Here is a 144179-nt window from a genome sequence, read left to right as displayed (position 1 = left end):
TGAGGAATCCATGCCATCCATCGAGTTCCACTCGAAAAACCATCCAGAAATGGGTGTTTTTTCTCAAATTTAGTGTGGCCCATTGAATCTTTGCTTCTACCATCCATTCCTGCGTTTGAATGAGATCTGCCTGCATACGTTCACATGGAACTAAAAGAAAAGCATGAAGATGGTCACACCCCCTATGGACAACGATGGATGGTCCAGATCTTAGAGATGTGAGATGGGTGGGGGCCGACAGTTGAAAAATGGAAGGACAGCATAAAGACGCTGTCCATTTTTTGAATTTTTCTGGTTCTTAGTCGGTCAGCGTGCACACGCATGCCCCCAGGTGGGGTCCGCTGTGATGTTTAAGAGAAAACTGATCCGTTCATCCTCTCCTTTATCCAATTTAAGGGGTTAAGACGAAGATTGAAGCATATTCAGATATTAAGTGGGCCCTAAATCAGAGATTTATGGGCTGATCTGTCCGTTGGGCCACTTCCACAAGGATCCAATGGCTAGAATTTGACGTGTACAGTTAATTTGTGGTCCTCAGGCCAGATATAAAGTTTTGAGCTGAACGGATAGTGGGAACACTGTAATCTTGCATTCTAGACAACTTTCAGGCCCCTTTAGACCCAATCACTTAATTTTCTCAGATATTTGGTGTGTATATTCTTCGATTTTGGTACCCTGGGGTCCGTCCCTTGACTTAGTGATTTATGAGCATTAAATCCATGCTTTTAGTTCCCTTTTTCATTCCAGGCTCCTAAATACACCTTGCATCACAAACACGATTCATATAGGCCATTAAACAGTATCGTGTTTGTAAAAGCAAGTAACAAGTGAGGTCTAATATATAATATTTGACCCTCAATAATGATCTGCATGGTCTGCCATATTGTTCCTCAAAAGGAGACATGCCAATGGTCACTTGATAGATGTTATTGTATGCGAACTTAATCAATCGTAGATGCTCATCTCAACTACCCCCGAAGTCAATCACGCATGCTCGAAGCATATCCTCAACAAGCTGGTTGACCCTCTGGGTCTGCCCATCGGTCTGCAAATGATACGCAGTGCTAAGCTGCAAAGTAGAACCTATCGCTCTCTAAAAGCTCCTCCAAAACTGAGACGTGAATCTCGAGTCTTGATAAGAAACATTGAGACTGTAACATCGTGTAGTATCACAATCTCCTCAATGAATAACCTCGCAAGCCAGTCCAAAGACCAGGTCGCATGAATCATAAGAAAATGTGTCGACTTCGTCAAGCAATCCATGACAACCCAGATGGCATCATGACCGCGGTAAGTCCTCGGCAAGCCCATAATGAAATCTGTCGACACGTGCTCATACTTCCATGTCGGGACACTCAACGGATGCAATGGACCAGGGGTTCTCTGATGATCGGCCTTGATGTAAGTGCTATGTTTTCCAGCTCCTATTATTGTCAAATTTTGTAGTGCCAAAATCTCTTGAAATCTGTCTTGTGTAACTCATCTACAAGTTCAAGACATTGCATCTCATGTACAAGATCAAAGGTCCTTACCTTAAGAACTTCAAATGCAAGATCAAGAGATATACAAGTTCAAGTACATAGTTCACTCCTTCAAACTTCAAAGTTCAAGATTTCAAACCTTTATCTAAAGGCAAGACAATAGCTTCACTTTGGTACTCAAAACTCAAGTTGGAATACAAGACAAGTACTTCAATTTTAAGCTTCTAAAGGTCTCAAGATCAAGCTTCATCGTATGTCAAGATCTCAAGCTTCATGAACTTTAAAGAATGACTATCAACTGGAGTGAAAGAAGATTCAATGTTCATATATTTCTCACAAGGTATGAATGACCCTAGATTGACCATAGGATAAGTCATTTTGAATACATAATTTAATTGGGTCATTTTATAAGTGCATAGTTTGTTTTTCGACTAGTCTTAGACTAAGTTTGACTAGTCCTAGCACTGGCTGGACCAATCCAAGAAATCCTCAACCAGTCCTAAGTTTGTTACTTATTTTCAAGATTTTTTGTAATTGCCTCGACCAGTCCTGGAGACTGTTAACCAGTCGAGTGAACAGTGCTCGACCAGTCCTACAGGCTCGACTCAAAGTTCAGTAACTAATTTGAGTTCCACATGGTCAGTCGTAGACAGGACTCGACCTGTCATGGAGGCTACTCAACCGGTCGAGCAGGTCCTTCGACCAGTCATGGAACGGTCTGATCTTATCACATCCAAATTTTTAAAAGTTTGTTAGTCCTTCGACCAGTCGAACCGACCTCAGGACCAGTCATAGATGCGATTTCTACACTTATAAATAGAGCACAAAATTTAGAGTTTGATATCCAATTCAAGCAAAATCAATACGTCACTCTAAGAGATAAGTTAGTAATATTCTTAAGCTATTTAGTGCTCATTTTATATTCTCTTTAATTAGCTTTTTACATTTGATTTTGTATTCTGCATTCCAATTATATTTGAAAGAGGGATTGAAGTTTTCCCATTTCTTAGAATCAAAATCAAATCAAGCTAGCCCAAGGTGATTTAATATAAAATCAATTTAGAACTTAGAACCATTTCATAAGTGCGTATGAACATTGAACTTCTACTCTGAATTGGTTCTTCCGGCCTGCATCAAAAGGAGAATATCCAGATAAGTATTTTACAGTTTTTGTAAATTCATTCTTTTGGTTTCTTTGAGATTGTGCTAGAAAAATCTCTTTATTTTGGTTTGTATGAGGTGATCCAGAAAACTCAAAGTGTGGGGTTTTTGAATTGTGTAAGCCCACATGAAAGACACAATTGTGAGGGTTTTAGGTGAACCTTGAAAAACATATTTCATATTGAATGCTAATATCCACTGTGTGAGGATATTAGGAGTGGAGTAGTTGTGTGGCTATTTTTCTAAACAGTTGGTGTACACACAAGTGAACCACTATAATTTCTGGTCTTGTAGTGATTGATTGAATATTTCATTTTGTAGATGTTGTAATTTCCCTTTATGCATTTGTGGAGAATGTTGTAATTTCTTTTATGCAAGTGTGGGAACGTTGTAATAGCTTAGTTATTTCCTTTGCTATTTATTTCTTTATTCCTCTGTATCAGTTTGAGTTTTTGATACAAAGACCGTTCTAGGAATCAGGTTGTCCTACCATAAGCCATTGGTTTTTGGTGTAAGGTTGTCCTTAGAACAACATCTGTATCAATATCTCAATCCTTATACACTTGAGGTTGTTTTACATTTCTGCATTGTGGATTGTTTAATTGTTATCTTTATTTATATTTGTTTAAATTTTGCATTTAATTTTTTATTTAGCATAGTCCTATTCACCCCCCCTCCCCCCTATAGGACTCTTAGCTCGGCCTTTTCAAGTGGTATCAGAGCCTAATAGTTTGCTTTAATTATTTTCTTTGGATTTATTTCCTAAGCTAATCGATCTGAGCTTTTTAAGATGTCAACTTTTGATAGCCTTTCAATCACTAGGCCTCCACCATTTGATGGCTCCAATTATGCCTATTAGAAAGCCAGGATGAGAATTTTCTTAAAATTCATGGATGAGAGCATGTAGCAAGCCACAGTGACTAATTGGACCCCTCTTACCACTGAAATAACTGGTACCAATGGATCTAAAACTATGAAAGTCACACCTTATTTCTCTTGGACCACTCTTTAGAAAAGTGAGAGTAGTGGCAATGCAAAGGCTCTAAATGTAATTACTTACACACTATCACCAGATGAATTCAAAAGAATTATATTATGTGATACTACAAAGCAAGCCTGGGATATTTTAGAAATGACACACAAGGGTACAACAATTGTAAAGAAATCTAAAGTCCAAATCCTCACAACCAAATTTAAGGAAATACGTATAGAAGAAAGTGAAACTTTCATGGACTTCTATACAAGATTAAATGACATTGTCAACTCTATGTGGGGTCTCGGTAATAGAATCCCAAAAAGTAAAGTTTGTGCAAAGATACTACGCTCACTGCCTGAACGGTTCAATTCAAAGGTGACTGTGATTCAGGAACTTCATGATGCAGATAATATGATGGTAGAAGAATTAGTTGGCTCATTACAGACCTATGAGTTAAACTTTAAAGCTCTAAAAGGTAAATCCATCACCCTTAAATCTTCTAAAAGTATTTCTCAAGAAAATAGTAATAATTCTGATTTAAAAAATTCTGAAGATGATATAACCCTTTTAACTAAAAAGTTTTATAAGATTTTCAAAAGTAAAAAGAGGGTTGATTTACAAAAACCTAATGAAAAGAAAAGATCTAAATCTAAAACCTGAAAATCTTTAAAAGACAGTCAATGTTACAACTGCCATGAATATGGGCATTTAGTAAACAAGTGTCCTAAAAAGGACAAACGGAAAAAGAAAGGTATGTTGGCTACTTGGGATGAATCTTCCTCCTCTGAAGCCTCTTCTGAGTCAGAAGATTCTGAAACCGAGTTGGGTAATGAAGTTAAAGCCTTTATGATTCTAGCCAAGTTCACTTTTTCAGATAATGATGATTTAACTAGTGAAGAAAATCTAAATGGTGATCATGAAAATGAAGATCTTCAAGATGCGTATAATGACTTATACAAGGAAAGTTGTAAAATTGCTATAAAACTAAAACTTCAGAAAGAAAAGTTTTCAAAACTTAAGGAAAATTTTGATAATCGTGTTTTAGAAAAATCTCACATTTTAGATTGTTTTGAAAAAACTAAGGGCGACTTAGACTTCAAAATCTCCCCAGTTGAAAACTTAAATCTGAAAATGAAAAGCTAAAACTTGAAGTCTCTTCACTTTTGAGTTTAAAAGACACTTGGAGGTATGCCCAAGGTGATCCTAAGTTAGAAAAACTCTTATCTAGATCCAGAAAATGTGGCAATCGATTTAAATTGGGCTACGATAAATGTATTCCTCCTAAACATAAGAATACTCCACCTAAATTTGTGAAAGGGAAGTCTTCAAACTCAAAAAGGAAAAGTCTAAATCAAAACTATTCTAAAAATGCTAAGACTTTTCAAACCTTAGAACCTAAAAGTAACCATATCAACTATAAAAATCAGAATCGTAATCCTTTAGCTGAGAAAATTGTTGATTTACTTAAGGAGCTCTTAAAATTTAACTCAGTAGGTCGGTCTTATAACAACTACAAACATAAGAAGACCAATTATACTTGTAAACCCAAGACTGTAATGAAATGGGTTCCTAAGGTTACTTGCTTGATTGCCCACACTGCTTTCAAATCTACAAGTCATTCAAAATGGTACCTAAATAGTGGATGCTCCAGACACATGACTGGTGACAAAGGTCCATTCACCAATCTTAAAGATATGACTGATGGTTCAGTCACATTCGATGATGGTAACAACTGCAGAATTGTTGGCCAAGGTATGGTTCAACTCTTTAACCTTCCTTTATTTGAGAATATTTTATATGTAGAAGGGTTAAAACATAACTTATTAAGCATCTCTCAAATATGCGATAATAATCATAGTGTAAAATTTACTAAGGGTGCAAAATTCTAAATAAAAATGGTTCTGTAATATTAACTAGTCGTAGAACGTCTGAAAACTACTACATTGTGAGTGATTCAAGCTCATCTAATCTATCGTGCTACTTGGTCTATACCGATGAAACCGAGTTATGGCATAAAGGCCTTGAACATGTTCATTACCGCAACTTGTATAGATTGAGCAAAAGAGAGTTGGTAAGAGGCTTATCCAAAATACAGAAAAATGAAAAAATATGTGGTGAATGCTAGATCGGCAAACAAACCAGGAGTACTCACAAAATGGTGAACTCCAATGCCCCATCTAAACCGCTTGAACTTCTCCACATGGATCTTATTGGACCAAGCAGAACGGAGAGTTGAGGTGGCAAGAAGTATATACTGGTAATTGTTGATAACTTTACCAGATATACTTGGGTAGTCTTCTTAAGGGAAAAATCAGAAACTCTCGATGAAGTAAAAAGGGTACACGTATCCAAACAGAAAAAGGATCTCAAGTCTGTAAGATCCGAAGTGATCATGGATCAGAATTTGATAATAGTAGTTTTGAAAAGTTTTACAGTGATTGGGGAATATCACATGAATTCTTTGCGCCCAAAACACCACAAAAAAATGGTATAGTAGAAAGAAAAAATAGAGTGCTTCAAGAAATGGCAAATGTAATGCTAAATAGTATGAAGCTCCCTAAAAATCTTTGGGCCGAAGACGAAAATACTGCTTGTTATATAATTAATTGTGTTTATACTAGAAAATCAAATGGTAAAACGACTTATGAAATATGGTTTGATAAAAAGCCTACTGTCAAATACTTTCGAGTTTTTGGTAGCAAGTGCTACATTTTCGTGACCGAGAAAATTTGGGTAAGTTTGACACCAAAAGTGATGAAGGGATATTTTTAGGGTATGCTCTCAATAGTCGAGCGTATCGAGTTCTTAATAAGAGGACTGGTGTAATCCAAGAGTCCATTAATGTGGTTATTGAGGATCACTTAAATACACTTGTCTCAAGTTCAGAAAATGATGAAGTTCTTCTAATTGATAAACGAGACTCTTCCTCAAGTCAACATAACTCTGAACTAAGGACTGTTAAAGACCATCCAACTAATCAGATTCTTGGAAACCCTCTCACGGGTGTGCGCACTCTTAAACAACTAGAAGATATGTGTAATTACATGTGCTTTACATCTCAGATAGAATCAGTTAACGTAAAAGAAGCTCTTACTGACGAAAAGTGGATAGTTGCGATGTAAGAAGAGCTCAATCAATTTGTTAGAAATGATGTTTGGTACTCAGTTCCTAAACCGAAAGATAAACACATTATTAAAACAAAAATGATTTTCAAAAATAAGTCTAATGAACTTGGTAATATTATTAAAAATAAGGCTAGGCTGGTTGTACAAGGGTACACTCAAATTGAAGGCATCGATTATGATGAATACTTTGCCCCAGTAGCTCGCCTTGAATCAATCAGACTATTTATATCCATTACATACTTTAGAAAGTTCAAAATATACCAAATGAATGTAAAGAGTGCTTTTTTAAATGGCGATTTGCATGAAGAAGTGTATGTTGAACAACCTAGGGGTTTTGAAGACCCTAAGAATGCTAATCATGTATACCGCCTAAAAAAGGCCCTTTACGGTTTAAAACAAGCTCCTAGGGTATGGTACGAAAAGTTAACTAAGTTTTTACTAAGTCATAACTTTAAAATGGGAAGTGTTGATAAGACATTGTTTGTAAAGAAACATAATAATCGCATTTTAATAGTGCAAATCTATGTTGATGATATTATATATGGATCTACCTATGGTAACATGACTGTTGAGTTTATAAATCTTATGAAGTCTAAGTTCGAAATGAGCATGGTTGGGGAATTGAAATATTCCCTAGGGTTGCAAGTAAAACAGCAACCTAATGGTTTCTTTATCTCTCAAACCAAGTATGCTCTGAACTTAGTTAAAACGCTCGAATTTGAGAGTGGGAAAATTTTTAACACTCTAATGAGTACTACTTTAAAACTCTCAAAAGACTCTACAAGTAAGAGTGTGGACCCTAATTTATATCGCAGTATGATAAGAAGTTTATTTAACTGTGAGCCGACCTTATATTGCATTTAGCGTAGGAATTTGTGCTAGATATCAATCTGACCCTAAACAATCACATTAATTGCTGTTAAGCGCATTTTGCGATATGTCGCTAGTTCAGCTAATCTTAGTCTCTAGTATCCACATGATATTAGTGTGCAATTAGCTGGTTACACGGATGCTGATTGGGCTGGTAACATTGATAACTGAAAATCAACTAGTGGTGGTTGTTTTTATGTAGGGAACTGTTTAGTTTCTTGACAAAGTAAGAAACAAAGTTCCGTATCGCTCTCAACTGCTGAGGCTAAATACATGGCGGCAGGTAATGCATGTACTCAACTTATATGGATGAAAAGAATGTTAAGCGATTATGGAATTGAACAAAATTCTATAGTTTTATATTGTGATAATTCCAGTGCAATTAGTATATCAAAAAATTCAATCCAACATTCACGAACCAAGCATATTGACATTAGATATTATTACATTCATGAATTAGTGGAAGAAAAAATAATTTCTTTAGAATATATTCTGACCGAGACTCAACTTGCTGACATATTCACAAAATTAGTTGACAAAAGCAGGTGAAATTAAAATTTGATCTTGGTATGTGCAATTTGAATTGATTATTCATGCATTTCTATATCATAATGTATATATTTGTTATTTTAAATGTTTAAAATATTAAATTTTATGATAATTGCATATTTTGGGCTGTGCACGACCATGGTTTTCATTTTCCTTGTAGAGTCAAGTTCTTTGCACTCCCTTTTCATCATTGGTGTGGTTTATTTCTTGATTCATAGTAGTTTTTGGAGTTTTCTTCTTAAAAATCTGATCTAGTAAAAACCCTTTCTACCTCTTTTATAATCTCTTTGTTCTATATTATCTTTGGTACAAATGGATGGTAGAAACAAGAAGAAAGGATCTTGTGGTCCTTCTACTTCTCAATCAACTCCTATAACAGTGTGAAACCTTCGGTCACCCAAAGATGATCCCTCTTATGTACGGGATATTAGGTTGCGCAATGTTATAGTTGAACGACCTGTTAATGTTGATCATTTAGCTCCATTTGATATCCTTCCTCTCCTTCAGTCTGTATAATGAGATAACCTACTACATTGGGGTGGGCTGGCATACCGCTCCATTGCGCAAGCTATGTATGCTTGTATTACTGATTTTTCTACTAAAAATATGACATTACTATCTCGACCAGAGAAGGTCCAATTGATGTGGACCGTCACCTTATCTCTTGATTAATGGATTTACCTGTCAATGATGATGGTATTCCCATTAGCACTCTAGTAGCAAAACCATCTGAAACTGAGAAACGTATGCTTACTAGATATTTATGCAATATAAATGTGGAATGGTATACTATTGGAAATGCACTTGCCTCAAAGTATTTGTTACCCAGATACAGAGTCCTTCACAGGATATTCATTTCAAATGTTTATCTTCGTTCTGGTAACAAAATCAAACTCACTACGTTTATGGTTCGTATTCTTCATTCCATCATCTCTGGTACATCTGTATGTCTTCTTTTGATTTGTCATTGCATCATTCAGTTCCGTCTCCATCCAGGACACAGTGACATTCCCTTCGCGTATCTTATGACTGTGTTGGCCACACATAGTTTAGTGGCTATAGGAGAATCTCCCATCCATCACCTGCCATTCAACAACTCCAATATTAACAAAATGAATTTAAAGTTGGCCCCTGGCTAAGTCAATGTGGGTGTCGGTGGAGCTGTTGCCACAAATGAAGAAGAATGTGATTTGACTCCAGATGACATCAATATGGATGATATTTCTGATGAGATCGAATCCGATTCAGCAGATGATCCTGATTATCAGCCATCTGATTTTGATGCGCGTTTGCGCTCGCTTGATGAGAAGGTAGAAAATATGAATGTGTCCCATGATTTGCAATTCAAATATATGCGCAGATATCTTTGGCGCCTTAACAAGGGACTTCATCAACTTAATCCTACCATACCTGCTCCTTCTTCGGGTTCTGATTAGTCTTTGAATATCTGGTTTGTAATAACTTTTAAGATACTTGCATTTCTTTTGTTTTCTGGGTTGAACATGGTTGGTCATGCCTGCATAATGCTTATTTACGGATTTACTATCTTGTTTATCTTGTTTATTTATTCTTCATTACTCTTCTTATTCTTTCTTATTTATCTACTTCCACTATCATTTATTGGTTCCTTCCTTTGTCAAGTTGTGACAAAAAGGGGGAGAATTTTATCATACTTATGATATGTGGCATGTAGTTGAGGATTGTGGATTTTTGGATGGATTCTGTGGAAACGTAGCCATCAAATTTTTTGTATGGGGGAGTAAGGGGGAGTATTGTTGGGGGAGTAGATGCGAATTGTTTTGACCTGTTAATAACTGGTGCATGATTCTTTAACTAGGTTGTAATTGGTTTATATTGATAATCGATGCATGATTCTTTATTATGCATACTATGCTTATTTTAAATGAAGTGTGCTTTGTCACAAATTTGACAAAGGGGGAGATTATAAGTGCTATGTTTTCTAGCTCCTATTATTGTCAAATTTTGTAGTGCCAAAACCTCTTAGAATCTATCTTGTGTAGCTCATCTACAAGTTCAAGACATTGCATCTCATGTACAAGATCAAAGGTCTTTACCTCAAGAACTTCAAATGCAAGATCAAGAGATATACAAGTTCAAGTACATGGTTCACTCCTTCAAACTTTGAAGTTCAAGGTTTCAAAGCTTTATCTAAAGGCAAGACAATAGTCTTCACTTTGATACTCAAAACTCAAGTTGGAATACAAGACAAGTACTTCAATTTCAAGCTTCAAAAGGTATCAAGATCAAGCTTCATCGTATGTCAAGATCTCAAGCTTCGAACTTCAAAGAACGATTATCAACTGAAGCGAAAGAAGATTCAATGTTCATATATTGCTTACAAGGTATGAATGAACCTAGATTGACCCTAGGATAGTTATGAATGACCCTAGATTGACCATAGAATAGGTCATTTTGAATACATAATTTAATTGGGTCATTTTATAAGTACATAGTCTATTTTTTGACTAGTCTTCGACTAAGTTCGACTAGTCCTAGCACTGGCTCAACCAGTCTAAGAAATCTTCACCAGTCCTAAGTTTGTTACTTATTTTCAGAATTTTTTGTAATTACCTTGACCAGTCCTAGAGACTGCTCGACCAGTCGAGTGAACAGTGCTCGACTAGTTCTGCAGGCTCGACTCAAAGTCTAGCAACTAATTTGAGTTCCACACGACCAGTCGTGGACAGGACTCGACCATTCATGGAGGCTACTCGACCGGTCGAGCAGGTCCTTCGACCAGTCGTGGAACGGTCTGATGTTATCGGGCCCAAATTTTCAAAAGTTTGTTGGTCCTTCGACCAGTCAAACCGACCTCAGGACCAGTCGCAGATGTGATTTCTGCACTTATAAATAAAGCACGAAATTCAGAATTTGATATCCAATTCAAGAAAAATCAATATGTCGCTCTGAGAGATAAGTTAGTGATATTCTTAACCTATTTAGTGCTCATTTTATATTCTCTTTAATTAGCTTTTTGTATTTGATTTTGTATTCTGCATTCCAAATATATTTGAAAAAGGGATTGAAGTTTTCCCATTTCTTGGAATCAAAATCAAATCAAGCTAGCCCAAGGTGATTTAATATAAAATCAATTTAGAACTTAAAACCATTTCATAAGTGCGTGTGAACATTGAACTTCTACTCCGAATTGGTTCTTCCGGGCTGCATCAAAAGGAGAATATCCAGATAAGTATTTTATAGTTTTTGTAAATTCATTCTTTTGGTTTCTTTGAGATTGTGCCAGAAAAATCTCTTTGTTTTGGTTTGTATGAGGTGATCCAGAAAACTCTGAATGTAGGGTTTTTAAATTATGTAAGCCCACTTGAAAGACATAATTGTGAGGGTTTTAGGTGAACCATGAAAAACCTATTTCATAGTGAATGCTAATATCCACTGTGTGAGGATATTAGGAGTGGAGTAGTTGTGTGGTTATTTTTCTAAAAAGTTGGTATACACACAAGCGAACCACTATAATTTCTAGTCTTGTGATGATTGAATGAATATTTCATTTTGTGGATGTTGTAATTTCCCTTTATGCATTTGTGGAGAATGTTGTAATTTCTTTTATACAAGTGTGGGAATGTTGTAATAGCTTAGTTATTTCCTTTGCTATTTATTTCTTTATTCCCCTGTATCAGTTTGAGTTTTTGATACACAGACCGTTCTAGGAATCAGGTTGTCCTACCATAAGCAATTGGTTTTTTGTGTAAGGTTGTCCTTAGAACAACATCTGTATCAACCTCTCAATGCTTATACACTTGACATTGTTTTATATTTCTGTATTGTGGATTGTTTAATTGCTATCTTTATTTATATTTGTTTAAATTTTGCATTTAATTTTTAATTTGGCATAGTCCTATTCACCCCTCCCCTCCCCCCCCCTCTAGGACTCTTAGCTCGGCCTTTTCACTTAACACGCTGGCGTATGTCACACTCGACTACAAAACTGGTGATCTGGCGCTTCATCCCTACCCAAAAAATATTGTCGCTTCATATCTCGATACATCTTCGTTGAGCCAGGGTGGATAAAAAACCACGATCAATGTACCTCAGCCATAAGATCTCTGCACAACTCAGGAATATCCAAGACACATAATTGGCCTCTGAAGCGAAGTCCACCATCAAAACAAATCTGTCAATCTGACTAACTTTTAGATATTGCCTCTGCTTGGTAACCCTGTAAATACTCATTTGTCTATTGAGCCTCGATCACCCTTGTAATAAGAGAAGGTTGAATCAACAGGCTCGATAGCTGAACAATAGAAGACTATAGACCAAACTCGAAGTCATACTCTACTATATCCTCGAGCATCCTCCACTCCTGAATCATCATGTGTGCCACCAGGGCTCGTGGCTGACGGCTAAGGGCATCTGCCACCACGTTTGCCTTACATGGGTGGTACTGGAGATCAAAATCATAATTCTTCAGGAGATCCATCCAACGCCTCTACCTCATGTTCAGCTCAGACTAAGAGAATAGGTACTTCAAGCTCTTGTGGTCAGAGAAGAGCTCGAACCTAACCCCATAAAGATAGTGCCTCCACACCTTCAGTGTGAAGACGATTGCTGCCAACTCCAAATCATGCATGGGGTAGTTCAGCTCATGGACCTTGAGCTGGCAAGACGCATAAGCTACCAGTTTCCCGTGTTGTATCAGGACAGCACCCAAGCCAATACGCAAAACATCGGTAAATACAACGAATCCAACACTCCCAGAGGGAAGAGTGAAGACAGGAACGGACATGAGATGGTCCTTTAGCTCCATAAATGCTCGCTCATAAGTGTCACTCTGCACAAACTCTGCGCCCTTTCAGGTTAACCTGGTCAGCGGTGCTGTAATACGAGAGAATCCCTTGATAAATCATCGATAATATCCCGCCAAGCTAAGAAAATTTTGGATCTCGAACACGTTTGTGGGCTGGCCCCACTGACTCACTGTATCAACCTTCGAGGGGTCTACTGCGACACCCTCCCTCTTCACCACGTCACCGAAAAACTTCACCTCCTACTGCCAAAACTCACACTTCTCTAGCTTCGCATATAGCTAGTGGGCATGGAGGGTCTGCAACGCAATCTCCAAATGCTGCGCATGCTCCTCCGGGTCATCGAATATATCAGAATGACGTTGATGAATACCACAACAAACTAATTGAGATACAGATGGAAGACCTCGTTCATCAACTACATGAATATTGCGGGCGCATTGGTCAGTCTGAAGGACATGACCTGAAACGTAAAATAACCATAGCGCATCCTGAAAGCCATCTTCGGGATGTCCTCCTCTCAAATACGAATCTGATGATAACCAGAACGCAGGTTAATCTTCGAAAAGAACTGTGCACCCTACAGCTGATTAAATAAATCATCGATCCTCGGAAGCGGATACTTGTTCTTGATCGTGACCCAGTTGAGTTCGCGGTAATCCACTCAGAGCCTCAACGAGCCATCCTTCTTCCTGATGAAGAGTACCGGTGCTCCCCACGGTGAACTACTCAGACAGATAAAGCCTAACTCTCGCAACTTGTCCAACTGCCGCTGCAGCTCCCGCAACTTCATCGGTGTCATACGGTACGGGGTCTTTGAGATAGGTGCGATACTAAGCATAAGATCAATCTGGAACTTAATATTCAGCGCGGCGATAATCCCAGAATCTTGTGGAATACACCGGGAAAACCACAAATGACCAACAGTTGGTCAATACACAAGGCAATAGGCTCCTCAACTGCACAGGACATCAAACAAGACAACGGCTCTCTTTTGAGCTCGACAATGAACTGGAACTGCGGTAAGCCTGGTATACAGAATGTGACTGTCATCGCAAAGTAGTCTAAGATGGCGTGGTACTCGGCAAGCCAATCCATACCCAGGATGACGTCGAATATGACATCAGCAGCACAAACAAGTCGGCGGGTAAGAAAACCTCTCCCACCAACACGGGGCAAGACTAACAGAAGCAACTTAACATTATAGTCTTCCCTGAGGGCATCGATACGGTCAACCCCTCACTAGCGGACTCTGTTGGCAATCCAAATGATCGGTAAAAATCCTCAGACATGAATGAGTGCAAAGCACTGGAATCAAATAAAACTTGAGCGATGTATGCAGAGATTAGGAGTATACCCTCAACGACTCCTCTAGAGGACTACGGGTCCTGCTGAGCCACATAGAACCTAGCCTGAACTGGCTGGGGAGGTGCCTGTCCCCTCTGAGAGTGTTGTTGTTGCTACTGCTGCCATTGAGACAGCCTATACTATTATCTCTGCTACTACTGAGGCCTCAACGGCTGAGGTGGCTACGGTCGCTGCTGCGATGGAGGCTGTTGTGGCCCTCTCGACTGCGCTGCTGCTGAGGGCAGGGGCACTCATGCATGCAGTGCCCTGTCCCACCACATCTAAAAAAAGTCCCTGTAAACAATAGCTGGGGTGTGGTGCAGGTGGCGCTGGTGCTACTGGTGCTCTTGCGGATGGGTGGCTCATATGCCTCTGTGGCCGCCGGTGCTGCTGGGAGCTACCGAGGGGGCCTGCCTCTTTCGGTCTCTCCTCTAATCTTGATCGCTCTTTGTACTAGCTCACTCAGTCTCATAAATCTGAGCCCTCTGTACTACTGCCTGAAAAGTCAATAGCTCATGCCCAACAACATAGCGTCGAAGACCATAACGCAAGTCGTTCTCGAAACGGCGGGCCATGAGCTCCTCATCATCAACCAAATACGGTGCGAACCTTAATAGCGTCATGAAACGAGCCACATACTGCGGCACAGACATGTCTCCCTGAACCAAGGTCTCGAACTCTAATGTTCGCTACCGACGAATGTGGTCGGGGAAGTAATGATGGTCGAATCAGTCTATGAAATCCTCTCATGTCCAGACAACATCAGGCCCTACAACATGGGTAACGGAAGTCCACCAATGCCCGGCCTCACCCTAGAGAAGAAATATAGCTAACCAGACCTGCTGTTGGGTCGTACATGTCATCGTATCAAAAATCGTCTCTACCTCGGAGCGCTATCTCTCAGCTGCTGTTGGGTCTGGCTCGCCCTAAAAACGAGGGGGATCGAGCTGTCAAAACTCTCAAAGAAGGACACTCATGAGCTCCTGCTCTGCCTGGGCTAACGAAACAATGGGGTGCCTGCCCTGCCCTTAAAGGGCGACCATCACAACCTACAACATCTCCTATAATTGGGAGGCACTCACGAGTACAATCAGATCCGCATCAGTCTCAAGTGGAGGAGTGGCATCCTCAAGCTGGGGAGCAGGGATCTCTGGTGGTAGAGTGGGAGTCGCAGGTGGTAGAGCGGGAGTCACAGGTGGTGGAGCGGGAGTCGCTCGGGTCGCTCTCCCGGGCGGCAAATCCTATAGGAAAGAACAAAGGCTCCTATCAACCTTGAGAACTCTCAAAGGCATGCACGTTAGGAAACTAAATCGGAAGGTTACGCACTCGGGACCAAATTGTCCTAAGCTAATAACAGACATGTGATGGTGTTCACGGTTATTCCCAAGTTATGTTCTGATACCAACTTCTGTCACACCCCAAACTCGAAAATTGGGCTCACAAAATTTCCGATAGCCGAATCCGGCACCGACAGCCTCCCTAGTACCCCATTCTCAACTCCCGACACCCATATGCCAGGTTCCGATCCTTGGATCCTACAAGGAGGATTTACAACATAAATTTGTTCCATCATAAGCATAACCATAGCATAACCCACTAACAATAACCACAAGAACACCATCATAAAATCCACTATGATAAAAAAAACTTTAAGGTACAATGCGCATAAAGGGATATACAATAACAGAATCGGAAGCTCTAGAAGTCCGCTGCACGCTCCAATCTCAATGATGTTGTGCCGTCCTAGCATCACCTGCACACATCAATCGTGCATAAGTTTATAGAAAGCTTAGAGGGTGGTGAGAGTGTGTGTGCAATATAAGCGTGCTCAGAATGCAATATTAGAGTAATGCAGAATCAAGATAATAAGTCCATGAATACTAATAGTCGTACCAAGGCTATGCGATGCAAGGCATGAATGCTATTGGCCAAACCTACGCCATGCGATGTAAGGCATGAATGTTATCGATCATATCGAGGCCATGCGATGCAAGACATGAATGTATCGGCCATATAGAGGCTATGATGTCAGCCATACCAAGGTCATGCGATGCGAGATGCAACTCAAGCATACCAATCATCATCTGAATCCACATATCAATGCGGCTCCTCACTAGAGCATCATATATTAGTACAGTTTTCACTCTGGATAATCACCGGGGTTTAGTACACTCCAAATGACACTGCCCCTTTTCCAGGCGCATAGTTCAAGTGAGCGTAAGAAACCTCACTATCTGCCTAGCTAATAGCCTATTAATACCTATCCGGCACATCGATAGCTAACCCATTTACAAGCTGGTCATACTCATCCTAACAATGCCCCCTACTCTTGGGCGAGTAAGGACACACCCCCTTCCAACTGACCACGACAGAGTGGGAGACGCGGCCTCCTGATATTCGGCCCTCATGCACTCATGTATCTACTCAATCTCGACATTGGAGTCATCCTCTGATACCATCGGGTTTAGAGATTTTCACCCAGGGACATCTAGGGCGCCCCGATGCTAATAACAGTATTTCTGGTGTCCAATCATGTCATCCACGATATGACTGTGGAGGCTATAGCCCTGATGTCGCTAGGGCGTACAGAAATCATATCACACAAATGCGAGATGCATGAATCATACTATCCAGTCATGCAACAATCCTGCACGTATCACGCCCTCATGTGGGGCAACTCCTCCTATCAGGGAGTCCCGTAATAATCCGCCCAATGGCATGTGCTATGATCATCACTCCTTATATCAAGCATATATATGATGCGCATGGGCATGGATCATGAAGCTATACTAAGCATGTTATATGATGATGTACCCTCCTTATATCAAGAATGGGCCTAATGATCATGGGGACCCAACGGTTTGGATTAGCCAACTAAGGGGAGGTGAGAATGGGCCTAACCATGGGCCCTAGGGAGAGTTACAATGTGGACATTTAACCATCATTGCTCTTACAATGTGGACATCAAACCATCATTGCTCCCAAGGCATGGTGCATCATAAATATTATTACATACATCGTGGTGGAATCACACATCACATCGGTCCTCATATACATCACTTTAGGCCTCACACAAGGGTCTCACATACATCGCATTGGGCCTCACATGCATCACATTGGGCCTCATACAAGGGCCTCACATACATTGCATTGGGCCACATCCCATGGGCCTCTCATACATCACATCGGGCCTCACTCATGGGCCTCATATACATCAAATTAGGCCTCATACAAGGGCCACAATTACATCATATTGGGCCTCATCAATGGGTTACAGTACATGCACCTCAGGTATCTCGTAAAGATCAATGGCCATGGACCAGAAGAAACCTAGTACTCCGGGTATCTCGTAAAGAAAATCGATAAAAATAGTCTCTGCAGCCGAATGACTCCCATCTAAGAACACTACAATCGCATCACTATCCAACATGAAGATGTCCCCTGAAGGATCGCCCAACTCTGCAAGCAACTTATTACAAGTAGGAACTGGTCTCTCAATAGCCCTGGATGACTTGTCAACCTCAAAAGTGAAAGATACACCAGCTAAGGATGACTGCTCAAAAAATTGAGAATCCAAATGTCGTGCGTGATCTCCCCTATTCAAACTGACCATCAAGTTATCATGAAAGACCGCGCTACATGACGATACATCTGGACCAATCTAACCATCCAAAACAGCATCTGGAACCAACCCTTAAACCCTGATCCATACCTTAATCTAAAACCTAGACCTTAATCCTCACTAAACCCTAATAACCAACCTTAGAACCCAGTCAACTCAGTCATATAAACCCAAGAAAAACCTAACCTAAACCTGAACTTTAGGAAAACTTAACATGTCAAGTCAACCCATGAATCAACCTGTAACGCCCCAAAAATTGGGGGTCGAGCAAAGCTCAACTCCTGAGTTCCAACGCATCACTTACGCAACATAGATAATGATGTTTAAATGTTGTCCATATTAATGCATTTAAACATGAGTGGGATTATACTAAATCAGCATATCATACTCCAGAGTTAATGTAATTAGGCATGCGGAAGACTGAGATAGATATATAAAGTATATAGGTGTTTCAAAACCTCCAGAGTATGAGTATGTTACCAGGCTGAATATATACATGTATGGTTCCAAAAATTTATAAAATATCAAAGTATAAATGTCCAACTAATCCATCAGTCCCTATAATCCCGTCGAATCAGCACAGGGTCTACATAGACCCGTCTGAGAGCTGAAAGTAGGAGAATCCTTCCTCCTCGCCTACGAAGTCCAACTCTATTGTATAGACTTCGCCATCACCTACATCTAAACTAGAGTCTGGGTGGTGTTTTAAAACACCGTCCCAGGTGGGAATGAGTAGCTAATTCAGTGGAACTATAAAGCAAAGGTTAACATGCTATCAATTCAATTAAGCAGTAATGATAAAGCAATACAACACTCATGTCCTAAGTACTCTTGTTAATACAGAAATGATATGTTATAATGATGCATGCCCTCGCCTACACTCCCTCAGCGATACCATCTCACGGTCGCACATGCTACTCCCGTGTGCTCTTCCACGCCAAAGGCACATGCAATGCGGTGCATGGTCGTGTTAGCCGAGTTCTTGATTAGGCTTATTCATACAGTAGATTCGGGAAGCTAAGGTACCTCCCTTTATATCATTTACCCAAACGATGATCCATCTAGGGTCTTCAATCCTACTTAATCACATACGATAGGCAAGTTGTAGGGCATCACCCCTAATGAAAGCAGTGGATAGGTAAGTTCAATTGATTATACTCGAGGTCACTCCACCAACACCCTACCAACTAGAGCGCTATTTTTGAAGGGGGTCTTAATCAGACAGTATGCCCTAACCCACACTGGGACCGCAACCAAGTTGTGCTAGTATAAGCCAACAGCTCAAATACACTGTCTCATATCATCGTATTCGGTTCACAAGTTTGGGTTGCTCACTAGTCACTACGGAGAGGCTTGTCACCCCAGCGTAGGCCGACAGCTCGACCACAATGTCTCATACCAACATGCCCGGCTCATGAGTCTTAGCGGATCGTGATACCATGGTTGAAACGGGTTTTACATTGGTAAGTGGTACCTTAGATTCTAGTAGTAACATCCATACATGGTAAACACATAATAGGCTAATCGGGTTATTTGACAAGTTCAATTGGTACAAGCGCATGCTAATTAATCGACATAGAGCGCATGAGCACTCAACGTGGCCTAACCACTGTCAACAATCACCATACGACTTGGATTCATCGAACTTATCCAATGTGGCGAGACAAGTTCAACCACTCAATCGGGAACCGTTACCGATTGCTTGGACTACGTATTAGTCCTAATCATATTCAAATACAATAGGTATTTACATGTGATAGTCATAACAGCATTTAACAAACAATTCAAATATAAATCTCATTTAAACATGTTAACAAACACCTTAAACATGTTATTATACATATGCATTTCATCCATAAATCACATAGTAGCAATTTAGATTACATGAAGGAAACTATAAATACTGATAAGGTAGTTGAGAATCCTATCTCGACACCCTTACTAAATACATTTCATCAAGCAATTTCTCATTCAGACATTTTATCAAACACTTAGACTACACATTTCTTTATACATAGACTAAATTAGTTACGGCATATATTATGGCAAATCCTTTCACAAGGGGATTGTCATACATACAACAAATATGAATCCTACATTAATAATCATGACAAACACAAATCAGGATTTCACACTCATTCAAACAATTTATCAAACACTTAAGCTACCCTTTTACCCAATATATAGACTAGGTTAGTTACAACATTTATCTTCGCAAATCCTTACACAGAGAGGTCAGCATACATAAGACAACGATGAATCATTGTTTAATAGTCATGGCAAACACAAATCATATTTACATGTTCATACAGACATTTCAACAAACACGTGGAACACATAATATATTCAACATAGTTTACACATGTATAATTCATGGAACATGTGATAACTAAGATCATATGGCAACAATTAAGCCAGACATAAATCATTAGCTGACATTGAAAGCCTTGAAAACCATAACCTAAATGTTTATTGTGCGCACCTTTCGTCGATTAACTTGTTTCGAACTCGGTTCGAAGCCTACGCACCTGATTACAGAACAATGGGTACCTAAACCATGAAACAAGTTAGCTAATACGTCGATTACTCTATTTGAATTCCTAAATAAAGATTAGGGTTAAGATTTCTTACCCAAATCAAAGTTGGAATCGACGGTGTAGCGATGGTGGGGTGGCGATTCGGTGTATGGAGTCATGGGAGTGAATCCTAGCAACAATCTCCCTATCTCTCTCTCTTCTCCTCACTCTTTCCTCCTCTTTTCTCTCTTCTCTCACCTAGGGTTCGAGAAAATCGTATGGAATCAGAGAGGGGTGGTTTAAGGCCTTATATAGGCTCAAAAGTGATGGTAATGGACCCATGGCCATGGTATACTTACGTTATACCCAAAAGGCATCTATTTTGGGCCAACGGAGCTCATCTGGAGGTCCATTGCTCGCATACGGCTTGGAATAAGTTTCCTGACGATGGATCTAAGCCAGGTCACAATTTTGGTCCAATCGGATTAGTGGATCGACCGTGGAGGACCCATTTCAGTTCAACGGTCATCGTTACTCAATCAATGCCACAAGTATACCAATAGGTGCAGAAAAATTTCCCTGATCCAAGGGTGTATTTGGTTCAGAATCTAATGGTCTGAAACCTTAAATTTGGCCTGCAAGCGAACGGCCCAATTCACTTAATTTTGAGTTCATTTTCTAAAGATATTCGCGTTTCTCACACACTTTGCTCCAGGCTCAAGTTGTACATTTCTGGATACTATTTGGACTCGATTCTGATGATTATTGTCAAGCCCAATAACGTAGTCATAACCTTATAGTTTCACGGTAAGCAGACTCTCGACGCTCAGTCCAGGTCCGATATGGAGTTTCGATGTGCTCCTAAGAGCAACTGGGTTTTGAGATTGCTCTCAAGTTTTTAAGTAATGTTGAGTTAGTGATTTCAATAGTTTTGGGTCTTATAGTTTGTACGAAAAGTGGTTCAAGCCAAATCCATCGATTGTTTAGTTTAGTACTTAACTAAATTCTACCCTAATTACGACAGAATAAGGTCCTAAGGTAGTTCTATGCACCTTTTTGAAACTTTTAGTTAGTATATTATTTTAATTATTTTTTAAGTAGTTTATCATCAAGTCTACTATATCTCTACCAAATTTCACTAGATTTCATTTTGTAGAAAAATTTTAAAAATTCTAGAAGTAGCAGCTATCCGAACTAATAATTTTTAGATAGTTGTCACATCAACCTTGATTCAACTATATTAAAATTTTAAATATATTTTTAAATTATTTTTATATGAAACTAGACTTATCAATCTTCAATCTGCCTTTTGAATCACCTAAATCGGAATTATATTGAGGGAGATATGACCTTTTGAAGTTGGTCAAAAAGTATAAAAATTCGCAGCAAGGATCAACCGAAATTCGGTGCACCGGCGAGGCATCGCAGTCAGCTGTATGATGGCATCACACTCGCCTGGTGGTAGTTTTGCTGCGCAAATTTTGAGAAAGGCATATCTTTCAATCCGGAATGAGTTACGCGACGTGCATATATGAATTGGGGTAGGAGAAGTTGATCTATCCAAATAACCTATTTATTTTGTGAGATTCCATAAGGTTAATGGTTAAAATCCCATTTTATTTATATATTTACTATTTGTAGTAAATTTTAGTTTAAGTATTGTTCTTCATCATTTAAACTTTAGGATTTATGTCTAATATGAAAGTACTTAGAAAGATTTGAAAAATAAGGTGGCGAACGGTGAGATTTTGAAGGAAATGGGTTGAAAGAGGATTTGAGACTTTAGGATTTGAGTTCTGAGAAGTCAATAAGGTGTTATAATAGACCCATTACCCAAGGACGTCTAATTCCAAGTTGGTAAAAATCCGGGACTTACACAACCCTCCCGGTCAATACACATTACCTACCTAGTTAACTCACCTTGTCAAATCATGTATATAAACTCATTTTAGCCCAAATGCATTATAAAGCCCAATTGATATACAGATGGAGACATCAAAGCAGCTTCGAATAAGCAAAGCTATCCACATGTATGAGAGAAGCCTCCCTCCAAAGCTAAACCTCTACTAAGTGATGAGAAGCTCCCATTGTGCGGCTCACCACGTGGCAAGGTTGGAGAGCTATAAATACCACCCTTCCATTCACATTCAAGGCATCTAGAAATATAATAATCCACAATTCCTCATCAATCCATCTCAAGCCTTCCACACTCAAGCCCTTAGCCCAGTTAATCCAACCCTCCACCAAAGAGAGGAAGAGCTGCAGGAAAGAGTTCAGCTTGGGTCCAACTAAATCCAGCCTAATCCAAAGCCACCTATGCCATCTATATCTCAATCCAAGCCTTTTAGTCCAACCCTTGCAACACTACCGTTCATCCAGCCATTTAATCTGCAATTAAGCACATCTAACCCAAGCATTTACATTGTGTAACACTCATTTCATTCAACACATCTTTGTCCCAAATCGGCTTGAAAGTATGCTCTGTGACTTACCGATATAATCAGATCCTACCCACCAGAAACCTTGTTGATTTAGTCACAATAGGGTTGAGAATCTCTGGATCCTCTATCCTAATGTTTTTATAGGGTCTAGATGACTGTAGGAATGAACAATTGGCTAGTGGCCACTCTGGTCAAATTAATATTAACTTTCTTAATCAAAACCCTAAAAAATCCCTCAAGAGAGGTACTCGTGGAAAGCAAGCCGATTCCATCCCTGGATCTGACGTTCACACCATGTTACTAAGTCCAACCCCATTCCAACCCAGGATGGGTGGGACGGGTGTTGCCACCCCTATGTCTTGTTGTAATGGAAATTTAATGGAAATATATTATTCAGAGGGTACAAAGGTAAATAAATTTAATTTTATTTTAAAAAAAAAAAGAAAAAGAAAAAAGGAAAAAAACAAGTGACTGAAAGAAAATTTTGGCAAATAGTTTTCCACATGGGTATGTTTTGGTGAATACTAGATTCTAGGTAGGTTTTGGCTAATAAAGAAGGATAATGACATTTTTATCAAGTTTCCATAGAAAAAGACAACTACAGAAAGTCGGGATTTTTACCCAAAAATTCCTCACACTTGCTAACTTTTCAAAAAAAAAAAAAAAAAACTTAAGCTTTAATATTCACAAAAGCATTCCACTGAACCTACTAATAACAATAAAAAGACCATTTTTCCTTATTTGGATAATGGAGGGGAATTGAGAGACCCGTGAAAAAGAAATTAAGAGTTTTACTAAGCTCACACAAGTGTGCAATAAAGCTCATGTAGATGCCTATGAATGTTGTCCCTACAAGGCAGGCATGCCCACTCAAATGTATCTGGTGTGTTGTGATTTTGGTTTTGGATGGATATAGTGTGGACTTAGAATAGTGTGTTTGAAACACTTGGAGCCACCACAAGCCAGGGAAGGCCAAAAATCTACAATTAGCTAAACCCGTAGAATCACCTTGGGTTGGGGAATAGAGGACTCCCCAACTAAAGATGACTTCTGGATAAGGTCTTTTAGAAATTTTTGAGGTTTTGAGAAGCCTTGTATTAATGGACTAGCCCGGTTACCGACGAGGTCTAAAACCTGCTAATGACCCACTACTCCCCCAAAGCGTCATTAAGGAAATTGCAATGTCTCAACTTAAGGTATGTTTGAAAGAGATGATAGCGATGAAGAAAGAATGAAGACACAAAATGCAATGCATGAAAGATGTAAAAGTGTATGTGTGTGTGTGTGTGTTAATAACTAAATGTATTGCTACTCCACCTAAGTTAGTGGCAAGAGAGATCACAGTATCTTGACCAACGGTGAACGCAAGGAGTCAGTAACTACTTAATAAAGCTAAGTTGATATGGTATGCAAATGATCAAAGAAAGAGAGGGCGTCAAGCAAAACTCGACTTCTGATACATTAGGATCCGAAAATTCAGCAGGGTACAATGCATATAAATAGAAATCACTTGAATTGAGCAGGGGTGTATGAGGGGAGAAATATGAAAATGTAAACTGAAAAATAAAAGTAGATGGCCGGATCACCACCAATGCACTCAGGGATGAGGGAGGAGGAAAGGATAGTTAAGCATTCCTCTTATAGGAGGTGACCATAGATCTCGGATCTCGACCCTACTTCATTGATCTTGGATACTTGAGATAGCTTGAATGCATGTGCGGGCTAAGATAGACATTTGAGATGGGTTGGATGCTAGGATAAACTAAGATGGACAATTGAGATGAAAGAGGAGCTTTATAGTATGTTAAGGGTGTTGTTAGATGTTGTTGGACTCTTGAAGCCAAGTGTTGAGAGTTATCTCTATCTTAAGTCTTGCTACTCCTCATGGGGATTTCTCTCTATAGCCAAATGTGAGTCTCTAGAAACGTTAGGGTTGGACCTCTATTTATAGAGGATAGCCTAACTTTCTTGTAAATCCTAGTAATTTGGAGGGCAAACATGGCCACATAGCATAATTTGAACATTGGACGACACGTGACACAATGAATTTACTTAAATAAGTGGTAAAATAGATAATTTCACCATTTGAGATTATGAAATGGCTATTTGCCCAATCGCGAAAATCATATTGCCACCTAGCCGCTAGTTTTCCCAAACAGTTATCTGGGAAGATCTTGGAAGAGATCCTAGTATCTATTCATACTTACAAATATTAGGAAGGCAATGCGATTTCAGCCTATTGGCAGTTTCTTTGCATTTTTGGTCATATTGACTCTTGGGGCCCTATTCATTATATGATTTTGCTAGATTAGGCTCAATCGATGGCTCGGGGGTGCAAGCTCCCCCAGGTGTAGGTTAGCGCTCTAAGGATCCCATTGGCCCAATCAGGCCCATTGGGCCTTATTGTGGTTTAGGGTTTTGTGGGCTAGTTAGTTTGTATTTCCTAGGGGTTTCCAAGCTTCACAAGTCATCTCACATTATCTAAGATAAGGTGTTTCATTGCATGGGTGGGGTGTCTACTAATGTCCCTCTTTAACAGAGGTTGCTCGCAACTGAACGCCAAAGCGATACGGCACCCCATCATTCTAGTCTTGGCTTTATCGTGGTCTTGACTACCAGCTACCTTAGTATTAACATTAGCGGATCATATGGTGTAAAGATAAATCATACATATTATGAGGGTTGAGAAAAACGTTTCAATTGACCATGTGCTTTAGTAACATCATGGGTAACCAATTGCTACCCCTTCATGTTATGATTGGTAATTGTTTAGAATGACATTGAATATGAAAAGGTAATGCCCACGTACCTTCTACAACCTTATGCTGTAGAAGAGAACTCGCATATGCTCTCTCTCTCATGCTCATGCTTGGACGTGCAAGGGTGAATGGGAGAGGGTACGTGGTCTCTCTTTAAAGAATGTTGAGAGAGAGGTGGGCCATTATGGGATTTTTGGGCTAAATTAGAAATAGGAGTGAAATAGGGAGAGAGGATCATATAGAGTGAAGGGATGTGGTTCACACGTGTGGTGTGTGAACGCATGTGACGATTGTGCATTCTACATAGCGTGTGTCTGCCCGCATGGGGGCATGTGTAGAGTGTACATGCTATATAGTGTGTGTGCATGTGACAGTGAGCATATCCATGTGTGTAGTGTTTATTGTATGTGTATAAAAACGTGTGATGATGCATGTTAGATGCATGTGTGGGGTCACAAGTAATGAATGGGTGAAAAATATTTGAAATCACTCATGTACGTGAACTGAACTGACAAATACTACTTTTACCAGTTGGATCACAGGATAAATAGGTGAATAAATGATTTAATGGATGTACGATCAATTAAACTGATGAATGAATTTATAGATGACTAGATGAATGGATGGATGCTTATATATATACATGAACAAACAATCTACTAGTTGGATGCCATAATTAATGGGTGGATGATGAATGGATCAAAGATCTAATGGTTGAATGATCTAATAAATGGATTAGCCCTAAAATTTATTAGGGTAATTATAGTGGTCAGCAATCAGTACTTACTAGTTGGTCCATACTCAGCCTCAACTTGGTGTTACTCACTGAGACACGGTTCCATGCTCCATGTCTTTCAATCAAACAGCATCGTGTACTTCTTCTCTTCACTGCTATTATGACATGGCCTCCACACCAATATCATCTAGATACCTTGTACTGGTAAAATATGAAGGAGAGCTATACATGAGCTCCCGGCTGTTTATTTGAGTGACGACTCGGCTCTTGGGCACTCTAGAGACATCGGCCTCATTGTTAATTAAGGTAGTATGTGCCGGCCTTTTATTTATCTATGTAAGGTATGATGATAAGGCTAACGATTCCATAAAGACTACCTTTTTTAGCTATTCCTTAAAATGAAGGATATTTTTCATGGAATGTAATAAAGGGCTTGTGCAAGACTACAACCCGAAATGTATCTTGTACCATATTAATAAATTTTAATAACAAAAGCCTTTTTTTAATCTAATATGCTCTCTTTGGTCGTGCATATCTCAGCAATGTTCGTGGAAATTGTACCAATAAAAAACAAGCAAAATAGTGAGGTGCTCTGCACATATGAGGCGCTAGAGTAAATGAATAGTAGTACATGTGGGATGCTTTACGTATGTGATGCACAAGAGAAAATGTATGGTAGCCCATTTGGTATATAGCACATGTGTGATGCTTTGCACATGTGGAACATAAGAGAAGACTGGACGTTGGCTCATTTGGTACATTAGCACATATGGTACATGTGAAGCAATTGAAGATTAATGGTGTGGCACATTTGTGCTTAACCCTTAAAGAAACTTAGTTTCTTTGTATCGGAAAAAAAAAAAATGTCTTTCTTTAGAGTGCATGTGGGAAAATAATTTAATTTATTTTCCAACTAAGAAAGTGGAAAATTATATTTTTCATGAACTTATACAAAGGAAAGCTTGACAAACAAAGTAAGTTTCATGGCGTTTCGTTCCTTTCGACAAATCCAAAGATGTCCAGGAGAAAATTGTTTTCTTATCTTTTCTTATCCTTTTTCTTTTTAAACAAAGTAGATCTTTTGATAAACGAGGGGTCAGAATATAAATAGAAATAAATATCATACAGATGCTGGCAATGTATGGGAATCCAAACACATGCACCTCAAATCAAACTCTCTAAATTGTGGACACTAGTTCTAGATGGGGTATGTGGTCCTCAAATCAGATCAATTGAGCAATCCTTTCCACTAATTATAGGAAAAATTCACTTGTTGAATTTTGGATCAGTATCTATTCTAATTTTATCCATTCATTTGATGGACCACCAATACAAAATTCAGATTCATTGTAAATTTTGGAGTAAGGTCAATCTAGATAGGAAGTTGTAAATTTTGAAGTATGCTCGATCCAGATTGGGGCCCACAATTCTATCGGTTTGGATTGAGGTAAATACATTTTGTGTATTATTAATTAGTGTGAACATGCATTTCCACAATTCCATCGGTTTGGATTGAGCTATACAAACGTGTGATTTGTTATCCAAAAGTGCAACAAGAAACAAGTAAAAATATCCAAAATTAATTTATACAAGTCCAAAAAATATTATAGTTAAAAATTGTTTAAAAGGCAAAGCCTATGAATGACTGATTCCAACCGGTCAAACTAGGCAAAATGTTCTTTCATACTTGGAGTCCGCTCCCATTCAACAGCATCCTTATAAATGAAATTATCTTCTCTTTGGCAAAGTTAAGGAAGGCGGCCCCATACGATTCTTCTTTCAATAGCAACTTTATCGCCCATAAGACCTCATTAGCCGTGAGTCCCTCCAACTCTTCCAAAGCCGATATAATTTGTGTCATTCGACCAAAGTTCTTACTCTTATCGATTGAAATGGCAATTGACTTCATAGCACCCCCAATATCGACCATCCCGGTGCCAATCATATCAACAAGTTACTCCACCCTCGGTCTCTTTTTAGAATTAACTATGGAATTCATGTTGCCGAAGGCATTCCCATGTTGTGTCGGACTCGGATGAGGAATATTGTTGTCTCCACGACTGTCGTAAGACTAATGGATATGCGATGCATCGTTGCCAAGATCTTCAGAAGATACTATGTTAATATCATCATTCAGATCAACAATGTGGTTGGACGACACATCTATATCTCTCCATCGAGAAGTGGTTGCACAGGGACGGAAGTTGCCAGTAGCACATGCTTTACCAATAGCTTTGTCGCTTCCGAAAATGAAATCGAGATCATCATATCTAGGCATAGGTTTGCCATGGAATTGAGTAGCCTCTGGATGGGACTAGACATAATACAAAAAAGAACTAGTCATTAACATCGCACTTTGTATGATGAGATATTATATAAATGTTAAACAAGTTATACCTTAATATAGTTCATCCACACTTCATTTGATGCGACGACAATTTCTAGGTCTGGGTCCCATCCAAAACCAGACGCACTCCGTAAATCTTTGACAATGAAGAAGTTTTTTTCACTGTGCGGATGCGATTTTTTACGTTCGCATTAGTGATCTTGAGGCCTAATTTCAACCTCATATTTTCAACGACTCATGTAAATGATTCTATTTTAAAGCCAGCACCACTTCTTCTTCCAGCAACAACTAGCTCCATGAGTCTGTCGATCAGGATGTCGTTCATGTCTTCCGTCCAACGAAAAACACTTCCATATAACTAGTCCTCAGTTCCACTGTTCAGTGTATGCTTCCTAGGCGATCTCCGTGGGGTACTACTAGGTGATTTTTGGTCGGAGTAGATAGTATGGATCGTCTATTTAGTGACATGGAGGTGCTTCGATTTACATCAATCTGTGAGAAGATAAATTATGAATGCAAGTTTAAAAAATTATCCTACCCCATGATTAAATAATATGAAGTGAAGCATACCCGGTTCAAAAAAATAAAAAATAAAAACAAGCTCGCATATTAAAAAACCAAAATATGGAACAAAGGCATTAGTGATCTAGTTGGGACATTCTTGAATGCTACTTCGAAAACCATCGTTGATGTTCATCTTATTACAATGTATTTAATTTGTTTGACTCATTGGATGAGCTTGGTTCCACATTTTGGAAGCTATTTCATCACGTTTTCTAGCCCACTTATCTCTTTCATATGAAGTGACATTCAAAAGCACACGACCTTCATCGAACAGTACTACACGACATCATTCTTTGTAGTGCTGCAAAGAACCTTACCTGCACAGGAGGGTTTCACGGGTGGAAGCCATGGAACTGAGGAATTTCCATAATATAGGAAGCTATCAAGGCCTCCTTTGATGCGTGCTCATGTGGAATACTGAAAGCTGGAATGGTTATGTCGACGCCTCGAGCGTAACAGAGGATTTCACCCGGATTTCCTCGTTTCACTCGTCTGCATAAACGAGTGAAAAGGCATTTGCCTGCGGGATATATCCGGTGTAAATACTCTTCCTACTAGACGAGATAAGAAATCATGATGGGTGAAATCCCTATGATTTCACCACAACCTAAAAATCAAACAGGCCCTTAAGGGAAATAAGCGTGCCTTCTCAGTGGTGTGACTCTGGCACTACTATCTCAAATCTTTATGTACTATAGATGTGGGTAGTTTGCTAATTTTCTAAATCCTTTCGTTTTCAGTATCCATACATATAGACCGAAGTATAGATGAGAAGAATAGAGAGCAGGGAATCAATGGAAGAAATGAAGATGCTTTTAAAATCCTTACTTGTAATGGTTTTCCTAGTAAACAATTTTCAAGCATACCAATTTTTATAAGTTGTAAATAATTTACAGGTATAAGGTTATATTTTGAATTAAAGAAAGTTTTTATAATTGAATAAATCATACATAGAACTTGATGATTGATACATACTCATAATGTATGGGCCCACCATGATGTGTATAGTATATCCAATCTTTCCATCATATGTATCCCTTGACTCTCTCATACAGCCCTTATAAAACAGCTCAATTGACCGTCAGATAGGCCACCCGATAGGGAACATTGGGATGGGATGCCAACTATATCCATTTAGCCAAGGCTTAAAAATAAAAAAATTTAAATTTTTATTTATTTTTATTTTTATTTTTAAAAAAAAAAACAAACAAACAAACAAACTTTTTTTTATGTGATTTGCATATTTTGACAAGGTTTACTTCCCAAGTTGATATGGTGTGAATACTTGCTTTAAATGTTATAAACACTTTTTTTTTTTTTACACACGCACACACACCCCCACACACTCACGCTAGTGGAATTTCACCACCCATGGGTACTCGAACCCTAAAGCAGGTGTTGAAACTCCTGAGAGTCTACCACCGGAGCAAGAGCAAGGACCCATGTTATAAACACTTGATAAGTTGGTTAAATATACAATTTAAATAGTGTAAATGCTTAAAAACTTAAAAGCAAAAAAGAACATCATATAAATAGTTTATATTTGGACCTCTTTTCATGCATATGAAGTGTTTACAACTTAAAAATTCATAAGCATCCAAATGACCTTTTATTTCTCCAACTTAACTTGTGGTGATTTTATTCCATCCCCCTCTCCCTTCCTAATTTATTCAGCAATTCATGTAGAAGCCTTGTCCATCACATGCAAGCACACGTGCGATCAGATCTTTCCATCGGTTGCACTACAATATTTATCTTCCTGGCCTAAAAATTAGGCCATTTTACATCTCCGGTGGGCCACAGCATATAAAACAAATGGATGGGTAGGACGATTCATTTTAACCATTGGCTTTGTAAATTTTGGCCCCCCTGATGTATCATACGGGGCACGTAGGGACGCATGTGGATGAGTAGGCCTGTACCCAAGGGTCCCTGAGTCAACTCGGAGGTTGTCAGACTGATCTAGCTCGACCTGCTATTCAGAATGTGAAATAAGGGTTGACTCGGTCTGCGACTCACCCATGGAATTAGCAAGCCTCAGTGTAATTTGTTATATATTGGAAATGATATATGGATGCAGAGAAGTTTGATTGGTACCACATAGGAGGGCCAAATGCATGGCCCCCACATATGTCATTTATCTACTCTTGTCTTGGTCCGTTCTAGGTGGGCCCCACTTTATCAGGTCGATCAAAGCCTGTTGCACTTGTTCCTTGTGCCACCTTTCCGGGTATTACACAGTACTTGGATTGAAGGCATGGGTTGAAAAGTGGGCAATTCAGAAGGAATTATTAAGTCCTGAGTAGAGCTGTACACGAGCAGAGTTAGCTGTACACGTGCTCGACTCGGCTCGAAATGAGTTCGAGCCGAGCATGAGCTGATTTTTGGTGATCAAATTGAGTTCAAGCCGAGCACGAGCTTGACCCTGCTCGACTCGAATAGTACTCGAAATCGACTCAACTGGGCTCGACTCGGACTCAACTCGTGTAGTATATATACTCATTTCAAAAAAACCAAAAAAAAAAAAAAAAACCTAGTTACTTCCCTACCCCTTTTGAAAACTCGACCCGTGCGCCTCTCTCCCAGTCCTCCCTCTCATCCAGTGGCCATCCTCCCTCTCTCTCTCTCTACTCTCTCCCTCATCCACTCATCCTCATTCTTCACCCACCCTCTCTCTCTCTCTACTCTCTCCCTCACCCTCAGCCTTCTCCCTGCACCGCACGGCCGCCCGCCCCTGTCAGCTTCTCCCTGCACCTACCCTCTCTCTCTCTACTCTCTTCGGTCAGTGTTCTTTCAATTTCAAACTGAAATCCAATTCCTCATTGCTGATCTGTGAAATATGTTACCTCTAAGGTCCCAAAATAAGGTTGATCTGTGAAACATTCTGATATTATTGGAACTCGACTCGAAAACTCTGCTCGAACTCGGCTCGAAATCTACTCGAACTCAAACGAGCTGAGCACGAGCTGCTGTTTCGAGCTCGAAGGCCTAGCTGAGTTGAGCTAAACATGAGCTGGGACTCGAGCAGTCCGAGCTGAGCACGAGCTGGACAAAGCTCGACTCGACTCGACTCGTGTACACCTCTAGTCCTGAGTCAAGTCAAGCTCAGCTGAGTCAAAGGAGTGACTAGTCCCAGTTGGGCATATTTTACCTGATTAAACTCAAAAAAACCTAAGTCGACTCAGATGAGTCAGCAATCCATGATTGAGTCGAGATTCCTAGTTTCAAAAAGAGGGTTGATCCAAAATTGCAATTCCATCCTCAGCATCCAGACAGATACAAGGCACCTAAAAACGTTAGTGGATCAGGACATTTTGAGACTGCTACCATTGCGTGATGTGACTGGATCAGGACATTTTGAGACTGCTGCCATTGGGTGATGTGACTGGATCAGGATATGTTGACACTGCTGCCCTTGGGTGATGTTTTTGGACAGACCCTATTTTGTGTGCCCTCTCTGTATTTGCAACATCCAATGGGCCAAGGGGCTGTGCCCAACCACTTCCGAAATGTCAGTTTGTTCTTAGAATCTGATAATTGAAAATGGGATTTTTGCAATCCTTTGAAAAGAGACAAATCAAAGTCAGAAGCGATGACATGGATGACACCAAGACATCTTCCAAAGGGCTGCGTCTGAGCATTTGAAACAACTTCTGAGAGCCATGTTTCGACCCAGCAACCTATCACCCACTGGATTCTGAATAAATGAAGGAAATCTAAACCTGGAATTCTCAGCTAATGGAAAACCACATATTCCGTTTTTGTTTGTTTTGGATTCTAATTTTCATATCATCTTCACACAAGGTAACATTGTGTTTCTTCTAGGAATGTGGTTTTGGCATCTTTCTTGGGAGAAACGAATAACCATATTTTAGGTAAACCTGTAAAATGGAAATCAGTTTCCAACATTCCTTATTTTCTCAAGATGGGCTTCCAAACCATTTTAGCTCTTCCTCTCATCTTCTTTCCAAAACCTTCGTTACCAATCAATGCTCCCCTCCTTATTTCTACATCACTGGGCCATCTTGATTTTGTTCTCAATCATTCAAATGAATGAGGAAAACAATCAAGATACAAAGAAAAAGAACTGCTCAAGCTGGATTTTATTACTAAAAAAAAAAAAAAAAAAACACACACACACACACACCAACAGTTTCTTCTTTTTCCTTCTCTTCCTTTCAAGTAAACATCGATTTGCATCACTTCCATCTACATTACCTTGGAGAATTACTTGAAAGAAAAAATAAAATAAAATAAAATTTTGATCTGGCTGACAGACAGGACAGCCGCAATCGGAAATAAAATAGAAAAGATATGATTCTGAACATGTGGATCCATGGTCTGCAACCTAGATGGTTTGATCCTATGGAACTAAATGTGGATCGGAATTGTCACAAAATCCCCAGATTGAGATATATCCAAATCATGCAATCTGTGCTGATAAAAGGCCCTCTTCTTTTAATATAGTTAAGCCGGGTTCAAACCACGGACCTCATTGTTGAAAACACAAGCTCTCTATCGACCATTGAGCAACAGGCTTCCACCTCGCCTATAAAAGGACCACTAGGATAGAAACCAATTGCATTGCAGAAAATAGGCCAGCACTTCATTATCAATGGTAGTTGCACTTGCTCATCTGTGACCCAATTTTGTTATTTCTTAAAAATATTTTTATGGGATTTTTTAATCCCCGAAGTTCCTTCATTATCAGTTGTAGTGCTCACACGTGACATGTATAACATCCAACCAATCTAACATATGAACCCACAATGGCAACCACGAGAACTAAGAATCTGGCCCCGAATCATCAGATAGCTACACATGGATTTGGATGCTTTCGAGTGGTGTATATCATTTTTTTATGGTTTGGTCCACTTATAATTGGATCAGCCAGATTTTTGGTTCGCCTGGTAATCATGGCAGGGTGCCTTTGGTGGACAAATTGGTTGTCCAATACATGCCACATGAAACATGGCCCCATAACTCTCAATCCACCACTTTTTAAGAATAAATAAATAATAATAATCAGAGGCATTTATGTAATTTCCCTCCTAAAAATCCAAACTCCTGAGAAATTTTGCCCTAAAAATCCCTATTTTCTTTTAGTGGCTACCATGTGACCGAAGTTGTGACAGATGTGACTGCAATTTGTATGTCAATTCTTGGAAACTCAAAGCTGCATTTTTCCATTTATAGATAGCATGGTTCTAAAACACCAAAATTCAACTCTGAGTCCATTGAGACAGGCAGAATCTAAGAGTCGGCTGGAAGTTCAGACAACATGCTAAAAATTTGTTAGTTAATCATTATTTCAAAATGAAAACATATACTATCAAATGCATAAATTAATAAATCCACAAGACTCGGTAAAAACTCAAACAAGGAAAACCCGTAGAAGATTTGAAGGAAACTCGAGGGAAGGAGGTATCTTGTCTGGTCAACTCAAATCCAATCACACTGAGTGGATCTATTGAGTTTTTTTTTTAGCTAGAATTTTATAGCATTAGTATAAAACAGTGCTTTAAATACTAAATAGCGTGTGTAACGTAGTGTTCACCTCTCTAAAGTGTGAGTAGTTAGCTACATAGCATGTGGTGTAAGCTACATGCTACTTCTACATCTTTAATTAAGGTTGCACTTTGTTGATTAATAATGAAATTTCATGATATTTGATGCAACCAAACAACCTACTAATAGGAAAAATGGAGCAAACTTTAAGTATAAAGCCAAAGAAGGATAAAGAAACTGATTTAACACAGTTACTTGTATTATTTTTAATAAAATCATTAAAATGATTAACTAATTTTTATTGAAAATAGATCAAAAACATTAATTGATTTTCATATTTAATTGAAAAATAGTTTTTAGTATAAGTAGAGTGTAGCGAAGGTTATATGGCGTATAGCGTATGCAAATTAGCATGTAGCATATGCTACACACAACTTAAGCTACTTTCATGAGCTCCATAGCATTAAAGCTAAGCCACGCTGTGTAATGTAGCTTAAGCTATTTAAAACACTAGACTATAAAAACAACTTCAGCTATTTTCCCATGCATGAAACAGAGAAACCATGCACTTGACCAGACAAAAAGGAAATAAAAGGAACACATATTCCATATTCAAAAATCAATAATGTTACATAAATAATCCTTTTCAGGCCCCTAACCATCCTCGAAACATGCAAACATAACAATAAGCAGTTAATTTCCCAATACAACGACATTTTGCACCTCGACTCCAAAAGCCCAAGTAGACAACTGACCTAACTTCATCGGACAGTAGCTGGAACTCGGGCTTTTATTTTAGAAAAAAATGTTTAATATTTGACATGCACGTACATCTCACACATGCAAAGAATGACTCACCTTTTCTTATCAATAAAACTCATGCAGCTGCAGACTGCTTGTCATCATGATCTTCGAGATTCAGTGCCTGCAGTAGCTTTGGCCAGGACTCTGGGATTCCTCCCGGCAAATCAAACTCTAGTAATTTGCCCCGGCTACGATAGAACTCCTCCACAGGCCGACTCTGCAGAAATAACAACCATTGCCAATATAATTTTTTTTAATAGAGAGAGAGAGAGAGAGAGAGAGAGAGAGAGAGAGAGAGAGAGAGAGTGTGTGTTATGGCTATGGCTACTCTTTAGGGCAGGATTCGGAATCCTACTCTAACCACACTTCCTTAGCAAGATCTGGATTGTTCATCAGACAGTCGCCACCTTTTATGCTCAATGCCCAAAAGATCAGGGGCCAGTCTGGTCGTCAGGTGGGTAAGTTTTTTAACTGTCCTTTTTGTCATGACTTGTGGCTGACCCGACGACCAGATGAAACATAAACAGTGGGACCCACTTGATGAATAACCCAAATATTTCTCAGGGAGAAATCCTACTCTTGTAAGTAGTAGCATTTCTCAGGGGAAAAAAGATGAAAGAAAAACCAAAACTCAAAAAATGAACATTTCCATGATTTTCTCCAAGTTTTACTTTATTATTTTAAAAAAAAAAAAAAAAAAAAATCTCTAAGAATCACTTTTTTAAGGGCCTCTGTGGGAGCTTGAAAAGTATTTACATGGAAAATACTTTCCAAGAAAATGACATTTTCCCAAGGGAGTTTGCCTTTTGGTGAAAAACAATTTCCAAGAATGCGCTTTCATAGAAAAAGTCCTAAAAAGATTTCCCAGCCTTCCATCTGTTATTTTTTGTTCTCTCCAAATGCTTTCTTGGAAAGTAACTTTTCGAAGAAATTTTCACTTCTTTTATTTTCTGAGCTCCCAAACAGGCAGTAAAGAACCTCATTTAATTCATTCCAGTGTTTTAAATAGTGAATAGCATACCATTCACCCCTCTGAAGTGTGAGGCATAAGCCACATGTAAGACACACGCTACTTGTGGATCTTTAATTAAGGTAGCACTTTGTCGCACATCATAAAATTTTATGGTATTTTGCCAAATTACTGACTAATAATGAAATTTCATGATATTCGGTGTGAGGAAACACAGCCTAAAATAATAGGAAAGTTGCGCTTTGTTGCACCAAAGATCATAAATTTCATGATATTTTGCACCTAATCATTAATTAATAATGAAATTTCACGATACTTGGCGCAAGAAAATGCAACCTAAAATAATAGACAAAATAGGGAAAAGATTAAGTATAAAGATGAAGAAAGGGCAAAGCAACTGATTTGACACTGTTAGTTGTATTATTTTATTAAAATCATTGAAAAGATTAACCATTTTTATAGAGAAAAGAAAATTGTAAAAAAATCATTGAAAACATTAAAATCGATTTTAATATTTTATTGAAAAATAACTTTTAGTGTAAGCTAAGTAGTAACGTGCAGCGTATGCAAATTAGCGTGTGGCATAGGCTACATGCGACTTCAGCTATTTTCATGAGTTACATAGCGTTAAGGCTAAGTTATGGTGTATAGCGTAAGCTACATGCTACATAGCATAAGCTATTTAAAACACTGACTTTCCACAAATTTGTATCCATGACAAAAATTTCGAAGGAACAGTTTCGGATCACCTGAGAAGGGTATTCCGAAATAACAAACATAGCGTATACCTTTCTCAGCCTTCTGGCTAAGATCGAGTGCAATAACAAACTAAATATTTATGGAAGTAAAGAACTCTTAAGAGGAGACAGTGCGGTACCGTTTCATTGTATATACGGAGTCGTTCTTTTACGACTGCTTCAGTATCATCAGATCGAGTGATGAGCTTTGACGTGCAATGTACAGGAGGGAGAAGTGGAGCCATGAATATTCCAGGCATCCCATTCTCACCCTTGATGTTGATCGATGCAATGTTGAAGTTTCCCCCACATTGGCTGCAAATCCTCCTTCCAAGGCACTTCTCAAGCAATATGTCTTCTCTGAGTTTTAGGTTAACCACCAGGTCAATATCAGTCACTCCCTCCAATATCTCCTGCAAATACAGAAGAAATGCACATTAAAATAGCAAAAGAGAAAGAAAATGCCTGTAACATTACCCAACAATAGAAACTGAGTTCCAGATAGGAGTGCAACTCAGGTGGGTTAGGTCTGGTTGAAAGTCAACCCGAGCCCAAACGACCTCAGGAGGACCTAAACCACAACCAGGCTTGACCCAAATTCCCACCCGAGGTGCCCAACCCAAATTCCTCCATAACTGACCCGACCTAAATACATGTTATTATTCCCAACCCAACTTAACCCGACCAAAATTTGTCCAACCAGAACCCAACCCAATTTCAAACCAGGTTGGCATTTTCCAACCCAAACACGACTCTAGGATCTTGACAATCCAACCTGAACTCAGGATGGGTCAATCAGGTTTGTGTTGACATGTAACCAAGTTGCAGCCCTAGTTCCAGATTCTCCCTTGTAACCAAGTTGCAGCCCTAGTTCCAGATTCTCCCTCAGCCCTATTACTAAAATTCCCCTAGTCAATTGAATGAATTTAGAGCTAAATCCCACTGTAACTTGGTTAAGTCAAGACTTGGTGAACGCTTGCTACCACCCAGTCGATTCAACTCACATAGGCTTCGATGAGTCTTGTTTTCTATTTTTAGAAAAAAGAAAGAACCAAAATTTCAAAGCGAAAATTAAAAATAAAAATAAAAATAATCTTTGGAAAAACAGACTTGAAGACAGTTCTTGTCATTATCATCATCAATTCAGTCTTAAAATTATAAATTTTAAATTGAAAGAATAAAAGCCTGCTTTCTTATATTCTTTAAAAAGTAATAACAAACCGAGTATCAGGATGACCCGACCAAGTCTTCGAGCTCAAGCCAAGACAAGCCTGTTTTTGGGTGATCAAACAATGCTCCACACTCTATGCAGTATTTGGATTGTCCAGTTTATTGACATCAAGAAACAAGAATTAGGGTTTATGGCTACACTGGTACATCAGAAAGAATCTTTCTAACAAGATATTATATCATAAATCATACACCTGAATATCAAGCACTGGATATAATTATATAATTTTTCATTTTTATGCTCAAATGCAGGAAAGGTATGCTGCATTATATAAAGCATTCAAGCGTTGAGACATGCATGTCTTCATCCCACTTCATTTTTGGTTTCTATGTTGGAAAATGAAATGTTGGAAGAAACATCCTCTCGACAACCTAAAATGAATTGGAAATGCTTATTTATGTGCTAACATGACATTCGTAACCAAAACATAGCAACATAAATGACCAGAAATATAAGATCTGCAATACCAGAAAACACTGACCTCAGTGAGGCATTCACATCATATATCACATGAAAGTTTCAAGTTTTCAAGATACAGTGCACTACATACAAATTTGGGAATCCAAGCAAATGCTGGCAGTAAAAAGAAAAGAAAAGAAAATAGGGGAACAAATCTGCAGTTGCACCAACAGGAGAGGAAAAAACCAGGAAAATGAAACATGAGAGTTTTGAAGGGTGCTGGGCCTTAACAAACCTAGGATTATGTACATGTTGGACAGACTGATGATTTCTTGGGCCCAGTCTCCCAGACCAGAAGATCCTAATCCTTTGATCAGTGGCCTGTTAAATGGAAGGTTATGAAAAAATACAGCAACGGTACACATTCAATGTAAAACAGGCCAATGATCAGAGGTGATCTTCCCATCTTGAAGATTTCTTTGGGGAAATCCCCCCATCCACGGTGGCACCCGGAAGATAAACTGTCTGGATCACCGAACCACAGGCCCCAAGTGTCCACAATCCAGAGGCTCGGTGAACTATACATCGATTGAGGCTCGGCATTCTATAATCTCTCTACACTAGTTTCTTTCAATTATATCTTCTAAGGAAATAGAATAAATACAAAAAACCTATCTTTTTTATGTTCCCTACCCTTTACAAAGGTGCTCACCGCTTGACTAATAGTCCGTGGAAAACCATCAAGAATGAATCCTGATTCGCCCTGAGCTTCTCCACTTTCAAGGCGTTTGGACAATAGACTTATTATAATTTCATCTGAAACCAGTTTCCCTTGATTTACAACCTCTGAAAGCTGCAAAAGAAAAAAAAAAATTATTTTGATGAACAAGTACGACTGCAGTCATAATATTTCTAGTCAACACATCAGTGCTGACAAGCTTCAATCAAATCAATGAAATAACAGTATACAGAAGAATGATCAGAGTGATTATCAGCACCCCAGAAATCTGCCCTTATATGCATACATAAACAGTGCCATCAGTGCTGAAGGAGAACTTTTCATGCTTACTATGGAAGAAAAAAATGTTTCCTTGAACCCCTTCAAGTTCAAATAATTTTCGGATGCTGATCATGTGATAGCCGCAATCTCTCCAAGTCAAGGATTTAGCATATTGGTCACCACCAAGACCAGGTCATACTGCCCCGTACTGGGCCATTTTTGGATAATACAGACCAATATTATTGAAGAGTCCATTTTGTATCGGGCAATACACACCAGTTTCAGACAATACTTTGAACCTTGCATCAAGTAGCATTTGGATGTTGACTAGTGTTTTAAATAGCAAATAGTGTGTAGTGTAGCATTCACCCCTATGAAGCATGAAGCTTAAGCTACATAGTGTCCAGCGTAAGCTACACACAACTTTTGGATTTTTAGTTGTGTTTGGTTGCGCCAAATATCACGAAATTTCATAACAGTTTGCACTGAATTAGTCTGATTAATAATGAAATTTAATAAAATTTAATAGGAAAAGTGGGCAGAGATTGAGTATAAAGGTAAAGAAAGATCAACCTAACTGATTTAATACTATTACTTATATTATTTGACTAAAATCACTGAAAAGATTAACTAATTTTTATTAAAAAATGAAAAATGTAACAAATCACTGCAAATGTTAATTAATTTTAATGTTTTAGTGAAACACAACTTGTAGTGTAAGCTTCGTGGAAACATAGCTTGTAGTATAAGCTACGTAGCATGTATCATAGGCTGTATAACATGTAGCGTAGGGTACAGCTGACCTAAGCTATTTTCATGAGCTACGTGATGTTAAGGATAAGTTATGCTATATAGTGTAAGCTACACGCTACATAGCGAAGCTATTTAAAACAATGAATTGCTGACCTGCCTGAAGATGTACATGTTTCAGGTGGGCGACTCCGTTCATTCCCAAGTGGAATGAGTCGAATCAATCAAGTCAACCCAGTTTTAGCTAGTCCCAAAACCTTGGCTTACATCCTGGCATCCTTGGTGCCTTCAAAATAGAGGATTTCATTTCTGAGGAATGATCAGATGCGGCAGCTGCATCAAAAGTTTTGATACAACCATTTTTTTCCTGCCAACATATCAATATGTCACATATGTAGAATATCCCATCTGTACTTCCGGACATAACTTCAACAGCAATGGACAGCTGATTGTGTGACTTGTTGTACTGGTGTTGCCCACCACTGTTGTGTCTAATCATTTCTCTTTGGTTCTTTTTTCCAAGTAGATGGATTTTTCAATGTAAAGATTGTATTTCTTTCTCTTTGTAAAGTTAGAGCTAGCTTAGGGTAGTTATTAGCACCAGACATGGTTTGGATCCTCTCTCTCTCTCTCTCTCTCTCTCTAATATGTGTGTAGAAACTCTTGGGGATCACCTACTGCAAAAATCAGCCTTATCCAACCATCAAGTGAGTCATACCATAGAAAACAGTATATAATCATTGATAAATTGCAAAATATAAGTGTGGTACACTTGATCAGTGGATGGGACTGATCATAGACTGCTCAACATGGTGGGGCCAATCTATTGAACGGATTGGATGCCCCATGCACATAGTAAGTTAGAAGTTATCCACTAGGTTGGACTATAACCTGTGGTTCAACTGACCGGACTTGAGACCTTCCTCATATATCCATTGGGTTGGACACACACACAAAAATGCTCTCTAGGAACCAGTTCTCATGGGAACTTTGTGAGAACTTTTGACATGTCATGTAAGCACAGAGAGGCGCATGGGGTGGAATTTCATGAGATCCACCCCATCCATCAGTTATGCTGCATCATGTTCATCTTGAAACCTTAAAATCATGACCATCTAGAAGTTAGGTAGGCCACATGCCATTAGCTTTTTGTAGTGCCCACCATGGTGTTTACATGCAATTCGATCCATTCATCTGATGTGACTTGTCTGGATGAAACAGCTACCTAGAAATCATAGTAATCCAAAACTCAGGTGAGTTTAAAGGTTTTTAGTTATAATTTAATGCGGTGGCCCACCTGAGTGTTGAATCATCCTAATATTTTAGATCAAGGCCAAACAGGGGATGATGTACCTAATGGACGGGGTGGATTTCATGCAGGTTGAGTCATTTCTTCCGCGTTAGAGAAAATGACCCTGTTAGGTACTTATGACAGGTACGCAAGTGCTTTCCTTTTCTAAAATGCATTTGAATTGCAATTTAAGGCGGATCCAAACGCACCCTCTCGAAATTTTCATTACAATTCTATGCAAGCATAAAAATAACAAGTAGGAAATAGATATCTACACCCACCCGGCTGATAGATACAACCTTTTTCTTTCTGCTTAATAGTACAACGATGTACAATTGGATTGCATGAAGTAGAAGTTAAAAAGGGTGGTGAAGGAATTACCTGATGAGAGAGTGGGCCAGAGCTGGAAAGCTCGTCACGGACGAGATCACCGGTGGCGATGTGGGGCACACCGAGGAGGTGAGATAAACGGCTGGCGTAGGTTCCCTTGCCAACGCCCGGGCAGCCGAGGAAAACCCATTGGACGTTTCTGTCCTTGGAGTGTCTACTGAGTGGGAAGGAGTTGTGAGAGAGGGATGAGGGGAAACCGACGTCAGTTTCGGAAATCAGAGCTGTAAGCGTACGGACGGATGTAGAAGAGAGGGTTTTGGTTTTCATGAGGCGGGTTAGGGCCGCCATGGGGAGAGAGAGAGAGAGAGAAAGAGAGAAGGGGGATTTTTATGGGAGAGAATCTTGGGAGGAAATGGGAAGGGATCTGTAGTTTACTTCTAATAGGTAGGTCATCGGACGCGTGGGAAATCTAGAGCCGTGCATAAAGACTGGCATGTGTGTCGATATCCAGGCTGTCCACCAGGTGGGCTCCACTGTTATTGGGCGCGGATCGGATACTGACAAGGTCAGTAGCCAAACCGCCACTGAAGTGACGTCAGCAAGCTATGTGGACCCCACCATGATGCATGTGTTGTATCCATACCGTCCAAACATTTTTAGAGATCGTTTTATGGCATTATAAAGAGAATGAAATAGATCTAAATTTCAAGCGGACCCACCACAGAAAACCGTGGGAGCAGTCACACTCACCGTTGAAACATTTATAGGGCCCACCGTGATGTATTTTTGAGATCCAACCTATTCATAAGTTAACATAGAGATAGATGAAGTGAAAACAAAAATATCAGCTTGATTGGAAACTACTGTGGCCCCTAAAAAGTTTTGAACGGTGAATGTCACTCTCCCCACTATTTTCTATGGTGGGGTCAGCTTCAACTTTAGATCTATCCTATTCTTTTTGTAATGACATAAAACTATCTCTAAAAATGGTTGGACGGTATGGATATAACACATGCATCATGGTGGGGTCCACAGAGCTTGGTGACGTCACTTCAATAGCGATTTGGCTACTGACCTTGTCAGTAACCAATCCGCGCCCGCTGTTACATGGCATCTGGTGTGATACACGTGTGTTGTCAAAAAGGCACTGACCGTGCTTGCCTTGAGAGCAGATTTGGTGAGACCCCAGAACCACCAAAGACAGTGTGGCCCTTACTGTGGGGCCCACCTTGATGTATTTATTATGTATCCACGCCGTCCATCCGTTTTCACAGATTATTTTAAAATATTATTCCAAAAATAAATCAGATCCAATTATTACGTGAACCATATCATGAGAAAAGTGGTCATTGACCATTAATGGGCCAGGAAAGTTTTAGATCAAGCTGATATTTGTTTTTTTCCCTTCATCCAGGCTTACGTGACCTTATCAACAGATTGGATGGTAAATACACACTGCGAAAACATTAAGGTATACTCTAAGAAGTTTTTAATGGTAGGACAGTCAATCACCACTGTTTATTATGGTATGGTCCACCTGATAATTCGATCTACTTCATTTTTTGAAATAATGCCCTAAAACGATCCGGAAATACGGATGATGGCGTGGATACGTAATACATACATCAAGGTGTGCCCCACAGTAAGGGCCGCACCGTTTTGGGTGAGACCGGGGTCTCATCTAATCCGCTCTCGCTCGCCTTGTAACAGATCCGCATAGTTATTTTGGGCAGGGAATATTCGTCGTAGGGCTCACTTGATGCCTTGACCACGTCAGAGGGGGCGCGATTCGGTGGATCTTGACTGTGGGGGCCACCTCATTGTACGCGCCTTACATCCAGGCCGTCCATCCGTTTTTACAGCTCATTTTATTGCATAATCCCAATATTGAAGTTGATCTAAATCTTAGTTAGACCATACCATAGGAAATAGTGGTGAGTAAATATCAAACATTTAAAACTTCTTAGGGGCCACTGGAAAGTTTATTTTCCATCCAACCTTTTGATAATGTCATAAAGATATGGATTAAGGGACCATAAAAATATCATCCAAAACTTTTGTGGCCCACGATAAGTTTTAATAGTCCATCATTACTGCTTCCTGTGGTGTGGTCCACCTGAGAGTTGGATCTGCTTCATTTTTTAAATCAGGCCATAAAATGATCTTTCAAAACGGATGGACAATGTGGATATGAGCCAAATAAATTACGGTGGGCCTCACAGTAGGGATCCACCGACTCCAGTGCATTAGGGTATCCACGGAAGCTGCGCCCACGCCACGCGAGAGGCGATGGGAGCGACAGGACAAGATTCGACTGTTACCCTTCTACAGCCGGGTCAGTACTGGACGGTGCTGTTGGCCCCAAATGATGTATGTGTTTTATCTCTGCCGTCCATCCATTTTCCCGCTCATATTAGGTGGGCCACACCACAGGAAAAGTGTTAATTAAATGCTTGCCATTGAAACTTATCGGGGTAACAAAAGTTTTTGAACGGGGATTTGAGGCCACCACATTCTGTGGGCCCGCCATGATGTATGGGTTATATCCGCACCGTTCATCCATTTGGAGAAACTATTTTAGGGTATTAGCCAAAGAACGAGGAATATCCAAAGCTTAAGTGGACCCACCACAAAAAAAAAAAAAAAACAGTGGAGACAATGACGCCCGCCCACCGTTGAAACCTTCATAGGGCCCACCATATGTTTATTTGAAATCCAACCTGTTTACAAGTTAACACATAGATGTAATAAGGGAAAAACAAGTATGAGCTTGATAGGGAACTTGTGTGGTGACAAGATGTTTTTTAGGGTAGGCGTTAAATCGCCACTGCTTTTTGTGGTGGGTCCACTTGGGCTTTGGATTTACCTCATTCTTTGTCTTATGCCTTAGAATAATTTCTCCAACCGAATGGTTTTTCCAACTGAATGGACAACATGGATACAACACATACGTCATGATAGGCCCACATAATGTAGTGACATCACTTTAGGAGCGAGTGTTGCTACTGTCAGGTTCAATAGCTAATCCCCACGTAAAGTTTTCGGCTGATATTTGTGATTTCCCTTCGTCAATCATCACTGTTTTCTTCTAGTAGGCCTTAGAATTTTTTTTTAATGATGGATAATTAATCATTTTCTTGTGATGTGGCACACCTAATATTTGGATCCATCTTTTTTTTAAACTGGTACCTTAAAATAATGATCCAAAATGAATGAAAGGAAGGGATAAAACACGTACATTATGATGGACCACAGAGTTTTTCCAACACCAGCTGGCATCGTGATGTGGAAGGTTGACTACCGAATCTAAATCCCAGCGGGGAGGGGATAAAGGGTAAAGGTTGTGAGATTCGAGGAGAGGGAAAGGGTGCAAAGAATGTGATGGACGCTTTGCAGAGATCAACCGATGAATAATCAAGTGTCACCGTCATGTGAAAAGATCCATAATTTGAAAACGCTTTAGAGGGTCCATTCAACTTTCATTTGTGATTTAAATAAATTGCTTTCGACGGTCCATTCAACTTTCATTTGTGATTTAAATAAATTTTTTTAGCACGAGGTCATTTTGTACCATCAAAGTTATTTATACAATAGGAGTCACTAATACTTGTAATGGAAGAAATATTGCAAAAAAAAAAAAAATTATTTAAATCATAGATTTATCTTATTTCAAAATTAGATCATTTCTTTTTTTTTTCTTTTTTTAACGAAAAGATAAATGCTACACCATTTTCTCATGATGACCTTGTTGGGAACTATGGAAGCACACACAGAGCGAAATCAAGCAAAGTACATGCAATTGTACAAACAAACTCAAACAAGAACAATTTGATTTTTACGTTGAAAAAAAAAACCGTTATGAGAACAAAATTGAAGCACAACGCAACGAGTAATACACTATGAAGGTAGAATTACAAGAGATAGATGATCTTACCAATTCGAACAAGCCTCGAATTTCCTTCAAATCCTATTTATGCCTTAAACACTTTGGAAAGTTTTAGAAAACCCTAATACACCTCTACCCATAATCCTGATTACAACGGATATATATACTATCACAACTAGAATATGAAACAAATCTCATAATTATGCACATGCGCTCAATAGGATCCTTAATGGCATTGATAGACATTGAAGCCCTGTCGATGATATCGAAGATCCTTCGATACCATCAAGTAGCAACTTCCAAAACTGTTCAACAAATAAATAGGATTTTTTCATATTTTCTCAATGTGATCAAGCAAACTATCGATGGCATCAAGCGGTCTGCTGATGACATCAACAGACCCTATTACTGACAGATTTAAGACATCAACAACAATCTCCACCATGTCTTCAAACTTCCTTGTCCATAGCTTCTTGGCTAATATCATTTCTAATTGCTTTCCATTATAGTTTCATTGTCACTTCCCAGGCACACTCTGTCATCATTAAGCATTCGCCAAGCCTAGAGAAGTTGCACATAACTTAAACTTCTCTGTGGGAACCACCTTAGTAAACATATCAGTCAGATTCACGCGTGTGTGGATCTTTGTTCATAACCCCAAGTGTAGGGTCGCGATATAGTTATAATCTCAGTGAGACCGAGGTCGAATCCACAAGGACTAATCTCGTGTGTTTTCTGAAAGTAACTAGAATTAAAACTAGAAAAAGATGAAAACCTAAGTCTAGAAGTATAGAGAGTAATTGTGAGAGATTTAATGAAAAACTTAAGAAATTCGAAGGTGGGAAACTAGGGTTTCCAAGGATCCACTTGTAGAGATCAGGGAGATCTATGCTTGATCCAATAAGACAACTGGAATCAGAGTCTCATCTTATCTAGTTGGAAGATATCTCAATAAAACTAAATCTGAACTTCCTTTGACCTAATTCTCAATAGATAAGAGGTGTATGAACTGGAAGTAATTCCATCACAAAACCATGCCCATGAGATAAGGCAAACAACAGGATTTACCAATCTCACAATTAATCATAAGGGAATCATGAAGATTAGAAAGATTCCATCACCCAACCATACCCATGGGACGATGGTAAACAACGAAATTTCCTAATTTCACAATCTCAATACATGAAAAGAACATACTCAAAACTATCGCAGATCTATTATAATTTAAATCACAACAAACCATTAAAAACTGAAAGTATTTCTTATAATTAAACTAGAATCAAAGATAGTTTAACTTAAACATAAATCAAAGCAATAAAAAACATCTGATCACGCTACAAGCTTCACCTCTTAGCCCTAACTAAGAGGTTTACCCAACCATAGACATGATTGAATTAGAATTTCTTATGAAAAGCATAAAAACAACTAAGAAAATGGAAGAAAAACTCTTGGCGATGACTTCTCCACGCTTTTGTTGTACTCCACAAACCCTAGAAGATGCCTAGGAATATTATAGGGAGTCTTATTTATAGTTGTGGAACTTTAACTTTTGCACCTAACTGGAAAACTCTAAAAATCGCCTCAAATTTACGCAGTTTTCTAAAATAAGCTTCACTCTGTGTAATTTCACAGAATGAACTAGGGTTTCAGAATATGCTTCTTCAGAACACTTTCAGGAATATGTTTGTTTTTAGGACAATTTCAGGATTCCTTTTCTTCACTTCAAATATTTGATTTTCTTCATTCCTCACTTGATTTTCTTGGATCTTTAGCATGTGAATTTTTCAATCTTGGCCTTCTAAGATCCATCCCTTGCCTTGGTGATTCTTGAGCATCAAATCCATGCTTTTAGCGCCCTTTTCAATCCAAGCTCTTAAATTCACCTTGCAATATAAACATGAGTAAAATAGAACATTAAGCATTATCATGTTCATAAAACCAAGTAATAAATGGGGTCCAATATGTGATATTTGACTCTCAACACAATCCCCAACCAGCATGTTGCTAGTCCCGAGTAAAGTATGCGAAAAATATTTCAAGAACACAGGATAATTTCTATAAACCTAAGTAATTTTTAAAAAATAATCCAGATAATAGAATTCTAAAATACAACAATGTTAAGCATTACTTTCTCTTAAACTCCAGCACTTGGTAATTTTTATAATCAAGTTCAAGGTATTAATCCTTCAATTAGAGCAATTCTAAACATCGAGTTCCATGGGTGCATAGTGAAACCTAAACTTATCACAATCAAAGGTTCAATTCTCTATTTTCATGATAACATTGATAATCAAATGAGCATTTAGGATAACCATAACCTAAACCACAATTTGCCTTACAGTTCAACTTTTTATTCTTCCAGCTTTTGATTTTTCCATCGATGGCTTTCACGCTATGTTTAATCTTTTCAATGATCTTCAATAGGTAGCCCTTTTCAACGACAACTATTTTTTTAGCTGTGTATTCTTTTTCTCTCTCTTTTTTTTCAATTTTTTTATTGAACATGATGGATAAATTCCCCAGTTTGGTTCTTTCCATGCTTAATAATCACCAAGTTAACAATTCAATGTTGACTGAAGCTTTAATTTGAAAGCTAAATGTGACAAGTGAAATCATGACTCAATCAATATTTAAAACTTCTAATCATGGATTAATAATTCGAACTTAACTATGAAATCTAATTAGTAACTGAATCCACGAGTCATAAATCACCGACATTAAGTATCTTATACTTCTAAATCATGGATGAAATTCAAAATCACTAGAATTTACAAAATTTTCAGAAAATCTTTCACACATTTTTTTTTTAAAAACTTTTTTCTCAAATACTAATAAAACCTGATTAGCTTGCCTAATCCACACCACCAACCTAAAATCTACATTGTCCTCAATGTAAAAGATATAAACATGCAATGCACATGAAACAACGAAAGTAAATGAGAGGTTATGGAAAGGTAGTACCTGAAAAAGAAATCTAGAGACTTTTCCAAGGGTCTTAAAGTGAAGATGGGTTAGCAGGAGGACTCAATAGACGATAAGTAAACTATCCTAAAACAACGGAAAGCAAACTATCCTAATCCTAAATTCTTTAAAAGCAAGGGAAAAGCTACTCAGTCATGTCGCACAGTTCCTCCTCCGGCCAATATCTTGATAAATTTCTCAGTAAGTTTCTCAACAAGATCATTCAAAAGCCCTTTTTGCAATAGGTTTGGATGCCCTGGAGCATGAATTGCCAGAGAAATTTATGGACCTTAGCATAAGGTTTCCTTTTAATCTCCTGAGGTGTCCAAAGTATATACGATTCATCTGTGATAGAAAAAGTTTCAGTGTCAGCATAACATGGTAAATCATAGACTACACATAAAGGAAATTCAGAAAAATTCTCAAAAAGTGATGTAGTCTCGACACATTCCGAAGTTTCATACTCAGGTTCAATTTTCAACTCCTCTTCCTTTAACGATAAACATTCAGGATCTAGGGAAGGAGAGGCTTCAGAATAAGGGTTCTCTCAGTCAGTAACAACTACCGAGATATTGTCTTGCAAGGCATTCACCACATCTTATATCATGAGATCGTTTGAATCTGCAAAGTGTGCCAAGTAATCGTCCAAAGAGTTGAAACATTCAATTGAAAAGAGTTCATTCACCACATCGAGATTTGTGATGATATGCCCAATAACTCCTTTATCTTTTTCAAGAGTAGAAATGAGCATACTCTCTTATTTTTTCTTTAAGGTGGGATGAAATCACCACCGGGTATGTCTCTTCTTGACCTAAGTAAACATATTTCAAATCAGAGGGTAAAGGTTTTAGGTCAAGCTTCGATGCCTTGAGGTTAGATGGTAGAGGTACTACATCAGTTTGGAGCAATTTTTTAAATTGTGGCCTCCACCAGTTAACTTCAAGTATCGGCACATCATCGAGCATGACACCTGTCTCCCTGATCATATCATTATCTAAATCATGGGAGTGGGCCAAGCACGTCTCTAGAGGGTCAAAGGATAAGGTCCGAAGTGTTCTATCTTCTACGAAAGAATCAATCAGGTTCATATCGTGGAAATCGTCTTCATCCTCTAACTGTTTACTTGTGTTGAAAAAAATATTTAACTCCAATGTCATATTCCCGAAAGACATACTCATAACTCCATTCATACAATTAATGATTGCGTTTGAAGTGGCAAGGAATGGGCGACCAAGAATGACGGGAATTTGAGTGCTCATGTCCATGATGGGTTGAGTATTCAAGACAATAAAATCTATTAGGTAATAGAATCTATCAACCTGGACTAACACATTCTCGATTATCCCTCTCGGTACACGAACTAAGCGGTTGGCAAGTTGTAATGTAGTTCGAGTGGGTTTCAATTCACCCAAACCTAGTTGTTGGTAGACCGAATAAGGAATCAGATTTACACTTGCTCCTAAGTCAAGAAGTGTGTGCTCAATTCGGTAGTTCCCAATTACATAAGTGACGGTTGGGCTACCGGGATCTTTGTATTTCTGTGGCACATCTTGCTTTAAGATGACACTCACTTTTTCAGTTAAGAAGATTTTCTTTTAAATATTCTATCGTCTTTTGGTCGTACACAAATCTTTCAGAAATTTGGCATATGAGGGTATTTGTTTAACCGCATCCAGTAAAGGAATATTGACCTTCACTTGTTTCAACACCTCTAGAATGTCTTGAAAGTTAGAAAGAGGTTTTGGTGCTACCAACTGTTGGGGGAATGGGGCAATCGGCTTGACTTGAAGTTCTGGTTCTAACCCATGTGGGGCAATGCAAGGTCTATCATCCATGCCTTCTTCTGAGTCCTTAGACTTTTCAGTCCTTACCGGAATAGATTTGTCAATTATTTTTCCACTCCTAAGAGTGGTGATAGACTTAATTTGTCTCACATATTGATTTGAAGAGCTTGGGTCGCTAATTTCATATTGTGGTTTAGGGTTGGAGAGAAGTTGGGCCGGAAGGATCCCTTTCTCCCCAATCGAATTTTTTGTTTCACGCCCTTGTATGGCCTTTGAAAGGTCTTGAATGGCTTGCAATATACTCTGATTGAGAAGCTCTTGATTTTGAAGGTGTTTTAAGACCAGATCGTCTTGAAGGTTCCCTTGATTTAGGAATTGGTTAGGGAATCCTTGAGGAGTAACAGTTTGTCTATTCCTCCAGCTGGTGTTATATGTATTCGAGGTGGGTCCACTGAAAGTTCTTTGGTAGTTGTTCACAGTATTTGATTGCTCATTCAAAATTTCTTGAAAAGCAAGTATTGTTGGACAATTTTCAATTGTATGTATGTTACAAGCACAAATACCGCAAATAACTTCTTTAGCCTTATCCTTCTTAAGTTCCATGACCTCGAGTAGTTTCCTTATGAGACTAACCACTTTAGCATTTATATCATCTTCCTCCTTTAAAATATACATTCATCCCCTTTCCTTTGATTGAGTAGGCTTAGAAATGGTGGGTTTTGGGGAGATGTCCCATGATTGTGCATTTCAGCAAGTTTGTCTAGATAGTCCCACACATCATTGACATCTTTGTTCATGAATTCCCCATTGCACATCGTCTCGACTGATTGGCGCATGAAAGATGTCAGTCCATCCTAGAAGAAATTTGTGATGTGCCACGTTTCAAAACCGTGTTATGGGTATGAACTAACAAGTAACTTGAACCGCTCCCAACATTGAAAGAATGTTCCATCTTCCTTTTGGGCGAAGTTCATGATTGACTTTTTGAGGGTGTTCGTTTTATGGTATGAGAAAAATTTCTTGATGAACTCCCTTGTCATGTCGTTCCATCTACCAATCGATCGTAGACATAGTGAGTGCAACTATGTCTTGGCCTTTTCTTTTAAGGAGAATAGAGAGAGTTTCAGTCTCATCGTGTCCTCAGACATATTAGGAAAGTATAAAGTAGCTATTATCTCATCAAACTCTCTCAAGTGTAAATATGGATTTTCATATTCAAGTCTATGGAATTTTGGAAGGAGTTGGATCACTCCCGACTTGATATTCATATCTCGTATTTTCTGGAAAAACCATGCATAAGGGCGTGCTCACCCCCTCCAGTTGTAAATAGTCTCGCAAAGTACGAGGCGGGGGTGCTTGATGCACCTCATTCTCATCCTGGACTTCCTCAGCCCTAGGTTGAAGTTGTTGATTTATCGGTTGATTTGCAATGATCACTTCAATTCACTCTGAGGATCTTAAGTGGTGTCTAATCCTGTGATGGATAGATAACCCCTCAATCAATCCTCATTCACTTAAAAGACGTTGAGTGTTATCACAGACCCACTTAGGCATGAAACACTCTCAGCCCTCAATTCAGATTCTAACCTAAACCTAAAAGAGAGAAAGGAAATAGAAATCTTAGAAATAGAAAGAGAAAGAATTAGAAAGAAGTTACCAAATTAGAAGTTTTTATGTTAGGATCCTGCAAAGAAAAAGGAAAAGTAAATTAGTTTATAAAAATAGAAATAGAAGGTTGAGTTAGTTTTTAAAAACAAATTAGGAAAGTTTCTAAAAAAGTAACCTAGTTTCTAAAAACGAAAAAGGAAAGTTTCGTAAAACAAATTAGGAAAGTTTCTAAAAAAGCAACCTAGTTTCTAAAAATGACAAAGGAAAGTTTCTAAAAACAAATTAAAAATAACCATAATCTTATCTTATCTAATCTTCTCTTATCTTATCTTATCTTATCTTATCTTATCCTATCTTATCTTATCTTGTCTTATCCTATCTTATCTTATCTTATCTTAGAATTAAAAAATAAGTTAGTTTCTAAAAACAGAAAAGGAAAGTTCTAAACTTATAATTAGAAAGTTTCTAAAACCAGAAAACAAACCTTAAAAATAGAAAATAGAAAAACCCTAATCTTAACCTAACTATAAAACTAGTTAATCTCAGAAAAATGCAACCGTTAATCCCCGGCAACGCCGCCAAAAACTTGTTCATAACCCCAAGTGTAGGGTCGCGATGTAGTAATAATCTCAATGAGATCGAGGTCGAATCCACAAGGACTAATCTCGTGTATTTTCTGAAAACAACTAGAACTAGAACTAGAAGAAGATGAAAACCTAAGTCTATAAGTATAGAGAGTAATTGTGAGAGATTTAATAAAAAAAAACTTAAGAAATTCAAAGGTGGTAAACTAGGGTTTCTAAGGATCTACTTGCAGAGATCAGGGAGATCTATGCTTGATTCAATGACACAACTGGAATCAGAGTCTCATCTTATCCAATTAGAAGATATCTCAGTAAAACTAAATCTGAACTTCCTTTGACCTAATTCTCAATAGATGAAAGGTGTGAGAACTGGAAGTGATTCCATCATGAAACCATGCCTATGAGACAAGGTAAACAACAGGATTTACCAATCCCACAACCAATCATAAGAGCATCATGAAGATTAGAAGAATTCCATCACCCAACCATGCTCATGGGACGATGGTGAATAATAAGATTTTCTAATTTCACAATCTCAATACATGAAAAAATATATTCAAAGCTATTGCATATCTATCGTAATTTAACTCACAACAGACCATTAAAAATTGAAAATATTTCTTATAATCAAACTAGAATCAAAGATAGTTCAACTAAATATGAACTAAAGCAATAGAAAACATCCCATCACGCTACAAGCTTTACCTCTTAGCCCTAGTTAAGAGGTTTAGCCAACTATAGACATGATTGAACTAGAATCTCTTAAGAAAATCATAAAAACAACTAAGGAAAGGGAAGAAAAACTCTTGGCGATGGCTTCTCTATGCTTTTGCTCCACTCTACAAACCCTAGAAGATGCCTAGGAACATCCTAGGGAGTCCTATTTATAGTTGTGGAACTCCAACTTTCATACTTAATTGGAAAACTTTAAAAATCGCCTCAAATTTACGCAGTTTCTCAAAATAAGCTTCACTCTGCGCAATTTCACAGAATGAACCAAAGTTTTAGAATATGCTTCTTCAGGACACTTTCAGGAATATGTTTGTTTTTAGGACAATTTCAGGATTCCTTTTCTTCACTTCAAATATTTAATTCTCTTTATTCCTCACTTGGTTTTCTTAGATCTTTAGCATGTGAATTCTTCAATCTTGGCCTTCTAAGATCTATCCCTTGCCTTGGTGATTCTTGAGCATCAAATCCATGCTTTTAGCACCCTTTTCAATTTAAGCTCTTAAATTCACCTTACAACACAAACATAAGTAAAATAGAGCATTAAACATTATCATGTTCATAAAAACAAGTAATAAATGAGGTCTAATATGCAATATTTGACCCTCAACAATCTTCTCTAGAACCATGCCTCCTTCCTCAAACACATGTCAGATAAAATAATGATGTACATCAATATATTTAGTACGTGAGTGATAAACAGAATTCTTATCCAAGCTGATCACGTTTTCATTGTCGAAATTGACTAGTACGACCTCTTGCTAAAGCTACAATTTATTTATCATTCCTCTCAACCAAACGCCTTCCTTAAATGCTTTTGTCACCGACATATACTCAGCTTCGGTTGTTAAAAAAGTCACAACAGACCGAAGCTTCAACATCTAACTGATCGCTCCACCCACAAGCATAAATGAGTAACTGAAAATCGGTCTTCTATTATACACACTACCCGCGTAATCTGAGTCCACATAGCTTACTAATTTGTCCCATGATTTTTCAAATGTAAAAACATAATCCTGCGTACTTCGAATATATCGAAGTAGCTATTGTACTGCATCCCAATATTGCTTGTTGGGGTTAAACATGTATCTGCTAACAATACTTACCATATGTTAAATATCCGGTCTTGTACAGACCATGACATTCATCGATCTGTCAATTGCACTCAAAAAAGGCACACAAGACATAACCTGCTTTTCTTCATCTGTTTCAAGACAATGTTCAGAAGAAAGCTTAAAATAAGCCACATAGGGAACACTAACCAGCTTTGGCTTGTCCATCCCATACTTCAGCAATACCTTCTCAAGGTATTCCACCTAAGATAACCATAGCCTGCTCTTCTTCCTATCACTATGTATGTTAATGCTGAGAACCCTCTTTGCAGCCCCAGATCTTTCATCTCAAATGTCCTGATAGTTGAGTCTTCAATATATTGATCTCAAACATGTTATGATTGGCGATAAGAATGTCATTAACATACGATACCAAGATAATGAACTTCTCATCAGTCAGTGTCTTGTAATAAACATAATAATCATACCCACTCTTGTAAACGTCTGACTCACCATGAAAGAAGCAAATTTCTTATATCACTGCATAGGCGACTATTTCAGGCCGTAACGACCTCTTCAACCTGCAAATCTTTTTCTCCACCCTTTGTATTTCGAAACCTTCTGATTGCTTCATCTAAATCTGATCTTCTAATTTTCCATGCAGGAAAGTTATCTTCACATTTATCTGTTCCAGCTCGAGATTGTATTAAACAACCAGCGCTAATACGAATCTGATAGATACTTGCTTCACCACAAGCATGAATATCTCAATGAAGTTAACTCCTCTCTAAGCATATCCATTCGCTATCAGCCTTGCCTTGTATTTATCATGTTTCTTCCTAAAAATCCACTTTCACCCGATCACTTTACGGCCGACGGGAAGCTCCACCAGCTCCCACATTTCATTATTATACAGAGAGTCCATCTCGTCATGCATCACCGCTTTTCATTTTTCAGCATTTATATCGTCAAGAGCCTCCTGAAAAGTAGACAATTCCCCATTATCTGTAATGAGGGTAAATGTAACATTCAAGTCATCCATATATCTCGTTGGTAACCTATAATCCCTTAGTGGATTCCTTCTCATAAGTAGTTGCTTCGCCTATTCTTGTACCTCTGCTTGCGTCTCAATATCAACCAGTGTCTCACCTCTATCTAGCTGAACGTCCACAACCACTTTTTATCTTCATCATGTTCATCCTTATGGAACAAGGATCTTTCGTCGAATCTGATGTCACAATTAAGGATGATTTTCTTTGTGTCTCAGTCATATAGCCTGTAACCCTTCACACCACCACCATAATTGATAAAGATGTACTTTTTAGTCCTTTGGTCCAGCTTATCTCTCTTAACTAACGATACATGAGAGTAAGCATGGCAACTAAATACTCGCAGCCCTAAGTAGTCTATCTGCTGACCACTTGACACTTCTTAAATTTTACATTTAATTACCATAGAAGGGGACCGATTCACCAAGTAACACATCATGTTAACGGCCTTAGTTCACATTTCCTTACCCAACTTGGTATTACTCATCATACATTAAACCCTCTCCAAGAGAGTCTAATTCGTTCGCTCAACCACACCATTTTGCTCTAATATATGGTTCACCGTGATATGCCTTACGATCCCTTCATCCCTACAATACTGATTAAATTCCCCAGAAGCGAATTCATCACAGTTATTTGTCCTCGATACTTTCACCTTTCACCGTAATTATTTTTCAACAATACCTTTCAATGTTTGAAGTTAGTTAGTGAAAACATTGAATTTATTTTTCATAAATAAACCCCACACTTTTCTGGAATAGTCATCAATGAATATAACAAACCATGATAACCCTCCACCAAAAACTACGGGCGATGACCCTCATACATCAGAATGCATATAATCTAGAACCCCCTTACAAATATATTTTCCTTATTTAAAAGATAAAATTGATTATTTACCATATATACAATGCGAATATACTAAAATTGATACTTTTAAAAACTGGAATTAAACAATGGTCAGAAAGTACTTTCATGCCCCACTCACTCATATGGCCCAAGCGTGCATGCCATATACGTGCAGATGTGGAATTCGTTATAGACGCTACAGCTCCACCTAATGAAGTACTCCTAATCAACCTATAAATGTTAACATTCATCTATGCCTTCATGACTATGAGTGTCCCTTTTGAAACTTTAAGGACACGATTAAATCTAGTGAATTTGTACCCAAGTGCATCGAGTATACCCAGAGATATTAGGCTCTTCCTCAAATCAGTAGTGTGTAACGTTTCAAATTTTTGTTATTTTGGATTTTCAAAAATCCTTTAAAATTTTCGTTATAATTAGCTTCTGTTGTCACTTACTAACCCTTAATGCTTGAGGTGAGCCTACATGCAGGTGGTACCAGTAAAAAACCACACAAATTCGATTAATCAACTGTACGAAGTTAATGAATCCGCTTGATTACTTAAACCTTGAGTCTAGCCTCGTGATTTATTCATCTAGGGCCCAAATTTATCCGACCTATCACTAACTAATCAAGATGTTGAGGGTCAAATGTTGTATATTAGACCCTAGTTATTACATGTTTTATGCACATGATAATGCTTAATGTTCTAATTTAATCATGTTTGTCTTGCAAGGTGAATTCAAGAGCTTGGATTAAAAGGATGCTAAAAGCATGGATTTAACGCTCAAGAATCATCAAAGCCAATGGACAGATCAACTAATCAGCCATTAATCACTGATTTGGGGCCCACCTGATCTTTGGATAGGCCTCAACTTTGGGAGCAACCCCTTAAATTTAGATGGAAAAATGAATGAACGATACAGGTTTCCCACTAACATCACTGTGGAGCCCATTCTTATCAACGAGTGCACTAAAACGTGTACACAAACGTGCTACCGCTATGCACCGGATCAGGGATGTCGGTCAGCACATACTGACCCGACTCTTGTTCAAACATGAAGAGATTTCTGTCTGTTTTCCTCCACTGCGCAATGGACAGACTGCATCCGTCTGGAGAGGTGTTGTGGGCCACCATCATGGCCCACGTAGATGATCTGAGCCGTCCATCACGTGCAGGATGAAATTCCTACCAGAACCATGTTGGCCACGTGCGCCCATGCATGCACACGTGCCTGAAACAGCGGTCGCAAGGAGTCCCCTTTGTTGCGTTCAAACCGTCACAACGTGTTTAACTCCGGGGCCTACACCGAACTCGGATCAAGAACACCTCCCTCTGGGCTAGAATTGTGAGAAGAAACCAAAGGAAGGTGAGGATCTAATGAAGGATTAAGATCGTGGGCCCCATCAGGCAATGCAAGCTGGCCCGTTCCGCAATCAGCGTAAGAATCAGTGCGTCCGAGGTTTCCTCACGCAGAGCGTCTGCGACCGAGATCTCAGCCCCAATTAGGACCGTCCAAACCTCACAAATGAAAAATCCGAACCTCTCCATGGAGGCAGAACGGATCGAAAGGAGGATCGTGAGCTTTCATGCCACTCTGATCCTGGTTGCCCGAGAAAACAAGGTCGTGAGGATGGATTCCGAACCGCTGCAACCAAGAACGTGTAATCTAGGCCATCTATTCAGTGGCCCACAACGATGGCCGTAAAAACCGACCACAGCTATGCAAGATAGGAAGGCATCCCTACCCGTCAGCGCATCTCTCGCAGCTTGCTGCGTTCGACTCCTACGGCGTACCTCGCTGCAAAACGGGGACGGTTCGCGCAACCTTCAACCAACCTGCTGGCCACATATCCATAAAAGGGAAGTGGGAGAACGACAGTAGGGGGAAAAATAAGAAAGAGAGAGGGAAAGGAAGAAAATAGAGGGGAGAGCAAGGGTGTGTTTGGGCAGCCACCCGACGGGTTGAAGAAAAAAAAGGGGGAGTGAAGGAGAGAGAGAGAGAGAGAGAGAGAGAGAGATAGTCAACAACTGGCCGATCCTTTCTCTTGCTGGATGCACTAGGAAGCAGGGAGCAAAAGCATGGAGCGGCCGTCATCAAGAGTTTTTCTTCCCTTTCCTTAGCTATTTTTATTATGCTTTCCTTAAGAGATTCTTGTTCAATCATGTCTATGGTTGGTTAAACTTCTTAGCTAGGGCTAAGAGGTGAAGCTTGTAGCGTAATGGAATATTTTCTATGGCTTTGATTCATGTTTATATTGAACTCTCTTTGATTCTAGTTTGATTATAAGGAATACCTTCAATTTTAATGGTTTGTTGTGACTTAAATTACAATGGATCTACGATAGCTTTGAGTATGTTCTTTTCATTATTGAGATTGTGAATTTAGAAAATCCTGTTGTTTACCATCGTCCCCTGGGCATGGTTGGATGATAGAATCCTCTCTAACTCTCATAATTCGCTCAGATTGGTTGTGGATTGGTAAATTTTGTTGTTTGCTTTGTCCCATGGGCATGGTTTTGTGATAGAATCACTTCTAGTTCTCATACCTCTTATCCATTGGGAACTAGATCAAAGGAAGTACAAATTTGATTTTTAACAAGATATCTTCCAATTGGATAAAGATGGGACTCTAATTCTAGTTGTATTCGTGAATCAAGAATAGATCTCTCTGATCTCTACCAGTGGACCCTCCAAAATCCTAGTTCCCACTTTTGAGTTTCACAAGTTTTTTATTAAGTTTTTCACAATTATTCCCTCACTTATTCCAGAATTAGGTTTTCATCTTCTTCTAGTTCCAGTTCTAATTGCTCTCAGAAAACACACGAGATTAGTCCCTGTGGATTCGACCTTAGTCTCAGCAAGAATTATTACTACATCGCAACCCTACACTTGGGGTTGTGAACACAAGACAACCGTAACCAAATAAAAACCTACTTAAAGCCAAAACAACTAGAAGTCGGATCTTAGTTAACAAACCAAACTAACCCATTTACTCTTTTAGCTTAAGAACCAACAGTTTAAGGTGATTAGGATCTAATCATCATTTTCACTAATCACGAATGGATCATACTATGAACTTAGCAAATCAACACCCTAATCACCGTGCACAAGAAATATCGCTATACAATTCATTCTAAAAATGTCTCCATTATATTACATCGCTTATTAGTGGGCCACTAAACTCAAGACTATAGAAACATGTTCGTCTTAGCGGGCTTAACGTCCATTACAGTACATCGAGCTGAGATTGCATCTCGAATCGCTTAACTTGGACTTGCAAGGTTAATATATAAGATGTTTGAATATTCTTGAAATTAATAAATAACTTAAGTTAGTTATCTATATCCGGTCTTAGCCAAAGTTGTGGCTTTCGGACCATTAGATCGTGACCAAATTTAGGAAAAAAGTTAATACTCTACACATATTTGTATAGTTGCAGCCCTGATCGACTATTGATGACCATCGAATTGACTTCTGATCATACCCATCGATCGACGCATCCAAATGGCAGGCCGATCATATTCATACGCAGATCATCATTAGGGCCAACTATCTTATAATGTATATCGACCCATACACCCTATAGTGGACCCCAAAGGTTAAAAGCACACTCCCCTAGGACTAATATAGTAAAAACCTAGCCCTTAAGGCCATTTGCACCAAATCTGGTGCTATAAATAGAGATTTTGGGGGTATCTCTTACCCCCATCCAATTTTGCCATAGAACAAAAGAAAATAGGGAAAGAGAGGAGAAATAGGAGAAAATGAGAAGAGAGAGCTTGGAAGAGTGAGTGTTGGTGCACCTCCACTCTCTCATCCCCTCTCTAGCCACCTCGCTATAACTACAGCCGTCGTCGGAGCTTTCTTGACAAAATTTGGAAGTAAGTGTTAAATCTCACTTGTAATCTAGGGTTTCAATAGTGGTTTGTACCTAATCTCACAAGCTTGTATGCTTAATTAGGTCTTTCAACTATTTTTTCTAAAACCCTAACCCTAGGAGCACTGTAGATCGAGTAAATTGTTACCACCGTTATCTCTAGGTTATCTTTTATCGACCCTTGAGGATCTCAGTAAGTAATTAGTTGCTTGTAGATGAATTTGTCAATGATAATATTTTCACATTTTAATTTAGGTATAATCTATGATATCAGTTGGATATAGATGTTCACATGTTTGATGAAATGTCTAGGTGGTGGAATGTGTTGCTTTGTCGATGCTCACATGCTTGATTTAATGCTTAAGTGATTGTACTACTCTATTCATACTCATATATTTGATTTAATACTTTAGTAAACATATTACCCTACAAATGCTCGCATGTTCGATGAAATGCCTACGTGATTGTGTAGTGGAACATATGCTATGATTGTGTGACGTAGTGTTTAATATGTAGTGATACTTAGGATTTCTATGATGTTGGGTCAGTTAGCTAACCTTCAGAACTAAGGGGGTGGCCCGAGTTAGGTCGGCCACCAAAAACTTGTTCGATCGATCTGGGTCGAACACGGACGACCAACAGTAGCTAAGCTACATAGGCTGCTCGCACCTAATGTCAGTCAATCTGGAGTTCCCCAAGTCGATCAAACTAGCTTAAGAGTCGACTAATTACTTATGTTTGCAATGTATAACAACAACGAATAGAATCTAGGATACCATGTTCCTATTGAATGAGTCTACTTATAACCGTTAGTGGTACGATCCACAAGACTCATAGGCCAGACATGGTGGTATGGGACACTGTGTCTGAGCTGTCGGCCTACACTGGATTAACAAGCCTCCTCATAGTGACCAATGAGTAATCAAAAGGCTATAAGCCTATTACATCAAACTGGAATGATGTCGCATCTGCCCCATAACTGTCTTTAGGTAAAATGACTCTTGCATTAATTGTGGGTGTCCTCCACATGTTGATGGGGTGGTTAACCCTGTGCGTCTGGGCTGCGTCATCCGAGTCCTTTTTTATCGGCCAAGCCCGTGTTAATCCCTCATTGGTTGTGGAGTTGTCGCTTGAGTAATGAACCAAGAAACAGATCAAGGGACACAGGTAAGGAGCCACTACGAGCGCCTTGAGTGTCACACCCCGAAATTTAGGAGAGTAACTCGAACCCAAATCCCAAGCCCGTGAGGTGCAAGATTTACTTTTATTTAAGTCTATATAACTATTTTCATTCCCAATATACCAAGATTCCTCATGACATCATTTACATCAATTATGCACAAACCATAACTAAATAAAATCAACTCGACTTTAATGCATCATTCTTTCACAAAAACAAAAGTGAGTAAAAGAAAATACATAATTTATTAAGTTTAGACTAAAATTAAAACAAAAGCAATCCTTAAGACTGAGTATGACTTTGGCTCATTAATAATAGTATGCCTCCTCGAATTATTCATACCCGATACTTGAAATGGTTTAAATACCCTGAGTACAACAACTCAATAAAATCATTTTCATCCCAACCGAAATTTGTACGTTAGCATCATAACACAACTTCATAATAATAAAGTAAAAATCAACATTTAAGGAGACAATAAATATTCGCAAAAATATTTTAAAATTTAAAAAAATAATTTCATAAATGACAAAATTACAAAATGCAATTATCTATAATTAACTTGAAAATATGTCTACCTTAATTATCTTTTAGGGAATGGGCAAAGCACCACGTGATATCTTTTAGGGAACAACCCTGGGCAGAGCACCACGTGATATGTTTTACAAGTTAATTCGGCTGACTTTGGAAATCGCCTTAAATTTACCCACTCTATGCACCTTTGACGTCATCAAAGGTTTAGGGCCCAGTTGGATTCGAATTCGGAAACTCGCACTTTTTCGCATTGCGTAAGTTGTCGATGTCATCATTCGACCTTCAATGTCATCAAACCAGTCTTCAATGTCATCCAACAACTCTTCGATATAATAAAAAATGGCCTAGAACTGTCTAGCGAGTTGAGCATGAAAATTAGAAATCCTCCATGTCATCGAACTGACTTCAATGACATTGAACCTTGCCTTCAATGGAATTAAAGGGTCTTCGATGGAATTGAACATTATACCCAATTGTCCAGTAACAAAATTAATTTTCCACTAAAATTCCGATGTGATCGATTATCCTATGGCATCGAAGTATGTTAAATGTCATCGGCAAGTCAAGTTCAGCAGTTTTAAATTTTGCACTTTACAAATTCGATTTTCTTCTTTCTTCACTTGGTTTTCTTAGATCTTGGACTCTTGAAATCTTTAATCTTGGTCTTCAAAGATCCAATCCTTGCTTTGACAATTATTAAACATCAAATCCATACTTTTAGCATCCTTTTCACCTTAAGCTCTCAAAATCACATCTCAAGACAGACATGCATAAATATATCGATTAAGCATTATCATGTTCATAAAACCAAGGTATAAACAAAGGAAAATATACAATATTTAGCACTCAACACAGAGCACTGGTGTCGATCTTTCGAAAGTGACCCTGGGAAGAACACCCGTGTGTGTATCCTAGGCATAGCAACCGTGCCGATCTTTCTAGAGTGACCCTAGGCAGAGCACCCGTATCATGATATTTGAGTCATACACTCTACAATTTCACAATTTTTGTATACCAAATATAACTAACTACCACTACATTACATCAATAATGTATTCTCCCAAAAATCGACATACCATATATATAATAGTTCAAATCTTTATGGAGAAACAACTACAACAACAATACTATGAAATTTTAATTTGTAAATAAAATATAACTATTTGATGGTAACTCGAAAAAGGCATACACTATAAAAGAAAAACAGACATAGTATATTTGTATATAAGTAATCATCAATTTAATGTATACATTATTTAATAAGAGAAAATGAATTCATGAATTTATAAATAAAATTAACAACTATTTGATGGTAACTAAAGAAGGCATATACTAGGAGGGAATAACAAACATAATATATTCAAGATTTTTATGCACAAGTAGTCATCAATCTAATGTGTACATTATTTAACAATACATCTACATAAAAGGATTCAATGTAAATCTAACAAGGCTATGCAATACACCATCAATTACTAGCGTCTACAGTTGGTTTAACAACAAGTAATTGTTAAAGAATTCATATATACACCAAAAAATGTAATGTTATACATATACAATCAAAGTAATTCAATGTGTACAGTAGTTTAAGCATTCATGCATGTAAACCAAAAGTACAGGTGGTTTTATGTTTGCCAACTTGCAAGTTGAACATCATTCTATGCCTATGATATTTACGTATAAATCTTGGTATTGGGTGTAGGTTATATCACCTACCTGTTGCATGACCTATGTACAGAGATAGTTATCATACAACTCAACAACGACTTTACTTCTTCAGGATAATGGAGTTTAATATAGGAAACTTAGGAGGTGAGGGAGTAAGTCTTTAATGGAGATTTGTCGGTGGTTTTGGAGGTTCGTGGCTTCATGGTTGAGGCAGCGTGCATGCACAACACACATTATTGATCATTATCATTATTATCAACATTATTATTTTTTCCTGCCAGATTGACAGTTTGGATAAGAAACAATGGCTGGGATGGAGCATCAGGTTGAGGTTAGTTTTTGAAAGAAAATAAGGAGGAGAAATTTTTGAAAAGTCGTGCTGGCATTACGAACTTGAAGGTCTCCTACATGAGTTAGACGGGGGTTCCGATGGGGTCCATCATGATCTAAAATGAAAATCTAATTCATTCATCATTTTCCTCATGGTCAGTGTTGATTATGGAGCCAAAAATGGGACAGATCAAGTAATCAGGTGGGTCATGCTGATGGAATCTGAGCAAGAGCTTTCAGCAATTAAGGTTTTGCATATATGTGAATCCAGTGATCGATTTAGATCGGCAGTGGAGTCCACTACAAAGAAGGGTTTGAATTGATGGGTTTAGGATGGTGTACATCTATTTTACGAAGAATAATAAATGAATGAGAGAAAATTGGAGGGTTTGTTGCATGTGGAGATATATATATATATATATATATATAGCACGGTGGGACCCACAACGATGAGATGGTAAATCCATACTATTCATTAGTTTTGCCTAGTTATGCTAGCATGGGTCCAAAAATGAAGGCGATCTAAAGTTACAATGGGCCACACCAAAGGGATCAGTGGGGTTTGGAATACCTACCATTTAAAAAAAAGAGGATGTTACATTCTACCCCTCTTAACAAAATTTTATTTCTAAAATTTACTATACTAAAGTCTATAAAAAAATCAATTGGTGCATTTGCAACGATGGTGGTTTTGTGCTATCATTTCCTTCAGTTGTGGCACTTCTTCAAGAGGCAGCTTGTATACTTGTACCGAAGCTTGCTCCTTTCTAGTGATGTGATGGCATGTCCTAAATTTACTGATGAGATGGCGGCCTCTTGGCTTAGATTGTTGTTGCTGAGGTCGAGTCTTTTAAGGTCTTTATAGTTGCGAATGTTAATGTTATTAAAATAGTTGTCAATATTTTTAGTGCGGTCCTTGGTATGGCTGTAATGTTGACAGGTACAACAAAGGTTGTTAACTATCTCTAAGATACTTAGTATGGTTATAGAGAAGCTCAGTGTTGCGGTTGAGATTTCGAATGTTGTGGCTACCCATGTGGATGGTTAGTGTGGTCCTCTGTTTCTTTACTTAGTTACACAACAGTTAGTGTAATCTTGCTCTAGATTCAGGATTCTTTCTTTATTTGCTTCCAGCTCTTCCTGAAGTCTTTATATACTTTCATCAGTGTGACTATGAGATCAACTGATAGAGACATTTGTTCTCTCTTACGATAAGCAAGGTCCATATGGCCTAATCTTAGTCAAATAATCCACTATAAGGTCACTAGTTCTAATTCTATCATGTAGTAACTTAGAAAGCATTTTAGATCATGTTACTTATCGTCTAGATAAAGATGTAAGTGTGAAAATAGTACCTTTAGAATTCTCTGTGTCCGGTTGTGGGGTATAATCCACTCATAACGTTGTGTCCTCGCATGGTGGTAAAGTGGCATCATCTCTTGCATGGCATCGTCCTGTGAAGGTGCCGGATTAACTTAACCTTAAACATGGTCTTTGTATTGCTAAGGTCATACTCTTGAGGCTGAGCTAAATCTTTTTAGATGATGTTAGGGCGAAGACGTGTATGCCCCAAACTTGGAAACCGGGCTCATAAAATTTTCGATCGCCGAATCCGACGCTGACAGCCTCCGTAGTACCCCATTCTCGGCTCCCTGCACCCAAATACCAGGTTCCGATCCTGGGATCCTATAAGGAGAATTTTTGTCAACATGAATTTATTCCGTAACAAGCATAACCCACGAACAATAACCAAGACACCATCACAAAATCCACTATGATAAAAAAACTTTAAGGTACAATGCGCAAAAACGGAAATACAATAATAATAATAATAACATAACTCCGGAAGCTCTACGGCACGTTCCACTTCCTGTTCAGCTACGGTCTGGCGTTACCTGCACGCATCAATCGTGCATAAGCTTATAGAAAGCTTAGAGGGTAGTGAGAGTGTGTGCGCAATATAAGCATGCTTAGAATGCAATGTCAGAGTAATGCGAAATATGTTGGCAAATCCATGAATACTATCAACCGTATTAAGGCTATGAAATACAAGGCATGAATGCTATCGGCCATATCAAGGCCATGCAATGCAAGGCATGAATGATGTCGGTCATACCAAGGTCATGAGATACGAGATGCAACTCAAGCATATAGTCCTCATCCGAATCCACATATCAATGCAGCTAATCACTAGAGCATCAAACATCAGTACAGTTTTCACTCTGGATAATCACCGAGGTTTAGTACACTCCAAATAGCACTGCCCCTTTCCCAGGTGCACAGTCTAAGTGAGCGTAAGAAACCTCACTATCCGCCTAGCCAATAGCCAATACTCATTTACGAGCTGATCATACTCAGCCTAGCAATTGCCCCAACCTCTGGTGGGTAAGTCTACACCCCCTCCAACCGACCACGACATAGCGGGAGACGCGGGGTAAGACCCATATCCTAGCCCGTACCATTCAGTAGGCCTACGTGGTCCTCCTGGTTGAATTTCGGCAACCCTCTACCAGTATCTGACATTTGCGCACGATCCTAAGCCGAGTCCCGTACATCAGAGTTGACTCGACTTGAAACTTGTACCCCTGCGATCGTGCCGTCACCGCGGTTCCAACGCCGCGACTCGTGCACCAATCCGATACCTAGGCCAGGAAGTGTGGGCCCGCATTCATTCCGAAGAAATGCCGCGCATTGCGAATTCTGAGAGAATCTTTATGACATGTCCAATCAATCAATCAATCAATCAAGTCAAGTATACTCCATACCTTAAGTACAAGCACCCATCCCTTCTTTCCCTAAGTCAACTCTCTCTCTCCCCACCCATCCCTCTTTTACCTAAAATTCGAACAAACCCATACCTCTTCATCCCTTCCTTACAACACCCATCATCCATCCCTCTCCTCACATCTCTCTCTCATTCTCTAACTATTTTCTAAGCAACCCATAGAGAGGAAAACATCCATGGCTTTCATGGAGTGAGAGAGTTTTATATGTGGCCCACTCCCTACCACTCTATCTCCCATCTCCACCCTTCAAATCTCATCATCCTCCGTCGAAGTTAAAGCTTAGGAGCCAAGGAGTTCAAGGAGTTAAAGAAGGAAGCCATAGGTGGGTGATCCACCGTTGATTTTCTACTAGAAGCCCACTTGTGACGGGACCTATTTTTTTAATGTATGTATTGTGATCATGGAGGGCCCATAGTGGCGGAGTCCCTCCATCACCATCCGATCTCTCCTTTTTTCTCTTTCTCTCTCTTTTATTTTTAGTATGGTAATGATGATGATAAGATGTGTGGCCCACCATGATGTTTACCTACAAGCCGTCTACCGATGGACCCCATCCATGTGGGATACACCATGATTTATGTATTTTATCGACGTCGTCCATCTATTTAATCTAGGCCATCAAAAGGGCCTGAATGATGAGAAAACACAAATATCAGACTGATCAGGTGGGCCACGTCCATGTAGGACCCACCTTGATGAGGTATTTATCCACACCGTCCATCCAGCGTCCCTGGACGCTGGACATAGCAAGTAGTGGAGGTGGCTAATAGTGAAGTGTTAACTGACAGTGGGGTGTACTCGCCAGCCGCATCAGAGAAAGAAAAAATATATATAAATAAATAAATAATAATAATAATATATGATATTATATGGGAAGGGTAGCCAGTACGTGGGACCCACCTCCCTTTTTTTTAGTTGTAATGTACAGCAGCAACTATGTAGCTACCGTAATAGCATCATCAGGGTCCGTGGGACCCATCCAGTTGTCCATCCATTAGATGGGCCACACCATGTGATATATCCACCGTCCTTGGACGGTGGAACCCACCCCATGTGTGGGGATACACCTTGATGCATGTAGCTGTCCAAGCCGTCCAGGGCCTGGACGTTGATTTAATATTATATTATATTATATTATATATATATTATGTTATAACATATACATGATGGTGGACCCTATGTGGGACCCACCTCTGCCTTTTAGTGCAGCCAACTGCACGTACAACAGCTATTTAGTTGCTCTTTTGATGTCAACAAGATCTGTGGGACCTACTGCATGTGTGGATGCAATCCACACCATCCAGCTCTATGGGTCCCGCTGTTGTACGACACCAGCAAGTTCCACAGGCCCCACAATGATGTATGTGTCTTATCTACGCCATCCATGGTTTGGATGGTGGTGCCTACTATGATGCATGTGTTATATCCATACCGTCCAACCATTTGTGAGATCATTTTATGGCATGGGGAAAATGAGTGAGTCAGATCCAAAGTTCAAGTGGACCCCACCATTTGCAATAATAGTGAGGCACAGTGACATCCACCGTTCAAACTCCTAAGGGCCACAGTAGTTTCCAAATAAGCTGATATTTTATTTTCACTTCATCTATCTCTATGTTAACTTATGAATAGTTGGATCTCAAAAATGCCCCACGGTGAGTCCTATAAATGTTTAACGGTGGGTGTGGCTGCTCCCATGGTTTTCTGTCGTGGGCCCTATAGGATTTTAACGGTGGAGATCATTATCACCACTACTATTTGTGGTATGGTTCAAATGATCTTCCAATCATCATCTCTGCCGCTATTTGGAGTTTGGTCCAGATGATCTTTCGATATGATTTATTTTTGGCATATGGTGCGGCCCGTGGATGTGGCCCACTTGATGTGTATAAGGCCCATTGAAGTAGCCCACTTGATGTGTATGAGGCCCATTAGTGCGGCCCATTGAAGTAGCCCACTTGATGTGTATGAGGCTCATTAGTGCGGCCCATTGAAGTAGCCCACTTGATGTGTATGAGGCCCATTAGTGCGGCCCATTAAAGTAGCCCACTTGATGTGTATGAGGCCCATTAGTGCGGCCCATTGAAGTAGCCCACTTGATGTGTATGAGGCCCATTAGTGCAGCCCATTGATGTAGCCCACTTGATGTGTATGAGGCTCATTAGTGTAGCCCATTGATGTAGCCCGATTTGATATTCATGAGGCCCATCGATGCGGCCTATTTGATATACATGAAGCCCATTGGTGCAACCCATCCATGAGGCCCATCATAATGTATTCGAGGCCCATGGGCGAGGCTCATTGTGATGTATTCGAGGCCCATGGGCGTGGCCCATTGTGATACATGTGAGGCCCTTGAGTGAGGCTCATGGCGATGTATATTAGGCACTTGTGTGAGGCCATGGGCCCACTATACGTATGGCTCTACGTGGGCCACTCGTTGGGAGCAATGTTGGTTAAATGACCACATTGATGGGCAATGATGGTTGAATGTCTACATTGTGACCTTCCCTTAGGCCTTGATAGTCTCATTTTTATCATTCTCTTGTGGGTTAACCCTAATCAGTGGGCCCCATTCACCATAGACGGATGGTTTCGCACTATCGGATTTGATATAACCACGGCCGAGGGTCGATCTTTGTATTATAGTTGAACGGCTGTTCATCTATGGACCCTGCCTTGTTTTTATGCTGATTATCAGTGCTTATTATTGATGCTGATTGTCGGTGTCGATTGTCGATACTGATCATTGGTTCCGATTGTTGAGGTCGATTCTGATTATCGAGGCTGATTCCGATTGTCAAGGTCGATTCCGATTGTCGAGGCCGATTGTCGATGCCTAATTTGATGTATATGCGGCCCGTATTTTAGGCCCATTGTGATGAGTATTCAGCCCATGTTTAAGGCCCAATATGACGTATATAAGGCCTATTGTGGTGCATTTGAGGGCTAGGCGATGGAGCCAATTGTGATGCATATTAGGCCCATGTGAGAGGCCCATCGTGATGTGTATTAAGATTTTGAGTGAGGCCCACGGTGTTGTATATTTGGCCCTTATGTGAGGCCATGGGTCCTCTATATGTTAGGCTCTATGTGGGCCACTCCTTGGGGGTAATGTTGGTTAAATGTCCACATTGTTGAGGTCAATTGTCGATGATGATTATCGGTGCCGGTTATTGATACCGATTATGAGAATATGATAGCATAGCATCATGATACATGCTCATACGCATCATCTACATATTTGTTATGAGATATGATTGACCATTGCATATGTCATAGTGTCAGTCGTTTATGGGACTCCCTGATAGGTGGAGTTATCCCACATGAGCGCAAGGTATGTGCAGGATTGATGCATGACTGGATTGTATGACTCATGCACCTTGCATTGTGTGTTGTGATTACTGTACGTCCTAGTGACATCAGGGTGGTAGCCTCCATAGGCATATCATGGATAGTCAGATGGGACACCGAAAATCTGTTACTAGCATTAGGCTGTCATAGATAGCCCTGGGTGAAAATCCCTAAACCCTCTTGGTACCAGAGGATGCCCCAACGTCGAGACCGAGTGGATATATATAAGCGCATGAAAGCCGAATACTAGGAGGCCGCATCTCTCACTATGTCGTGGTCGATTGGGAGGGGGTTTAGCCTTACCCGCCTGAGGGAGTAGGCATAGCTAAGCTGAGTCTGACCAGCTCCTAAATGGGTCCGCTATCGACAAGCCAGGTAGGCATTGGTATATTGCTGGCAGGTGGGTAGTGAGGTCTTTTCCACTAGCTGGGTTGCGCGGCCTGCAAAGGCGGTAGTCAGCTTGGAGTGTACTAGACCCCGATGATGATCCCAGAGATGTACAGTACTGACTTATAGAGCAGGAATTGCATACTCAGCATTATATTCATTCATTCATTTACTCACTATCCACTTGGGCTGGTGGTGCGCAACTATTGTTATGTGCACTTTCATAATGGCCAGGATTTCGATTAGGGTGCGCGACTAACCTAAGATCAGGAGCTTACCATATTGAGTCTATCTATCTAAATTCAGGTATGGGACTGGTTTGGATAGAAGTCCTTTGTAATAGGCCCCATAGCCTGCAATACCACGTACTATGATCTCGACTTCACACTGCAACTTGGTTATTTCATTCGCACCACATATTGCATATTGCATTACATCCTCAACATATGGCATTTTGGGTTGATATGTTTCTGCACTAATATGGCCTAGACGGACTAAGCAAGAATTACATATTGCATTGTACCCTTGGCATCTGATGTTTGGATCTCTTGACTCCTCATTTGCATAGCTGATTTGTATTGCATACTCTGATATTGTATGACTTATGGACTTGTCAATATTTCTAGTTACTATGATATTGTATGGTTTATGGACTTATCAGTATCTCCATTTACTTTGATATTATATTCTAAGCATGCATATACTGCTCACACACTTACACCACCCTATAAGCTTTCTATAAGCTTATGCACGATAGATGTGTGCAGGTGGCATTAGGTTGTAGCAGCGTCAAGCTTGGAGCGTGCAGTGGACTTTTGGAGCTTTAATTTGATATATGTATTTCCCTTTCAGCATTGTATTCAAATGATTATATTAGTGGATTTGTGATAGTGATGTTACCTTTGTGGTTTGGGTAAACTTGTGGTTATACTTATTATGAGTTAAATGTACATTGAAAAATTCTCCTTGTAAGATCCCAGGATCGGAATCTAGCGTATAAACGCTGGGAGCCGAGAATGGGATACTACGGAGGCTGTCGGCACTGGATTCAGTGATCGAAAATTTTGTGAGCCTGATTTTTGAATTTGGGGCGTGACACGCGGCCTCCTGGTATTCGGCCCTCGTGTGCTCATGTATCCACTCGATCTCGACGTTGGAGTCATCCTCTGGTACCATCGGCTTTAGGAATTTTCACCTAGGGACATCTATTGCGCCCCAATGCTAATAATAGTATTTCGAGTGTCTAATCCTACCATCCACAATATGCCTATTGAGGCTATGGCCCTAATGTCGTTAGGGCGTACAACAAACATAACACACAATGTAAGATGCATGAGCCACACAATCCAGTCATGCATCAATCCTGCGCATACCATGCGCTCATGTGGGACAACTCCACCTAACAGAGAGTCTCATAAACAACTAGCCCAATGGCATATGTAATGATCAGTCACGTCTCATAACAAGCATGCAGATGATGCGTATGGGCATGTATCATGCAATATCAATGAGGCCCAACGATTTGGGTCAACCCACTTAGAGAAGATGAGATGGGCCTAACAAAGGCCTAAGGAAAAGGTCACAATGTGGACGTTTAACCATCATTGCCCATCAATGTGGACATTTAACCAACATTGCTCCCAAGGAGTGGCCCACATAGAACCAAACGTATAGTAAGCCCACGGCCTCACACAAGGGCCAAATTTACTTCACAGTGGGCCTCACTCAAGGGCCTGATATGCATTACGATGGACCTCACTCATGGGCCACACATGCATCACATTGGGCCTCACTCATGGGCCACATATACATCACATTGGGCCTCATCATATAGGTCTCATATTCATCATATTGGGCCTCATATACATCAAGTGGGCCGCATCACATGGGCCACAACAATGGGCCTCATATACATTAAGTGGGATGCATCACATGGGCCTCATATACATTAAATGGGCCGTAACACATGGGCCTCATATACATCAAGTGGGCCACATCACATGGGCCGCAACAATGGGCCTCATATACATTCAGTGGGTCGCATCACATGGGCTGCAACAATGGGCTTCACATACATCAAGTGGGCCGCATCACATGGGCCACACATACATCAAATGGGCTGCAACTCATGGGCCTCATATACATCAAGTGCGCCGAATCACATGGGCCCCATACACATGAAGTGGGTCGCATCACGTGGGCCCCATATACATGAAGTGGGCCCGCATCACGTGGGCCACACCATAAATAACAGCGGAGATAGTGATCAAAAGATCATCTGGACCATACCATGAATGACAGTGAAGATAATGATTTCCACTGTTTAAAAAAAAAAGCATTTCATATTGATCCAGAACTTTTGTGATCTCAAACGGACTTCAATGGTAGACGTTCATTCTCCACAGATTTTTTTTTTGCTGTGTGGTCCACTTGATAGATAGTTCTGTCTTATTTTTCTTCTCAACCCTTAAGATTGTACGGGACCCACAGAACTTACTGATGTCACTACATCAGCTTTATAGTTGGTGTGTGGTAGACCAGCCAATCCGCTTCTCATCGTCCAATCCTTGGACGGTGAGGATACAACGCATCCATCATGGTAGACCCCACCATCCAAGGACTGGATGGTGTGGCTAAAACTTACATCTGGTGGGGTCCATGGACGGTGTGGACCCCACACACACATCATCAAGTAGGCCCCACGTGCTAGACGCATCACGGACAGCGTGAATATAAACCACATGCATCACAGTGTGCTCCACCCAGCACCATCCAGATGGATGGTGTGGACGCAAGATATGTACATCAAGGTGGGTCCCACTTAGATGTGGGTCACCCAAGAGGTGGGCTGACCCTATACATCCACCCAAACCAGTGGGCTTACTGACGGTCTGATTTCTGCTCGGTGCCACTGGATCTGCCCTAATCTGGGCTCATGTCCCGGAATAATCACTCCAAAATGGATGATGTGGATACACCACACATGCAGCAAGGTGGGGTCCACGAAGGTGGGCCACCCCACTTGAAGATCCTGCCGAAATTTGTGATTTCCCTTCAACCAGGCCTACCCAAAATAATCTAGCAGGTGGACAGCAAGGTGGCTACCACTGATGGACGGTGTGGATCTACTCCATTCATTAAGGTGGGTCACAACAGGGGAGAGAGAGAGAGAGAGAGAATCGCGTGATGGAGGGGGCCCGCCACTATGAGTCCCTTAATACATGATACAAAGCATACATCAAGATGGGTCCCAAATAGGATCCATACCATCAATCGTAGGCCCCACTTGGCTTATCATCAAAAACACAATCTAACCTACAAATCACCCACTGATTTCACTTCTTCTTGGTCCTTTGGAAAGCTAAGTTTCTTAGCTTCTTCTTTAACGGTGGAAGATGAGGATTGAAGGGTGGAGATGGGAGATTTGGGAGGTAGGAAGTGGGCCACACTTGGCTCTCTTTGGGAAGAGCTTGGATGTTGGCTCTCTCTTGGGGTTGCTTGGGAAATGGACTTGAGAAAGAGAGAGAGAGAGAGAGAGAGAGAGAGAGAGAGAGGTGATGGGATGAAAAGGGATGGGTGTGAGTGATGGGGTGAGTGACAAGAGGGTTGACTTTGGGGATGGTTTGTATAAGAGAGGGATGGGTGTGAGATGGGATGTGTACTTAACTTGACTTAATTGATTGATGTGATGGGTTGTAAAGATTCTTTTGGAATTCGCAACGCATGACATTTTTCTAGAAATAAACGCGTGCTCACAACTCTTGGCCTAGGTATCGCATCGAAGCGCAAGATGCAACATTAGAATTACGGAGACGGCGCGGTCACTAGGGTATAAGTTTCTAGTAGAGTCGACTCAGATCTACGAGATACGACTTAGGGTCACGCGCAAACGCTGATTACAAATCGCGAGTCACCGGAATTCAACCGGGAGGACAGCAGGATCCTAAAGAACGGTACGGACTAGGTTACGGACCTTACAGGACATGTCTTAGAGTTGGCAATCATGGTATCTGGATTTTGGTCTCGACTGCCAATACAAGGGAGGCCTAACTTGATGTTGCATTTGCTGAGGCTGCGCGGATCTTTACGAATATGGCTATAGTGGTGTCAGAGTCAACTGTGTACCCTAAGAAGGTGGCGAAGGTGGCCAGTATAAGATTAGTTGCACAAACAATGGAGGTGGTCGGTAGACCTGTTGTGGAGGTCCCTGATTCTGTGAATATTAAAAATGGGAGGGTCGTCGGCAGAGGTGGGCAGGATGACCTATGCATCCACAGTTATGACAATTTATGGTGAAGAGTGACAGAAATTTCATAGTGGCATGCTTAGTTTCTGGTGCCTGTCCTTTTAGCCTTGGTTGTTGATGCTGAAGAGATCTACGATATAGATGCAACTGTTGAGGTGGCTTCTTAGATGTATCGTGAATAGTTCTTGTTGGCGTAACCTTAGTTACGACTGTATCGCCTCAGAGGAGGTGAGCTCGAGGGTGGCGGTAGTGTTAAAGAGTACCATATGAATTGTTAGTATGTAGATAGCGATGTAGGTTGTGGAGATGGTCCGTAGACTTGTTGAGGTGATGACCCTTGACTCTATGGTTAGCGAAGATGAGATGATAATTGACGTGGAGACACATGTCTCTCTCGAGTCTACAAATGTAGTAGTTTCTAAGATGTTTAGACGACAATCATGCTAGTACGCGGGGCGAGGCGATCAAGTATGGCAAGCAATATGGTCTTCAAATCCTTAGTTGTAGTGGGCTTTTCAAAGTAGGGCAAGGATGGCGTGGATGTTGGTTTGGTCGAACATTGTGTCTAATTCAAAAAAATTTCTAGCAAGCCACCAAGGTACTAAGATTTTTCAAGGGCTTAACTATTTTACTTCTAAGAAATCCACTCCTAATGACATCAGTCCAAGGGTTGTAGATGGAGCGTTGTGACTCGTATCATTTATAAGTATAATTTATGATCGATTGGAGGAATATTAATGTAACGCCCTGAAATTCGGGGGTCGAGCATAACTCAGCTCCCAAGTTCTAAAGCATCACTTATGCAATATATGCAATGATGGATGTATGTTGTCTATATGAGTGCATAAAACATGGAGTAGATTAAGCCAAACTGCAAACATAATCCAGGGATAGGTGAAATCTGTAAGCGGAAGACTGAAGAAATATATATGTATATCTATATAAGTCCCTGAGATATGTATGCTCTACCAGGTCATAATTACAAGTGTTTGTTTCAAAATATAAGTATCAAAATGGAATCATCCATTTCAAAAGAAACCCAGAATCCCGGTAGCTCAAGGCACGGCTCACATGAACCCGCCTGAGAACTGCATAAAAGAAAACGCGTCCTCGTCATCCTCATACTCCTGCTCTGCCTCGGGAGTCGCATCATCATCTGCATCTAAGACAGAGTCAGGTTGGTGTTGAAACACCGTCCCAGAATGTGGGAGTGAGTGATCAACTCAGTGGAACTATACAGTAAAAGTTAACATATTATCAAATCAATCAAGTAGTAATGATAAGGCAATACAATTAAACACGTCCAAATTACTCTTGTTAATGCAAGGATGTATGTAGAAATGATGCATGCTCTCGCCTGCATTCCCTCAGTGTCTTCATCTTATGGTACGCATGACAACCTCCCGCAGTGCTCCACGACACCAAAGCACATGCAATGCGGTGCATGAACATAATTACCAAGTTGTTATTAGTCCTTTTCATACAGCAGGATTTGGGAAGCTAAGGTACCTTCCTCATATCAATTCCCAAACGGTGATCCATTCTAGGGTCGTTAGTCCTAAACAATCTCATACGATATTATGGTTCTAGGTCGCTGTAAAGGGCTCGTCACCAATCAATGCATGCCTAGTCATACCTTAGTTACTACACTAAGGCTCGTCACCTCAATTCAGTATCAAGGTATGCTCGAGGGCACTACAAAGGGCTCGTCACCAATCAGTATAGGCCGACAGCACGAATATAGTGTCCCATACCACCATAATCGGCTCACGAGTCTGGTGTGCTCACTGGTCACTACGGGGAGGCTCGTCACCCCAGCATAGGCTGACAGCTCGACCACGGAGTCCCATACCACCATGCCCGCTCATGAGTCTTAGCGGATCAAGGTACAATGGTTAACGGGATTGCATTGGTAAGTTTGGTAACCTAGATTCAAACAATAGCGTCCATACATGGTGAACATCCACCGGGACAATCAGGTTACTTGACGAGCTCGACTAGCACGAGCGCACATTGAGTTGAATGACATAGAGTGCGCAAACACACCATGTGGCCAAACAACTGCTGACAACCCTAATACCACTCGGGTTCGTCAAACACGTCCTTCGTGGTGAAAACAACCTCGGCCATGAACTCAAGGTTTGTTACTGATTCCCTGGACTATTTCATAGTCCCAAATGCATTCAAGTATAACATATATTTATACCAGCAATTCAGAACAGTAATGGATCAACAATTCTAATCATACAGTATATGAGCATTTGATGAATATCAACTTAACATGAATTCACACATAAGTAACGTTTAAGTTAAACCGACAAAGAATATAGATTGCATGGAGGAAATCATACACATCATTAGGATAGTTGAGAATCTCTTCTCAACACCCATAAAAGTACAATATATGACACACTTATTCGTTCAGACATTTCTACAAACACTTAGGCTACATATTCCAACATACATGACGTATGTTGGTGATAACACACATTTGGACAATTCCTTTCGCCAAGGAGTTGATACACATATAACTAGTACAAATACACGACAATTAATCATGGCAAACACATGTTCGTATTTCATACGTCTACGATACTTTCTACATATACAAGGAATACACGAATTTCAATCTAGCCCATATATATCAGAAACTCAATACAAACATCGCATTTGGCATGTGAAATTGCACCCACAACAATAATAAACCATTAACCGACATTGAAAGCCTTGAAAACCATAACTTATATGAATATAGTCCGCACCTTAAACCAGAAAGTGCGCAACAGATCTGATTTAGACGATAAGTCTTCATCAACGGCGACTAGAGAACCTAAGGCATAAATGAAAAGAGCTACATCAACACTTAGACTATTCTAAGCTCCAAAACAGGCTAGGGTTTGATTGACTTACCCAAGAATGAACTTATAATTGCCAGAATAACGATTTAGATGTGATGGTTTAAGGACGCAGAATAACAGGGGAGAATCTCAAGATGATTCACGAACTTCTCTCTCACTCTCTCTTTTCCTCTCTCTCTCTTAGCTAGGGTTAGAAAATTCGTATGGAATTTGAGAGTGAGGGTTTAAGGTCTTTATATAGGCCTAATAGTGATGAAAATAGCCCCAGGGCCAAGGTATACTTAGTTTATAACCAATTCGGTTCTATTTCAGTCCAACGGAGCACTTCTGGTGGTCCCTTTTCCACGTGCGGTCGGACTTAAGCTCACTGACCATGGATCTAGGTCAGGCTGAGTTTTTGTACCGATCGAATTTACAGATCAGCCGTGGCGAACTAGTTTCAATTCAACGGTCACCGAAACTTGATCAGGTCCATCGGCACTATGACATGTTTGGGCCATCTTCCCTGATTCGAGGGTAAATTTGGGTCAGATTCTAATGGTCAGAATGCTTAAAATCAGCACGCAAGCGACACGACTCAGATTTCATAAATTCATATTTAATTTCTCACCTTTCTCACACTCTTTACTCCGGACTCAAGCAAATCGTCTCAGGACATCATCTGGACTTGATTTTTGAGGTGATTGTCAAGCCCAACAAGGTGATCATAAATGTCTAAGATCATCGCTATCGGACTTTCGACGCGCAGTCCAGGTCTGATACAAAGTTTTTAAGTACTCCTAAGAGCAACTAGGTTTAACGTTGAATCCTAGATTTCAGGATAACATAGCGCTAACGATTCTACCGGTTTTGGGTCTTGCAGATCAAATTTAAAGTGATTGGTGCTAATTTCACAAGTAATCGAGTTTAGCGCTAGTTAACCCACATTTAACTTCTAAAGAATTTGAGGTAGTACTCGGGTCTTTGCACGAAATTTTCTAGGTCATTACAACTAATATATTGAAGATTTTATCAGATTGCAAAGAAGATCGGATGGTCTAGAAGAGTTATACACAGAGGTTCAAGAGAAATTAAGTTAAGAAATGTATTAAGGTTCAGGTAAAGAGAATTCAGGTTCTGAAGTTATTATTCTTGTTATAAATTCAAGGACTTATTGGTATCAAATAAGTCTTAATTTTTTTTAAAAAAATAAAATTATAAGTTTAATATCATGCTACAAAATTTTAGCATCTTCTGAGGTCTACAGAAAATATTAAAATTCAGAAAGTGAGGATTTTCCAGAATTAAACGATTTTTGGATAATTTAAGAACAACTCAAAATCGGTACAACAAAAGTATAGAATTATAACTTTTATTTATTTTTTTATGAAATTAAACTTACCATCTACGATCTGGATTTTGAATCACCTCGATCGAAGTTGTAATTATTTAGTTATGATTTTTTGAAAATAGGTGTTTTATATTGATTATTGTTGTCCACAATGACATATCCATTAAATTTTTTTGAAAATTAGTCAAGGGTATATGTTTGAATTGGTAAATCAGTTTTTAGCCTAAATAAGATCATATTTGATTTCATACAAATACAAAGGAGTTTCTAAGTTTATACTTTTATTTTTATTTTATTTTCATCACAAAAGCAAAGAATCAGATGTTTGGGTCTCTAATTTGAAAGACTACCTAGGTCCTCAATTGGAATCTATAACCTGGGCTCTGATACCAATTAGTCATGCCTCGAAATTCAGGTATCCGAGTAGAGTAACCTAAACACGAATCTCAAGCTCGTGAGGTACATGATTTACTTTTATCTAAGTCTATATAACTATTTTCATTCCTAATATACTAAGATTCTTTGTGACATCATTTACATTAACTATGTTCAAACCATAACTAAATAAAATCAACTCGACTTTAATGCATCATTCTTTCATAAAAACAAAACTGAGTAAAAGGAAATATATATTCTATTAAGTTTAGAATAAAACAAAAACAAAAGCAATCCTTAAGACTGAGTATGACTTTGGTTCATCAATAATAGCATGCCTCGAAGTTTTCATACCCAGTACCTGAAATAGTTTAAACACTCTGAGTATGACAACTCAATAGGATCATTTTCATCACAACCAAAATTTGAACGTTAATATCATAACACAAATTCATAATAATAAAGTAAAAATCAACATTTAAGGAGACAATAAATATTCACAAAAATATTTCAAAATTAAAGAAAATGATTCCATAAATTATTGAATTAAAAATGCACTCCTCTACAATTAACTTGAAAATATATCTACCCTGATGATCTTTTAGGGAATGACCCTGGCCAGAGCACCACGTGATATCTTTTAGGGAACCACCGTGGGCAGAGCACCACATGATATCTTTTAAGAGTCAATCTAAGGCAACGCACCCGTATGTGTATCTTTTAGGAAATTACCTAGGGCAAAGCACCCATGCTGATCTTTCGAGAATGACCCTGGGTAGAGCACCTGTGTGTATATCTTTTAGGGAATTACTCTGGGCAGAGCACCCGTATCACGATATTTTAGCCATACACTCTATAATTTCACAATTTTCGTATACCAAATATAACTAACTACAACTACATTACATCAACAATGTATTCTCCCAAAAATCGACATACTACATATATAATAGTTCAGATATTTATGGAGAAACAACTACGACAACAATACTATGAAATTTGAATTTATAAATAAAGTATAACTATTTGATGGTAACTTGAAGAAGGCATACATTATAAAAGAAAAATACACATAATATATTTGTGTATAAGTAATCATCAATCCAATGTGTACCTTATTTAATAAGAGAAAAAGAATTCATGAATTTATAAATAAAATTTACAACTATTTGATGGTAACTCAAAAATGCATATACTAGGAAGGAATAACAAATATAAGATATTTAAGATTTTTATGCACAATTAGTCATCAATCTAATGTGTATATTATTTAACAATACATCTACACAAAAGGATTCAATGTAAATCTAACAAGGCTATACAATGCACCATCAATTACCAGTGTGTATAGTTGGTTTAACAATAAGTAATTATTAAATAATTCATATATACACCAAAAAATATAATGTTATACATATACAATCGAAGTAATTCAATGTGTACAGCAGTTTAAGCATTCATGCACGTCAACCAAAAGTACAGGCGTTTTTATGTTTATGACTTACAAGCTGAACATCATTCCATGCATATGATATTTACGTACAAATTTCGGTATTGAGTGTGGATTAGATCACCTACCTGATGTGTGATCTGTGTCCAGAGACAGTTATCACACAACTCAATAGTTGATGGTCTTTCCAAGGAAGATGGTATGTTCTCTACTGACGACTTGTTAATCGATGGTTTTTCGATGATTTTACTTTTCAGGATAATGGATTATGTAGGAAACTTAAGAGGTGATGGATTAAGGCTTTAATGGAGATTTGTTAGTGGTTTCAGAGGTTTGTCGCTTCGTAGTTGAGGTGGTATGCGTGTACAACGCATGTCACTGAGTATTATCATTATTGTCAACATTATTATTTTTTTCCTACCAGATTGACGGTCTAGATAAGAAACAATGGCTGAGATGGAGCATCAGGTTGAGGTTAGTTTTTAAAAGAAAAGGTGAGGGAGAAAATTTTGGAGAAGTCGTGCAGGCGTTGCGGAAACGAAGGTCTCATACGTGAGTTAGATGCGGGGTTCCGATAGGGTCCATCGTGATCTAAAATGAAAATCCAAGCCGTTCATCATTTTCTTCAAGTCAGCATTGATTTTGGAGTAAAAAATGGGACAGATCAAGTGATCAAGTGGGTCGTGCTGATGGAGTTTGAGCAAAAGCTTTCAGCAACTAAGGTTTTCTAGAGATGCAAATCCAGTGATCGGTTTAGATCGGCAGTGGAGTCCACTACAAAGAAGGGTTTAGTTTGATGGGTTTGGGATGGTGCACATCTATTTTACGAGAATAACGGATGAAGGAGAGAAAATCAGGGGGTTTCTTGTATGCGGAGATATATATATTTTTAAAAAGCACGGTGGGACCCACAACGATGAGGTGGCAAATTCACACCGTTCATTAGTTTTGCCTAGTCATGTTAGGGCATAAGTCCAAAAATGAAGGCGATTTAAAGTTACAGTGGGCCACACCAAAGGGATCAGTGGAGTTTGAAATACCTACCGTTTAAAAAAAAAATATGCTACACTGAGACTCATGATCTAGTTGAGACCATAATAAAATTAGGGTACCCTAGCTTCCCCAATATATTGGATGGATGGAACTTAATAGTTAATCGGCTAACATACGCATCAACTGCATTGCATTAGATAGGATATTGTGATTAGGTGGTGGAGTCACTTGTGAGGAAGTGTTGTCATATGTGAAATAAGCATTGAAGTCGCTTGTGGGGGAGTGTTGGTTGAAAAAGGCATGTATCATTTCATAATTTCATATGTGCATTTAATAAGAGTACTTAAGAAGTGATTGATTTCTTGTTTTATTATTACCTACACCGATTGAGTTGATAACATCCGTAATTTAGAACTAATGGAACCACTAAGTTACTACTCACTCTCACTTGAGACGGTGTTTTAAAACACCAAGCAAGCATTGTTGTTGATGTAGGTTCTATCGAGGCTTCTGGCAGGTAAGCTTGGATTGGCATTTACTTTCGTCGTGATGTCTTGGAAGTATCGAATGAAACTAGAAGACCTTGCATTTATTTAATTTTGTGCTTGTATAGTTGGAGTCCCCAACTGGGTGTGCTTCGTATATTGATTTTGTTGTATGTTCATTATGGCTTATATAATCCCTATTTTGGACGATCATCACTATTGGAATTATATTTTTTACGATTAACACTATATTTCTGGATTTTTATTATCTCCAACTCGCTTTGGATCTGCTAAGTTGAATTGCATTACTCTAATTATTTGTGTGTGTTATGAATGTGAATACGAACGAGGTCATTTTCATTTGTTTCACACCAGTGAACTCGAGACCGGGGTCTCTATACTCAGGTGCCGATTTTCGGAGTGTAACATAATGTCTCATTTTAATCAAGATACGCTTCATGCCATTAAACATCTTAATGCGCACCGATCCAACAACCAATTTACAGGCATTATCGTTGCCCATGAACACTTGGCCACCATCGCACTCATTATAACCGGTGAACCAATTCCTATGAGAGGTCATGTGGTACGAAGCGCCCGTATCCAAAATACATTCTCCGTCGAAGTACCCAAATTTTGATGTGGTCAGCACGTCACTACCATTCATCTCCTTACTAGATTTTTGCAGTGCTAGCCTCCTTGGAAGAAATATCTAAATTCTCTTTTATCGACTTGAGATTCTTATAATTCTTCTTCAAGTGCCCAGTCATGATATAACTTTAGCACTTTAACTTTTCTTTGCAATTGCCCTTAATTTAGACCTCAATTGTGAAAATCTACTTCTCACTCAGAATTTCTTCCCCTTGTAACCGGCGCATCTATAGAAGTACCCATGTCACCGCTTTTCTTTCTCAACACCTTCGACTGAAGTGTGAGATAACACTCTCAATGCTACTGGTTGTTCTACCAGTGCACAAAGAGTCTTTGAATGACTCGTACGATGCTGGAAGAGAGTTTAACAGAATACATGCTTGATCTTCGTCTTTCATCGTCTCCTCCACATCCAATAACTTACAAAGTAGCCTATTGAAGTTATTGATGTGAGCCTCAACATTAGGCCCCTTCGTCATCTTCAGATTAAACAACTATAGCTTCAGATATAAGTGATTCTCAATAAACTTCTTCACAAACATACTCTCTAGTTTGACTCATATACTTGCTGCAGTTTTCTCTCTCATAACATTATAAAAGACCTCATTCATTAGACATAATTGAATAGATTATTAGCTTTCTTATCTACCTTGCTCTATTCTTCTTCCGATATAGTTTTTGATCGCTTTCCAAGAAAAGCTTCGTTTGATCATTGTTGAACTAAGATGTTGTTCACCTTAACTTTCCATAGTTCAAAATTGTTTTTACTAGAATACTTCTCTATATCAAACTTTATATTAGATACCATTGATGCCTTGCTTTCAATTTCGATCTGCTTCCCAAAGTTCTCTTTGATACCACTTATTGGGAACCGCAGAAGCACACAGTGTGGAATCAAGCAAAATACAGACAATCACACAAATCAACCCAAACAAGAAAATTTTGATTTTTACGTGGAAAAAACCTTACAAAAAAAAATATATGGCACAAAGCGATGAGTAATGCACTATAAAAGAAAAATTACAAGAGGTAGATAATCTTACTGATTCGAATATGCCTCAAATCTCCTTCAAACCCTAGCTACAGCTTTGAACCCTTAGGAACATTTTAGAAAGCCCTAATACACCTTAATCTACCCGTAATCCCCATTACACCCGATATATATACTATCGCAAATGAAATGGGAAACAAATCCTCCTTTTACACAATTCTGCGGGTGGCTTGATGGGACCTTGAAGGCATCGACAAGCATCGAAGCCCCGTCGATGACATCAAAGATCGTTTGATGCCATCGAGTAGCAACTTCCAAAACCATCCAGCAAACAAATAGATTTTTTTTGAATTTTTTCAACATGATCAAGCGGACTATCGATGGCATTGACAGACCTTATTACTGACAGATTTAAGACATTAACAACAGAGCCGACCCATCTTCACCGTTACATTTTTGTGGCCCACTTAAATCCTTGATCCACTTGATTTTTAAACTGACGTACTAATATAAGCCAATAGAAAATATGTATAAAATAGATGCCATATGATCATTAAGATAGTCCCCATGAATCTTTTGTTGCATGGTCTATGCTACTGGTAGGGGTGCACATCGAACCGGTAGAACCGTGGAACCAAACCAAACGGTCCAGTTTGGTTCGGTTCTAGAGTGCACTAGTTCCGATTCCAGTTCTGGTTCCAAAAATCAAAGAACCGATTACATCGGTTCGGTTCATGATTTGGGGGTATGTAAAATCGAACCGATCCGTAGAACTGAACCATAGATCCAAACCTTGGAACCGAACTAGGAACTAAAAAAAAAAAAACTAATACCATAAGTCCCTATTGCGGCTGCCCATCTCTCTCTCTCTCTCTCTCTCTCTCTCTCTCTCTCTCTCTCTCTCTCTCTCTCAATTGGGCTAGATTATAAAAAGCCCAAAACCGTGGAACCGATCCGGAATCGAACCGATTTTAACGGTCTGGTTCAGTTAGGTTCTAGGGTGCTAACGGTTCGGTTCTGGTTCGAAAATCCTAGAACCGTTAAGAACGGTTTGATTCCGGTTTCACCCCAGAACCGGACCCAACTGACCAGTGTGCACCCCTAGCTACTGGCAATCTTCTTGCATTAGAAGAAGTGAAAGGAAACATACCATTTCTGCCCCAACTTATGCAATAAAATCTCAACCATTATGTGCCCAACTACATTTAGGATAAAATTTATCCACTAATTGCAAGGGTAAAAATGCCAAAAGCATTTGTAGACTACAACAGTCCCAAAAATAAGACAGCCCATTACGCGGGTGGGCCACACATGTGATTATCAGGTCAGGTTGGAATTTCATTTCACTCGCTTTCTTAATTGCAGAATGATCCTGTAGCATCGTTACAGTCGACCTCTGTGAGATCCACTCCATCCATCGTGTGTGTTGCCTCAGTACGACACTAGATCCCAAAAATCACGTAGATCCAAAAATCACGTGGGCCACATCAAATGGAATTTCGTACGATCATGGCCAAAACTTCTAAATCCAGCTGGTGTGGCCCACTGGAATATTGGAATTGTCTCAATTTTCGTGTCCTTCACCCCAGTCAGGCACGTCTGATGAATAGATTGGATGGTAGGTACACATCAAGGTGGGCCCCAAAAATCTAGAGAGTTTAACTATTACTGATCACGGTGGGCCCCAGAAAGGTTGACACTCGTCGATACTATTACTGGACCATTCTCCTTCTTAATTAACCACCGTTGGATCACCATAATTTTTGGACCATGGCAATGCATGAGATGGGCCACCCATTCAACAGTTCCAATATGGTGGGTCCACGATTCGCATTAAAAAAACACTACTCGAAGGTTTCAAGCTTCGGACAGGAATCATCTAGGAACGCCTATGCTCTGCCAACGTGTTGCATCCGTAAATCTACTCCGTCCAGCAGGTGGTCACCCTTATTTTAACCGTAAATACAAAACATCAGGCTGATAGAAACTCAGATGGGCTAAACAAATAGGAGCAATGTAAAGATAATCCTACAGCCTCGAGTTCGCGAGGTGTCCTTCATTAGTTTTGAACCAGGCTTATTTTTGCATCTTCACTTCAACCTGGTGAGTTACATCTGATTAACGGTTCGATTAAAGAGACAAACAAGGATGGCCCCATACAAAAACCTATGGTTGGCATTCAATCCCCAGTATTCTCTGTGGTGTGTGGCCCACCTGACCTGTGGATCTGGACTGAGTTTTGGGTCCTCCTCAGCTAAGTTTCAGGACACGGTCACAAACGAATTGGGCCGAAGATGAATTCTCACCAATAATGAACAGAGGATTAGCTCACAATGTATTGGCCCAGATCGGATGGTCCAATTGAAATTTTATTTTATTTTTTAAAGTCTACATTATCATTCATTTGACTGTAATTTTCCCAAACATATATAGAAATAGGCCTATCTCATATACCATATTGTTTATAGTTGTAGTGGGCCACACTTGTTTACCCCCACTAATCTGCCCACATGACCCAGTAAGTGACTCTATATCTCCCGTTTTAACCATAGCCGATCCAAACTCGGTGTAGAAAATGCTCCGTATTTCACTATACTCGGCGACGAAGTCCTTCATCGAAGAGAACTTGATCCATCTTAGATTCTTGAAGTTGCAGTCGAACAAGTTCATCATGCTTGCTGGTCATTGGGGATCCGGCATAGGAACGTTCCACATTGAGCTTGACCCAACTTATGGGAGCCTGTGATTTATGTAAACATGTACACGAATTGAGTTAGCTCAGTCAGCTTGCTCGACTCGGCTCGGAAAAGCTTGAGGCTCCCAGTCAAGCTGGTTTTTGGAGCTCGAAAAAATCCCAAGCTGAGTTTGAGCTTCCCTGAGCTTGTCTCAACTCAGATCAAACCTCAACTCGAATCGACCCAGATTGAATCAGCTCAATGACTTGGTTATTTTGATATTGACATTGCTCGCCGAATGTTTGATAAAATGATTCATCGAAGTGTTGTTTTGGGTGCATATATTCTCCATGGGACTGGCTGGTGGCAAGGAAGGAATAGATACAAAACAAATCATATATATATATATATATATTTGCATTATAAAACTACCCTTATATCTTGATTTTGATGTTGCCCACCGAGTGTTTGATGAAATACATGTAAATTGCTATTATTGTTTTGCATTATGTGAGAAATTGAAGTTGCACTTTATGTGTTTGAGAAAATGTAATAACCGACCCAAGCCGAGTTCAGGCTGGGGTTAGCTACTGGCCGAGCCGAGTTGAGATGTGTGAAGCTCAACTCGGTTCGACTCGTGTACAGCTCTAAATTTTGCCAACAAGCTCATTTAAGCTTAGGGAAGCTTAGTAAGTAAGCGCTTGATTCCATGGCTTCTTTTTAAATTTTGGGCCTGAACTTGGGCCCAGCCCTAGCCCACCAGCCTAAACTCATAGCATGAGCCTAGTCCATGGACCATGAAGAAATAAATGAGCCTATATCTAGGCTCATTACATGTCCTGTACTAAACCCAGGCCCATCCTACATCATTTATCTTTGGGCCAAAATGGGCGTGAGACAGTCCAATGGACCTCTTGGACTGATATCTCGATGAGCCAGACAGCCCATTGATAGCCCTATTAAGAAATAAAAGTGACCAGGAGGCACACTAGAGTTAGCATCCTCCTATCTTGTTCACTGTACAAATGACAAGTGTATAATGATCCGTACCGTCCATCCCATGGCCCCCCGTGATTAATAGGCAGGTAACTGAAATTTCCTTGACCGGAAGGTCCTGATCATCTAATGACCATTTGATACTGGGTTTTCTTCTCCTGAAATGATATTCATTATTATGCTTCTGCTGTCCATTCCCACTCACCTAATTAAATGGTTAGAATCTAAAATCATCCTGTTTACACCCGGCTTGCTACAGTCAGATCCAACAAATACTCACAAAGCTGCGGAGAGAGGTCGTCAGGAATGCCACGCACGATTGAAGTCCTAGAAACGGTCCTTCTTAAAACAAGAGAATGACCGCACTACGTACATGTTAAGTTTCTAAAAATAACGTGTAACCCACCATAACGCTAGGGCAGTGAGGTACACTAACACATGACTGGATATAATTAGGCACATGCATCGATAAGAAGGAAAAGTCATCAGGAATTAAAAATATAAATAGATACGACGTCATATTAATCAGCTGGTCTCACCCTAAATTAGAATTGTAGTAAGTTGATACAACTAATTAATCAATTGACCAATTCCGCAAGTTAAGGAGACTATGCAAGTCCACCATCTATGTATATGTAAATCTATAAAAGCAGCAGAGAATTAATAACTCCTGACCTTCGTTTATCTAAACAAATAAATTTTTCATTAAGCAAAACAATATCTATGTCTTTTGTCCAACATGGACGCCTATCTTAGTTTAGTCTAGCCTAATTTAGTCTCTCCACTATTGTCCAGCACAACGTTGCAATAAGTTCAGATCGATGAATGTAACTTTAGTTTATTTCCATCCACTTATGTCCAGCACAATACTACAAGTCAAATTAATTTAATTCTACATCTACAACCCAATCATTGGATCCCAAATCCCCAAGTACTTAGCATGCTACAATTAGTTGGCTAAACCATGATCCACTCGCAATCGTTCAGGTTCAAACGTTCATTAACCTTCTATGGCCGCTTCACATGCACGAACTGTCATCATTAATTATCCTCTGCTTTATTTATTTATTGTGAAATGCACGTCATTCTTGTTGAGAAATTTGGTATTGGTGGGAACTGAAATCAAATAAAAAATATAAAGAGTAAACTAAGCTTTGAAGCAGGTATTAGATACGCTTTCCTTGAAGTGTTATTCACCCCCTCTTTTGTAGTATGAGATCGTTGTTGGGTTTCTAAGAAACCGCTTCCAAAATATGACAAGCCTCAATTATTCTACGTGGTACAACCACGAAGAGACCACAATAAGAACTCAGTGCACAATTTGCAAGCAAACTCTCAGTATTGAGAAATCAAAGAAACCAATCCGCTTACTTACAAAGAGAGAAGAGAATAGACGTAGTTGTCGTTAATGCTTGATTTAGAATGGGCTTTATAGAAAATGAATAGTAATTCATTTTCATAATAAATAAATAAAAATTGTTTCTTAAAGACGCATCTGAAACTGTTCACAATGATCAATTCTTTTGAGAAGAGACACGACTTAAAAAGCGGAAGTAATAGTTTGATTCTGACGACTTAACCATCAGAACGTTTAAAAATCATTGACAGATCTGGCGATGGTCGGAATCCTCCAACCATTTGTCACAGCAAAATTATTCATCCAGCCAAAACATACTAACAGTCGAGATCCATCGGTTGACCATTTTCTATCAGTCAATTTGCAAAACGGTCGATATATGCTGGCCAATTGATACAACATTCAAAACCCATCGATAGCTCAGTGCAACAGTCGTTACCCGTCGACAGATTAGCATAATGGTTGAAATCCTCTAACCGATCGGCGAAACGGTCATATCTTCAGCCGATAGGTAAAACGGTCACTCTCTTCCGGCCGATCTTGCACTAGACATACTCGCTATGGCTGATTCTACAATGGCTTAGCCTAGTCACACCGAATCATATCAGTACATGATAGGTCACATGGGAGTGTCACCCACAACACAATGCACAAGTGCGAAGTGTGCCACTAGCGCCTTTATAGCCTTTATAGCCACATTGTCAATGCTCGCATACCAATTGCAACATAATGCACACGTGTGAAGTGCGAAGTGTGACACTAGCACCTCTATAACCACATTGCCTCACAGTCCACACACATGCGCTCTAACCTTGTTCTCTCTCCATTTTCCAAGTAAGAATAGTAGAGAACGCAAAGCTTATAAATCCCTCTGGTTCTCTCTCTTTAAGCAACATGGGACTAAAAAAAATCACTTTTTAAACAAGTTCTAGAAAAAAACAAATTTCAAATCTCTTTTGAATTTTAGCAAAGAGTGGAGGAAGACTAACATTTCTATTGTTCTTTAACTAACTCAATTGAGATAAATTCTCAACAATTCAACCATTCAACAATTCTTATTCAATTTAATAAAAATTGACATTTTAACTTCTATTTCTTATTTTTTTTAGTATTGATCAAAAGTACAATCCATTGTCGTTATTATAAAAAGTTCTTACTTCTTAAGTAAAAAAGAACTCATCCAAAGGATTAATTATCTCCTTCAAAAATCACTTAATTCTTTGTAATCAGTGAAAATCGTCTTACACCCAATCTTAATCAAGTCATTTTGGCGCTTGAGATCACAAAGCATTTGAACATAGTAAAATAAGAAATATAAAGATTTCGTTGAAATTGTTCATTTGGAAATTTTTCAAAAAGCTAATCATAGGTTCTTCTCTCCGTCAAAACAATAGGACGTAAGTCACATTCGACTGTGGCATGCCTGCACATATATACACGCAGACACATGATCGAATCCTAGCCAAACACAACACATGTGACCGTTTATTCGAATTGAAGCCAAACACATCCCATGGTAGTATTTGGACTATGAACCATTCGACGTTGGACCCAACGAATGAACGGTCCAGATCAAATACGTGTCAGTAACGAGGCCCGGTGTAGATAGACCACATCCTACAAGTGACCTCGATCGGCCAATCTTATGCACCTGATTTTTCAAATGGAATTTGGACTACCGACCACTTTACTTTTAACCGTTCACTTGATGGCCACCGGTCAGATGGTTGGAATCGTTTAATTAACTTGGTTTTGGGCCTTGAGATGCTCTAGGCACAGATTAAGCTCATAGCCCGTAGCTTCCCCTGGGCCAGTCCTGTATACAGATCCATAGCGCGTTGAACCAAGATAAGAACACCCGAGACCTCTGATAAATACCTTTCATAAAGAAGGTTGAACCTCTACATAACCACTGACAAATCAAGTTCGAGGAACTGCGATGGACACGAAATAGAGAAAGCATATCCTTACGTTTTGAGAGGAGCTGTTTTGGTTTAAGCACTGAGCATATTCACCTATTTATGGAGTTGATCGACGTTCAGTCCTAGTAGCGGAGGTAGACGCATAAGCTTATATTCCATTCAGGGGAGCGAATACATTCGACATGGGTATGTTGGCTAAGGAGCTGGGACTGATACATCCAAAATATATGAATGATTTGGCAGGTCAAGCTTCCAATACATTCATGCCACGTGTATGCTGAACGAATCACCACCATGCATGCTAGCCTGAGATCCAATCCATCCATCAGAATGGCACCACGATATTGACGCCCGAGCAAAAGAATCAGGTTGATCCACTAGACAGGTGGGCCACAATTTGCAAGCAAATTCAAGGCTTTGGAAAACATGGCTGAAGTTTTATAACCCACCCAAACGTTTACAGTAATGAGATCCAAATGCTGGACGGACCTATTTACTTTAGGAAAACATGGACAAGGTCGGATCAACCAGATGGATGGATTGGATCCGGCACCTGCTTGTCATGCTGGCACGTGTGGCGTGTAAATTAACTGTACTGCACAAGCGTGTGGGCTTAGCAAAGATCTGGTATTCGTATTTCTGGGCTCTCCGTAAGTCAAAAGTCACGTGTCCTGTGAGCATGGCACGTGGAGAGAGAGGAAGTGGTTTGTGGGTAGAGAGGTTCCAAAAGAGTTTATTGTTCCACGCTAATGTGATACTGATCCTAATGCGCACATGTGGAAGACATCGAATCAATCAAACCATCCAAGTTGTTGGCCCACTTTAGAGTGCTCGTTCCAAACCTCTCTGATTTATAACCATTTGTTACTTGAAATTCGATTTGTAGCATTGATTGTTATCATTTCAACAACCTGTTTAATATCCACTAATAGATTAGTTGAGAAATTAAACAAAATGTAATTTTATGTTTAAGAGCCATACAAATTAGGATACATGCGTTGTATTTGTTATCCTGCTATCATTATGTGCCATGGGTACAATTGTTAGTGCCTACACAGAGTATCGGAATTTTCATTGTCACAAATGAAAAACAAGCATAATCCAAGCACAGCCTCTGAGAGAGAGAGAGAGAGAGAGAGAGAGAGACCAGGGTAAACGAAGAGGAAAAGCTTGGTCTGTATAGAGAAAAATAACTCGTGATTTCAAAATTGTACTCTCAATAGGGTTTTCAAAGTCAGCAAATTGAGGCTCTTTTATGTTGAAAATTGAGGCTCTTTTCTGTTGAATTAAAACAAAAACTCTTTCTTATTGTTTGGCTCTAAATTTGGTAGTTGGTATGTGTAAATGATACTAGGCATGCTAGAGCTTAATGTGGCTCAATTCGAATCGAACGTCTTTAACCCTAAGCACCAAGCTTGACAAAGAGACCGTGGGCGATCGTTTATGATAGAGAACATAGCAGTTCAGTCACCCATAAAAGAGATCCGGTGATTTGCCAAGAGAGGATTCGTCCTTACAAACATTTTTTTTTTTTTTTTGCCTTTCAGTCAAAAAAGTTTTTTTTTTTTTCCTCATCGTAATAGCAGAGATTGAATTATTAAAATAGCATGATAGTAGAAGAAATGCAATTGCATTAATCTAAGAAATTATTCTCGACAATCTAGTAATTGAGGCGTAGATGGTGAGGTACTAGAGCTAAAGTCTTCCTTAGTTTAGCAGCTTCGGTGTAGATAAAGGGAATTACACTAAAAAGAAGAAAAAAGTATTTCCTTGGTTGAGCGACATATACAAAGAAAATTACATGACTCATAAGCTAAGTTGGCCCAACGTAATAGCATAGACAAACTGGATTACACTACTCCTAAACTAGAGTCGGTCTAATGAGGCATCGTAAATGGACTGGATTACACCAGTTAAGCTAAGATAAAAGTTGAAGCAAAATAAGCAATGTTGCATTGTAGAGTTGTGTTGTATTCAGTGTTCGAAGTATCGGTATCGCTACAAGTTTCACTGGTCGGGGATACAGAAACAACGTCAATATCGCCGATAATATCGCTGATAACCGAAAATGCAGGAAAACATGGGGGAAACGGTAGAATTTTCAGTGAAACTTCAGGAGATGCTAAAATACGCATATTTGCATAGTAAGGAATAAAAAGTTTGCAAAAAGAGTGCATACACAATAAGTTTCTATTTAATAGGGGCTTAAATGCATGTGTTGTCGTAAGAAACGATCTAACCATCCATCCAACCTTCCATCCAAACATTTATCAACATTGCAGAAAATCGGCAACTCATGATATTTTGCCAAAAAATAATCAACTAGAAAGAAAACAAAAGATTGTGGTCTTGATATTGCGCATGTTGCGATAACGATAATATTGAGATTTATCAATATTAGCAACAACAAATTGAAAATTGCATACAACAATGTGCTCATAAAAAAATGAAATAGAATTTTTTTATTTTTTTTTAAATAAACAAACTTTCTATGATATCTCTACGTTGCCGATATTATTGAAATATCGCCAATACACTTGTGATGCAAGCGTTGCCTAGAATTTACGCAATCGAAATATTGACGATATTGATACATTGGCAATATAAGCAACACCTAGAATTTACACAATTGAAAATATTGGTGATATCAATATGTTGGTAATACTTAGTGATACATTGTTGATGCCCAGAATTTCTAATACTACCGGTGTTATTGGTATCGTTACTAGTATTATCTTTATCATCAAGCTGGAGATAACAATAATGTCGGAGATATTTCGATAATATCGGAGATAATTCAAACAATGGTTGTATTGGGTTAGTGAAGGTCCAGAGCTCTTTGATCTCCCCCCTATTTATAGAAATCTTAGGTGGTAACTGGAAATATATCTTCATAGTCACTCCTCACGTTTGTTCTAAAAATAATCATCTGGGCCTATATACAATTGTAGCTTATTATGCAACGCCATGTGTGCTAGTTGTTTGTCGTGGGGTGGTTATTCATTACACACACATCCTACTCCTACTACGCGAATGAGAGTTCTTCTTGTAGTGCCATGTGTAGCTTATTATTATCCACTTCTCCACTCAAATGTGTTATGCACCGTGAAAATCGGCCGACTTAGCATTGTTGTTACGTTGCTTCAAAGCTCTTTAAAAGGTTTTGGCCGCAAGAGTTTCTTCTGTGTGATTTTATGGTGCATCCGTCGAATCTGTCAATGGCCATGACTGTATTTTGGTTGTTACTCATTGTAGACCATTACAGTGAGTAGTTGACTCTGCCACATGAGTAAAATACATGACACACATCCCATGACAGTAATCAACTGAACTTACTCTTTTTGAGTTACTCATGACTTTTCAGATTCTGATTGAATTCGATCATCGAAGTAGTCGAAAAGAACTTTTGTTTGTCTCTTTTCAAAATCTTGCTACCACATGGCATCATCTGAGTCGCTAACTTTGACGCAGTCAAATCATGCATAAACACATCCACAAGAGAATATTGTTTCATTACTTCAAGAATTCTAGTAAAAGTAGAAACCCCAAAATTTTAATGAGTTTATGGGTGCAAATGGATCGGTTCAGCTGGAGGAAAGTCCAAAGCAACCCATTTAATAATAGGATTATGTATTTTCACCTAAGATGGACCTTTTAAAATATAGGTTCAATCCGGGTTGAGTCCTTGTCAAAATAAGCCAGCTCATTTATTAAATAGGTTAAGACTAGAAATATGATAATCTAGTTTTCACTAAAATAATGCCTCGGAGGAGGAGATCACGATGAGATAAGATTGGGAGTTATGGTTATAATGATAGAGAAAGAAGCACAGGAAGCAAATTTAATGTCTAATATTCCCTTTTATAATTATTAATAATTAAAAAAAAAAAAAAAAACTAATTAAGAAATTACAAATTTTCAATTCTCACTTTTCCTTAATAATTTATTAATTACTTAATTATACTTGGTAATTATAGACAATTCCACACTTCCGACATCCCCACACTTCGTAATTAAGTGATTTCTTAGGTTTAGTCCATTTTAGGAAAGTCCAAGCTCTAAATTGACCAGTTCAAAAATGAATTCCACTAGCATACCTCACAGGGGTCACTTTTGCCAACCAAGATCCACACTAGTTGAACTTTCATGTGATCCACTAGGTACATCCAGTATGCTGCCTCATCTTCACTTTGGAACCCAAAACTCAGGCCACGGCATAGGAAACGGTTGGGATGGGCAACCCCACCATTAGTTGTGTAGGGCCTACCGTGGTGTTTATATACCATCCAATCCAATCATCTGATTTCCTCATTAGGATGAAAGAATCACCCAAAAATCCCAGTATTCCAAAACTCAAGCGGGCCATCACATATGAATACAGAGGTTTTAGGTATAATTTTATGGGCGAACCACCTGAGTGTTGAATCATCATGATTTTGGTGTTCAAGGCTAAACAATCAGTGGTGTAACAGATGGATAGGGTGGATTTCATGCACATCAAGTCATTTCTCCCTCTTTAGAGAAAGCGACCCCTGTAGGTAACCTATGTGAGACATGCACGTCTTCATTTAAAAACCAAGTCCAAATTGGGTTAGGTCGTGACGATTTAGTAGGTCCACACCTGATCCGATGACAGTAGATGAGCATACCCAAAAAGTAAAATTGATCCAAAGAAAACCATTCATAGACATCTGCGAAAGAAAACAGATAGTTATAGGGAAAAATAAATAAATTCAACCAGGAAGTATGATAGACAGAAAATTAATCTCTCCCTACCACACACTTCATGGCAGCAACTTACAGAAGACAACTATAACCACCGAAGAATTGTACAAAAGCAAGAGAATTGCATTGAAGTGTTAATGGATATGTTGGGAGCATCTGCCAATACAAACGACGGGGTGTGGTCCACCGCCTCAGAATGAGATTAGATGATGGGTTCAAGTCTGGCGTGTATTGTGGATGTTGGGATATCCTGTCGTCTGCATTTTTAAGAATGCAGCAAACAGCTCTAGTGCAGAAATGAAAATGGGTTGAGTGCATTTGATTCCATTGGGGTTCTTGGGTATATGCAAACAAGCCCTAATAAATGCACCAAACAGAAAAGAAACAAACAATATTCTCAGAGTAAAAAATAATGACTCTCGGGCATGAACCAAGACCATATCTCCACAATGGCAATTCTTTGGTAGAGCAAATAGACACAAAATAGTATTCTGCTCAAACTTTCATTGGTTAGGAAATGTAAAGTCTCTTGCTGTTTTTGGACAAGTATGAAAAACGTCCGTGGGAGACTGTCATACAAAGTTTTAAGAAATGGTGCTATGACCTTATTAGTGGATGGTATGTACCATGCAAGTAGAGGTGGGCAAGGGACGACCCGATCCGGCTAACTCAACTCATCCAATTCGGTCTGATCTAACTCGACTCGAACCGAATGGGTGAGTCGGTCCGAACCGAGTAAGCTTCGCCCAATTCGAACTTAAACCGAGTTGAGTTCGAGTTACCCAGTAACTCGACCCGAGTCTCTAACCCTACCCCGACCCGATCCCAACCTCTCTCTCTCCCTCCCTCATCCTCCTCTTCCAAGCCCAGCAACCACCCATCACCATCACCCTCCTCCTCCTCCTCCTCCCTCCTCTCCACTCCCTCCCTCTCTCCCTCCCTCATCCTCATCCACTTCCTCTTCCAAGCCCAGCAACCACCCACCACCATCACCCTCCTCCTCCTCCTCCTCTCTCGCCTCTCCCCACTCCCTCCCTCCCTCATCTCTCAATCCGACTCGATGCCAACTCGACCCGACTCGGTACTCTTGATCGGATCGGACTCGGTCCGGATCAATCCAGGCTAGACCGGACTCGGATTGAGTTAGGCATGCTAGACTCGGTATCGACTCAGATCGAGTTCGGGTCAGGCCTATTTCAAAACCGGATCGAGTCGAGTCAGCCCTAACTCGGTCTGACTTGACTCGATGCCCAGCTCTACATGCAAGTGGGAAGGAAGAGACAGAAATGCAAACCAGATTCATGTTGAGTGACCTGATTTTTGGCCTGGGTACCCACACCGAGAGTCCCACCTGATGAATGTCTTGGATCTAGCACGTATCTGCTATGTTGGCATGTGTACGTGGAACAGGGAGTTGGGGGAGTGAATGGATGGTACCTTCTTTTTTATAACACTACTTATAGTAAGTATTTTCATTACGGATAATACAGATAACATGGCAGCCAATGACAGTAACAGCACTCGTGAAACAGGAAATGGAAAAACATAGAAAGTGGGGCCTACAAAGCATAGCAACATTAAACCTGATTTTTTGGTAATTTTATGTTTTTCTTTTTTCTTTTTCTTTTTTTCTCTTTGAACCAAAAAGAATGTTATATTCCTCGCCATTACACCATTATATTTGAAAAACATCTAAAGTAAACAATGGCCATTATTGCATTATACAATTAGCATAGCTGATAAAATAATGGCTGTTATTTTGAAAATATTGGCAGGCAGTTAACAGGCATTTTCATTACATCACCCTTCCAAGAATGGTCAGCCTTGTTATAACAGACATTATAACATTTTATTATACCATGCATCAAACGTGTAAAAAATGTTTTTTTAAAAAAATTAAAAAATTAAAAAAAAAAATCATTACTTTTATTCATCCAAGGGAGATCAAGAAATCAGTAGAGATGACATTGCAAAGTTACCATGAATAGCACCAGCCTGTGCGTACTTCATTTTGTGACCTGTGCAATCATATTGCTTATAGAACTAGCCTCTTCTTTTGCAGCCTCCACCAATGAATCCTGCAAAATGGGACCTCCAACAATTGACAAATCGCAATTTCATAAACCAAAGCAACATTCGAAACAAATGTACCTGTGCATCTATAAGTCTTGAAACTGCTTTCTTGCTCGACTCTTGAAGTTCCCCAGCAAGCAAAAGTTCATCAAGTATATAATATGCCTATCAATTGACAGTCAGAAGAGATTAGAAAGGTTTTTAAAAAAAATCACGTTCTTCTGGAGACAAGATGAGATTCCATAAAAGAGGTTCAAAAAGCTACCTTGTGAAAATTGAAGATCAAGTCCAATTCACAAACCTGAAAAGGGTAACCAAAGGGAGAAAGGCAATGAAAATATAGTTATCTCATCAAAGTAAAATGAGATGTGGTTGATACCAGGCAGACTGTGGTGAGAGCTCAACACCATTTATTAGTTGTGGTGTCCAATCAGTCACTGTATACGTGCACGAATGCATAGCAATCCTAACCATCCAAATTGTAGGGATCGTTATGGATGGAACATAGACCGAATATCACACTGATCATACAATCCTAACTATCCAATTGGTGGCTCTCAAATGGCTGGTTAAACATAAAGGTCCACATTAGATTAAGCGAAATCAGGTAGTAGAGATCGATCAGTGTGAATTAACTTTGCAACTTCCACAATGAGGTCCACAATTATGGTGGATAAGATACAGAATTTAAGAGTTGGTGATGCAGTATCACTGTAGTCTAGCCGTTGATACTATTATTGTCAGATATATGATTGATGGTCAGTTTGCTCACACTGCCGAAATAGCGATCCAGTATCTCAACATAATGGTGGATTATTTCAAGGATCTCCAGCTCATTGTCATCCTGATCAACGCACATGCAAAAGTATAGGCTGGCATATCTGCATATGATGTTTAATGAACAAAAGGCATGTCAAAGGGCTGAATAAGGCTCGCTTAAAACATAGTTGACTAGCTATAATTTTACTACCTTCTATATACAACTTTGTAACCTCTCCACTCAACGAAATTACAAAGCTTTGGGCCTCGGTTAAGAATCACTCCGCTGAGTTCCCGGATTACCTTCGGAATACAATCAGTTCAGAAAGCAGGCAGTTATGTGAAGCTGGATGAAAAGCAGTGAAACAAACATTGAACTTTAGTTCCTGAAAATTCAAGTGCTTGTTCCCATCGAGCAAGCTTTACAAAAGGTGAATTTTCAATTTTCTAGACACTTGCTCTCCCTGCTGCTGCTTGGAATGAAGATTGATTTTTTGTTCTTCTTCACAAAGAAGACCAAACAGATGCTTAATGCATGAACAAAACAGCAACCACGACCACAACCACAAAATTTTGAAACAATTCCAAGACAAGATGCAGCAGTTCAGATGAAGATGGGAAGATTTATAAAAGGCGGATTCCAAATTTCCAAAGAATTATTAGAAGAACCTTAAACACATCCCTAAATCTCTAAAATAACAGCAACATATTGTTCTATTTTTTTAAGCACAATTCGTTCTTCACAGAGAAGGCCCAACAAATCCTTAATGCATGAATGCAACCGCAACCGCAACCGCAACGTTTTAAGATGATTCCAAGATAAGAAGTACAGTTCTAAAGGAGATGAGAAGGAAATTATCAGTCAAATGTATTTGAACTTAGGAAGATAGGAAAAAAAAAACTCTGTTGTTTCAACAGAAGCCAAGTCATCACCATCATCGTCATCATATCCTTGCCCAAGCTATTCAGGTCAACTTAACAAATCCTGTTTCACCAATCATTCCTAGCTAAGGCCATTTCTCAGTAACTAAACAAGCCTTCACATCCCTTCCCACCACCTCAAAATCCATGTTGTTAGGTCTTCCTCTCATCCTCTTTTTAGACCCTTCAAAAGTTAGGGTTCTTTTCCTTATTGTGCTCGTCATTGGACTTTGTTGCACATGATGAACCATCTGACTGCATCCTCCATTTTATCTCCTAAGCGAAAACTTTCAGGATACATCGAATTACCTCTTCCTTAATTCTATTCTATCCTTCATATTCTTCCCACACTTCCACCTAGTGCATGTTTGCCTTCTGACAGCCCAAAACTCAGTTAATAAAGTATTGTTGGTAACATAGTTTGCTCATAACATCTTTCCTCAAGTTCCAAAGGCATGTGACAATCACACAACACTCTGAAGGCACATCTCCACTTCATATACACAGCTCCAATTCTACTAGAAACATCCTCATTAATCTCTCCATCCTACTAAATAATAGAGCCAAGGAACAAACTAATCACTTTGAAGAATCTCTTGGCTATCAATTTCAACTAAACACTAGCTAATATAGATATTGAGTAAAAGACCATAGATACTTAAATGGGATATCTTAAATGAAAGAAACTTTGAGAAAGATGCAAACAAGGGAGGCCCTCGGACTCTAAGGTGTTCCATTGCGATAACGGTGGGTGTAACGGTGCCCACCATTACCTTTACGCTGAATCGGTGTAACGGCCATTATGCCCCTGTATCGTTCTTCTTTTTTTTCCTTTTTTAAAATTTTTCGCAAAAAAAAAATACTTTTAAAAAATATCCATAAAATCTGAAATTTTATAATATTCCAAATATGCATTCATTTATAATTTTGAACATGTTTATGGTAGTGTAACGGTCCACTCTTTGGTGAGAATGTTCTATTGGGCTCTGTCTGATGAATTTACGAACCTAACAACCTAGAATTGACTACAAAACTCCAAGATTTAATTTTCTAATTATCTAATACCAATGATAAATATATTAGAATGAATGTAATACCAAAATATCTCACATTTGGAGTTGTTTGTTATTATTTATCATAATTTAGTGTACATTACATACCTGAGGGTTGGGATATATTACAATGTGTACATTTCATTTAAAGTTTTCAACATACCAAAGACTTTTGTGTCCTATCATGTGATTCCATTTATCCAAATTCATGCAAGCTATGGCACTCATTCACTAATGCACATTCCTAATCATTTGACATCATTTCCCCCAATAATTTTTAAAAAAATTGAAATTAAATTTAGATGAATGTCGCCGATTTATGAGTAGTTTGGGGACCATTCAATGCCCAAAATCAACTCAAATTCATGCAATTTATTGGCACTTATCCTACTAATATAATTGACCCTAAATTGATGGATATTTATGGGACATAAATAATCAAAAATCCAATGGTTCTATTTTAAAAATAAGTTACTGTAAAGCAATAATTAAAATTATTCAAACAATTTCATTTTGGGACTGTGACTTGGCAACAATGGGTCCCATAATTTAATAGTTAAAAAAATTAAAACATGGTTGTGGAATGGCCACACAGCCCTTTCTTTTTTAAAGAGGGGGGAGAGAGAGAGAGAGAGAGAGAGAGAGAGAGAGGGAGAGGGCATCAATCACAGAATCAAAAGAAGAGGAATTGTTTTTGTTGCAACCACAGCCACAGCAACTAAAGAAGAAGAAGAAGGTATGTATTTTTCTTTTCAATTTTTTTTTTTTTTCCGTTTTTCTTTTTTTTTTTTTTTCTTTTTCTGAAAATCGTCGTCATGGGGGTAACAACCGTTACGGCCCCATAATAGCCATAACTTTCCAATTTTCAAAGGGTCACCATTTCAGACCAGTAACACGTAATGGTAATCAGTTGTTACTATTATTGTAATGGCTGATACGTAACTGTCTTTTAACACCTTGCTCGGACTAGATGGTATACCAATAGAGGTTTGGAAATGTACATGAGATATTGGGTTATTTTGGTTAACAAAGTTGTTCAAGAAGATTGAAGAAAGTGCCAAACAAATGGAGGAAAGATATTGTTGTACCTATTTACAAGAATAAAGGAGACATACAGAGTTGCACTAAATATCATGGGATTAAACTTGTAAGTCATACTATAAAACTTTGTGAGAGAATGATTAAGAAGACTAAGGCATGAGACAAAGTATCAGAAAATCAATTTGGTTTTATGCCTGGCAGGTCTACCACTAAAACTATTTTCCTACTTAGACAATTGATGGAAAAATATGAGAGGAAGGATCTCTGCATGGTCTTTATTGACTTAGAGAAAGCATATAATAGGGTCCCCAGATAGTTAATCTAGTGAGTGTTGGGAAAGAAAGAAGTTTCAAGAGGATATATTGACGTGATTAAGGATATGTATGAGGGAGCGGTAACAAATGCGAGGACCACTAGTAGAAAGACAATTGAGTTCCCAATTATTGTAAGCTTGAGCCTATACCAATGTTGTCAAATCACATAAGCCATCTGCCTGGGTTGATTGCTTATGCCATCACATAATCGCATAAGCGATCGTTGAGGCTAATGGCTTCTTTTTTTCTGAAAAATTAATAAATTGGAAAAAAAAAATCAATAAAATTCTAAAAATTAACAAAAATTGTGTCTAATTATTACAAGTGATTGGATTGCATTTATTTACCTATTTCATTGTAGTATGACAATTAGACCATAAATTGAGTTATATTATATTATATATAACAAAACAAATTTAAACAATCAACAGGTTCTACTTAAGAAAGAATTAATTATTGAAAACTAGAAAGAAACATAGAAAATGTATTGATAACTTGAATCTTGATGAGTTGATGCATGCAATATAAGTTACAACTTACAACCTACAACTTATTACAATCTTTAAGAAATTTGACCATTGGTCATCATGCCATCACATACTAGAGTATGCCATGGTTATACGATTATACCATTGCATACATTAGTATGCCATGGCATACTTCCTACATGGCACATGCGAGCATGGCATATGCAATCTGAGCCAATGTATGTGATTGTGTGATCACATAATCGCTTGTGCAATCGCACATGACAACACTAGTTTGTACCTTTCCGCATTGGCTAGGGCAAGTTAACAAGGCATTTGCAAGAAGAGATCCCATGGTTTGTGTTGTTTACAATTGGCATAGTTTTGATTGACAAGATGAGGGAGGGTGCAAACAGAAAACTAGATTTATGGAAGGATGCTTTAGAATCTAAAGGATTTAAAATTAGTTGAACTAAAACAAAGTATATGGAGTGCAATTTTAGTAACAATAGGAGTGAAATTGGAGAATTAGTTAAGACCAAGAAGTTTCCCAAAATGACTGCTTTCAACACTTTGGGTCAATACTTCACAAGAGTAGAGAGATTGAGAAGGATATTGCCCCTGGTGGAAGAAATGGGGGCGTGCCTCTGGAGTTTTATGCGATCATCGTGTACCACTCAAACTGAAAGGAAAATTTTATGGGACAGCTATAAACCAGCCATGCTTTGTGGGACAGAATGTTGGGCAGTTAAGGAACAACATGTTCAAAGTGAAGCTAAAATGAGGATGTTGGGAAGGATGAGTGGCAAGATGAGGAAAGATAGAAATAGAAATGGATGCATTCAAGGGAACTTGGGAGTAGAATGGATAGGTAATAAGATCAGGGAAAGTAGATGGCGTAGATGGAGTAAGAAAAGACTTGATGACCTATGTCTAACTAAAGGTTTAACCCTTGAGAGAGTGGAATGGCAGAACATGATTCATGTAGCCAACCCCAATTAATTGGGATAAGGCTTAGATGATGATGATGATGATGATGACTTGCTTATATAGCTATTCCTCTTAAGATTGCATTCCAACATGGTTATAGTTGGTTGAATTAACTTTTAGGCCTCTATACGTTGTAGCCTTCCTCCCACCTTCAAATTTAGCATTTATCCCTCTCTAGTCTAGTCAACCAACAACTTGTCATCTGCAAACAACATACACCAATGGCTTAATGTCGACTCCTAAAGAAGACCCACAACTACCAAGAACCCATCTGCCTCACCACAAGCCGTTCTCACTCTTGTAACAAATAATTTAAGACACTAGAAATCAACAAAACCAAAACCATCATAGGGCACAAAAATAAACAATAACCTTTAATCAAGAGGGGAGTAATTTCTGAACATCCTGTTTATGCAAGAACCGATAAAAATAATAGTTTGGTTGTTCCAAGATGACCACAAACCCTTGGCATATTTGCATACAAACTGATCTTATAATCTCTAGCAAGCAGGAAAAAAAGGCAAGCAAACTCAGTTACACAAGTGAAATATATGAACAGTGTTAAGTTAGCAAAAAGGCCAAATAATGAAATGTGTAAATAGAACTATTTACCTTGGATCTTTCCTTCTGTGAATAAGGAGAATACCATTTTGTCAGCCTCACTTTTCCTTGCCGGCTAATAAGAAGCACAAAGTGAATCTGGAGAAAGAATAAGCAAAAGCCATTATGTCAACACTGGACATGAAGACAACCACATGTATCTCCTACCTATAGAGATAATAAAAATTAAAGATTAAAAACAACCAAGCTTTTAATTTAAAGCAACTACCTTTAGAGATGCCAGGGGGAAAAAATTCCTACTACAGAAAAAATATTTTTATTTATTTAAGAAAAAGAAGTGTACACAATTTGAATGAGACAACAAAGACCCCGTACACGTGGAAAAGAATCAAGAAGTGGTACCCTGTGCAAATGCCTCGATAAAAAAGCTATATCAGTTGGTTATATCGTGTTATTGAATACCCAGAAAATATCAGCTATTGCATCAACAACTGAAGGTCTCCAAAAGTAAAAAAGTTACAGCTCCTCCACAACTTAAAAATGTGAAAAATTCAAAGTCCGTAGAACCAAATGAAGAAGTTCAGTAGCTAAAATTAACCATTGTTCGTTTAACAGCTTCACCAAACAACATTGCTTAAGCTAGATAAAATTCCCAAGTGCTTAGATTAATTCATATAGCCATCACAGATCATGCTAGTCATAAACCGAGGATAAACACAGATTAAAAGACCAATTTCAAAGGTCAGCTCTAACTCCAATCTGATTAATCGGATCTCGTGCAGACTTGAGGTAGGATTAATAATCAGTCAGGTTGGATTTGGGTCCAATTATTCAGATCCGATTAGAAATCAGAACGTGTCAGATACTCATGGATACCTAAATACATGCAATGTTTTAAATATCGGCCGATATATCCCATGATATCTCTTGTATCCCACCTGTGCGATATGAAACGCACAGGTAGTGCCGATATATCTCACATGTTCGATCCGATGAGCATTTTCAATTTCCAAACCCTTTTTTTGTTGAAATTATGTAAAATCAGTGTCAAATGATTACAAATCCATTGGTTCTTCACGTTTTGCATAAAAACATCATGGAGTTGGAGCTCTAATTTCGATATCCATTGGTTCTTCATGTTTGCCATGCTTTTTTCAAAATTTTCCTTCAACCAGCTATCAATTGAGAATAATTTCAAAGTATTTAGGAGTATTTGATGAAATGATCTTCACATACATTCCAATTTTGAAATTTGAGTGTAGTGGTATGATTTGGGAAATTTTGGGAAAAATTCAAAATTTCCCCAGTTTATCCCAAATTGCTTGCAATGTTGCACTCCAAACATGAAATCAAGCATGTATGAGGGTTGATCTACTGATTTGTTAAGTCCTTATTAATTTTTGGACAATAAAAATTATTTTTTAATTAAAAATTAATAATAATAAATTACTAAATTATTATTATTTTTGAAATTTCCCTTGAACTAGTTGTCAATTGAGACTAATTTCAAAGTATTTAGGAGTGTTTGATGAAATGATCATCACACTCTAAATGTTATGCATTCAATTTGAATATAGTTGCATTAGTTCAGTCAGACAACGCAAAGCTTAGGACCCCATACAAGAAACCTACTATGTATATTTCTTTTTTGAAATGTTATGATTTCAAAGTGTGCATTAGGTCTTTTTTAACAATCCCTGAAGTTTCATTAAAAAATTCAACAATTTTCCCAATGTTTCCCAAAAGGTGTGATAAATTACCCAATACAAACGATATATCACATGTGATAACCGATACGTATCTATATCCCAAGGATGGGATACGTAACATGATACGGATATTTTGAACATTAGATACATGATCCCCTTTTTTTAGTTTTACCCTTTATTTAATTATACTTACTAATTAGTAATTAAGAAGATCACAAAATATATGTTTCTGAAATGGTTCTAAAACCAAATCCGGATCCAATCTCTATTCTGAATCCTAATTCTCGCTTGAAACGGAACCTAATGGGATCCCAAAATCCAATCGGATTCGGACCCAGTAACTTGTATATAGTAACCCGAAAGGACCTAAATCCAATCCTTAGGTATGGATATGGGCACACCGATATCTTCCCCAAGCTTGACCTGTTAACAGCTTGTCACTGATACCAACAAAATTCAGACAAGTCACATTGAGTTAGGCTAGAAAAAACATTGAAGCTATAATTCAGGTGCAGCTTAGCTGATAGTAAACGATTCAGGCAATGCAATTCAGTCAATACAAATGAGTCACATTTTGCTCATCAACAATTCAGATAAGGCACACTATACAAATCAACCAAGTTGGAAGGAATCCAAATTGACTTGTTTAATTTGACCCAACACCCTAACATTTTAGGGAATTTTACAAAAAAAAAAAAAAAAAACCCTGATTGATATGGAATTTACATCCCAGTACCTTTTCAAAAAGCTACCTCATTAATCGATATAATTATCATTCCACTACCTTCCATTACATTTCTTTAATAGTCGGTTGGGTGGGCATGCGAGCAAATGGGTCGACCACTTGGGTCTTTCGCACCTTGAAGTTTATGTAAAATCCACCTCGACTAGTAGATGCATCACCTCATGTTAGGCCAAGGGACCAAAAATCAACCCCGTCTATAATTCGAGTAGACCACATGATTGGAAATAGTGTACAAGGCAGCGTACAAAGCAATGATTGCCCTCCAAACTATTTCCCTTGGTATGGCCTACATGAAACACAGATGGGCCTAAGTTTTAGGCTACTTTGGTGTGGCACTGGCAGCTAATGGTTGGAGTGGAATGCATATAATCATCATGGTGGGCCCTGTAAAAATCAAGGGTACATGTCTCTATGCCGACTGCTTTCTTTGGTATGGCCCACCTAAATCACAAGTCAACCTAATTTTTTGGATATGGGCCTAAAATGAGATTAGGCATCTAATGGTCGAAGTGGATTTTACATACAAGGGACTAAAAAATCAACCCCGTCTATAATTCGAGTAGACCACATGATTGGAAATAGTGTACAAGGCAGCATACAAAGCAATGATTGCCCTCCAAACTATTTCCCTTGGTATGGCCTACATGAAACACAGATGGGCCTAAGTTTTAGGCTACTTTAGTGTGGCACTGGCATCTAATGGTTGGAGTGGAATGCATATAATCATCATGGTGGGCCCTGTAAAAATTAAGGGTACATGTCTCTATGCTAACTGCTTTCTTTGGTATGGCCCACCTAAATCACAAATCAACCTAATTTTTTGGATATGGGCCTAAAATGAGATTAGGCATCTAATGGTCGAAGTGGATTTTACACACACACCATGGTGGACCCTATCAAAAATCAAGTTCCAACGTCGTCTCCAACTATACAGAGAGATTAATTTTGGTAGGGCACACCAAAGGAAAGAGAGAGACGTCCACTATTTATTTTAAGAGGGCCTACCGTGATAATTACATGAATAATGAAACCCATTCCAACCATTAGATGCCACACAAAAATTTAGGCCCGTGCCCCGAATATCACGCCCATCCGTGATTCATGTAAGCCATACTAGTATATATAGTTTCGAGAGCAAGAGTTGCCTTGTACACCGTTTCCAATCATTTGGTCCACTTGAATCATAGATGGAGATGATTGTTGGGGCCTTGGCCTAACATGCAGTGCGCATCTGGTGGTTGGGGTGGATTTTACATAAACGTCATGATGGGACCCAACCGAGCCACCAACCCATTTGCTCACACAACGCCATGATGGAAGGTAGTGGAATGATAATTTATATCAATCAATGAGGTAGCTTTTGAAAACCTTTTTGAAAAGGGTACCGGAATGTAAATTCCATATTAAGTAGGTTTTAAAAAAAAAAAAAAAAAAAATCTCAACATTTTATAAATTAAGCCGCAATTTGTCTCGTATGGGGCCTCACACAAGCTGGAGTTGGTGTTTGATGAGACGTTATAAACCATGTTGATAACCCGACATTTGCTACAGTGTAATATGATATAGCGATGATACCCAGGTTAAAAACCAACTTTTGGGCTTAACTAAATCGACAAGGAATAGCAACACATAACCAAGCTATGTTTCTCACACGACATCAATGAGCAACATGAGGTCATATTGAAGTGAATAAATTAACTCATACACAATAGCCATTCTATACAATGCTACACATCAAACATGGATAAGGACCAAAACCCAACCTTTGATGCAAGAGACATGGGTTGAAACTACAAAATTAGTTTAACCATGACGATATTTAGGCAACCAAAGATAGATCAATAACTTATATTCGGAAATTAAAGCACATCCCACAAAGCAGCAACCCTTGACTTTATGAGGTGACTTTTAAATATTACATTCTTTTCGTAGAGTACTTAACCAGGACATCCGACCACCATACCAGAGGAGGAGGGCTAAGCCAGTCTCCTTATGGCTAGACGACAATTACATGAGGCCCACTTGGCCCAATTCACATTTCTAGCCACATTGAAGACCCCACGTGCATGTGTGTGCATCTTTGAAGACCTCACACTAGGAAGATGCACGAAGGCTGCATATAGGAGCTTGATAAACACAATGATCGGACTGTTGGATCATCATCATAACATCTTAATCGTGGAACCCCATGGGCCACGAAATAATTTAGTTATTTAGATTATTTACATGCTTTATTATTGTTGGTATAGCCTATATTTGTGTTGACATTAGGGAGTTAGGAACAACTTTTAATTTATTAAGCATCTTTATGTTGAGAATCTTATCTGAGAGTGTCTTTTGTAAAAGGTTTTTTCTGAGACTATAAAAGAGAAAGATGTGTGTGGAAGCCCTAATGCTATTATTTTGAAAAAAAAAAAGCTTTGTGTTTTCTCTTCCTTGTGTAATTTGAAGAATACTCCATGTGATTTGGAGTTTGGGTGTGGTGTGATTCCATTCCTCATTCAACGAAGGTGCGAGGCTTCCATCTATCATCTTTCTTTTCTCTTCCTTTCTATCCAAAAGAAGTATTTTCCAAAAAACTTCATCTCTCTTCTTTCCTTCTTATCCAAGACCATCCAAATCATCTTCTTTTTTTTTCAACTTTTCATCATCCAACTTTAACCCCAACCGAAATCAACCATTGAGAACCCAAAAACCCTAGCCAACAACCCACATGTGCAAGTCCATAGGCTGACCGTATGGATAACCGCTCAATCCTTTGATTTCTCCTTGATTCCCCTATCAAAACCTTTTGATTCTCCATCCATAACCCTACCCTAAACCGTAGATCCCCAATTTCATATTTTTTCCAATTTCTAAAAACCCTAATTCCAAAATCCTCAATTCCCATGAACCCTAATTTTCAAATTTTAGATTTTTCCCTTCCTAGCCCTAATCATTAAACCTACAAATTTATCCCTTGAGTGCGGAACGTGCCTGCTAAATTGGAAGTTATGTCCTTCTATCGGGCCTAGTTTTAATTAATTTATATGATTTCTTAACATACAAGCATGTGATTTAGGTTAAATCAAATTTTATTTCATATTGTTTACTCTTAATTACTTGGTGAGTTAGCATCTTTTGTTAATTGAATTACTTTATGGACTCTTTCATAATCTCCGCATTGCATGCTAGCATTAAATCATGTGTCCTGCATCAGAACTACTTGTAGAAAACAACCTAATGTCATCCGAAGAGCAAAAGAAGCCTTGTCATATGCAAAATATCCTTGGCTTTCAGTTTGTGCATGTGGGGCCCATATTACGTCATCCGAACTGTCAATATCATTGAACCACAACCTATTGTAGACAGATCATGCCCTAAGAATCATCCAGTTCAGAGATCCTAGCCATCCAATATTGACCTTTCAGTTGAAGAAGAACTATTGCTGCATTTCTTAACCATACATTCATAGGCCACCAATCGAGGTTGGGAACATCTCACAGAGATCTTTTGTTCATGGCCCATCTATTGTAGGCGCCCACAGATCAAGAGCCTAGATCTCTGAAACATGAGCCCCACTTTTCTAAACTGAAGACTCAATGATACTATGCATGTCCTTGGAGTGAGGACTACACGTTGCTTCTAGCAACTAGCAAGGGAAAATTTGATTCTCAATAAACAATTCTCAAGAATTGTTCATTAAGAATTGCTTACGTAAAATCTAAAAAGACAATCATGTTTGACAAGGGCAAAGAAGGTCATAGGTTTGTCCGTCACGCAAGTGATCAGTGGTACGACACCCACCCGAGCTCTATAGCAACTACAATACAATGTACAATACCCAAGCTCTGTGGCGCCCATTGTGATGTGTTTGACTCTCCACTCCATCCATATGCCCCCACCATACATACCAAAAGTCAAATTGATCCAGAACTTAGATGGGCCACACCGCGGGAAATAATGTAAAATCACCCCTAACACCTCTTTAAGCTCACATGTTGTGGGCCCCATGAGTTAGAGATGAAGCTAATTTTTGGAATTTCCCTTCATCCTAGTGAGGCGCACATGACATATGGGTTGGATGAATATACACACCATGGAGTCCCTTCCCATTGTTCACCAGTGTGTGGCCCACCGTAATGTATGTGTGGCATGCAATAAATCAAACTAAAATTTCCAAATTACAGGTCCTAGTTTAGATATATCACGAACCAAAATATGTGTATTTGATTATTTGCCTACCAGATCGATGGATGTTTATTGGACAGTTCAAAATGAAAAATATCCGGTGATTCTATTTCAACAAACAAGTGTCCACGAATCAGAGACTATGATTGAGTAACCAATCTGATTTAGGGAGTGCTACTGAGCAATAGTGTTTTCCACAATTTAGACAGTTTAATTTTGAGTTAATTTATGCCAAATGTACCATTTCAAAGTTCCTGTGTAAGAAACGTCATAAGCTGCTAGAGTATCAAATAACTCTCCATTTTTGCAGACTTCTTCCTCTTGAATTGGAGGACGAATCCCTGAAAAACCATATGCATGAGGGCCTATTTTTGTCAAAACGGAACATGTGTCAAAGATCAAAAGGACAGCACATGTGTCCAAGATCCAGTCCATTCATCAGGCATGGTACATCATGAACATGCATGGACCAAAAATAATGTTGGCTGGCGATTAGGCAGATCAGACTCATATAAGAAAATTGGGCTCTCAGAAGAAGTCCAAGGTTCCTGATTCAACGAACATGTGTGGCTCACGTTCTGCTCTGTTTTCGATGCATGGCATGCTCAATGTGTGCCCTACCTGATGAATGAATGGCCTCTATCTCTGATGTGCGTCGTATGCGCATGGATCTGACATGCATTCGACCCCCATCAAATGCTAGAGCAAAATTTCTCTCCGAAAATGTCTTGAGATCATTTCTCAAAATGGTGGTTTTGTCATAATTGCCTTTTCTTAATCATTTAATTAAGGTAGCCTACCAAACACATCTAAATTAAGTACTAGCATATTTGGGAACTAGAATCAACCAAAATGCGAAAAAGCCAAACAGGCCGTACATACCACTCTACTTGCATAGGATCTAAACCTTCTCTTAAAATAACTATGCTTTATCTGGTAGGTAACCAGGGATCATACCAGCAATGCTTACAATTTCAACTAAAAAACACTGTCCAAATGACCAACAAGCACAAACCGTTCAAACCAAAAATAAACAGAAAAGTCACAGAAAAGAAAAATACATGACAAACGTACACCACACAATCTTAAAACTCCGCAAGCAAATTTGTCCCTGTATTTACTTTATTCTCCAAAAAAAGAAGAAACGAGAACACACAGCAGGCATCATATCAAGTTGAATCGCAGTTACTGGTTGAATAAAGTGGAAATAACCAAATTGCGCTTACCTTCAATACTACTCATATTGAAGGAATTACAATCATGGTACTTTCAAGACTCATATTGAAGGAATTACAATCATGGTACTTTCAAGTCGCACTTTAAACAAATGCAACTACAATTTGGATTTATATAGAAGGAAACAGAGGCAGATATCAATAATTTTCTCATTAGAACCAAACTCTCGCGATCCAAAATTTCATTCTGCTTATGCATCCAAACGCAGATATAAACGGAATCCAAATGGAAGGAAAGAATTGCGTGAAATCACAAACATCGGTCTCCAAATCAGCCCTATCTTTTGCAAATTCTTCTTCTTCTTCTTCTTTTCCTAATAACATATACTGCTCAAAAAAATGCTACGGAAGCAGAATCCGAGAAATCGAGAAAAATCTATGCAGATTCACGTAACAATGCAGAATCGCTTCGTAATGAGGAGCATGAAGTTTTGAATCAAAGCAACGTAACATTTGAAAAAAAAAAAAAGAAGAAGAAGAAAGAAAGAAAGAAAAGGAACCCTAGGAAATCACAAATGAGGGAAGAGATCTACCATTGCAGCCGAGGAATTGAATCGCTATTTCTGCGGGAAAATTGAAAGAGAAAATGAAGAGTTTATGATATTTATAGAGGGAGGAATTTCGAGACGATACGGTAGAGCACGAAGAATCCATTGCACTACATTACAATTTACACGTGGCATGGTTATTATCCATCAATCTGGACCGTCCAACTAGCGGGCCTCAATCTGGATGGACGACTTTTCATAAATCATGCTTGTTAGAAAACCATATTCATCACCTATCTTTAATTTCCAGCACTTAGTATTGGCTATTAAATGGCGGTTTGAAGGACACTGTTTGGATGGCTGGGATTTTCCTATCTACGCGTGTGTTGAATGAATTTCTTTCTGAAGTAGACCCCACTATATGGACGATTCTGATTGAAAGATAATCCTACCATGTGTAATGTAGAAAAGTGGCTCCACCATGTTCCGGTTCTTATAAGTAATACCGTATCATATCCAACGGGAGTTGAGGGACATGGAGGCCCGTGATCTGTACCGTTGATCTAATTGGCCCATTGCGGATGGAGGTTCACCTGAGAACCTCCGGATTTGGAAGATCCTTATTGATGATTGACCAGAATTCAAGATCAATAAAATATAGGCCAAAGGACAGAGGGTTGAGTATTTGAACCATTGGATTTTATTATGATCTAGCTGTCTCAAATGAGGCTTATATGTTGTTGATGATGATGATGATTTTCATTGTTATCTCCATCCATGGTGGCCCATCCGATCAACGGTCTCAATGTAGAAAGTTATCATCCATCCATGCGCCACGATCCGATTGCGTGGTGTGCCACACACCGTTAAGTGTGTGTTAACGTCACCCAGTTTTAATGTACATATTAGCTGGGACAATGACATCCACCGTTAAAATATTCCTGAGGCTTATTATAATATTTATTTTCCATCTAACCTGTTTATCAGATCATACCGGACGAAAGAAAAACATATAGACAAGGTGAGGCCTACTATAATATTTATTTTCCATCTGACATGTCTATAAGATCATACCCGGCTAAAGAAAGACATATATATAAGGTAAGTTTTGCCTCAACAAGTTATGAATGATAGTCATTTAATCCTTGCTTCTTCTTTTTTTATATGGTTTACTTTAGCTTTAAATTTGCCTCTCTTTTTTTCACCTGTTTATTAAAATGATCTAAAAAAAAAAAATGATGCAAAATATGTATATAAAACATATATCACAGTGGCGCCCACATAAATTGGTTACGTCAACATACCCCAAGTTCCTGCACACTAGGCAATCAGCTTCTACCGTGGCCCGTGAGTCATATTTAAGCTGATCACGACGAGTGTCACGGGCTGAGTGGAAACGGATTGGCTACTCGCCCTGCCACCAGGCCGGTGGCTGGTGGTCGGTACTCTGTGGGCCTACCATGATGTAGGTGGTTCATCCATTTTTACATATCATTTTAGGGCTTGATCTCGGGTGGACTACACCACAAGTAAAAAGAGTGACTAGATATCCATCATTAAAATCTTCCCAAGGCCTACTGTAGTGTTTATTTTATTGCTTTTTTGTGGTTTAAAAAATAATTAAAAAATGAACAAAGATTGGCTTGATCCAAAACTTTTGTGGCCTTAGAAAGTTTTTAATGGTGACTTTTCATTCAAAACTGTTTCCAATAATATGGTCCACTTGAGATTGGTATATATCTCATTTTTAGTCTTATACCATAAAACGATCTATAAAAATAGATGGATAGTAGGGATGAAACACATATATCATGGTGGGGCCCATGGAGCACTGACCGGGTAGTAGCCAATCCGTATCTAGGCTGAGTTGGGGCAAAGGGAAGCGGATTGGCAGGTGTTCCGCACACCACCCACATGGCTATGCGTTGAGGTAACCAAAGTAATGTAAGTCCCACCTTGAGGCATGTGTTATATCCAAACCATCCGTTCATTTGGTGAGCTCATTGTAAAGCTTGAGCAAAAAATAAAACAAATCCAAAGATCAAGTGGACCACACTGCAAAAAGTAGTGGGGAATTGAATGTCTACCTTTAAAACCCTTCCAGGGGGCAGAAATTTTGGATCAATATGATATTTGTTTTTTCCTCTTCATCCATGTGTGTGACCTTATCAACGGTTTGGATGGGAAGTAAACATTATGGTGGGGTTAAAATGTTTTAATGGAGAGAATTAGTCTCATTGCTATTTGTGGTATGGTCATCCTGAGCTAATTTGGATATGACTCATTTTTGGGCAATGATCTGGTCAAATGGGTGAACATGTGGATATAATAAATACATCATTGTGGGGCTCATGTAACTTTGATCTCCTATGAATGGTTCATACAGCCCGGAGCTCAAGGAGCGTTGGCACTCATCTCCACGCAAGAAACATACACACAAGTAGGGGTGTACATAAACCGAGCTAGCTCGGTTAGCTCGTTTGACTTGACTTGAAAAAGCTTGATTCGACTAGGTTCAAAGTTGAGTTCGAGCCGAGTCGAGCTGATTTTTTGAGCTCAAAAATGAGTTCGAGCAGGCCCTAGCTCGACTTGACTCGGATCAAATCCAGCTCGGATCAAACTCGGATCAAACTAGTTCGGTGACTCAGTTACTTTGCCATTGATGTTGCTCACCAACTATTTGATAAAATGACTCAACAGAATGTGGCTGGTGGCAAGGAAGGTATGTACATGAAACAAATACCCTTTCTCTTTTTTCTCTTTGTTTTTCTCTTTGTTTTTCTTGGTTTTTATGTTGCTTAGAAGGTGTTTGATAAAACACTTGTAAAACCATTGCCTCTGTTTGTAAAACAGTGGGATTTTGAAGTTGCAGTTCAGGTGTTTGTGGAAATGCCTCAATGGCGAACTTGGCTCGAACTCGACCCGAGCTGCTAACTGAACCAAGCCGAGTTGGTCAATCAGGCTCGAGGATCGAGCCGAGCTGAGTTCAAGCTAAGGTCAGCTAGTGACCGAGCTGAGTCGAGCTAAGGCCAGCTCGACTCGGTTTGACTCAATGTACACCCCTACACACAAGCTAGGTCAGTGGTACACCAACCAATCTGCGTCCAGAGCAAAGCAAAACTCAGCATAGTTCACCCTGTTCAGTCTCACTTAAGCTCAGCACAAGCCCACGAGCTTAAGGTCTAGTTGGATAGAGAGATGGGTAGAGAGACTTTCTTTTGCAAGTTTGGATAGTTCAAGTAAAAGAAGCCATAAGGGTCTATCTGTTCGTTGAAATTAACAGTATAACAGTAGAAAAAAGTGTAATTATAATATTTGGTTACTGTGTGAAATAAATGGCAAATTTTTCCTCCAAAACCAAAAATATTTTATTAAACAATCGAAGTTTCCAAGCTAAAACTATATAGGCCCCACTATGATGTATGTGTTTTATCCAGACCATTCATTTTTTGTTAGATCATTTTAGGACACGACCTAAAAATAAGATAGTTCCAAAGGTTATAAGAGACCACACCATTAAAAAATATAGTGGGAAATGAACACCTATCATTGAAATTGTTGATGTAGTTTTCTAGCAGACCCTCCCTGGTTGACCCTTTGATACGTGCACAGATGATAACAAGAGACAAAGGGGACCCTGGCTTGTATGGGGGACCCTCCGATGCCTAAGTCAGGATTTTAGGGTCTTTTATAGGGTAGGATCTCTTTGAAAAAGAGATCACTAGTCGAGTATTAGGGTGTGAATGTGCGTACCTTACTTTGGTTGGGGGTACCTCTATTTATAGGAGAGGGAAGGCATATCTGATAAGGAGTCATTCTCGATACGTGGAGACAGATCCTGTTTAGAGATCCATCCAAGATCTTTATCAGATCTCGAAATTATCGAGATTCGATTTGATGCTCCGAAGATCTTGGGAGAGATCTTTAGACCGTTTGGAGAGATCTTTGGACCATTGGTTTGGGGGTTGTTCGTATAACTTTTTGTTGAGCCGACAGCTTCTTCCGTAGAGGTTGTTATGAGCTATGGTAGAGCTCTAGCCGAGTACGATCGAGCTACAGTTGACCTATAGCCAAGCTATGACTGACCTATAGCTGAGTTATGGTCGACCTATAGGTTAGGTCGACAATTGGTCATTTAAGTGGACTTATAGTAGCATCCTCTTTGAGTGTCCTTACAGTTGCATCGACCTCGTGGAAAGTCGGTCTGTTCTTGGACGTAGATGCCTCTTAGGGCTCAAATCTCAAATGGCCCATGCTGTTAGTAGAGTTGGTCCATTCCATAAGTCGACCTAAAGACTTACTATTTTTTCACCTAACAGTAAGGCCCCCTTACTTTTCGAGCCGCCCTATAGTGGCTTATAAAGTAAGCTTAATATAGGTTAGGTCGGGTTTAGGTCGAGTTGTGTAGTCATAAATGTCAGGTATGGCAACCAACATGGTGCTCGAGGCATGTCATTAATTAAACACGACATGTCGCTTCGTGGTTCGAGGTCACATGGGGCATCAGGCCGCCATTTCAGTGACAGACGAATGAGGGCATGACATGTGGCTTTTACTCAATATTGGGGTTGAGTAACACATGGGGTCATGCCATGTGTCGGTAGGGGGGTAGTCGAAAGGATGTTGTATGACCAGCATTGATGGGTGTATTCAAGCGACGTCACATGGCCTCCTTATATAAGGGAAGCCCTAACTTTCAGTCGTTCCCATTTACATTTCGCATTCCCCTTCCAATTGTCTTACTTAGCATAGCTAGGCGATTCCTGGCGACTGTAGCCACCAGCGTCCAGGCGTCTGTCTCTTCTACGGTGAGCTCCAAACACCTGCCCCCTCCTCCTTTCTTTTTTTCCCTTCTAATCAACAACTCTCACAGTCCACAATGTCAGATTCTTTTAACTTGTAAGGGGGGGCTTCGACGGTGGCAGTGGGTCCAGTAGCCTTCAAGTGATGTCGAACTGTAACATCCCATACTTTTTAGGACTAGGGTGCTACTATAGAGTTCTAAATCAGCTTGCACATGTTTGGGAACACACATGACTCACCTTATGCATCATCATCCAATGGTTCTCAATCTATCCATCTCGACCATCTGGTACAATCTCATTCAAATATTAAGTCATCTGACCGTTGACTCTTAGGGCAAACTATTATGTCATACCTAAGCTAGATTCCACAATATCTAACTTGAAGACCTACTACTTGATTATTACACTTAGAGCATTAGATCATTAATTCGACCATGGGCCTTCATCTAGACAATCCTAGGACCCTTAGGACTGTTATAAGAAATCACTATCCTTAGATTAAGTGATCCATCCATTAAATGGACCTTTGCACCTTAGTGAAATGGTGGAAGGACTTAATTATGGAAATTCGATCGCGACAAAACTTCACCTAATGATCAATTAGAACAATTGAACTGTACATGGTCATTTTCAGGACCTAACTCGGCAAATCCACTGATCATTGAGTCCACAACATCCTGCATAGTGATCCACTACATGAACACACTAATCAAATAATCTACGCATTAAATCAAGCATTAAAGTCCACTTATATGGTTCTTAGGACTACTAGGACCATTCACGAATGATTTTGAGGCAAACCGATCATTGAATTATAGAGCAAACATTGTGGTTGAGTGTACAACTATGGAGATGCACATTTGCTCAAAATAACTTAATCAAATGGTTGGATGGAGAGATGCATTATAGTCTGTAAGTTTGATAGCTTAAGAATCATGTGAAGGTGACTATTCAGATGCACCTATACTAGTCCATGACCCCTAAAACCACTCTAGGTCAAGTTAAGAGCTATCCACCCATACAATTGATAGAGATCAACAAATTAAAATCAATTGAATCCTTGATTTTCAAAAATCTATAATTTATCATTAAAAACTATAATAATAATAATAATAATAATAATAATAATAATAATAAAATGTTGAAATTTATTCTAATAATAACACTTAGTATTCTAAATTCATAGAACAGGTGGTCCCAGTCATCTAAATGAATTCTTGGGACCCTTTTTACCGTTAAAAATCAGATTAGAGTTAACCCAACAATTAGATCAATATGAAGCAACAAAATAAGATAAAATTCACTAAGTGCGGCCCACCTAAGCCTTGGATCTGCTTCGTAATTTAGGCTGGGTCCTAAAACAGATGGATGGAGTGGATCCGTCAAAATCCCTATGTGGACCCCACTTTTGAAGTTGCAAGTGCACAAGGGGGCGTGCACCTGATGTGCACTGAGCTGAGAGGCTTGGTCAATTTGCATTGACCCGAAATTTCCTTAAAAAGAGAGAAATTCTCTCTCTCTCTTCTGTTTTCCGCCGCACCCCGACGAACAGACGTCGTCCGTCTGTTTTGATCAGTGGCCCACCATCAAACATCACCTTGATGATCTAAACCGTCCATTTGGTAGAGGATCCATGTGCGACTAAAACCTGATAAGTTCCGCATGATTCAGCGTGTATGCATGCACACGATTTCTGACGCAATCAGGTCCTACAAGCACACTATTTTCTAAAAATGGAAACTGTCTCCATACGACAGGTTGGCGATCTGCGTGAGGGAGATCCGTGCAATCTCAGCCCTCCCTTTTGTTAAATCTCGACCGTCCGAGCTAGGGCTTCACTCCCTCGATACCAGAGAAAGAAAAACCAACGGCAAAACCTCAATACCACTAGCAGTTTTGAAACCAAAAGTTGGGATCAAATACTGGCCCTACGTTCCTCATCCAATGGGTCAGGTAGGAGATAGGGTAAGCCATAAAGAAAGAGGATAGAATAGCAGTGGGAATCCCTCGTTCTATTGTGGCTGCAAGAGGAAATAGCCTGAAACCTTCCTATCGTGAAACCACCAGAAAAATCACCTCGGAGCTTTGATTTCAAGCTTCCTTAAGCTTCAGCAGATGCACATGAGTCACCTAGAAGCCCCGTTTGAAGGAATACCCACCGAGTCGAGATCCACCATTAGAGGAGCTCATCTTTCCCGACGGTTTTTCTTCACACAATGGTGCTGCTGGTGCCGCTGGACCGAGTCTAGGATCACTTCAGCCATCCACGAAAGGAATAGAGGAGAAGCGGGAGAAAGGAAGGGAGGATAGAAGGAAGAAAGGAAGTCATGTGGTGCAACCACCATGTCGACTTAACTCGACCCGAGTTGAGACAGGCCAAGTCTTAAGTTGGGTCGAGTTATGGGTTAGGCCGCACCACATTGAGCCGGACCGAGTCCTACTTGCATCTGGATAGGTGCAGACTCGATTCAGGTCAGTTCGGAGAGAAAAGGAGCGGGAAGAAGAGGGAAAATGGGTCGCTGCCATAATCTCGCCTGAGCTCGGGCCACATTTGAGTCAAGCCCAAATGTTGTGGGTTACTGCCTGGTTCAGGCCATGGTGAGATTCCAGCAAAGGAAGAAGAAGAAGAAAGGAAAAGAAGGAAAATAAAAGGCAAGAATAGAGAGTGAGTTCAAGAGCAACCTGAGCATGTCACTACCGAGTTTAGCGGATTCAACTCGTTGAGACATGAGGCGAGTCGAGTTCTGGTCCAGCAGACCTGTTGGACAGGTCTGATGAAGGAAGAACAGAAAGAAGAAGAAGAAGAAGAAAAAGAAGGAAAGAAACAGAACCGATAGAGTAGGAAAGGTGTTGGTGGACCTTAACTCACTGTCGAGTCAGATGAGTCCAGCGCGACCTAGGCACTGCTAGATGGAGCAGGAAAAAGAAAGAAAATAGAAGGAGAGAGAGAGAGAGAGAGAGAGAGAGAGAGAGAGAGAGAGAGAGAGAGAGAGAGAGAGAGAGAGAGAGAGTAAAGTGGGTGGTTGTGTTGAGACGAGTCAACTCGAGTGTCGAATTGACTTGATTCAACTCAAATTGACTAGGTGTGTTTTTTTTTTCTTTACCTCTCATTGAAATTCTATTTAGTAGTTTGGTTGGTTAATAGATTTCCTAATCTTAACTAAGATGTAGCCTAATATTACATTTTTTTTTTTTGTTTTATTTTGTTCGAATCGGGGCAACTCAAGCTTATGGGTCGAACCGAGTCAACTGATGTAAGTCAGCTTTCTCTCCCAAAGTAAATCGTTAGATTTATTATTATAATTGGTGTTACTATAGTTATTGTGATTATTAATCATATTTAGCTATTAGCTAGTTATGTATGCTAGTATTAGTTATTATAAACAAATTACAACCATTAGATGTTAGATATTAGTATTTATTTATCATTCCTAGATGTTATCATTGATAATAGATCACACTATTTATTACCATCATAATGATCATTATTATCATGATAGCTAATGTTGATTACATCATTAATGTTAATGACAGTTTTGTGATTAACATTGCGATCAATCGTACATCAATTAGCATTTAAATCCTAAATATTTAAGCTTGGAATTAAACTCTAGGATGAAGCTCTAAACCTAGGTAATCCAAACCTTAGGTTGGATGGTAGGTAAAAGTCCACTAGATAACATAATTAAGATCCTAACGTTAAACATAACCATAGATAGTTATAAACCTTGATCTAACCATGCGGTTCACAATTCATGGTAGGATTGGATTCTTAAGGTGCGTGCGCTCCCTAGCAACACTAGCTAGCGAATCGGATTGTAAGGTGATTATTTCTTCCCTTTAAGCTTTTCATTTTCAAATTAGTTTAAGTAATAGTCTTTATTAGAATCACGGATGTTATCTCATAGCATGCGATCTTTTATCAATTCTTAAGGTATATATGGCTTATACTTGAATTATAGTTGACAGTTGTGAACCATGATTTTATACAATAACTAATTACATGATAGTTTTCATTTGAATTTCAATTAATCGTTCTTATCATAACTTATTGTGATTATTATGAATCAACTTATGTTTAGCATGCCATGATTATATGCTTTCTCATGGATTGTTGTGAGTCGCTATGGATCTCTATTCACTACACTTACTAGCGGGTGATCCCTCTGGTGTATGTGAACCCATACTTAGGATGTAACAAGATGGAGTGTGGTAAGGAATAGGCCATCGATTTGGAAGTTAAATGGGACATGGAACATTAATGTGGGATTTACCATCCATAAGTCATACGGCTTGAGTGGCTTAGGAATGACTGCTTTAACCACTCTGATTTAACCTTACCTGACCCGTGTGTCGTCTTGATTTAACATTCTGAGCATACTTTTACTACTGCGATTTAACATTTGTCCCATGTTTAGATAATTGCCTTGTGTGCCTTTGATGGCCTATAACCATGTGATGGAAATCCCTACTTGTTGAATTTGATTGGCCACTGGTCAATGGGCATCCATTAAACATCTTAAGATGGGAGAACCTTACGAGTTAGGGATGGTAGTCATGGGACACTATGCCCGAGCTATCGACCTATGTTGGGTGACGAGCACCCCATAGTGACCATTGAGTTACTTAAATCAGATAATTGTAATTAGAATAATAATGGTTTAGCTAATCATACATTCATAGTATATTGGTGATGACGGGCGGCTAATTCTAGATGTTGTAGCACGTGCCCTTAGGTTTAGTGGGTTATCGTTTTGCTAGCTCCTAGACCATCGACTATTGACCTATGTGATGACTTGGTCACTATGTTGTACGAGATATGCTACGTTAGTGACCGGTCTTATGCATAGGTGACAAGCCCAAGTCCAACTAGATAAGCATCCCCAGGTCGATGTGCATTCATGCATCCATGCATTTAAATAAGACTGCATTATTTACTGTTTTGATTGCCTTGTTGTTTTTAACTATGCTTAGCCAAGGTGGCGGTATGTAATCTTAAGGGAAATTCACACTGAGTTGGCCACTCATCCATCAAATATATAACCGTACAGGTAGCATAGGTGGCTTAAAAGACACTCGTGTCTAGAGTGATAAAAAGCAAGGTACAATTATCAGGGATATACGGCTGTATCTGCCAGGAGAAGTTACGCGATCTTGTGGCTCAAGTTTATATGCATTTTATTATTTGTTTTGTGTAAATTATGTATTTTTTTTTGTATTTGTTATTATAAGAGACATTGGTTTGTATAAGTCATTATGGGCAGTCGGTCATATATTCTGAAGGTAATGTAAATTTTCATTTATGTTTGATTTGTCCATCTTTCGCTAAATTGCTAACTCTGAAAAAGAAAAAAAACTTGAATTCGACTATCTTTAAAGGTTAACACTCAGGTTTTTCGAGAACAAGTCATATACTCGGGTTCCGAGAACTCAAGGCATTACGTGAACCCACTGTCGTTGTTGGTGATGATGGCAGACATCGATTTCCCGGCTTCACGGGTGATGGAGTTTTACCTGACAGAGAGACCGGTAAGCAAGGAATGCAACCCTTCTGGCGAAGATGACCCGGAAGGGTCAGCTGGGGAGGAGAGTTCGAGGGCTCTTGTGCCCTAAACCCTTACTGCTGATGAACTAGCTCGAATCAGGCTCGAGTATCATATTCCCCAGTCTATGATCCTTTAACTCCCTTCACCAGATGAGCCTCTGGACCGGCCTCCAGAGGGATTTGTCGTGATCTTCTAGGTCGCCCTTCAGTGCGGCTTGCGGCTTCCTCTGCAAGGTTTGGTGAGGCATTTGCTCGCCCGCCTAAATATGGCCCCGGGACATGTGATTCCCAATGGGTGGAGGGCTCTGATTGGCTGCGCAGTACTATGGTCCGAGCTAGAGCAGCCCAAGCTTACTGTTGAAGAGTTCCTCCATCTGTATCAACTAGAGCTGAACAAGCTGCAGCCCCACTGGTACTACCTTTCCACTTAGTGGGGGATCGTAGGGGGCCTTATTACCGACCCTCTGTCGTCCAACAAGAAGTGGAGGGATAAATGGTTCTGGGCCTCTGGGTGCTGGGAGGTAGCCGACCAACCTCTGACCTCGGATCAGCACTTGGTCCCCACAACATTTTCCGACCCAAGTAAGCGTTTTGTGAACGTATCTGTTTGTTAGCTTGTCCTTAGTTGCTTGTTCTTCGAAGTTTTCTGATTTTTGTTTGTACATCTTTTGCTGTAGTTATTCTCAACCTTTGCTTGACAGAGGGTCGCTTGCTTGGATCAGAGGGGCAAAAGCGCTATGGGAGGAGAAAAGATCTTGGAGAGTACTTCTCTAACCCGAGCTACTTCTTAAATTGGGCTTGGACCTCGCCTTCACCAGTAAGGACTTTGGTAAGACTTTCGGCCGAGCTTTGGAACTTAGAAATCTTGTAGATTTTTTGAATTGATTTTCTTCATGTTTTTGATGCAAAGATGCCTAAGGCTCGTCCCTTGTTTAGGCCTCCCTCCAAGCTTCAGGCACCCTCCAAGGAGGAGCTTGGGGCGCCGAAGAGGAAGAGGCAGAAGACCTCCTCCAAGAGCAAGGGGAAGGTCAACCCTTCTTTCCCTGTTGTGATGGAGGTGGAAGGAGAGGGAATGGAGGTGGAGCCCTCCTCTGACGCCGTTGGAATGGTGGGGACAACTGCCCCTGCCGAGTTGTAAGAATCTCTCAAGCTTTCCACGGAAGCGTGGTCCTCAAGGGCAGAGGAGATAGATCGCCCTTTTAGAGCCTAAGAGGAGCGAGGTAGGAATCTCAGCTGAACTCTCGAGGATATCCTTCCTTGGGCAGAGTGGCCCGTGCCCGATGTGGAGTTCGTCAGCTTGTTCGACTCCCCAAAGGAACCGAGCCTGGCATATGTGACGACAAGCCTCCTTGGGGTATATATGTTTTCCAAAATTAAGTCGATATAGGTTTTATGTTTCTCATCTTTCACCTAACCTTTCTGTCTTGCAGCTTGCCTTGCGCATACTGAAGGCAAGTGTTGAGTTTGCTTAGCTGTGGGAGCAGGTCGGCGCCAAAAGCTCGCCCTATTAGAAGCTCGGGCCTCGATTGCGGAGGCCGAGCTAGAGGCTGCAAGGAAGCTTCTTGAGGAGGCTTCTGTGAAGGAGGTTGAGTTGACGACGAGGCTGGAGGAAGCCGGGACGAAGCTCAGGTAGTTGGAGAAGAAGCTGGTGGAGACCGAGGTGAAGCTTGAGAAGTTAAAGGTGACAACTCAAGCTGCTCTCGCTCATTCTTGGGAGGAAGCCGTTAAGGAGTTTGAGTCTTCCCAGGCATACATGGAAGATAGAAATGCCCTCTACCACCAAGGCTACGCCAAGTGCGTTAAGGTCATGAAGGAGACCTTCCTAGAGCTGGATCTTTTCAGCTTTGATGAGTCCGAATCTGGCTGCAACGCATTGGGCGATGAAGCAACTCCTAAGTAACCCTCCGAGGTTTAAGGATCAGCTTAATTTTGTAGAGCAGTATTTCATTAGCTTTGCAATACCTTTCCTCGGCTCTTTCCCTTTTCCTTCTTTTTTGTTAATGTCGACTGCTGTAAATGTGCCCTCCGGAGCTTTGACAGATGTAATCATGCCATCCGAGGCTTCGTCGATGAAAATTTTTCTTTTTTAGAATGATCTTCCTTGTTGCAGAGACTTTTCTTTTTGTTCTAAGTTTAGTAGATCGCGCTCAATTCCAAACGAGTAGATTGGGATTGAGTCAGATAGGTCGTACACAAAATAGAACCGATAAGTAGGACTTAGGTCGGATCTTGGTTGGATCCTAGTCGGATCCGATAGGTCGAAACTTGGTCGGACCTTGATTGGGCATAGGGCTGACCTTTGATTGGTTCTGATAGAAACAGTAGATTGAGTAGAAATCATGTTAAAATGGAGCTTTATTATCATTTACTTAAGTTGATCGATAGACATTAAACTTCATGCCAATCAGCTAAGGTTTCGACTGTCCATTTCTTCCAATCGATATGAGCTAGGTCGGTTTATACTTGTCACTATGTAGGGTCCTTCCTAGTTTAGGCCTAACGTTCTCGACCCTGGTTCCTTGGTATTTTAGAAGGTCCTCTATAGGACTAAGTCTCCATTTCGAAACCTTCTAACTTTTACCCTAGAGTTGTAGAAATGCGTTACTTGTTTCTGACGAATGGTGGTTCGGACTCGAGCTTGTTCTCTCCTTTCTTTGAGAAGTTCGAGACTTAGAGTCATGAGCTCAGTATTGTCTTGTTCGTCGAAAGACTCTGTTCGGGCCATAGGTAGTTCAATTTCTACAGGGATGATCGCTTTGCTCAGTACTCTAGGGAAAAGGGTGTTTCCCCGGTGACCGTTTGGGCGGTAGTCCGGTACTCCTAAAGGACCTTAGGGAATTCCTCAGCCCATTCCCCTTTAGCATTCTCGAGTTTATTTCTAAGGTAGTGCTTGATGATTTTGTTGATTACCTCGACCTCTTCATTTGCCTGCGGATGTTGTGGTGAGGAATAGACATTGCAAATTCTGAGGTTATCACACATCCCCTGGAATTGCTTATTATCGAATTGCTTCCCGTTGTCGAAGACGATCGTCCGAGGAATTTTGAATCTACATATTATGTTTTTCTAGACGAAGTCTGTGATCTTCTGCTCAGTTATTTTCGCTAACGGCTCGACTTCAGCCCACTTTGTGAAGTAGTCGACCACCACTACAGTGAACTTGGTCTAACCTTTGCCGATTGGGAGAGGACCAATGTTGTTGATTCCCCACTGGGCGAACGGCCACTGCCTAGTCATCGGGGCGAGCTCCTCGAGCCACTGCCTAGTCATCGGGGCGAGCTCCTCTGGTGGCTGCCGTTCAAGAAGCGTTGGCACTTGTCACACTTCTGAGCAAATTACCAAGCATCAGATTGGATGGTCGACTAGTAATAGCCTTGTCGGATCACTATGTGGGCCAAGGCTCTACCTCCAGAGTGATTTGTGCAGATCCTCTCATGGATCTCCCTTAGGACATACTCTGCTTCTTCCGGTCAAAGGCACCTGAGGTAGGGAAGATAGAACCCTTTCTTGTAGAGAATATCGTTGAGTATGGTGTGCTGGGCAACCCTTTCTTGTAGAGAATACTGGCGTGCCTCCTTTCGATCCTCGGGTAACTTGTTCTCTTTGAGATAGTCGATGATTGGATCCATCCATGTTGGTTCCGAGCTTACTAGAAGTACTGCGGCGAGGTTGGCCTCGTCAATGCTAGGTCGCGCAAGGAACTCGATTGGGACGGATCTTGGAATGTCGTCCTTGTTGAGGTGGCCAGGTTTTCCTGCATGTTGGCTTTAGAATTCACGGCCTGAGGTATCAAGGCCACACTACATTTGTGAAACTTTTCGATTAATTCTTTGACCTTCCATAAATATGATCTCAAGCATTCCTTCTTGGCTTGGTATGCTTCAGCTATCTAATTGACGACCAATTGGGAATCACTGAAGACTTCGATATGTTGATCCCCCATGTTGGCCACTAGTTTAAGTCTGATGAGTAAGGCTTCGTATTCTGCTATGTTGTTGGAAGCTTGAAATCCGAATCGTAAGGCATATTGCATGCATGTATAGTCTAGGGTTTCGAGGACTATCCCTGCCCCACTTTCCTTAGAGTTGGATGAGCCATCAACGTAAAGCGTCCACCTGGGTGGGTCAAGAATTGCCTGGGTGTCAGATGGTGCGGTAGATGGTGGGTCGGATGCTACACTTGGGGCGAGCTCTAGCCCAAGTAGGTCAGTAACTAGCTCGGGTGTAGGAGTTAGCTCGATGATGAAGTTAGCCACTACCTGACCTTTTATGCCTGCTCGAGGCTTGATGTTAAACTCGCCTAATTCGATGGCCCAGTTGGTCAGTCATCCCGAAGCTTCGAGTTTTTAGAGTACTTAACATAATGGTTGATCGATTAAGATGATGATGGTGTGAGCTTGGAAGTACGACCGCAAGCATCAAGAGGAGACGACCAGAGCCAATGATAGTTTTTTCAAGGTCGGATATCTTATCTCAACAAAAACTAGGGCTTTATTGACGTAGTATATCGGGAGTTATTTTTCCTTATGTTCCCTAATTAAAGCCTAGCTGACCGCTATGCCAGAAACAACCAAGTATAACAATAGGGATTCCCACTGCTTAGGTTTGGAGAGCAATGGAGGCAACCCTAGATATTGCTTGAGCTACTGGAAGGTCGACTCACATTCTTTTATCCGGTCTACTACTTGTTTCCCCTTCAATTGTTTAAAGAAAGGGAGACACTTGTCTGTAGTTCGAGACATGATGGTTTTTTTTTTAATCATGTAGATGCATTACAATTTGATTATAACTAGTGTATGCGTCCATGAAACTTAGTAGCTCGTGCCCAGCCGTTTTGTCGACCAATTGGTAGATCCGGAGGAGAGGAAAGTTGTCTTTAGGATAGGCTTTATTTAGGTTTGTATAGTCCACACAGACCCACCACTTTCCATTTGCTTTCTTTATTGGTACGATGTTGGCTATCCAATTCGGATAGTAAACCACCTTGATGAACCCGGCCTTGAGGAATTTGTCGACTTCTTCATCGATCATTGAGTATCTTTCGGGGTTGAGCGCACGACGCTTCTGTTAAATTGGTCGGTGGGAAGGGTCGACGTTCAGTCGATGCGCGATGACCTTGGAGTCGATGTCGGGCATGTCTTTATGAGACCATGTGAAGACATCTGCATAACGTCGAAGGAGAGTTATTATGTTGTCCTATAGTAGTGTTGTTAGGGAAGACCCAATTTGAATGGTTTTAGAGGGGACAGATTCGTCCAATGGGACGAGTATAAGGTCTTCCATAGGTTGACCTCTTTAGTCGGAATCCTCATGAGGATCCAATGAGGTGATCGTCACTACATGATCTTCCAGTGGATCCAGAGAAGTGAGGGTCATTGTTTATGGCGCAGCTTTCAGTGCCATTGCATAGCACCGTCGAGTGTTGTGTTAGTCGCCCTTCACTGACCCGACCCCTTGCTCGGTCGGAAACTTCATGGCTAGATGGTAGGTCAAGACCACGGCCTGTAAGGCATTCAGGGACGGTCGACCAAGGATCGCATTGTAAACTGATGGACAGTCTACTACCAGGAAGTCGATCACTTTAGTGGCTTGGTTCTTTCTGTCTCCAGCTATAAGCGAGAGCTAAATTGATCCTTCGGGTATGACCTTAACACCAGAGAAGCCGAACAACGGGGTTTTAACCGGTCGAAGTAAAGATTAACCAACTCCCATATTGTCAAAAGCCTGTGCGAAGAGAGCATCGACGGACAATCCGGTGTCGAAGAGGATTTAGAACACCTTTCGATTAGCTATGATGAGGGTGACCACAAGTGCATCATCGTGTGGGTGGTGAATTCCTTGGGCATCTTTTTCAGTGAAAGTCAGGCTATAGTTGTTTGCTTTTTGCTCTTTCGGGGATCGTCCGATCTGGAGGACTTCATCTTCGGGACGACTAATGTGTCAGGCATGAGCCTTTCGAGCATTGTTCGAGTCTCCTTCACCTCTATGGCCTCCGAAGATGGTGCTGATCTCCATAGTTGGTTCATTGTTGGCAAGATGGTCATCTTTCGCTACGACTCGATCTCCCCTATGGTTGACGGACTTCGCCAGATGGCCGCTATGGATGAGTGCCTCTATCTCTTATTTGAGATCATAACAATCACTCATGTTGTGTCCGTGATCCCTATGAAAGTGGCAATACTTGCTCTCACTTCTATTTCTGGGGTCAGACTTCAATTTGTTCGGCCAGTTTAGGAGACACTTATCTTGAATCTCCATTAGAACTTGTTCGGGAGTTTCGTTGAGGGGAGTGTAAGTTTTAAACTTATAGTCGGGCTGTTTGCTCAAGTGACGATTGTCCCGAGATTGATCGTCCTTCCTTTTCTTGTTCAAATTGGCCGAGCTTGGCTCTGCCTTTGCCTGTCGCTCTTTGGTCGGAGGAACTTTGTTCTAGACAGCCTTTCGTATGATTTGGGATTCCTCAACATTAGCGTACTTTTGCGACCTGTTCAATAGCTCGGTTATCGTTGTAAGAGGATTTTTGTCTAGCGAGAAGAGGAACTGCTTATCCCTCAACTCAGTAATGATAACATTTAGGGCGAGCTCTTCCGAGTGCTTACGGACCTACAAGGCTTCCAGATTAAAGCATTTGATGTAGTCCTTCAAGAGCTCGCCTTCTCTCTAAACTATCTGAAGTTGGTGGGCAAGTGCTTTGAGCCTCTTTTTTTTTCCTCCGATGAAGTCCATTATAAAAGCTTGGCTGAGTTAGGAGAATGAATAGATGGAGCCCGACTTCAACTGCTTGAACCACAGTCGGGTAGCTCTAGCCAGAGTTAAGAAGAAGGCCCGACACATGACCGCATCAGAAGCGTCATGGAGTTCCATGTAGACTTTAAAGGATTCCATGTGCTCCGATGGGTCAGTGTTCCCTGAAAAAGGAGTAATCTGGGGCAACCGAAACCTGTTTGGTAGTCATGCCCGCATAATGTCAATAGTGAATGGGGGATCGGTTTATTCCATTGTGGCATGCATCGGCACAATAGTTCAATAGGCCTGTTGCGTGTCTCTGATCTGATCTCGCAAATTTTTTAGCTCGGCCTCCTAAGGTTCACCGCTTTTAGCAGTGGTTTCAGCCGGGGCTTACCATGCTTTTTTCGATCTAGCTCATGGCGTAGGTCGAAAGCAGGTAAGGTCGCATTTTTTAAAACATGAGAGGGGACCGGTCTGGTCGAGCTATGTAGCTGGCTCTTCTAAGAGGGTGGTCAACTTCTTAGAGAGGTAGCTCGCGTGCAGGAAGGTTGAGGTTGAGATTGATTTGCAGCCATCACATCTATTGACTCTGAGGATCTCTAGTGGTGTCTAATCCTGTGATGGATAGGCAACCCTTCGACCAATCCTCATTCACTTAAGAGATGTCGAGTGTTATCACGAACCCACTTGGGTATGAAGTACATGAAACCCTCAAGTAACTAAACCAAAACCTAAGAAAGAAAACTAGAGAAACTAAAACAAATAAGAGATCTAAAATAAGAGAGAATTAGAAAGAGGTTACCGGATTGGAGACTACTCTATTAGAATTCTATAAAATAGAAAACCAAGTTAGATTCTAAAAATAAGTTCAGAAAAATCCTAACCTAGAAACAGAACAGAAATTTAATCCTAATCTTAACCTAATTCTAATACTAATTAAATTCAAAAAAGCGCAGCCGTAGTCCCGGCAACGGCGCCAAAAACTTGTTCACAACCCCAAGTGTAGGGTCACGATGTAGTAATAACCTAAGTGAGACCGAAGTCGAATCCATATGGACTAATCTCGTATTTTTTGAAAAGAACTAGAGCTAAAAGAAAAAGAAGATCTAAATCTGAATTCTGGAATAGTTGAAAGAGCAATTGTGAATAATGTACTTAAAACTTGTGAATTTAAAGGTGGGAACTAGGGTGCCAAGGATCCACTTGTAGCTATTGGGATGCTACCTTCCTTGATTCAAGAGATCCAATTGGAATCGGAGTCCTATCTTATCCAATTGGAAAGAAAGATGATCAAATCTCTAAACTTCTTATTGATTAGCCTCAATGGAAGAGGATTGTGAAGATTTGAAAGGAATTCCATCACCAAACCATGCCCAGGAGATGATGAAAAACAACAGGATTTACCAATCCCACAATTTCAAATAAGAAAAGAACATATTTAAAGCTATCAAAATGTCTATTGTATTTGAGTCATAATAAACCATAGAAAACTAAAAATATTCCTTAAAATCAACTAGAAATCAATGAAGTTCAATATAAACATGAATAAAAGCAAAGTAAACATGTCAATCATGCTACAAGCTTCACCTCTTAGCCCTAGCAAAAAGATTTAGCCAACTATAGACATGATTGAACTAAGTACTCATAAATAAAATATAAAAAACAACTAAGGAAGAAGAAGAAAGACACTTGGCGGCAGCTTTCTACCCTTTTGCTCCACTCCTTAAACCCTAGAAGATACCTAGGAATGTCCTAGGGTGTAACGCCCTGAAATTCGGGGGTCGAGCACAACTCAACTCCCGAGTTTCAAAACATCACTTATGCAACATATTTAATGATGGATGTATGTTGTCTGTATGAATGCATAAAACATGGAATAGATTAAGCTAAACTGCAAACATAAGTCAGGGATAAGTGAAAGACGCAAGCGGAAGACTTAAAGAAACATATGTGTACATGTGCAAGTCCCTGTAATATGTATGCTCTGCCAGGTCATAATTACAAGTGTTGTTTCAAAATATAAGTATCAAAATGACATCATCTTTTACAAATACAAAGAAAACCCAGAATCCCCGCATATCAGGACATAGCTCACATGAACCCGCTTGAGAACTGCATAACAGAAAATGCATCCTCATCATCCTCATACTCCTGCTCTGCCTCAGAGGTCCTGTCATCATCTGCATCTAAGATAGAGTCTGGTTGGTGTTGAAAGACCGTCCCAGAATGTGGGAGTGAGTGATCAACTCAGTGGAACTATACAGTAAAAGTTAACATATGATCAATTCAATCAAGCAGTAATGATAAGGCAATACAATCAAACACGTCCTAATTACTCTTGTTAATGCAAGGATGAATGTAGAAATGATGCATGCTCTCGCCTGTACTCCCTCAACGTCTTCATCTTACGGTACGCATGACAACCTCCCGCAGTGCCAACAACTCCAACGCACATGCAATGCGGTGCATGAACATGATTACCAAGTTGTTATTAGTCCTTTTCATATAGCAAGATTGGGAAGCTAAGTTACCTTTCTCATATTAAGTCCCAAACAATGATCCATTCTAGGGTCGTCAGTCCTATACAATCTCATACGATCATATGGTTTTAGGTCGTTGCAAAGGGCTCGTCACCAATTAATGCATGCTTATCATACCTTAGTTACTACCCTAAGGCTCGTCGCCTCAATGCAGTAGTAAGGTATGCTCGAGGTCACTACAAAGGGCTCGTCACCAATCAATGTAGGCCGACAGCACGAATATAGTGTCTCATACCACCATAATCGGCTCACGAGTCTGGTGTGCTCATTGGTCACTACAGGGAGGCTCGTCACCCCAGCGTAGGCCAACAGCTCGACCACGGTGTCCCATACCACCATGCCTGGCTCATGAGTATTAGCGGATCAAGGTACAATGGTTAACGGGATTGCATTGGTAAGTTTGGTACCCTAGATTCAAGCAATAGAATCCATACATGATGTACATCCACCGGGATAATCGGGTTAATTGACGAACTCGACTAGCACGAGCGCACGTTTGAGTTAAACGACATAGAGTGCGCAAACACCCTGTGTGGTCAAACCACTGCCGACAACCCTAATATGACTCGAGTTCGTCAAACACGTCCTATGTGGCGATCGGCCACGAACTCAAGGTTTATTAACAATTTCCTGGACTATTTCATAGTCCCAAACGCATTCAATTACAATAGATATTTATACTAACAATTTAGAACAGTGATGGAACAACAATTCCAATTATACAATATGGAAGCATGTGATGAATAGCAACTTAACATGGATTTACACATAAGTAGTACTTGAAGTTAAACAACAAAGAATGTAAATGGCATGTAGGAAATCATACACATCCATAGGGTAGTTGAGAATCTCTTCTCAACACCCATAAATAGGGTAATATATTACTCACTAGATCATTCAAACATTTCTATAAACACTTAGACTACATATCCCAACACACATGACGTATGTTGGTGATAACACACATTTGGACAATTCCTTTCGCCAAAGAGTTGATACACATACAACTAGCACAAGTACACGATAATTAATCATGGCAAGCACATGTTCATATTTTATACGTATACGATACTTCCTACATATACATAGAATACACAAATCTCAATATAACTCATATATATCAGGAACACAAAATAAACATCACAGTTGGCATGTGAAATTGCATCCACAACAATAATAAACCATTACCCAACATTGAAAGCCTTGAAAACCATAACCTATACGAATATAGTCCGCACCTTAAACCAGAAAAAGCGCATAGATCTGATTCAGACGATAGGTCTTCGTCAACGGCGACTAGAAAACCTAAGGCATGAATAGAAATGAGCTACATCAACACTTAGACAAGTCTAAGCTCTAAATCAGATTAGGGTTTGACTGACTTACCCAAGAATGAACTTAGAATCGTCGGAATAACGATTCAAAAGTGATGGTTTAGGTATGCAGAATAACAGGAAAGAATCTCAAGATGATTCACCAACTTCACTCTCACTTTCTCTCTCTTTTCCTCTCTCTCTCTCTCTTAGCTAGGGTTAGAAAATTCGTATGGAATAGAGAGTGAGGGTTTTAAGGTCTTTATATAGGCCTAATGTGGATGAAAATAGCCCCAGGGCTAAGGTATACTTAGGTTATAACCAAATCGGGTCTATTTCGATCCAATGGAACACTTCTAGTGGTCCTTTCTCCACGTGCGGTCGGACTTAAGCTCACTGACCATGGATCTAGGTCAGGCTAAGTTTTTATACCGATCGAATTTACAGATCAACCGTGGTGGACCACTCTCAATTCAATGGTCACCGAAACTCGATCAGGTCCACCGGCACTATGACATGCCAGGACCATCTTCCCTGATCCGAGGGTGAAATTGGGTCATAATCCAACGGTCAGAAAGCTTAGAATCGGCGCGCAAGCGACATGACTCAGATTTCATAAATTCATATTTAATTTATCAGCTTTCTCACACTCTTTACTTCGGACTTAAGCAAATCGACCCAGGACATCGTCTGGTCTTGATTTTTGAGGTGATGGTCAAGCCCAACAAGATGACTAAAATTGTCTAAGATCGATACTATCGGACTTTCGACGCGCGGTCCAGGTCCGATATAAAGTTTTCAAGTACTCCCGAGAGCAACTGGATTTAGCGTTGAATCCAAGATTTCGGGGTAACATAGCGTTAACGATTCTATAGGTTTTGGGTCATACAGATCAAATTTAAAGTGATTGATACTGATTTCACAAGCAATTGAGTTTAACGCTAATTAACCCACACATAACTTCTAAGGAATTCGAGGTGGTACTCGAGTCTTGGCATGAAATTTTTCGAGTCATTACATAGGGACTCCTATTTATAGTTGTGAAGCCTCATCTTACGCAACTCCTTTGAATTTTTGAAAACCTTCTTGAATTTATGCACTCCATGTAAGTCCCGTGTTACGATTTGGTCGGACCAAATTAAGGTTGAAAATCGTACTTTCTCAGTGGACAATTCTGCGCAATTTCAGTCAGACTGAAGTTGGCTTCGATCGGACCGAAGTTGATGTTAAAAAATCTTGTGCAGAAAATCTGTTAAATTTAGGTCGGACTGACTCCAACCAAAGCTTTGGTTGGATTGAAGTTGGCTCAGGTCGGACCGAATTAAGCCTGAAAATCTTGATTTCTTGCTGGACAGTTTTCTACAATTTCGGACCGAACTGTCCTGTTTTCTGCTTCGGATCTGCATTCTTTCAAGTCCTTTCTTTATCCTTTGTACTTGGTTTCCTTGGATTTTTGAGATGTAAATTCTTCATTCTTGGTCTCCTAAGATCCATCTTTTGCCTTGGTGATTCTTGAGCATTAAATTCATACTTTTAGCATTCTTTTCAATCCAAGCTCTCAGATTCACCTTGCAACACAAACATGTATAAAATATACCATTAAACCTTATCATGTTCATAAAACCCATATATAAATTGAGGAAAATATGAAATATGTGACACTCAACACATTCCCCAACCAGCATTTTGCTAGCCCTGAGCAAAAATATACATGAAGCAACTTTCAATTCTCCATATTCAAACCCTTTTTCAAAAATCAATCCTTTGTGCAATCAAGTATAAATGAGTAGAATTAAGATGAGAAAGTGGAAATTTCAAATCCTAGAGCTGAATCATATAAGCAATCCATCAAATAGGTTCTTTATCGATTAAATCAGAATATAATTTCATATATCAAGTTTTTCAATGTGCTAGTGAAAGTCAACTTACTTTCCATAAAAGTACTATTATTTCATTAACTATGCTCATCACCTCAGATTAATTGAATAACCAAGTGCTGATTCCGAACTTATCCCCTTCTTCTTATTTTTTCAGTTTTTCATTTTATATCAACGGTCTCCTTTTATTCATTTAGTCTTCTCATCTTTATTCTTTTCAGATTTTTCATTCTTTTTCAGTCTTTTCATGACCTTTTTGTCGATCTCACTATTTTTTAACTGATATTTTTCATCTTTTAAGGTGGATAAAATTCTACAAACTAAATTCTCAACATCTATTAGTGATTCACATGCTAACAATCAGAAATTCTAGTATAACTTACAGAAGGCAACTTGAACGTGTCTTATGACTTAAATTAACATGATATTCAAACTTCTTCTTAATCAATTGAGTGCAAGAACCATAAGTGATAGGCTACTTAGTTGATCAAACTTCAACAATTCAAAATTCAATCTCTATCTTATCATTATACTCAAAACATTCTTTACATGCATAAATTATCATTTTCCAAACTGATTTCAACTTGAAACATTGAAAATTTCAAAACAAAAAATTGCTTAGAACTAAGCAAATAAGAAAATACTGATTAGTTTACCTAATCTATATCCCCCAACTTAAAATCTACATTGTCCTCCATGTAAAATTTTTATTTTTATAAACTTGCAATACACATGGGGATCCCGATATGCTTAAATGGATTTAATATAACCATAGTTTCAACATTCACACACCTACTAATTTAAGAATTGAATCCAAGATACCAAACATAACCAAAGACCTAGGGAATCCCGAATTCAGGGATTTCCAAGTCCAAGTGTAACGCCCCGAAATTTCACTGCCAGAGTTTATACTTGTGTCCGAGAAAACTGGGTGTTAATAATGTATAAACTGGATGCTTTAAAATCACACTTTAAAAAAAATCGCATTTGGATACATTCATGAGAATAAAATCAACTATATTGATTATTTTATCAGAGTAAAGAAATTCAATAAATAATCAATTGTCTTCTCAATGGAAGTGGAAGTATAAAACTAAATAAATAAACTATCTTCATATTCTTTTAGTATAGTCTTCTACAAGGAGATGGTTCTCTAAGTTTTCATTCTATACATCACCTGCATCATCTATATGGTTGGGAGAGGGCCAATGCCCTAAACATAGTGATGGTTATCCTTTAAGATTAACAATAATTCAAGAGATTCATAAAAGCAATGTAAATGTTCTGATATGTCCCGTACTCCACAACTACAAGAGGTATTAATGCACAAGCAATTTATATGAGATGGATGCCTAGCAAAGTATATGCGATTTATCACACTTAGTGATCGCCATGATGTGAAATACGATTATAGTTATCAGACTCGCCCCGCATCCCATACTACGAAGATTTGCCGGCGTGTCCCACTTTTAACATGGGTTTATACAGTTATCCTAAGATGAACACAACACATGAACAGGTGAATCACACAACCTGAATGGAGGAATAATTACGACATCCAACCCCTAAAAGAAAGACCGGATTGGAGCGATTAAATGTGACATCTAACCCCCAAAAGAAAAGAATTGATGTAATACGTATAACAATTTACATACACCAATTTGTGCACCATCACCCATGAAACATGGAATTATGTGTCGCCCCAGGACCACAACCGAAAACGCATTACATCCACGATATTTATTCGATTGTTAGAAGAGGGATTCCCAACATAATAGTTGCACAAAAAGGGAAAATCCATTGAATCATTGGAGTTCAAGAATATCAAGAGACATGCCTAAGCCCTTTAAAAATAGATAGCATAAGGCCAATAACATAAAGAGAAGAGTAGAAATGGCCAACTTAGCAAAGATAAAAGTGGCAACGGCTAACATAGTAAAGAGGAGAGTGACAATGGTCAACTCAATAAGAGAAGAGTAAAAATGACTAACTCAACAAATAGACGAGTGGTAATGGCCAACTCAAATATAAAGAGAGTGATAATAACCAACTCAATAAAGAGGAGAGTGGCACGGGCCAACTCAATAAATTGATAAAGGTAAGGGCAAGGCTTGTATCCATCGCCCCATATAAATTCATAAAGATTATTCGTAATCAACATTACACTATAATCCAAAAGGACAAATCACTACAAGAAAAACAGGCTTTACCGATGGTCAAAACCGCCCCTAAAAGTCCTAAAAACCACCGGTATAAGAATTACCTGCGCTCAGACACATGCTGGTAAAGGGGGGCGTCGTTGTATGTTTTACTAGTGGTCACACCTTTTTACCAGCATTTTTGATGGCCGCCGCTAAAATAGGAACTTTTACTGGAGCTTATTATCCTTTATCGACGCTTCTGGGACTGTCGCTAAAAAATGTAAAAGTGCCAGTAAAAACTGTAAAAGCTTTAGAAAAAACTGTATGAAGCGCCAGTAAAAAGTATAAAAACTGCAGTAAAAGATATGAGAAACGCCGGTTAAAAACTATGAGAAACGCCGCTAAAGCTGAAAAATGCCACTAAAAGTTATGAGAAACGCCGCTAAATGTTGCAACAAACGCCGCTAAAGCTGCATCAAGTACTGATAAGAAATTAAAAAACGCTGCTAGTAAAAAGCGCTGATAAAAATGGAAAAAGCGCCAGTAAAGGGTGAAAAAAAGCGCTGCAAAAGGTTGCCACAACTTCGGTAAAAGTATTTTTGACCATCATAATAAGGTTGCCAAAACACCAGGAAAGATATATAAAAATGCCAGAAAATGCTTGCCGAAGCAATTTCATGCCAAAATTTGTATGTATAATTCTACAAGCAAAAAAAAAAAAAAAAAACAACAACAACAACAACAACGACATGGTTTTACAAGTATTGACAACTAACACATATAGTTGTCTTCTACTAGCATTAAGATAGTGACATGCTGCACCCGTTACCAACTAAAATAAAAAAAATAAAACTAAGAGAGTGAAACTCTAGAAAACAAAAATGAGGAAACAAAAAAGAAGAGAAAAAGAATGCACCTACAAATGTGTTTAACTATTTTTGAAGGATAGCAAGGTGGGGAAAAAGATGCATGATAAATTCAAAGGTATCCAATTTGTGGCTAATCAGAAGCTATCCTTAAGAGAAAAAGCAAACTGCTTAAAGCAAAAGGAAAGCATTGTTGGAAGCCTGGAACTAATGATTTTTCCATAACTGATTAAACATTATTCACAATCAATTTCGATTATGTTAAATGTCAACTGGAATGACTTGGCCAAAAAATCCCAAGCAAATTAAATTTTAAAACGCTTACATGCATGCCAATGTAAACTTTCTGTCCATGTAAAAGTAGAGATGGAAAATCCAGGGGAGGTTTTCTCGACTTGTACTCATTGTAAGTAACAATGCGTTCCACCTGATACAGGCAATGAAAAGAATAATAAAACACACATCAAGAAGAGGAAAAAAAAGAAACATGATAAAGAAACGAAAGTAATCAAGACCTCTCATTTTCTGTGTATCATACTTGAATTTATGTTATCAAGACCTCTATTAAGGAAAAAAAAACCTATAAATTGAAAATTAAAATTCTGTAGAAAACATTATGAAACTAAAAATTAAAATTCTGAACAAGGTATGTAATAAAGACCTCTGTGAATATCGGTCAATGCCTAACAATGTAAAAGAAAAGAAAAGAAACAATTAAAAATTCTGATAGGCTGAATCTTCTAGATCAGAAGACCTTTATAGGCTTAAATTAGCATTCAAACACAACTTGTAAATCATTTACAACTAGCCCCATTTGTGTCGGGTAATTGGGTAAACTGATATCCATTACCAGCCCTACTCACACAAACACTATCAATTAGTCGTTCAAATTATCATCTGTTTTGGTAGTTATTTACAATTATATTAACTTCAGGATAGTATAGCTATTGCAATCTTTTTACTTGGAGCATAATTTTTAAACTCTTCCAATCTCAATGGACAATAATTACAAAATGAGAAATCAACAAAACAAATCTAACAAGCATTAAAACAAATGATGGATGACAAATCATTTCCAAGTACTTAGGAAGATGAAGTGTGCCTTCTGTAGAAATTTCCACCACATTAACGCATGCACACAAGCATATAGAAAATTCATCCACATTAATGCATGCACACAAGCACATCCACCACCCACCCACACACACCCACAAACACCACACCCACTGACGCATGCACACACATGGCATACACGTGTTTGTACCCCACACACACATGTGCGTGTGCATGCATGCATGTACGCAAGAAGAAATAAAAGGTGAAAATACAAGCATTGGTAAATTTTCATAAGCAACTTTCTTATAAACCTAACATTGGATAGAGTGAGCACCTTTTGAGAACGAATATTAGGTGAGTCTCCATTGTCTAGGGATTTCTTCTTTAGTAAGAGTGCTTCCAATTTGGAACATACTCGAACTTCTGCAAGTGCTTGTTTTAAGGCCTAGAAATTCAAAATAAGATGCAAAAATTAGAAAAACCAAAGAAATTTAAGAAAGATAGTTAAAGTCCATGTGAACGAGCACAAATATGCACCTACATATGAATTCTAAAAAGTTATTGCATATCACAAAAAATAAAATAAAATAAAATCCTAATGACAGAAAATCACCATGCAAAAATGAGTATCAAGCTCACCTCTTATAACACCCCGGTTCCCGGAACCCGAATACACTACTCGTTTTCCAAAATCCCGAGCGTTAACCTTTAATTCCACATACATTTTTTTTATTAGAGTTAGTAATATAACGGGATGGAAACAATTAAATATAAGAGCGAGTCCAAATACACATAACCAAGATTTCAAGTGGTTACCTAAAAACTTATACAAATCAATGTCTTAAGTTTTTTTTTTAAAATAAATTTTAAGATACATATAGTATAAATTAAATACAAATGAAGTTAGTAATAGGGAGTCGCAAGATCATCTGGCTCCTCCTATTCCATATGAACGCTGGCATGTGCATCATCTGCGTCTCCTGCACACTGTGTACGATTTGATAGTGTCAATGACTATCCCAATGAGGTATAACCCCCAAGATTTATCATACCATCAAGATAATTAAGCATAGTTATCAGGAATAGTGTATAAAAAAATATTTCATAATGATTATCATAGAAATCAGATCAAGTTCATCAGATACACATTAATTGGATAAATTTCACAAATATACTCTTGTTTAAATGTATGAATGCATGCACATGCTTACAGACCTGGGGATGCACATCCAACTGGTAAAAATTCGCCCAAGGAGAATTAGTCACCCAAAAAAGTACTTAAAGGTACCCCCAAGAAGAACTAGCCACCCAGAAAAGACTATACAATGAGGTCGCCCAAGGAGAACTAACCACCCGAAAAAGTACTCAAAGGTACGCCCAAGGAGAACTAACCACTTAGAAAAGACCATGCAATGAGGTCGCCCAAGGAGAACTAGCCACCCAAAAAAGTACTCAAAGGTACGCCCAATGAGAACTAGCCACCCGAAAAAGACTATGCAACGAGAACAGCCAAGGTGGTCTAGTCTCTTGGAAAAATACTCAAAGGTACGCCTAAGGAGAACCAGGCACTCGGAAAAGTCCTCATGCCATGAAAATGTATGATTAGCCCAACCATTATTATTCTAATTTCAAACAATTGTTTTAAGAAAGCTCAAAGGTCACTATGGGGGGTTTGTCACCCAGCATAGGCCGACAGCTCAGGCATAGTGTCCCATTCCAACATCCCTTGCTCATGAGACTGATAAATATAATGTTTTAAAGATAGAACTCTTTAACTAGTGGCCAATCATTGTTCAACAAGTGGAACTTACCATCTCTGAGTTATATAAAATAATCCATTAAAGCCGCATGGGGCAATTATTCCATAAAAGCCGTAAGGGCCATATATTCCACCTAATGGTGTGATAAAAAGGGGTATTTTTCTCCAAAAAGCCACAAAGGCACCAAGGGTCCACGAGATGGTAATTCTACCACAAACATTTTATTTAATCTTATCAGGATAAATGACCACTAGCTCGAGGAGCACAAAAACACCATAAAGTAATTGCAAGTGGTAAAATAAGCCATGTACAATCTAAATAGTACTTATACATTTAAATGTTCATCTTAGTCTAAACAGATGTAATTGGGATCTACAATATGTTCATATAATTGAATTAAAGTCCAATCAACAACCATTTGTAAGTAATTACACACATAGAGATTAACATTCATCATCATTGCCTGCTAATGCTAAATTAGGCAACCAATTAATATAAATGAACAATGCTAACTATCATGATGTAGCAAAGCTTGAAGGTAATCCTCACCTCAAATTATGATTGAATTGAGTTCAACTCGGATCGCCTTTATCGGTATGGATCCAATATGACTGAGAACTAGATAAGGATAAGGAGGAAAATAAATAATTATTGCAAAATAAGAATTTAATAACTAACATTATTCTAAAAGGCTAAGATATAAGGTTTCGACTCACCTTGAGGTGCGGTCTATTTGACGTAACTCGAACTCGGCCCGCCAACTCACCCGAGTTGACTTGGTAGGTGCAACGACCACCCAACCTTCCTCTCTCTCACCCCAAGATGGAATGTCCAGCTAGGCTTGGACTAGGCCCAAACCCAACTTGACTAGGTTGGACTCGGTTTCAGCCGAGTCAATTTGGCAACCACAACCTGGTAGTGAGTTGACTCGATTTCAACTGAGTCAACCCGGCAGCCACCAAGTCGCCCTCTCTCTCTTGGTTCTCTTCCCCTCTCTTTCATCTACACCATCCAGCAAGATTACTGGGCCAACCAATGCTCGAGTCGTGCTTGACTCGAACAGGTCGGGTTGGGGCAGCAACCACACCCAAGCTCCCTTTCTCCTCTCTCTCTCTCTCTCTTTCCTTTCTCTCTCCCTTCTTCCTTTCTTCTTTCTCTCTCTCTCCCTCTGTTGCTTCTTTCTTGCCTTGAATTTGTGGAGTTCTAGACTTAATCCAGACTCAGCAACACCATGGTCGGTGGTGTGGATATCATGCGGAAAGAGGACAGCGTCTCTCTTTATCTCTCTCGTTTTCTCTTCCTCCTTCTCCCTGCCTATATCCTCTCCTTCTTGCCTTCTATGCACCTCTCGACCTTCTTCTTCTACTTCTGCTACTTTCAGAAGTTACCGAGCTAGACGCGAGACCCGTCTGAGTACTCCCAGTGTGGCACGGCGGCGACATAAGCTCGCTCCCCCCCTTTTTTTTCTTTCTTTGGAAAAGTGCTGCCCTAAAAGTGCTCTTTTTAGAACTTTCCTAATTACCCTCTAAAGGGTTCGAAACTTGCTAATCCCTGGTTAGTTACGACTGAGCTAAAACGACCACCGGTTAAACATGGCTCTTTGCACTTTTCGGGTCGACTATGGCCAAACTAACTTGCATGGCCAAAACCCATCATCATGGTTGGTCATTTGGTGCCACAGACCACTAGATGGACATCATAGATCAGGAGATGGGGTCCACTAGAGGATGGTGGTTTATCCAGCTATACGGGGCAGATGACCTCCCCATTAATGGTGGATCTAGATCCATTGGATAATATCATGATCTAGGGCTCATGGATGGCTTGGATAAGTCTCATGATCGCTATGGGACCCACAAAAAGGACGGTGATTAGTGACTTTGTGTAAGGAACTTAGGTTTTGAGTTGCGGTGGTGGGTGAGAAAAGTTTAAGCCATAGCTAAGGAAGCCCGAAAAGGGAGGGCTGAGATTTCCTGAGGTGAAGGGCTAGGATCTTAGAAAGCAACCCCACGTGGATTGCCAGCTTGGAAAGGCAAGAAAATGGATTCTTTCCATTTTCAGAAAAATCAGCCGCACATAGCAGTTTTGTGCCAGAGGTTGTGTACACACATATGCGATTCAATGAGTGGAAACACCCAGGGTTTGGTCAAAACTGATGGATGTACACGATGGAAGGTTTGGATCATGGAAACGAATCATAGATGGTGGTCCACTGATCAAAACAGTCGACGGCTGTCCATCACTGGTGCAAAGTCACGGAAGAGAGAAAAATCTCTCTTTTCAACAAAAACACGGGTCAACACCCGTTAGACCGTGTTGACGGTCTAGCGCACATAGGTGCACTGCCCCTAGTGCACAAGCATACTAACGTGAGGTCCACCATGACGTATGCTCCAATCCACTCCGACCATTCGATGTTACATGTCTAATAGGGACCTCTGACTCAAGATCAGGTAGATCTAAAGTTTGGGTGGGCCATATCAATCAAAACTTGTGGTCTGGAGGTGTCAATCATGTTGATCCGATGATCAGATTATTTGTCAATGGTAAAAAGGTTTTACGGCCCACTTAGATGGAAGTCGATGGTTAGATTAATGATAAGATGGTCTAATATGTATTTATAATTTTAAATTTTTTTGTTACAATATTCTTAATAACGTTATTATTATTATTATTATTATTAAATTTATTATTATTATATTTTTAATCATTGAATATTTATATTCCAATGGGATGGTTCTATCTTTAGGAGTCGTATTATAGGCTTTTTCAACCTAATTTATCTATTTATTTATTTATTACACTTTCTTTATTTTATTTTATTTCGGATTGACAGTTGGATGTGACGATATAAATAACCTACGTTATCAACCTTCGTTAGATAAGTCCCAACCTATCACTTAATTTCTATTTGATCATTTAAATTTTCTCTTATTCAAGGATAACAATCTAGTGACCTTAAAATTTTCTATTTAAGTGGCTCACAAGACGTTATAACTTCTGAGATGAAGATCTACAGTGGATCTCCCAAATTAACGATCAGATGGC

The 144179-nt window shown here is 39.4% G+C and overlaps 2 protein-coding genes across 4 annotated transcripts; both read right to left on the bottom strand.

Annotated features, from left to right (window-relative positions):
* Window positions 1-35375: 35375 nt before the first annotated feature.
* Window positions 35376-42691, bottom strand: LOC131243052 (adenylate kinase 1, chloroplastic-like). Its single transcript, XM_058242116.1, has 4 exons — window positions 42350-42691; window positions 39640-39780; window positions 37438-37710; window positions 35376-35807 (listed from the first exon to the last, which is right to left on the bottom strand). Exons 1-4 carry the CDS (start codon window positions 42644-42646, stop codon window positions 35664-35666), a joined length of 855 nt encoding a protein of 284 aa, XP_058098099.1. The 5' UTR covers window positions 42647-42691; the 3' UTR covers window positions 35376-35663.
* A 19248-nt stretch (window positions 42692-61939) lies between these two features.
* Window positions 61940-112653, bottom strand: LOC131243051 (AP-1 complex subunit sigma-2-like). 3 transcript variants are annotated; one of them, XM_058242114.1, is made up of 8 exons: window positions 112546-112653; window positions 104205-104291; window positions 99019-99110; window positions 98821-98929; window positions 98314-98349; window positions 98127-98213; window positions 97955-98053; window positions 61940-62230 (listed from the first exon to the last, which is right to left on the bottom strand). In XM_058242114.1, the coding sequence occupies exons 1-7, from the start codon at window positions 112546-112548 to the stop codon at window positions 97982-97984; spliced, it is 486 nt and encodes a 161-aa protein (XP_058098097.1). In that variant the 5' UTR covers window positions 112549-112653; the 3' UTR covers window positions 61940-62230; window positions 97955-97981. The 3 variants fall into 3 exon arrangements, with proteins under 3 accessions (XP_058098097.1, XP_058098098.1, XP_058098096.1); XM_058242115.1 differs by lacking the exon at window positions 61940-62230 and adding an exon at window positions 95121-95941; XM_058242113.1 differs by lacking the exon at window positions 61940-62230 and having other exon boundaries at window positions 97713-98053.
* Window positions 112654-144179: the final 31526 nt, after the last annotated feature.

The sequence above is a fragment of the Magnolia sinica genome, chromosome 4, assembly GCF_029962835.1.
Source record: "Magnolia sinica isolate HGM2019 chromosome 4, MsV1, whole genome shotgun sequence".
Taxonomy (NCBI): Eukaryota; Viridiplantae; Streptophyta; class Magnoliopsida; order Magnoliales; family Magnoliaceae; genus Magnolia; species Magnolia sinica.
The sequence above is the reverse complement of the archived record's forward strand: the minus strand, read 5'-3'. Positions and strand labels throughout refer to the sequence as shown.

Coding starts and splice junctions, on each gene's coding strand:
- LOC131243052 (XM_058242116.1), bottom strand. CDS start 42,646: ATGGCGGCCCTAACCCGCCTCATGAAAACCAAAACCCTCTCTTCTACA. Junction 39,781..42,349: donor CTGGCCCACTCTCTCATCAG/GTAATTCCTTCA, acceptor TTTCTTTTGCAG/CTTTCAGAGGTTGTAAATCA. Junction 37,711..39,639: donor CACGGACTATTAGTCAAGCG/GTGAGCACCTTT, acceptor CTGTATTTGCAG/GAGATATTGGAGGGAGTGAC.
- LOC131243051 (XM_058242114.1), bottom strand. Junction 98,350..98,820: donor TGGATCGCTATTTCGGCAGT/GTGAGCAAACTG, acceptor TACCCTTTTCAG/GTTTGTGAATTGGACTTGAT. Junction 98,214..98,313: donor TGATCTTCAATTTTCACAAG/GTAGCTTTTTGA, acceptor GTCAATTGATAG/GCATATTATATACTTGATGA.